This window comes from Neovison vison, chromosome 7, assembly GCF_020171115.1.
Source record: "Neovison vison isolate M4711 chromosome 7, ASM_NN_V1, whole genome shotgun sequence".
Classification (NCBI taxonomy): Eukaryota; Metazoa; Chordata; class Mammalia; order Carnivora; family Mustelidae; genus Neogale; species Neogale vison.
Window position 1 is genome coordinate 118731393 of NC_058097.1, and position 121896 is coordinate 118853288.

At 43.3% G+C, this 121896-nt stretch overlaps 2 protein-coding genes and 1 pseudogene across 4 annotated transcripts; 2 read left to right on the forward strand and 1 right to left on the reverse strand.

Moving 5' to 3' along the window:
- Nucleotides 1-63693: 63693 nt before the first annotated feature.
- TMEM45B (transmembrane protein 45B) lies at nucleotides 63694-76758 on the forward strand. Its single transcript, XM_044258202.1, has 6 exons — nucleotides 63694-63735; nucleotides 70967-71162; nucleotides 73326-73532; nucleotides 74413-74597; nucleotides 75089-75234; nucleotides 76287-76758. The coding sequence occupies exons 2-6, from the start codon at nucleotides 70982-70984 to the stop codon at nucleotides 76393-76395; spliced, it is 828 nt and encodes a 275-aa protein (XP_044114137.1). The 5' UTR covers nucleotides 63694-63735; nucleotides 70967-70981; the 3' UTR covers nucleotides 76396-76758.
- LOC122914818 lies at nucleotides 65977-66069 on the forward strand (annotated as a pseudogene).
- Nucleotides 76759-79875: 3117 nt separating the features above from the next.
- On the reverse strand, nucleotides 79876-121093 carry NFRKB (nuclear factor related to kappaB binding protein). 3 transcript variants are annotated; one of them, XM_044258200.1, is made up of 27 exons: nucleotides 121013-121093; nucleotides 119869-119952; nucleotides 117756-117911; nucleotides 116014-116215; nucleotides 106190-106317; nucleotides 105481-105655; nucleotides 104793-104930; nucleotides 103888-103961; nucleotides 102813-102897; nucleotides 102253-102433; nucleotides 101891-101999; nucleotides 101550-101676; nucleotides 101242-101307; nucleotides 97494-97573; nucleotides 97339-97385; nucleotides 93574-93631; nucleotides 92971-93145; nucleotides 91563-91669; nucleotides 91030-91153; nucleotides 90343-90422; nucleotides 89988-90208; nucleotides 89595-89865; nucleotides 88793-89005; nucleotides 85486-86253; nucleotides 81996-82102; nucleotides 81074-81209; nucleotides 79876-80960 (listed from the first exon to the last, which is right to left on the reverse strand). In XM_044258200.1, exons 3-27 carry the CDS (start codon nucleotides 117888-117890, stop codon nucleotides 80835-80837), a joined length of 3933 nt encoding a protein of 1310 aa, XP_044114135.1. In that variant the 5' UTR covers nucleotides 117891-117911; nucleotides 119869-119952; nucleotides 121013-121093; the 3' UTR covers nucleotides 79876-80834. The 3 variants fall into 3 exon arrangements, with proteins under 3 accessions (XP_044114135.1, XP_044114136.1, XP_044114134.1); XM_044258201.1 differs by having other exon boundaries at nucleotides 93574-93634; nucleotides 104793-104894; nucleotides 121013-121092; XM_044258199.1 differs by having other exon boundaries at nucleotides 93574-93634; nucleotides 121013-121092.
- Nucleotides 121094-121896: the final 803 nt, after the last annotated feature.

A 121896-nucleotide genomic window follows, 5' to 3' on the forward strand; every position in this document is an offset into this window, starting at 1 on the left:
AGAGGCTGGGAAAGGGGAAGGAAGTAATAATGGCGGATGCTTCCTGATTACCAGTTAGGTGCCAGCCAGTACTGCTGTAGGCATTTCACATCTGTCGATCTGCTTAATTTTCTCAACCACCTTTTGAAGTGAACCCCACATTATAGAAGAGACAATTTAGTTGCAGGGAAGTTAAGTGAATTGCCCAAGGTCACACAGCTACTAAGAAGCAGGATCTATGCTTGCCCCACAGAAGGACGGCTATCCCCTATGGACCTGGGAGAGGCAGATGAGGTCAAAGAAATGGAGGAAGTGTATGTTTTCCAGAAAAAGGCAACTAGAGCACAGAGTCTTTACCCCAGCTCAATCTGCAATGACTGGCAGCAGAAAAGGCAACAAGCTTTTTTCCAGTGTCTCAGCTCTGGTTTCAGTTCTTGACAAGTCAACCTTTCCCTCTGCTATACCAACTACAGCCCCCTTAACCTCTAGCCCCCCACCCAGAGATCCTTGACGCCCCTGCATGGATTGGGGGAGGTGGGGAGGGAAGGCTTTGTCAACAGAGCGTAGCTCCAGTCTCAGCTAGAGCCTTGGAGTCTCCTGCCGGGTGCACCCCCACCTGCGTGCACCAAACCAAAACTGGGTAGAGAGCTCTCTCTACCCTAGAAAGGCACCCCTAAAGTTAGAACAATCCCTCACCCCACCTTCTGCCCCTTGCCAAAGACTTTGTTTTTCAAACCTTCTAATGCTAAAAAGATTAACCTGACACCCCTGAGCCCCGCCCCTAAAGCCCAATCCCAGTTGGTCACGCCCCAAACCACCAGAGACACTTCCAACCCCAACCCAAACCAGGACCCTTGACCACCTCTACTTGGGAGGAACAATCTTGCCTCAGGCAGCCTGAGAAGCTGCTTCCCATGAGTTGGGGGAAAAATCGCTCCTTCGAAGATAGCAACCATTTAAGAGCCTTCATATATGAAGTAAAAGTGAACTTCTTGCTCTGGTAACTATTTTAAAATGTAAACATATCTTCATGGATTCATAGAGCAACAATGAATGAAGAGTCAGATCAGTTGTCCAAGGCATAGAACGTCAGGGTGGTTGAAAGAGGCACTGGCTCAGTTTGATTTTTATGGAAATTTCTATCTTTTCTTTTAAAGATTTTATTTATTTATTTGACAGAGAAAGAGCACAAGTAGGCAGAAAGAGCAGCAGACAGAGAGGAGGAAGCAGGCTCCCCTCTGAGCAGAGAACCCAATGCGGGGCTCAATCCCAGGACCCTGAGATCATGGCCCAAGCTGAAGGCAGAGGCTTAACTCACTGAGCCACCCAGGTGCTCCTGGAAATTTCTATCTTATGTAAATCCTTTGTAAAGTGGAATGTACTTCTTTTCCTTCATTCATTCACTCTGGTACTGAATGACTCTCACGTGCTGGGCTCTTCCTCGGGTTGCATGCTGGAGATGTGGAGGTAAATGTGACCTCTAGGAGGAGAGCCTAGAAGACACAGGGAGATAATGTGCAAACAAAGTTTTGGTTTCTGAGAATGGACAACTGTAAAGGGAGTCAGTGGTGAGGGAATCATTAGATCCAGCAAGGGGCTCAGGAAAGGCATTCTGGAACCGCAAGGGCTTTCGGAAATTCTGAAAAGAAGGTAGGTGTTCACATCAAGCATAGGTTCAGGGCACTGTGAATGGCACTGCAAGGGCGAAAATGGACAAAATACTGTGAAAATTAATACTGGAGGGTGGACAGGATTGAAAGATTTATTCCATTAATTCAGTTCCTAGAAGCACTTCCTTCTGAAGCAGCCAAGAACTTGATCCAAAGTCCTTGCTTTGGTCCAAATGGTCTGGAATTCTTCAAGGAAAGAAATAAGCCTTCCACCCTCACAAAGGAAATACCCGGCCCTGGTGGAACCCAGGCCCTCAGAAGACGGGCCCGGGGGTGAAGGTCCACGGGACCACAAAGCCAGGCACCCGGGCCCTCCGCGAGGAAGCACAGAGCACACTCCTGCAGGGCTGGCGCTTCACACACCTGACTTCGCCTCAAGTTCAAGGATACTCCTTCATCTTTTCTGCCCACAGTGCTTAGCCTAGTACTTTTTATGCCAGAAATATTAACTGGCCAAATTATGGTGATCTTTTTCATGTGATTGCTTTTGGGTAGTAGGATGGGTGGTCTCTGAATTCGTTCTCTAAGGTTGAACAAAGTTACTGAACTGAGGGTAAAGATGTATAATGATCCCCACTATTCCTTGCGTGTCAGCTAACTGCCAGGCCCTGTACTAATGGCCTTTTTTATAGGTATAGATGATACAGATCTATCTCATTTAATACAGCAAACTTACAGGTAGAATTGCTGTCCATATTCCACAAAGGAGAAAACTAACCACAGTCTGTACTCAAACTACACTTAAGTGGCTGGTCAGGGACTCAAGGTCAGGTCTTTCTGCTCTGTTACCAACATCCTGGCCTTGCACAGGGCATCGAAGACCGCAGTTAAAGGTCTAAGAAGTGAGTTAAGGTATGATTTTCTCCGGTTCCTCTCCACCCAAAACTTCATCCACTTCTTCTTTGACACTCAGATTGTCTCAATCCCTTCCAGATTCACATCCTTTCATTTTCAACATTCGGTCTTCCCTCTTCCCTCCTGCCCCTGCCTCAGGGAGAGGAACTTTTGGAAGCGGAAAACCCATGCAGGGAAATAAAAGAGATTTGGACTCCATGAAATCTCTGACCTCACAGCTAGAATCACTTAAAGGGGTAAGGTGCTGGTAAGCCTTCAGCCACTTGTTCTCTGCCCAGGGCCATTTGGAGAGGATGGTTCCAGAAGGGATAACCTTGGCTTGTAGCATTCACCTCCAATGGAGGTCACCCAGCCTCCTGCCTCCCGGTCCTGCCTCTCTGATGAGCGCCCCAGGGTGCTAACTTGACAAGAACGGGGATAAGGAGGTGTGTTCCTTTCACCCTTGAAAAGAAAGATTTGCCAAAGAAATTCATACTTGTGCTAAGGATAGCATATGCCTAGGATCCAGTTTTGTGCCTCAATGACAGGCTCCCGCTGATAGATGCCAGGATGAAGCTGGGACACCTCTGTTGCTCATTCCGTAGGGCTTGTACAGAATACATTTTCATGCCTCCACTTTTTCAAACCCTATTGTCCTCTCACCCTTCGAATAATAAGAAGCTCAGAAGCCAGGAGAGAATACTGTTGTGAAACAGTCTTGGACCTGGGCTGTGTGGGACCGGAGATATATCTTGGAAAGTAAGAGCAAAAGAGAGGAGATGGATTTTTGCCTCGTGGCTGCTGTGGGGGAGCTCTGCACAGTCCTGTACTTTTCAGGAGAGTTGAACATGAACGTGTCTCTGGATTAAAGTTGGTCCAGAAGACTATTAACATAATTGCTCCGGCTGTATGGACACGCTGAGAATATGCTGAGATTGATTTGGTGGTTCTGGTTTCTGCTCTAGGGAGCAAGAGAGTCAGAGGGCGCGCCCTCAGCAGTAGTACGTCCCCGGGAGCGGGACAGCACCCCCTAGTGGCCGGTGGCGTGCGGAGGTCATTGCAATTGCGTGGAAACAGCGCCACCTACTGAACATGGGGATTTGTCAACTCCAACTTTTCTGGAGGTTACGTTTTCATTTGCTTATTTAAATTAGGCAGTGTTGGGCTTATTGAAAGTGTACTGGTGACACGGAAAAGGAAAGTGAAAATACAAGATGGTTTGCTTACTGGAACAACGGGAATCAGAGAAAAATAGGCAGTCATTATTTCAATAGTAAGTGCTGTCTATGAATACTGAGTTGTGAACATAGGGCACGCAGCAAGCATCGTGCAGTGAAAAAAGCATGGATTTTGGAATCAGACAACGGGATCAAATTCCCATTAGCTTTGTGAACTTGGGAAAGTTACTTAACATCTCGGAGCTCTAGTTTTCCGCATCTTGAAAGACCGGGGTCCTTGCCGTGTGTTACAGAAAAAGTTAAATGAAATAATGTATCAGAGTTAAAAATGAAATGTGTATCAAGTAAATCAGGTACTATGTATAAAAAATAGGCTTCAAAACCATAACATAAAATATCTAACATAGACATTTTTCCCCAGTGTAAGAATTGTGAAATATTCCTGAAATGGATGCATCAAAAAGAGAAGAGAGAATATTTGTATTTTTTTAAGTAGTCTAAATTTTCTTTTCCCTAGAGTGGTTAATTCTGATACTTCTCCAAAAAATAACCCATTTCTGGTCACAGGGCCTAGAAACAGAGTTCAACCAAACTGAGATTCCACTCACATTTATTGACAATGTCTGCCACGTGCTAGACATTTTCAGAGATGCTTATGAGCAATAAAATATGAAGCTCCGAGATCATCCCTTCTCTCCACCAGAAAAATCTTGGTCAAGAATAGAAAAACCTCCTACTTTCAAGACTCCTCAGAAAAATCCAATACTGGCAACAACCCAAATGTCCACTAAGAAGACAGATTGTAGTCTCTCCATACAATGTAATACCACCGGGCAAGAGAAAGGACAAACAACCAGACAAACACAACAATCTGGGTACATCTCAAATCTCAGGGGGAAAAAAGCTCAGATAGCCCCCCCCCCAAAAAATATACACACACACACATATACATTTGCTATATTTTGATGAAGTTCCAGAATACAAAAATCTAATCTGTGCTGGTAGAAATCAGAACCGTAGTTTGCACTGGATGGGGATGGGGATGGACAACCAGGGGGCACTAGGGAACTTCTGGGTGATGGAAATGTTTTAAGTCTTAATTTCAGTGATGGTCACACAGGTGGGTACAGGCAGTGCCATGCTGGAACCCACTGGAAACATTGAGAACACTGATTGCCACATTTTCAGGAAGTTTGCAGCCAGTTGATATCCGTAGCTTGGAATTCACTATGGTTAAAGTATTCATTCCACAGAAATTCAAATACTACAAAGCAGGGGCTTTTTATTCCACCAGAGAACCAGTTCTTAAACATTTACAAACATACCACTGTGCCTTCATACCTTTGTCAAAACTCATCATGACTAATATCTCTGTGTTTTCAAGCAATCGATCATGGAACACTACATCAAAAACCGATGAGGACTATATGGTGACTAACATAACATAATAAAAAAATAAAGTTGAAAGAAAATAATACCTATGTATTGCACCATACCTCAGTAAATGAGAGGGAAATCTCCACTATCAAAGTGTGAAAAGGAACACAGCTGTGAGCCTCTGTTGGGCACTCAGTTGAGAGGGGAAGATTGTCAGCAGCTTCCTGGGGTTGACAAGGAGAATGTAAGGAGCATTTTTGTCAGTCATAATGGATCCAAAGCAATAATCCAAATCAAAATACACAGACCTCGTATACAAAGCCAAATTTTTACAGTAGAAACACAGATAATAGACCTTTGGCCTCACCTTAGTGAGGAGGAACTGGAGCCCTACATCAGAATGCGCTGTCCATCTTCCACAATTTTATTAACTTTATTTTTTAAATCATAAAAGAGATTTTCTTGTGTACAGTTCCATAATTTTAACACATGTAAAGAGCCCTGTAATCATCAGGATACGAAGTAGTGCCATCACCCCACAAAATTCGCTCACACCCTGCCTTTAGAATCACAGCCCTCCCCCCCCCACAGACTTCGAACTCCTGGAAACCATTTGTCTATTCTCCATCACTATCTGTCTTTTCAAAAACTGCATGTAGGTGGCATTTGAATGAGCAATACAAGATGTATTCTGTTGGAATGACATCTTCCACTCAGCATACTTTGGAGTGTCATTGATTGTCGCACATATAAATAGTTGATTCCTTTTTATTCTTGAGTAGTAGTGCATTATGTAGATGTACCACAATTGATTATCCATTCACCCACTGATGGACACTGGCATGTTTCCAGCCTGGGACAATTATGACTAGAACACTGGTAAACATTCATATACAGCTTTTTATGTGAATGTAACTTTTACTATCGCTAGGGAGTTGATCAATGTACATTGATTTTATAAGAAACTGCCGAAGTATTTTCCAGAATGGCTGTACCATTTTTCATTCCTCTCTCCCCTGCCGCCCCAGAAATGTATGAAAGTGAAGTTGCCCTTGATATTACTAGTGATTTTTATTTTAACTAGTCTAGGCGTGTAGTGCTAGCTTATGGCTTCATGGTACCTTAATAGTACCTTTGTGGTTTTATTTCACAATTCCCTAATACGTAATGATGTTAACTTAATTGTGTGTGCTTATCTATATTCTTATGCTCTGCACAGGAGTCCTATGACAGACGTGTGATTTGCAAATATTTTCTCCTGGACTGTATCTAGTATTTTCATTCTCTTAACAGCATCTTTCACAAAGGTTTTTAGTTCTGATGAAGAACAATATATCAACTTTTTTTGTTATAAGCCATGCTTCCGTATCCTGTCTAAGGACTGTTTCCCAGCCTCAGGTCACAGGGGTTTTCTCCTGTTTTTTTCTGAAAGCTTTAGTTTTCCATGTTACATTTAGATCTGTTATCTACATTGATCTCATTTTTGCCTTTGTAAATGCCGTGAGGTCAGAGTTCTTTTCTATGTTTGGTGTTTGTTTGTTTGCTTATGGAGGTCCAGTTATTCTAATATCATTCATTGAAAAGATGATCCATTCTGTCCCAAACTGTTTTTGTACCTTTGTCAAAAATCAGTTGGCCATGTTTGCGTGGATCTATTTCTGGACTCGTCTGTTCTACCAATCAGTGTGTATCCGTCTGCAATTCCACACTGTCTTGATGATGGTAGCGTCATGGCGTTTCTTAAAATTGCATAACTTTGATTCCTGCAACAGTGTTCTTATTTTTCAAAACTGTCTAAGCTATTCTAATCCTTTGTCTTTCTTTATAAATTTTAAAACCTATACCAACAAAATGTCGTGGTGAGATTCTGACTGGACTTGTGTTCAATCTATAGGCCAATTTCGGCAGATTTTACTTTTTCATGACATCTTCCCATTCATGAATATAGTGCGTCTCTTTATTTACTTAGGTCTTTGAGTTCTTTCACCAACATCGCAGTGAGATTTTTATCTACGTATTTCATTTTTGTGGAGCTGTTTAAGTGATACAGTTTTTTAATTTTGCTTTCCAATCATTATTTCTGGTTGTGATCATCCATTTTCTGTCCAGCTGGCTAGGCCATCCATGGTAGCCAGTACTGGGTAAGCACACCAGTCTCTTGATGTCCCGGTGAGGTAGTTTCCAGATATGATTAACATTTAAATCCCTAGAGCTTGAATAAAACAGATCATCTTTCAGAGTGGGAGTGGGCTTCATCCAGTTAGAGAAAAGATTAAGATCCCCCAAGGAAAAAGGAATTCTGCCTCCAGAAAGTCTTTTGCCAAGTCTTTCCTGGGTCACCAGCCTGCTGACCTGTCTGTAGACTCAAACTCACCAGCCCCCACAGTTGTGCGAGCCAACGCCTTAAAATAAATCTTTTTCTAGCTCTTTCTCATATATATGAGAAAGATATGTGTGTGTGTGTGTGTGTGTGTGCGCGTGCGCGCGCATAGGGAGACTAGAGAAAGAAATACACACACACACACACTCCATATATTTTTTCTTTTCACACATCCTATTGGTTGTGTTTCTCTGGAATACCCTAATACACTGGTATACAGAAATATAATTCATTTTTTATATATTGACTTTATATCTTAGAATCTTGTTAAATTCACTTACCAGTTCTAGGAAGATTTTTACAGACTCCTTGAGATTTCCTACATACAGAATCGTGTCAACTATAAATAGAGACCCCTTTATCTGGGCTGGGATGGAGAGCCCAGGGTAAGAGGGCAGCATCTCCTTCAGATTTTCTTATTAGGTGAGATATTTTATGAGAGCAGTGAATGTCTCTGGCCCTTTTGAAAGCATGAAAATTCTGAGAGAAAGGAACCGAGAACAAGGGTTTTCTCGATTGTGAGGTGGTAAGAAGAGGTGACTCAAACACCAGGGTAGGGAGAAGGGGCCCAGACAGGGGGGCAGGAGACAAGCGGAACAAAACCCAAAGATAAACCCAGTGAGACCAGGCCTTTAGAGGAAGCAGGAATCTGAGCTTAAACGGAGGCTGAGTCCATCACAGGGGTCCGTGTAAGTCTGGTGCATCTCTGGGAGTGCCCAGTCTTTTAAGGGGGTGGAGGGTGGAGCTGCTAAGAGGTTTTCGGGGCTACAGCTCATTATGGGAAAAGCAGAAATGGTCACTGCAAACTAACCCGGAACAGAGCCCAGGATAGAGCATTCTGAGCCCAGCAGGAGATATTTCATTGAAAGTCTCCAGAATTCTGAGACATAAGCATCCCTTCTTGGGAGCCCGTCTATTAAACTGAAAGTCCAGGTTGAGAGAGGCTCCCCACAGAGCCGCGTAACACATTGGCCGCTGGGCCCAGCAGAACTGTGCTGGGACAAGTCCGCAAAACTCATGCTCAGTGTGCAGAGACGCACCCAGACCCGGAGGAGTAGCTGCTGTGCAGGGGCAGCTGATTTGTACGTGAGTTCATGAAATGCTCCTGTAGGACCTCTTAAGTCTGGTCACCATATCCAACTAGGAATCTGAACCCAGTTTCAAGGTTGGCGGGGGGGTGGGGTGCTGGAATTGCCGTACCACCAAGCAATTCTTAGACACCAGGTGGGTGTCTTACAATTCAACTCAATTCTGATGCTCTCTACACCAAGATAGTGTGTACACAGAAATAGTGTCTACACAGAAATAGCGTCTACACAGAAATAGCGTCTACTCAGAGATAGCATCCGATCCCACAGGTTAAGGGTTCAGTCCTGCCAGGCCATCCCCAACACACTCCCCTTTCAGATGCCAATCATAAACCCAGCTAGTCACATGTGGCTTCTGAACAACCAAACCGTCCATAAATCAGAGATGCCCACAACCCTCACCGTGGATTCAATTAATTGGCTAGAGCAGCTCAAAGAACTCAGGGGAACATTTTAGTTACTAGACGACCAGTTTATTATAAAAGGATATAAGTCAGAAGAGCCCGATGGATGGGAAGCAAAGGCCAGGTATGCGGGAAGGCGCTCAGAGCTTCCAGGCCCTCTCCAGCATTTCCCCATGTTCACCAACCCAGAGGCTGCCTGAACTTCATCTGTTTGGGGTTTTATAGAGGCTTCAATACACAGGCTTGATTGATTAAATCACTGGTCATTGGTGACTGTACCCAATCTCCAGCCCCTCCCCCCTGGGTGGGGGCACTGAAAGTTCCAGCCCTCTGGTCACCTGGCTGATCCCCCTAGCGACCACCCCTCATTCTTAGGCCATTTAGGGGCTTTCCAAAAGTCATCCCATTAACATACCTAAATATACCTGTATTTCTCTTGACACAGGACAGCCCAAGAGTTCCAGGAGTCCTGGGCCAGAAACAGGGACAAAGGCCAAATATGTGTTTCTTATTATGAATCACTATATCCCAGGACACCAGACACTTGGTGTAGACTTTGAAGGGTCTGGAGATCCTGTGAGATCATGGGGGTGCGGGGACCAGTGAAACTGGAGTTTTTAACCCATGATATGCTGTTTCTACAGGCTGTGAGGTCAAGAGAAATTTTTAACTAGGGGGATTGCATTTTTGTCCCTCGAGAACCCTCCCGATTCCTCCATCACAACACCTTGGAGACCTGATCTTGCCATTTCCACAGAACCGGAAGCTGTGACAGTGACCACCGACGAAGCTGCTGACGATGGCAGGATGTCATCCAGTTCCGCCTGAGGCTGCCCGTTAATCATCACACCCCCTCGCTCCTGCTTACTTTTCTATCATCCCATGGAAAGTCCCTCACAGCTGTCCCCAAGTTCTCCCAGGCTATAGAAAGCTCTCCCTCAACAGTCTGTCAAAACACCATTCGTGCCCCTCAACACGGTCGTCACTGCCCTGCGCCTTCCTCTGCAGACCATTCTTCTCTTCCTCTCTCTAGCTCCACCTCCAGTAACCTTCCCCAGCTTCCCTCAAATCCACTCCTCCCCATCCTTTCTCCGCCTCCTTCCCCAGTCCCCCACACCAAGACTGAACACTTGTCAGAGAGCGTGTTACCTCTGGGCCCCTCGGAACCTCCCGCAGCCCAATCCCCGAGATTCCGGGGCTTCCTCTCCACCCCCCAGCTCCCTGACATCCCTGGGCCTCCCGACAGCTGGGCCCTTCCTGGATGCCCTCACACCACCAAGCTAAGCCAAGGTTCCAAAATAGCCTCCCGAACAATGATGACAACTGCACGGTTATTTTGGAAGGTCTGTACGGCCGAGACCCAGAACAATGCCAGAAGACAATGGCACAGTGACCACCGGGAGGGAAGCATGGCCAGCTGTTTGTGTCGACAAATTCTCACGCCTGGACTTCTGCATTTTACAAAAGGATGACCAGAGCATGGAGGAGCACGTCGGATGAATCTGAAACCAGGTTCCTACAGCTCGCATCCCTGAATACACAAGGACTGTGTTTAAAAAAAAAAAAAAAATTCAATGGGGTAAATTTGAAGATTTAATTGGCTTTATTAAATGATTTATAAGTGGGCAGCATCCCATCTAGCAGGTAGAGGGGAGTTCCACTGATGGAGACAAAAGAAAGGTTTTTAAGGGTAAAGACAGGGTATTTAAAAAAGAAGAAGAAGAAGAAGAAGAAGAAAAAGAAGAAAGGAATTTATTAGCAAGTAATGCATTGTTTAGGCAAGGCTGTGCTCCTAGGGGAGAGGAAGGGGTCTCTCAGTAATTTTCCTAGTATTGGCCAGGATTTTTCGTGTTGACTGATTAAAGGTTGCATTCCTACTGCACTTAGGTTAGGCATTAAGTCTTTGTTTGCTGCCTGGGCGTAAGTGACACCATTTGGGGCCTGTGGTTTTCTTTTCAACAACTGTGAAGACATTTCTTTAAAATTGGCTTTATTGTTTTCACAAGATGACCAGAATCTGGGCCTGGATTCTTATATATTAAGGTCTATGCTAAGCACTGGCTCTCTTTAAAAAGTGATTTCAGGGGTGCCTGGGCGGCTCAGTCAGTTAAGTGTCTGCCTTCAACTCAGGTCATGATCCCAGGGTCCTGGGATGGAGCCCCACATTGGGTTTCTTGCTCAGCAGGGAGCCTGCTTCTTCCTCTGCCTACAGCTCCCTCTGCTTGTTCTCATTCTCCTTCTCTGTCAAATAAGTAAATAAAATCTTTTTTTAAGTTTTTTTAAATAAAATAAATAAAAAATAAAGTGCAATTTCAAACTAGCCCTGAATGGATTCTAATTATGTATGACCGTATATTACTTTATTTTTTGTGTTAAATGAAAATTCAACTGAGTAATTTAAAAACCCAACCGACTTTTTTGAATGGTTCATGAATCAGGTGGCATCCCATCGAGCAAATAGAAAGGAGCCCCATTAAGCTGCAGTAAAGGAAAGGTTTAAATGTAGAGAGGGAGCTAGGGGAAAAGATATTAATAGCAAAGAACCCATTGTTTTAGGCAAAGTCACTCTCCTAAGGGGAATGGAAAGGGTTTATCAGTAAATTCCCTAGTGCTGGCCAGGAAATCCAAGTTGACTGGTCAAAGGCTACACGGGGAGAGGAGCTGAATCTGTACTTAGGTTAGGTTAAGTATTGTGTTTTGGTTTGCTGACGTGGGACCCTTAACATTGAGCGACTCCATATGGGGCCTGTGGTTTTCTTTTTAACATCTGCAAATTTTATAAAACATACATATAGAAATATACATAAGTCATTAAACACAGCTTGATAAACATTCACCAAGCAGACCTACCTGGGAAACCAGCACTCAGATCAAAACACAGAATATTATAAAACCCCAGAAGCCCCCCAGCCCCACTTCCTGACGCTATTCCATGCCCCCCAAACCCAAGACAACCAGTGTTTTAACTTCTAACATTACAGATTAACTTTCCTGGTTTTGTTTTTTTTTTTTTAATCTAGTAAAATCATACAGTATGCACACTTTAGTGTCTGGCTTTTTTCACTCTGTGTAATTTTGTGAGATTCATTCTTCTTGTGTGTGTTTGTAGTTAATTCATTCTCATTGTTGTACAGTATATCAGGGAGTAACTACACCACAGTCTATGTTCATCCATTCCACTGTGGGCATTTGGGCACTTTCCAGTTTGGAGACATTAGGAATGGAGGTGTTGTGAACATTCTAGAACATGTCCTTTGGTAAACATTGCATGCAGCTCTGTTGGGTATATATTTTGGAATGGGGTTACAGTTCTGGGAAATATATTTCAAAGAAAGAGAAGCAAGCTCAAGTTTGATACAGACTTGATTGAATTCCACGAGTGTAGCACACCCAACGTGGCCATGGGCAGTGAATGGAGCGTGTTTCCGAAACAACTATCGTACTTTGACACATGTACAGATCTCAAGGAGATTGTTCAGAAAAGCACCAGACTTCTTTAAAATCATGGGAAAGACAAATTTTTAAAAAATTAAAATAAAATAAAATGATGGGAAAGAGCCGTAGGAAATGATTACAGAATCACTCAGATAAATAAGGCTAATGGGTGGGGCCAATAACTATCTTCAGAGAATGTAAGATTATATAGTTATTCTTCATTCTTATATGTGGAAATTTCTGCTGTGAATCACTGGGAAAGAAGACAAGCAGGAGATGGGAAGGGGACCATATGCGCTTGGAGGTCCTAAAAAATCTTCCCTGGGAGTTATTTATAATCCTGCATGGGGATAAGGAGGCAGATCTTCTTCCTTAAGGAAATAAGATTCCATGTCACCATTCTCTGTCCTTGGTCCTCATACTACATGGGAGTAAAATAATTTCATTAATGCTATCAGATTCGCTCATCCATATATACAAAATATTTATGAATAACCCTGTCATTTCTGCTCTTTGAAGATAAGGGACAGAATTAGTCTTCCCATTTCAAAAATAGAAAAAATAGTACCAAGGGAGTCTGCATTTTCCAACTTCAGTTTTAGTCAATGATTTTGGAAGTTCTGTCCTAGCAACTGAAGTGACCCAGCCAGAGAACCCAAGGGAGCCCGATTCATCGTCTCACGCTGAGGAGGCAGAGTGGCTGTGCCTCGAGCGCCATCTTGTGTTCACCGTGTGACAGCGACACGTTCTACACATTGTGGCAAGCGTTAGTCAGTCATTCAATGTTGGGCACTATGCCTCCCTCACTCCATTAAGTCCAGGCCATTCAGAGATGGTAAGACAGTTTTAGAGTTCAAGTTTTTTTTAATTGCCATATGGATTGGGGCAGCTTACTTTAACCTCACTGCGCCTCAGTTTCCTAAACCTGAAAATGGAGATAAAAGTAAGAAACTCAGGTTCTCAGAGGAGGATGAGAGGGAAGAAGCACAAGGCACATCAGGTGTTCGTCCACTTGGCAATCGTTCCACATGTGGTAACCACAAAGCAGGCTCCCCTGAAGAGCTGACATTCTCAGGGGGAAAGCGGGCACGTAAGTGGGACACAGAAAATACACGATGAGTAATGAAAAAGAAATACAAAATGTTTATGAATATTCAATCCGCATAGACAAGCATCAAAACTAATATTACTGTCATGGGTGACCTTCAGGCATTATGCATTAAGACTTCATTGATCTCAGTCAAAATATGAGTACGTGCTGGGGCACTTGGCTGACTTAGTCCAGAGAAGTATGTGACTCTTGATCTTGGGGTCATGAGTTCGAGCCCCATGTTGGGGTAGAGATTACTTAAATAAATAAACTTTAAAAAGAATAAGTACATCCTAAAACAACAATAGGGGACTTCGTGTGTGTCCACAGACTTTGAGGCAGAGGTAAGTTGCCTAACATCATTTTGTTTCAAACTCTATTTCTCAAGCCTTTGTTGTTAGATATTCACATATTAATATATCATATCTATGTATTAACATTTCAGAAATTTATTTCATCTACACCAAATATTCTCTAAGTTCATTAACCTTAGAGAGTTAAAAGCAGAGACTATGGTTGACAAGAATAATGGCATTTTTTAAAAATTTCTTTTCAGGGGCGCCTGGGTGGCTCAGTGGGTTAAGCCGCTGCCTTCGGCTCAGGTCATGATCTCAGGGTCCTGGGATCGAGTCCCGCATCGGGCTCTCTGCTCAGCAGGGAGCCTGCTTCCCTCTATCTCTCTCTCTGCCTGCCTCTCTGCCTACTTGTGATCTCTGTCTGTCAAATAAATAAATAAAATCTTTAAAAAAAAAAATTTCTTTTCAGTGTTACAGTATTCATTGTTTTTGCACCACATCCAGTGCTCCATGCAATCCGTGCCCTCTCGAATACCCACCACCTGGTTCCCCGAACCTCCCACTCCCCGCCCCTTCAAAACCCTCAGATTGTTTTTCAGAGTCCATAGTCTCTCATGGTTCACCTCCCCTTCCAATTTCCCTCAACTCCCTTCTCCTCTCTAACACCCCTTGTCCTCCATGCTATTTGTTATGCTCCACAAATAAGCGAAACCATATGATAATTGGCTCTCTCTGCTTGACTTATTTCACTCAGCATAATCTCTTCCAGTCCCATCCATGTTGCTACAAAAGTTGGGTATTCGTCCTTTCTGATGGAGTCATAATACTCCATAGTGTATATGGACCACATCTTCCTTATCCATTCATCCGTTGAAGGGCATCTTGGTTCTTTCCACAGTTTGGCGACCATGGCCAGAATGGCATTTGAATAACAGCGGCGGGGGCACCTGGGTGGCTCAGTGGGTTAAAGCCTCTGCCTTCGGCTCAGGTCCTGATCCTGGGGTCCTGGGATCTAGCCCCGCATGGGCTCTCTGCTCAGCAGGGAGCCTGCTTCCCTTCCTCTCTCTGCCTGCCTCTCTGCCTACCTGTGATCTCTGTCAAATAAATAAATAAAATCTTAAAAAAAAAAATAATGAATAACAGCAGCGCCTCTGTCTGGAACTAGCAAAGACAGCAGGATACAGTTTCCTTTCAGCCTTGGTACTTGTTATCAGAGTTCCTGGGTGTTTTGAGCAAGGTCCCTCTAGCCTCCAGACACTACCAACCATCTTCTTTGCATCAGCTCCCTTCCACTGGTCAGTTGGTTTTTTTCTCTCTTTGCTAGAGCTGCTTTCCTCTCTCTCTCCTATGACTCGCTTTACTGATACTAAAACCTCTCCCCTCACTCACCCTCGAGCCCTACAGAGTCCTGAAGCTGGGCCCACATACTCCCACTGGAACCCTTCTAGTCACCGTTACTCCCTCTGGCCTGAATGCATCCCCTCAGCTAGTCCCTAACACGGGCGTGGGTGCGTCAGGCCAGAGCGGGGACTGGAGGCTGCTGCTCCAGAAGAGGAGGCCCCACTTTCCCTTCTTTCCCTGCGGCATCCCCAGGAGGCAGCCTCATGCCAGCTTCTCCAGCCCGGCTGGTAGCCACCCAGACCCTAAGCCTTTCACTCTCTTTCAGATACAGCACCGAACAAATATAATGTGCAGTGTTTTGCCTCTCATTGAAAATTGCCAGGCTTGAAAACACACACACACACACACACACACACACAAAACTACCATCCATAATGAAGAAAAAAAGCAAACACGAAGCCAAATCCAGAAACAGCACAGGTTATACAATTAGTGGACAAGAACATTGAAACAGGTTGTGTGTAAGCATTTCCTGTAGATTCAAGAAGTTAGAGGAGAGATTGAACATGTTGGCAGAGATGTGGAAGAAACAAAAAGACCCAAATTGAACTTCTGATAATAAAACTACAATTCTTTTTAAGAAATTTTTGTTTAATTTCAAGAGGCAGGGGTGGGGCAGTGGGAGAGGGAAAGAGAGAGAATCTTAAGCAGGTTCCACACCCCAGGCGGAGCTGAATGTGGGGCTCGATCTCATGACCCTGAGATCATGACATGTGCCAAAATCAAGAGTCGGACCTTTGACCAACTGAGACACCCAGGCACCCTCAGCTTTCTTTTAAACTACAATTCAGAGATGAAAACACACTGCATTGGATTGACAGAAGATTATACAATGAAAAAGAAAAGGCTAGTGAACTTGGTGACAGAGCAATGTAAACCATCCACAAGGAAACACAGAGGGGAAAAAAACTGAAAAGAGCATCAGGGCGCTGGGTGACAACTTCAAGCCTAAGGTATGAAAAGAAGAGACCTTAAGAAATCTTCCAAATGTAACAAGGAGTCCCCTAAAATGCCAGAGAGCCCATCAGAATTTTTAAATAGTTTAAATGGAGTAAAAAATTTATTTTCCGTAGGCTGACATGCTGTCATCCTAGGACTTTCAATCACACTGCTCATTTATCAGTGTTTTTCTAGTAATATAAAAATGATACATGACCAAGAATGGTTCATTTCAGTAATATGAGAGCTGTTCAACAGTGGGACTCCTGGCAACATAAGCTATCATATTTGTATGCTAAAGAAGAAAACCTACGTGATTTAATAAATAATTGCAAAGAAAGTTGTTTCCTCATATTTATTTTTTTAAGGTTTATTTATTTATCTGAGAGAGGGAGCACATGTGCGTATGGCAGGGGGAGGAGCAGAGAGAGAATCTCAAGCAGATTCTGCACTGAGCTGGCAGCCCTCGGCAGGGCTCGAATCACAACCCTGAGATCACAACCCGAGCCGAAACCAAGAGTTGGAGGCTTCGGTGACTGAGCCACCCAGGTGCCCGTGTTTCTTAATACTTTCTTAATACTTAATAGTAGCTCTAATAAAAACACTAACTAAAATAGGAATAGAAAGAAACTTCTTAAATATGATGAAACTATTTAGCAAAAACCAACATTCAACTTCAGCTTTCAATCACAATGGAGTAAGAGACCAGATTCACGCTCCCTCCTTAAACAACCAAATGCGGGACCAAATATGTGAAACAAAAGTTTTTGGATGTTGTACTTCAGCCAGCGCAGGTCAGTGACCCCGGAGAGAAGGAAAACAAGCAAAGTGATCCCGAAAAGTGTCCCAGCTCACCACCGGAGAGTCTCCAGACTGGACACAGAAAGTGGAAACCAAAACAGAGCCCAGCATTCTCACTGGGTGAAGGAGAAAGTTTCAGAGCTGGAGGAGGGCAAGGCGAGGAAAATGCGTTAGCGAAGCATCAGCGAGGGAACTGGGCAGAGAGAAAGCTCTGGAGATCCGCAGGGGCGTCCGTAGAGTCTTTGACTGAGCACTACAGGGTCCTGCGTGTGGAAGGAAACCTCCAAGGCTGCAGAAGGAACACCAAAGAGGAAGAGGTAGACCAAGCTGGGGAGCTCTCACAGGGCCAGAAATAGTGCTCTTCCGCTAGCCAGGGTGGGAAGACTGCCTGTCACCTGAACCCTCTGACACAGGGCTCAGAAGCATAGTGCCTCCGTTGGGCCAGATGGGCCCTTGATGAAAAGTTGGGTTACACCTGTCCTATCAGAGCCTAAAAGCAAACCTAAAAAAAAAACACAATCCTTTCCAAATAATGTACTGCATTCTAAACCAAGCCCATAAAAGTCTAAAGGAACTTAAAAAAAAAAAAAAAAAACAGCACCTGATAACAGACAACACACAATGTCTGGAGTCCAATCAAACATTACCAGGTATGCAAATAAGCAGGAACTATGACCTATATCCAGGGCGGGGCTAAGGGGGGCAAGGGTAGAGGGCGGGCTGGAGGGAAAATCTATCCATTGATCCACAAAAAAAATCAATTCGAATGAATACAAAGAACTGTGTTTTAACCAAGATTGCACATTCTGTCCTCATCAAAGCTTTTAGCAGCAGATGCTGCCTCAAGGTTACAGAATTGGCAGATTTCCTCTCCCTGATTTTTGATGCTAATAAACCAAAAAGTTGTTAAAAGGGAAGAACAACCAAAGGCCAACTGAGAGATTGCTCCTGGAGAATTCTCTAAGCTTCACGGTTTCAAATCCTGCTTCGCTCTCGACTCCTTTCCATTCTTCCTGTGTTGCGTGTGTGTTCCTTCCTTCTCTTGGTAAGTATATTCCTGTTTTTATTTTTAACAAAAAATATTTCAAAAACAAAAACTTAAATATGTATATAGACACACCCCAACTTACGCCTGGCCACTATTATATTTTTTTTTAAGATTTTATTTATTTATTTGACAGAGAAAGATCACAAGTAGGCAGAGAGAGAGAGAGGAGGAAGCAGGCTCCCCGCTGAGCAGAGAGCCCGATGCGGGGCTCAATCCCAGGATCCTGAGATCATGACCTGAGCCGAAGGCAGCGGCTTAACCCACTGAGCCACCCAGGCGTCCCATGTTTGGCCACTATTAAATGGATGCTTCGATTTTGTCCTTTTTGCTTTAGATCTCTCAAATAACAGAAAACACTTACAGTATACTGCTGTGTGCCAAGCCCAGTCAGAGCCGTGCACATATGTACATACTCTCAAGTGAAATACTTATGTTGGTAATCAGATCAGCCCTGTGTGGCAGATACTATCATCATTCCTATTTTGCAGTTGAAGAAATTGAGTTCTGAAGACTGCAGTAAATCACATAGTTGATAACTGGCAGATTTGGGTTTGGGCTCAGATCATCTATAATCAGAGCCCATGATTCTGATCATAAACTCTACTGCCTTTAACTAATACAGAGGCTATAGAATAGATTATCTATTTTTTTAAAAAAATAAACTATAGATAAACTATAGATAAAACCAATACAGATCGCTCCCCTTCTTTTTCTCCCTATATCCCGCCAAATAACCAACCACTCAGCTGAAGATGTTCTCGTACATGATTTCCCCCTCACCTGTTCAGACCTTTGGATCTCAGATGAGGATGATTGAATGAATCCCACTCTCCAGTTTTCGCCTTCATTGTTAACTATGATTTTCATAGTAGCATTATGCATAATATTCAAATGAGTTTTTTATGTGTCTTCTAAGTTCCATATTGGGATGCCTGGGTAGTTCAGTCTTTAAGCCTCTGTCTTCAGCTCCGGTCTTAATTCCAGAGTCCTGGGATCAAACCCTGCATCGGGCTCCCAGTTGTGCAGGAAGCCTGTTTCTCCCTCTCCCACTCCCCCAGCTTGTTTCCCTCTCTCACTGTGACTCTCTGTCAAATAAATAAACAAAATCTTTAAAAGAAAAAATTAATAAATTCTGTATTTAATGAAATAATGTGTATGTATCTTCTAAATTCCATATTTCATCCATGTTGGTAGTGATGGTAATGGTGTTTGTGTGTGTGCACGCATGCTTTAAATTTATATAAAGGGCATTTTACTGTATAGACCTTGTATTATTTCTTACTATTTTTACTCAGCAATGTTTTTACAACATACCCTTGTTGTTACATACATTTCGTTGTTGCTTCTAATGCACACAGCATTCCCTAATATGTATCAATTGCACTGTCTAATTGTCTCCAACTACAATGACCATTTATATACATGCCTTGCTGTGAGTCTGCATGTGAATTTCTCTGCGACATATGAATGCTTAATTTGACCCAATACTACAACTACTCTCCAAAGAAAACTGTACCAATGTCACCACTTCCCCCAGCAATGCGGGAGGGTTCTTATTTTTCCCACACTCTTACATTTTTTTAGCATTATGGTGATTTCTAATTTTTGCAAATCTTATGTTCAGTCTTTTAATACAGGGTACATTTTTCTAACTGCAAATGAACTAGAGTACCTCATTACTACTTTTCATTTGGGTTTCTCTGTTTGTAAATTTGGTTTATACCATTTGTCCATTTTTCTGTTGAGTTTCTCATTGTTGATTCACAAGAGTTGTTTGTATATTCTAGTTAATAGTTAGAGAATAATAGTCTCTTGTCAATTTTAGATATGGCAAATATATTCTCCCAGATCCTTCATTTAATACAAATCTGTAATTTTGATGCAATGAAATCCATTAAATTTTTTTGCTTCCTGCTTTGTGCTTTGTGGTCTTAAGTTGCCATAAAGATATTTTTATATAAGCTTTTTTAGGAATGTGCCTTTAGATCTTTGATACATCTGAAGTTCACCTCTATAAATAGGGAAAGATAAGGAAGAGATGCAGTTTTAGTTTTCTATTCATGGGCCAATTTTTCAAGAACATCTACTAAGCATTGATTTGTGGCACCAATGTTTGTCATGTATCAAGTTTATATAAACAGGTGGGTCTATCTCTGAGCTCTCTGTTTTGTTCCATTAGGCTATTTGTTAATTCTCTTTAAATTGTCTTCATCTAAAATGAATTAAGCATAAATGTAAGAATTCCTTTCTGGACTTTCAGTTCTGTTCCCTTGATCTATACACCTATACTCACACCAGTTCCACACTGTCTTAACTAGCATATTAAAATTTAAATTCAGAAAGTGTAGTCTGGGTGGTTCTGTGGGTTGAGTGTCTGCCTTAGGTTCAGGTCATGATCCTAGGGTCTGGCAGTTGATTCCTGCATCAGGCTCCCTGCTCAACTGGGAGTCTGCTTCTCTCTCTTCTGCCCTGTTTGTGTGCTCTCTCTCTCTCTCTCTCTCTTTCTCAAGTAAATAAATAAAGTCTTTTTTAAAAATTTTCAAAACATAGGGGTGCCTTGATGTCTCAGTCGTTAAGTGTCTGCCTTTGGCTCAGGTCATGATCCCAGATTCCTGGGATCCGGCCCCGCATCAGGCTCCCTGCTCCAAGGGAAGTCTATTCCCCCTCCTGCTCTTCCTACTTGTGTTCCCTCTCTCGCTGTGTCTCTCTCTGTCAAATAATTAATTAAAGTCTTAAAAAAATAAAAAAAAATTAAAAAGTGTTAAGTTCTCCAACTTAATTCATATGTAACAGGGCTAGCCCTCAGCTTTTTAGAACATTTTATTATGCAATTTGTTAACACACACAGAAGTAGAAGGAATAGTGTAATGAACTTTTATTACCTATTGTCCAGCTTCAACAATCTTGCTTCATCTGCACGTCTCCACCCCGTACCTGTGGTGGGTTATGATTTTTAATACCTTTACTGAGATATAACTAACCCAAAAATCCACCAATTGTAATGCACAATTCAATGATTTTGAGTAAATTTAAGAAGATGTGCAAACATCACCACAGCTCAGTTGGAGAAAACTTCCATTGTCCCAGAATATTCCATCTTCCCCAACTGCCATCAGTCCCTACCCCTGCTCCTGCTCCAGCCCCAGGTGTCATGGCCTGTGTGCGACAAATAACCAGGAAACGTGAGGGTAAGAGGATGGTGAAAAGAAATTAAAAGACAAAGAGATGGGGGCAGGAGGAGCACTGAGGATGATGTCCAACAGCACCGATTTTATTCCACATCTTCAAGCATTTATAAGGCAGACCACAATAGAAGGAGTAATACATCAGTACCTAGTCAGATGACCACAAGTTTCTGTAACAAGTTTACATTAACTACAAGCAAACCTCGTGATGCCAGGTAGTCTCTGCTAATGCCATTAGCAAGACAATCAAACAGGGAGCGCGTTATGGGAGGTACAGGAACAACAAGGACCAATTAAGAATTCATGACCCTCTGAGGGGTTTGAAGTGGCGGGGGTGGAGGGGTGGGGTACCAGGTGGTGGGTATTATAGAGGGCACAGCTTGCATGGAGCACTGGGTGTGGTGAAAAAATAATGAATACTGTTTTTCTGAAAATAAATAAATTGGAAAAAAAAAAAAAAAAAAAGAATTCATGACCCTGACCACATTATTCCCTTCTATAGGGAGAGTGTGTGGGAAGTCACATAGGCGAGCGCACGACACAAAGCACAGACCTTTTCTCAGTGTTACTCAACTTTCCTGTCCTTGACTCCTTATCAAGGTGTCCGGACTTGAAAGGAGACAGACACAAGTCAGGGCCTGGTTTAATCCACGACTCCAACCATGCCGTAGCCGGCAACACCCAGGCAGCCAAACATTCACCTGCTTTCAATCTCTATACATTTGTCTTCTCCGAACATTTCTTATAAATGGAATCATATAGTATGTGGTCTTTTCTAACTAGCTTCTTTCGCCCACCGTAGTTTTTACAGCCATACATGTTGAAGCTTATATTATTGAAGCTTATTTTGGTAGGTCATTACTTTCCACTCTTGAGTAGGATTCCATTTTATAGATGTAACACGTTATCATTCACCAGTGGACTGACCTTTGAATTGTTTCCAATTTTGAATACTACGTATAATGCTACTATGAAAATTTGCATGTAAGCCTTTGTGCTGATACATGTTTTCATTTTGGGGGGTATACAGCCAAGAGTTAAAATTTCTGGGTCAGATGATAAATTTGTTTAACATTTAAGAAACTGCCAGATTGTAATCCAGAGTGGCTGTTCTGCTTGATGTTGCTATAAGAAATATACGAAGGTTCGTTTATCCATATCCTCCCCAATTTTTACTATTTTCTGTATTTTATTTTTATTTCCACAATTACTCCTGATTAATATCCACTTGGGTTTTGGGGGGGGGGTTCCTTTATTTTTTAATCTGACTTAGTGTGTGGATTGGTATCTCATTATGGTTTAATTTGCATTTTCTTAGTTCTAATTTTGCTAACCATCCTTTTATAGGCTTTTGTTTATTTTTTAAAGATTGATTTATTTATTTGAGAGAGAGAGAGAGAGAAAGCACACGAGCAGGGGGAGGGGCACAAGGAGAGAGAGAGAGAATCTCAAGCAGGCTCCCCGCTGAGCATGGAGGCCAACACAGGTCTCCATCCCAGGGCCCTGGGATCATGATCTGAGCTGAAACTGAGAGTTGGACGCCCAACCAACTGAGTCACACAGGCACCCCTGTTTGGGTGGGCTTTTAAATATTCATATACCTTTGTTGGTGAAACGTCTTTTTAATCATTTTGCCAGTTTTTTTATTGAGCTCCCTTATTATTAAATTGTAAGTCTTCTTAGTACGTTCCAGACAAAAGTCCTTTATCAGATACATAACTGGAAGTAGTTTCTCCCAGTCTGTGGCTTATCTTCATTTTCTCACTGGTGTCTTTTGAGTTTTTCAAATTTTCTCTCTTAATCATGCTGTTGGTATGGATATCTTGGGTCCTCCTTGGTCCATCCTGTGCAGACATGTAGAAACTTATCCAGACCTATAACTGTCTCATATCCCAGATCTTCCTGTTACCTTTTTGGCCAGCTCCCCAGGTCACTGTTAATGCCATCCAGGACTACAACCATTGGTTTAACCTCTCTGTTTGCTCCTGAGATCCTATTCCTTCCAGTCCTGCTAGGAGTATGTTTTTATTTTTTTATTATTATTATTTATTTATTATTATTATTTTTTTTTCAAACAAGTGAGCCCCCTCTGATGGTGAAGCCGTGGATGTTCACAGTTTGAACACCTTGGTAGAATATCCCACAAACTGAGGTGGAAGGTGGAAGAAATGGGAGCAGCCTCGGGTAAGAGAACCACAGAACCTACTGTTCGTTGTTTTGTTTGTTTGTTTGTTTGTTTAACATTTTATTTATTTATTTGAGAGAGAGAGAGAGAGAAAGAATGAGAATGAGCATTGGGAAGAGGCAGAGGGAGAGGACCAAGCAGACGAAACCCCCCTCCCCGGCACCGAGTAGGTTGCCCAACACAGGGCTCCATCCCAGGACTTTGAGATCATGACCTGAGCTGAAGTCAGGTACTTAAACTGACTGAGCCATGCAGGTGCCCCAGAACCTACTGTTTCAATTCATTTGAATTTCATTTCATTAATAACTACTTCTAAATTAGTCAGATGCCTTTGGTCAATCTCAGAGCCCTGGAATGTTTTTTTGACAATTTAGTCCAGTTTGGTAATTAATTGTGGAGGAGAGAATTTACTGGGGAGTTCCTTCTTGGCACTGATCAATACTGCTTTGGGGATGGAATAATGCAGGCAAAATGACACTTCTCTTTTTTCTTTTTTCCTTTTTTAATATTTTATTTATTTATTTATTTATTTGACAGAGAGATGAAACACAATGAGAGAGGAAACACAATAAGAGAGGAAACAAACACAAGCAGAAGGAGTGGGAAAGGGAGAAGCAGGCTTCCTGCCAAACAGGGAGCCTGATGTGGGGTTTGATCCCAGGACCCTGGGATCATGACCTGAGCTGATGCTTAATGGCTTAATGGCTGAGCCACCCAAGGCACCCCAAAAATGACACTTTTCTTCTAAGACTGGGAACAAGACAAGAGTGCCTCTCTCACTACTCCTATTCAATGCAATACTAGAAGTCATAGCCACAGCAATCAGACAAGTAAAAGTCATAAAAGATATCAAAATCAGAAAAGAAGAAGTAAAATTTTCTTTGTAGATAATACAGTCTTGTGGAAAATCCTAAAGACTCCACCAAGAGACTTAAAACAGGGCGTCTGGGTGGTTCAGTCAGTTAAGCATCTGCCTTCAGCTCAAGTCATGATCCAAGGCTTCTGGGTTGGAGCCCCGCGTCAGGCGCCCTGCTCAGTGGGGAGTCTGCTTCTCCCTCTCTCCCTGCCCCTCCCTCCTGCTCCTTCCTGTTCTCTCTCTTGTTCTTGCTCTTGCTCTCGCTCTTCCTCAAATGAACAAGTAAAATCTTAAAAAAAAAAAGAAACTTAAAATTAATAAATTCATTTAAATTGCAGTATAGAAAATCAACATAGAGATAACAGTTGTGTTTCTTGCTATACAAAACAACAAAGTATCTGGGAAAAAAAAGTAGTCAAGAAAAGTGTCATTCAAAATAGCATCAAAAATGAAAATACTTAAGAGTAAATTTAACCAAAGTCCTGAAAGTTCTATAAAACTATAGGACTTTGATTAAAGAAACTTAAGACATAAATAAGTGAGAAAATATCTAATTTTCATGTATTAGAAGATTGAATATTGTTTAAATGTCCATACTATCCAAAGCCATCTGTAGATTCAATGCAGTCTCTATCTTTATCTATCTCTGTCCAATGGGTTTTTTCCCGTAGAAATAGAAAAACCAATTCTAAAATGTGTATGGAATCAAAAAAGACCATGAGTACTCAAAGCAATCTTGAGAAAGAAGAACAAAGTTGTATGCATCTCACTTTCTGATTTCAAACTATAGAGCAAAGCTATAGTAATCAAAATAGTAGGATCCTAGCATAAAAATAGACATAGACCAATGGAACAGAATCAAGAGCCCAGAAATAAAGCATTGCATTTATGGTCAACTAATATTTGATAACAGTGCCAAGAACACTTAATGAAGAAAGGACAGTGTTTCCAAGAAATGGTGTTGGGAAAACTGGACATTTGTGTGAAAAAGAATGAAATTGGACCCCTATCTTACACCACTCAAAAAAATTAACTCAAAATGGGAGAAGGAATTGAATAGATTTAAGCATAAGAAATGAAACCATAAAACTCCTAGAAGAAGGCATAGGGGGAAAGCCCCTTGACATTTGTCTTGACAATGGTTTTTTTGGATGTGACACCAAAAGTAGAAGCAACACAAGCAAAAATTAGTGAGTGGGACTATATCAAACTAAAAAGGTTCTGCACAAGGGCATCTGGGTGGCTCAGTCAATTAAGCATCTGCCTTTGGCTCAGGTCATTGTCCCAGCAACATGGGATTGAGCCCCACATCGGGCTCCCTATTCAGCAGGGAGTCTGCTTCTCCCTCTCCCTCTGCCCCTCTCCTTGCTCATCTCTCTCCCTCTCTTTCTCTCTCTTGAATAAATAAAATCTTTATAAATAAATAAATAGCCTCTGCACAACGAAAGAAACAATCAATAAAATGAAAACAAAACCTACAGAATCAGAAAATACTTGCAAATTATATATCTGATAAGGAATTAATATCCAAAATATTTAAGAAACTCATACAACTCAATAACAAAAACAAAAAACAAAACAACAATCTGATTTTAAAATAGGCAAAGGACTTGAACAGACTTTTTTTTTTTCCAAAGAAGACATACAAATGGCCAACAGGTACATGAGAAGATGCTCAGCATCACTCATCATCTGGGAAATGCAAATCAAAACCACAATGAGGTGTCAGCTCATACCTGTTGAAATGGCTAATATCAAAAAGACAACAGATAACAAATGTTGGTGAGGTTGTGGAAAGGAACCTTTGTGTGCTGTTGGTGGGAATGTACGTTGAATATATAGAATATAGTTACTACAGGAATAGGTATGGAAAAATTTTTTAAATAGAACTACCATATGATCCAGCAATCCCACTCCTGGGTGTATACCCCAATAAAATGAGATCACTATCTGATCAAGATATCTGCATCTCTGTGTTCATTGTAGCATTATTCACAACAGCCAAGACATGGGAAAAATCCATCAACATATGAATGGATAAAGAAAACATGAGATATATCAATCTGTCCATATCTATATCTATCTACATATGGAATTTTATTCAGCCATAAAGAGGAAGGAAATTCTGCTCTTTGCAACACAGATGAACTTTGAGGGCATAATGCTAACTGAAAAAAGTCAGACAAAGGAAGACAAATACCATATGATTTCACTTATATATGGAATCTAAATATCCAAAATCATAGAACTGGAGAGTAAATGGGTGGTTGCCTGGGGCTAGGGAGTGGGGGAAATGAGGAGATGTTGGTCCAAGGGTATAAGCCTTCAGTTACAAGTTGAATAAGTTCTGGAAATCTAATATCAGAAGGGTGGCTATAATAAATACACTGAATTGTATACTTGAATGTTGCTAAGCATAGATCTTAAATGATCCCACTTTAACAACAACTCCCCAAAAATGGTAATTATGTGAAGTGACAGATGTGTTAACTATGTTACTGTGATAAACATTTCCCAAAATATACATATATCAGGTTATCACAATGTAAATCTTAGACTGACGTGTCATATGGCAATCATAGCCCAATAAAGCTGAAAAAATTTGAGAATTTTTACATATTTTACTGGATATTTATTCCTCTTTTTAAGTGGCTATTTAACTCCTTTGTTTATATATTTCTTAAAGATTTTGTTTATTTATTTGACAGAGAGAGAGATCGCAAGCACGCAGAGAAGCAGGCAGAGAGAGAAAGAGGGAAGCAGGCTCCCTGCTGAGCAGAGACCCCCCCTCCCCTGCCCCCATGCGGGGCTCAAACCCAGGACCTTGAGATCATGACCTGAGCGGAAGGCAGAGGCTTAACCCACTAAGCCACACAGGTGCCTGCTCTATTTATTGAAAGACTATCCTTTCACCAGGGCACTCCAAACTTTGACATAATTCAAGTGACAGATTATGTGTGGGTCAGCTTCTGGACTCTGTTTTCTGTTCTTTTTGTTAATTGGTCTGTTCTTGTGCCAATTTCCATACTATCATGCTTACTGCAACTTTGTAGTAAGTCTTGATATCTGATAACATGAGTCTTTCGGCTTTGTTCTTCAGGTTTGTTAGCAGTTCTTACCGTTTTTGCATTTCTGTGTCTGTTTTAAAATCAGTTTATTGTTTTCCACACACACACATCTTGAGTGATTGAGATCACATTGACTCTATAGATCAATTTAGAGAAGATTAAATCATACTATTCCATTGTGTATATATACCACATCTTCTTGATACTATGCAGCCATCAAAAGAAACGAAATCTTGCCATTTGCGACAACATGGATGGAACTAGAGCGTATCATGCTTAGCGAAATAAGTCAAGCGGAGAAAGACAACTATCATATGATCTCCCTAATATGAGGGAGTGGTGATGCAACATGGGGGCTTAAGTGGGTAGGAGAAGAATCCATGAAACAAGATGGGATAGGGAGGGAGACAAACCATAAGTGACTCTTAATCTCACGAAACAAACTGTGGGTTGCTGGGGGGAGGGGGGTTGGGAGAAGGGGGGTAGGGTTATGGACATTGGGGAGGGTATGTGCTTTGGGGTAAATTGGAAGGGGAGATGAACCATGAGAGACTATGGACTCTGAAAAACAATCTGAGGGGTTTGAAGTGGTGGGGGGGTGGGAGGTTGGGGTACCAGGTGGTGGGTATTATAGAGGGCACAGCTTGCATGGAGCACTGGGTGTGGTGAAGAAATAATGAATACTGTTTTTCTGAAAATAAATAAATTGGAAAAAAAAAAAGATTAAATCATACTGAGTCTTTCAAAATGTGAACATGATACATCTCTCTTTTACACAGGTCTTTTTTCAACTCTCTCAGTGCTGTTTATAGGTTTCTGGGTAGAAGTCTGGACATATTGTGTTAGATTTATTTATTAATGATGATTACCTAAGTTAATTGTCTCGTTAGAAATTGCCAAATGGTGGGGCACCTGGGTGGCTCACTCAGTTGCCTCTGACTCTTGATTTCAGCTTTGGCCATGATCTCAGGGTCGTGAGATGGAGGGCCCTCCCCATTCCTCCCTGTGCTGGGCATGGAACCTCCTTAAGATTCTCTCTCTGCCCTTCCTTCCCTCCCATGCTTGTTCTCTCTCACTCTTTCTCAAAAAAAAAAAAAAATCCAGATGGTAATTTTCTAATTCTATCATTCATTCTGTACTTCCTAGATAGAATTTTTCTACAAATACTCTCCTGCATTCTCTAAAACTATCTAATTTCTCTGCTTTACAGTTCATATAAGGAAGGAAGGATAGGGGCTCCTGGGTGGCACAGTTGGTTGAGTGTCTGACTTTTGGTTTCGGCTCGGGCCTGATCTCGGGGTTGCGAGATCAAGTTCCACATTGGAAGCCCAGAACAGAGCCTGGTTGAGATTCTCTCTCTCTCCCTCTCCCTCTGCCCCTCCTGCTTATGCTCTCATTCTCTCTCTAAAATAATTAAATAAGATTTTTTTTAATTTTAATTTTTATTTTTTATAAACATATATTTTTATCCCCTGGGGTACAGGTATGTGAATCGCCAGGTTTACACACTTCACAGCAAGTTTTTTTTTTTTTTTTTAAAGACGGAGGTAGAGGAGGAAGAGGTGGAGGAGGAGGAGAAGAGAAAGAGGAATGAGGAGGAGGAGGGCAAGGGGAAGAAAAAGGAGGAGGAGGGGGGGGAGGAGAGGAGGAGGAGGAAACAGAGGAAGAAGAAAGGCAGAAGAAAGGCTTAATTCCTTCCCTTTAGTTACTAATGAGTTGGCACTCCAGCAACCCCCAAAACTCACTAGTTGTGCTCATTGGTAAAGGAAATCTCATATGCAGTCTTTCAATCCCCAGTCAGCACCCTAAGAATGGGCCTTGGGCCTGGAACACTTCCTTACCAAGAGACATGGAGCCTGTACACCCGTGCCAGGCTTACAGCCTTCTTCTGCTTAAACATGTGTGTTGATGACCTCAGACACACCCCTACCATTCATTATTTCAGGCAACATGGGGAGGTGTTGGGGGTCTTTCCACTCTGGACAAGAAGGGCACCTACAGACCTATTGCCCTGCACTGGCTGTCAGGAATGGAGGGGGACCTTGGTGGCCACGGGGTGGCCACACACACTATTGGAAATGGAAATGACCTTGTGCTGTTTCATTCTCTGTGAGAGTAAAGCTTTGTTCCATCCAGTGCTCTGCTGGCTTTGTTTTCCTTGGTGCCTCTGATACCAAGATGCAGTGAGCACAGTGTCTGGACTTCTACTCCAGGTGGCTGGCATTGTGATAAGCTTTGCTATCCTCTAGATAGTTGGAGTCCTCCCCTCACTGTGTTCTGCTTGACAGTCTGGCACAGTGAGCAGGGTCGCCCAACTGTGGCATGGTGGAAACACAAGGGCTTGTCATCTGCATTGTCCCGGGGTGGTGCCAGCCCCTCAAGGATCATGGGCTGCTTCCCTCTGCCTTATGGGCATAAATGGGATGTAGATAAACTCCCTGTCAATAGGACTGAGCTGCTGCAATGGATGAGGGCAGAGATACAAGAGGTGGGTCCTAAGAACACCTATACCCTGGCTCTTGGCCACCCTCGCATTGCCACACCACCAGCCAACTCCCATGGTATCCCAAAGGTCTGTCGGGGGAGTTCATTGAGACGACATGACTGCCGGTTAACTTGCAAGCTGGACTCAGGCAACGGAGGCTCTTCATCCCCTCCCTGTCCTTAGAACGGCATTCTGCTCAGCTTTCCAGCTCCCAGAAGCTGCCCCAAGGATATAGCCTTGGATATAGTGGATATAGCCAAAGATAGAGTGATGTAGTATTGAGACCATCTGGATAGTAAATACGACTAAACCCAGGTAAGGTGTCTACACAAACTTAAGATTCAGTAGGTAGGTATAGAGCTCTATTCATCTCGTAGGTGCCCAAGACAAACCTCATAATTAAGTACCCTTGCTTGTTAAACCTGCCATCTACCAATCTGGAATGGCCTGCCTCTTCAGTCTCTTCCTGCCCTCTGGGTATGGTAACCAGTTTCAGATTTTTTCTGGGAGGCGCCCAAGGTTGTGAACCAAAAGGGTCACTGGTGATGTCCAAGGGAAGTAAGGGAGCCCTGTGGGGGTAGTTCCACCTAGTCCCCCTCATTTTGGGGCCTCACATAAGACCTGTTTTCACTCAATGCCAAACTACTGATGGCATCGTTAAAAACCAAACTGTTGAAATAAGATCCTTATCTGAAAATAAAATACAAAAACTGGAAGACAGATACAGACAGAGGCCAGGGTAATATCTTGCAGCATGGCTGGTGTTTCCATTTGATAAAGAGAGACCACAGACACAAATGTCTCAGTCTGGGGGCCACAGTTAAGGATGGGGCCGAGGTCAGTGGCCCTGTACCTCTGTCAGGATAAAAAGGGAAAAGAGAGAAATGGAGACTTTTATGGGGCTCTTGGATACTGGTGCCATAAGGACCTGAAAATTAATTACTTTGGGACATTTGGGGGTAAATGAGGTACCCATGGCAGACAGCTCAATATGCTAACTTGGGGTGGGACTTGACCTTCAACTAACCCAGGTCACCACAGGTGTTTTGGCCATCCATCACATCAATGATATCTTAGCTGGAAAGTCCACCAAAAAACAGGAGGAGGTGACACTTTGGTTAGTCATTGGTACAATGACTAGTGGCAGCTGGGCTATAAACCCAAGGGAAGTATAGGACCCAACACAGCAGGTGCATTTCCTAGGGGTCACTTGGGCACAAAGCCAAAGAAGTATCCTTGAGAGAGTAAAGGGATTGTTGGCTCTGGTGGCATCCACTACTAAAAAGGAGGTCCAACATCTCATAGACCTTTTTGGGTCCTGAAGACAGCGTGTAGCCCACTTGGATGTTCTTTTGTTCCCCCTAGTTAAGGTGACCCACGAGGCTATCAGTTTTGAATCATGCCCTTTGTTGCAGCAGGTCTAGAAAGCTAATCAACTATCTGTGGCCCAGCCACTGCATTTGGGACCTTCAGAGCCTAGACACCACAGGTGTCCACAGCCTCCCTACATGCTCATTACGGTACGTTGCAACAAAAAACTGCCACTAGGGGGTGCTGGCCTCATGGATTCTGGACCTTAAGTTGCCTAAGGCAGCCACTAGATACACTCCTGTTGAAGACCAACTCCTCGCTTGTTTTCCAGCCCTGGTAGGGACTAAACACCTCAGAGCCAGAGCACCACCTGTGACTCTGTGACCTGAACTGCCCATTCTTGCTTGGGTGCTTGCAGACTCCACCAATAAAATTGGACAAGCTCAATAGAGCTCAATTATTAAGTAGGAATGATATATCCAAGGTGAGGCCTAGCCACGGCCCCAAGGGACCAATAGCCTCCATGAACAAGCCAGTTCACCAGGAAGGGTTGAGCAACCCAGAGGGAACTCTTTGCTTTACCTCCATGGCTACTCAGCGCCCGAGATCCAAAGGTATGCCTGCTGACAATGTGGCATGGTTCACTGACGGCTCTGCAAACTAAAGACCGACAAAGTCATCACAGCTGTGGCCACCATTTAGCCATAGTGGTCATCTTTTGGCTGGGACTGGATATGGACATTCTTCTTAGTGGGCTGAACTCCAGTGGTGGTTGTGGTGATGGTTGTGTGGGCCACCATACAATGTAACCAACCCTTGTTACAATTTCACCAACTTGTGGGTCATTGCCAATGGCCTAGCCACCTGGTCAGGAGAATGGCAACTGAATGATTGGACTGTTAAGGGATTCCCTGTGTGGGGACAAGAACTACATCGGCAGCTTGCTGCCTGGAAAAATATATAGTAATGCTCATGGCAAAGGACTTTTTTAAATGGAGCATGAATGAACTCTCATACTAGTGAAGCTGTGCCCAAGGAGTAACAATAGTAGCTCAATGGATACATCAATGAACTGGACATGGAAGCCCACTTGAGGTGCAGCAAAATGTAAAGGCCCAAGTAGTGATGCTGGAAGATGGCAAGACTAAGGACAAAGTACAATCTTGGGATTCTTGCCAATGGACATACCATCCAACCAAAAGGGAGGTTCGAAGTGTTATTGGATCTGCCACCCACATATTTTGAGCCTTTCCCCCCAGGCTCAAACAGTCCAAGCGTGGCCTATTGCTCCTTTGATGGGGGTCCCAAGCCATCAGTGGTTCTGGTCAGAGGCTGACGCCCTCAGTGCAGGTTCAGATCCATAGGGTACCGAGCACCCCATCCATGAAGCTTTCTTGGAACATAGACACCAAGCGGGAGGCAGAATTTAAATACCATCAATGGTAGAGGACCGTCATCCATCAGGCAACTTTACTTTGCCACCTAACCTTCAGTTAAACTAGCCATGAGCTTCATACAATTGGTCTAGAGACTCTTCTAATGAGTGCTCCCTGACCAGAGAGACATGTGCTCCTCTGAGTTAGATGTTCTCTGAGGAGTGCACTGGCTTATGAAATGCTTGTCACCCTCAGCGGGGGATTTCTCTTTGGAATTTCAGGGTTCTTGGGTGTTGCTACAAAATAATACTCTAAATTGGAAGGGTCCCACAATTGGGCCACACTGCAGGGTTTCCAGAGACACTACTAGAAAAACAACTGGACAACTGGTTCCATTCTGCTGACTCTGTCCTCATACCTGGCAAAGGCTCACATGCCCTGGAAAAAAAAATGGTATGTCATTAACTATGACAGAGATAGTTAACACTGCTCCCCACGCTATTCTCCGCGAACTCACTAGACGTGGAGGTGATGGAACAGGGCAGTATCCGTGCTGTTGCCAATGCCTCTTGCTGTGTAAAATATCAATAATTCAGAGAATGTAGAAACCAAACTAGAAAATCCAGGCTCCGATAGAATGGTTATCAGCTCGCATATCCCTGTAGACCTTGATGTGTTTAGCTGAAATAACAGGAGCACTTGGGGTTCCTGTTTGAGGACCATCCTCCAGGAAGGCCTGGCCATCCTCTTGGGTTTGGTCCTCCTAATAACCCTAGTAAAGTGCTGTCTCAAAATGACAGAGAGGCAACAAACCGCATCCATCTAGTAGGTGGTTTAGTAGCCCTATAAGACCAGATTTCACCTCCCACTTCAAGGTGGGCAAAGGTCCTGCTGGATTTGATGTGTTTCATCTGCTGTTTCAGTGGATGGGTGAGGATCGGTGGGAGGCTCAGAAAGTCAGTCTCATGCAGTCCTTCAACACTCAAGGCCCCATAAGGATGGGTCCTAGGTCTGGAACACTTCCTCACTACGAGACAGAAAGCCTACACAACTGTGCTGGGCTTCCAGCCTTGTGTAGGAACACCTGTCCCTGTTTCAGACTCAGTGTATGCTCCTTTGTTCTGCTTAAGACTGCATCAGTGCCCCTCAGGCATACCCCAGCATTCAGTTTCTCACACTCTATGGTAAAGGAGCTGGGGTCCTTCTGCTCTAGCGTGAGGGGGTGCATGCAGACCAGTTGCCCTGCATTGGCTGCCAGGGCTAGAGGGGCATACTCTTCGAACTGTTTCTTCTCCGTGTGAGTAAAGCATTGCTCTGTCCAGTGCTTTACAATGTGTGTTTCCCTTGCTGACTCTGAAACCAAGAGGCAGTGGGCAGAATGTATGGATTGCTATTCCGGGTAATTGACACTGTGATGAGCTTTGCTATCGTCTGTGCAGTAAGGGTCCTCTCCTGGGACTGGAAAACAGTGCGGTGTTCTACCCAACATTTTTTTAAAAAAGATTTTATCTATTTATTTATTTGTTAGAGTGAGAGAGAGAGAGAGCACAGGCAGGCAGAGTGGCAGGCAGAGGCAGAGGGAGAAGCAGGCTCCGGTGGAGCAAGGAGCCCGATGCTGGACTCAATTCCAGGACACTGGGATCATGACCTGAGCTGAAGGCAGCCACCTAACCGACTGAGCCACCCAGGCATCCCTACTACCCAACATTTTTATTTATCTTTCTCTTTTGAATATCACTATGTTTTTATAAATGGTTGGTAATCTATTGGATTTTCAATTTGTCCCATCTTTAGAGTGTCCCTTCAAGCTAGCTTCCTTGTCCTTTTGACAAAGCTCCTGTTCTTACCTAGTTTTCCCCAAGTCAGAGCCTGAGAAAAAAGTTTTTATGCAAGTAGTATATTCGGGCAGGTGATTCCAGAGAGCAGGAAGTGTCGCAGAGAAGGGAGTGTCGCAGGAAGGAGGGACAGTTGGCCACTGGGAATTTTTTGACTGACACTTCTTGAGGAATTTTTAAAAATATATATCAGAATTATCTACCCAGATCCCCTGGGTGACTCAGTCGGTTAAGCATCTGCCTTTGGCTGAGGTCATGATCCTGGAGTCCTGGGATCAAGCCCCACGTCGGGTTCCCCATCTCCCTCTCCCCTTATGTGCTGTCTCTCTCAAATAACTAAATAAAATCTTAAAAAAAAAAAAAAACCACAACTATCCACCCATGGGACAAAAAGGGAAAGCATTTGTTGCTTAGATACTATTCCCCAATGATGGAGAATGGCTTAATGGCATTTATTCTTCCCAAATTCCCACTTGCACATTCATGACCACTGAGTGGAGTCATGCCAATGTTCTACATCCTGCAAGCCTCAAAAAAGCCCCAAGGCAGGAAGCAAGAGACCGTTGCACAACCAGGAGGGACGCGCTCTGTGACCGTACCTACACGAAGCCTGTCAAAGCTCAGCTGAACTGCTCCCCACACCCACAACTAAATTGAGAAGAGTGACTAAGATCATTCTGAAGGGTTGCACAAGAGACATCTAGTGCTATCCATTTTGAGGCACTCATCCTTCTCTTCAGTCCAATCCATCAAGGGGTTCCTTTCATGCCCTGGCTATCGCCGTTTCTGCAAAAGGATGAGTGGAGCAAACACCAGTCCCCACAGCTCCGCTGCTTCTGAGGCTGTGCCTGGGGTGGTCATCACATATGACCCAGTCTAATTCACCCCCACCAGCCCTTTAGCTTGGGGCACACTTCTGAAAAAGTTCTGTCTCCGGTCCAGTGCTGTTATTCTCATGAGTTAATCAAGGTAGCTTTTCACACTTTCCTTTTTACTCATACATGTAACACACACACCCTGCACTTGTGTGTGTGTATGTAGTATAACCTCATGATTGTGAATGAAACAACACACAAAAAGAGAAGAAAAGATAAACTGGATCTAACAGACATATACAGAATGCTTCACCCAACAAGGACAGAATAATATGTCAGGCCACAAATCAACTCTAAATAGATTTTAAAAGACAGATATCATACAAAGTATCTTCTCTGAACACAAGAGGAGGCAGTTAGAAATCAATAACAGAAAGAAAACGAGAAAATTCACAAATTTGTGGGAAGTTATACAACACACCCTTAAATTCTCAATGAGTCGAAGAAGAAATCATGAGGGAAACTAGGAAATACTTAGTGATGAATGAGAATGAAAACAACACACTAAAACTTAATGGGATGCAACAAAAAGATACTAAGAGGGAAATTTATAGCTAGGAATGCTTGCATTAAAATCAAGATCTCAAATTAACAATCTAGCTTAACCACTCAAGGAACTAGAAAGAAAAGAAAAGAAGCCCAGTGGTAGCAGGAGGAAGGACATAATAAAAATTATGTCCAAGAGATAAGTAAAAAAGAGACCAGGAAATCAATGAGACTGAAAGTTAGTTTTTCAAAAAGATCAACAAAACTGACAAACCTTTAGCTAGCCTGACTGAGAGAAAAAGAGAAGCCTCAAAGTACTAAAATCTGAAATGAAAGTGCAGACAAATTACTACCTATTCTATAGAAATAAAAAGGAATATGAGAGAACAATTGTACTATGAATGACCGTAGGCCAACAATCAGTAACCTAGATGAAATGGACAAATTCCGGGGCACCTGAGTGGCTCAGTGGGTTAAGCCGCTGCCTTCGGCTCAGGTCATGGTCTCGGGGTCCTGGGATAGAGTCCCGCATCGGGCTCTCTGCTCAGCAGGGGGCCTGCTTCCCTTCCTCTCTCTCTGCCTGCCTTTCTGCCTACTTGTGATCTCTCTCTGTCAAATAAATAAATAAAATCTTTTAAAAAAAAAAAAAAGAAATGGACAAATTCCTAGAAGCACACAATCTACCAAGATTGAATCATGGACAAATAGAAAACCTGAACAGACTCCTTTCTCTCTCTCTCTCTCTTTGTTTTTTTTTAAGGGGGAAAGGGGCAGGAGGAGAAAGAGAATCTTAAGCAGGCTTCACACACAATGCGGAGCCTGACTTGGGCTCAGTCTCACAATCCTGAGATCATGACCTGAAACAAAATCAAGAGTCAGAGGTTTATCAAAAGAAATGAAATCTTGCCATTTACGATCACGTGGATGGAACTAGAGTGTATTATGCTTAACAAAATAAGTCAATCAGAGAAAGACAATTATCATATGATCTCCCTGATATGAGGACGTCGACAGGCAACGTGGGGGGCTTGAGGGTTAGGAAAAGAAAAATAAGTGAAACAAGATGGGATCGGGAGGGAGACAAACCATAAGAGACTCTTAATCTCACAAAACAAACTGAGGGTTATGGGGGTGGGGGTAGGGAGAGGGTGGTGGGGTTATGGACATTGGGGAAGGTTTGTGCTATGGTGAGTGCTGTGAAGTGTGTAAACCTGGCGATTCACAAAACTGTACCCCTGGGGGTAATAATACATTATATGTTAACAAAAAATAAAAAATTAGTAAAAAAAAATTTTTTTTAATTTTCTTAAAAAAGAGTCAGAGGCTTAACAGACTGAGCCACCCAAACACCCCAGACCCCTAACTCTTAAAAACATTGACTCAGTACTCAAAATCCTCCTGATAAAGAAAAGTCTTGGACCTAATGTCTTCACAGATTAATTCTACCAAACATTTAAGGAAGAACTAACACCAATCTTTCTCAAACTCTTCCAAAAAATTGAAGCAGAAGAAACATGTTCTAACTCATTTTTATGAGGTCTGCCTTTTCCTGATATCAAAACCAAATAAAAACACTGCAATTAAAGAAAATTATAGACCAATATCACTATGAACATTGATGCAGAAATCCTTAATGAAATACAAACAAATGGAATTCAACAACATCTCACAAGGACTATATAACATAACCAAATGAAACTTATTCATGAAATGCAAGGATAGTTCAACATATGAAAATCAACTGAGGGGCACCTGGGTGGCTCAGTCATTAAATGTCTGCCTTTGGCTCAGGTCATGATCCCAGGGACCTGGAATCGAGCCCCACATTGGGCTCTCTGCTTGGTGGGAAGCCTGCTTCTCCCTCTCGCACTGCCCCTGCTGGTGCTCCCTCTCTCGCTGTCTCTCTATATATATCAAATAAATAAATAAAATCTTAAAAAAGAAGAAAATCAATCAATGTAATATACCACATTAACAGATCAATCAATGTAATATACCACATTAACTTCTCCCTTAGAAGGGGAGAAAACCTGATATGATCGTCTCAATAAACAGAAAAAGCATTTAAGAAAATTCAATACCCCTTCAAAAAAAAACACTCAATAAACTTGAGATAGAAAGAGACCACCTCAACATAATAAAAGTCATATATGAAAAATCCACAGTTAACAGGGTATTCGGTGGTGAGAAACTGAAAGCTTTTCCTCTAAGATTAAAACAAGAAAATTATGTTCACTTTTTCCATTCATATTCATTTATTTTCATTCTTATTCATTCATTTCATCCATTCTAGCCAGATCAATCAGGCAAGAAAAGTTAGGAAGGAAGAAATAAAATTATTTCTATTCAAAAATAATATGATTTTTTATTTAGAAAACCCTGTTACACACACGTGCTTGCACACACATAAACTGTTAGAAGTAATAAAGTAATTCAGCAAAGTGGAAGAATACAAAATCAACACTCAAAAATCAGTTGTGTTTCTATACACCAACAACAAAAATCTGAAAAAGAAATTAAGAAAGCAATTCTATTTCCAAAACACCAAAGAGAATTAAATATTGGGGTACTGGGGGGGCTCAGTCAGTTAAACATTTTACTCTTGGTTTTAGCTCAGGTTATGATCTCAGGGCTGTGGAATCAAGACTACATCAGGCTCTGCACACAGCGGAGAATCTGCTTGGGAGTCTCTCCCTCCCTCTCCTTTTGCCCCTCCCCTCTCTCTCTGTCTCAAATAAATAAATTTTTTTAGAAAGAATAAAATACTTAGGAATTACCTTAACCAAGAAGGTGACAGTCTTGTACACTAGAAACTACAAAATATTGTTGAAAGGAATTAAAGAAAACATAAAGAAATGGAAAGACGTCTTGTGTCCACAGATTGGAAGACAATTTTAATGCTACCCAAAGCAATCTACAGAGTCAGTACAATCCCTATCAAAATCCGAAAGATTTTTTTTTCAGGAATAGAAAAATCCATCCAAAAATTCATATGAAATTCAAGGATTCCCAAATAACCAAAACAATCTTGAAAAAGATGAACAAATTTGGAAGACTCATACTTCCTGACCTAAAATTCACTGCAAAGCCACAATAATCAAAACAGTGTAGTTCTGGCATAAAGTCAAGCATATAGATCAAGGTAATAAAATAGAGATCCCAAAAATAAACTCTTGCATATAAAATCAAGTTTTGTTTTTTTTTTTTTGCAAGCATGCCAAGATGATTTAGTGGGGAAAGCATAATCTTTTCAAAAAAGTGTGCTAGGAAAACTAGATATCCACAGATAAAAGAATGAAGTTATATCCTTACTTAACACCATTTACAAAAATTAAGTCAAAATGGATTAAAGATTTAAAGATTAAGAGCTAAAACTATGCAACTCTTAGAAGAGAAGGGGGAAAAGGGGGAAATCTTCACGACATTGAACTTGGCAGTGATTTCTTGGATATGATATCCAAGAAATACCCAAGAAATATCCAAGAGCTTATATCCAAGAGCACAGGCAACAAAAGCAAAAATAGAAAACTGGATTTTATCAAAATTAAAACTTGTTGCATCAATAGACACTAACAGAGTAAAAATCAACCCATAGATTGGGAGAAAATATTTGCAAATCACATATCTAATAAAAAGATTAATACCAAATATGTAGAGAATTCCTAGAAGTGAATGACAGCAGAATATCCAATTCAAAAAAAAATGAGCAACAGACATTACTCTAAAGAAGATATGTACAAATGGCCAATAAGCACAAGAAAAGATGTTCACCAGCATTAATAATTAGGGAAATGCAAATCAAAAATACTCACTTGGATTTGTACTCATTAAGATGGCTATTTTTTTTAAAAGATTTTATTTATTTATTTGTCAGAGCGAGTACAGGCGGACAGAGTGGCAGGCAGAGGCAGACGGAGAAGCAGGCTCCCGCTGAGCAAGGAGCGCAATGTGGGACGCGATCCCAGGACGCTGGAATCATGACCTGAGCCGAAGGCAGCGGCTCAACCAACTGAGCCACCCAGGCGTCCCAGGATGGCTTTTTTTTTTTTTTTAAGATTTTATTTATTTATTTGACAGAGAGAGAGAGAGAGAGAGAGAGATCACAAGTAGGCAGAGCAGCAGGCAGAAAGAGAGGGAGAAGCAGGCTCCCTGCTGAGCAGAGAGCCAAACATAGGGCTCGATCCCAGGACCCTGAGAACATGACCTGAGCTGAAGACAGAGGCTTAACACACTGAGCCACCCAGGCGCCCCTAGGATGGCTATTATCAACAAACAGAACACAAATGTTAGCAAGTATGTGTAGAAATTAGAGCCCTGTGTACTACTGGTGGGAATGTAAAATGGTGCAGCTGCTCCAGAAAACAGTAAGGCAGTTCCTCAAAAAAACAGAATTACCATTTGATGCAACACTGCTTTTGGTTATATACACCAAAGAATTGAAAGCAGGAACCCAAAGAGTTATTTGTATACCAAAGTTTGTAACAGCATGGTTCACATAGCCAAAGGTTGAAACAATCAAAAGGTCCATGGATGGATGAGTGGATAAACAAAATGTAGCATATTATATGTAGTGTGTGTCATATATATTTCTGCCTTAAAAGGAAAGAAATTGATACATGCTACAACATGGGTGAAGCTTGAAGACATTATGCTAATTGAAATAAGCTGGATACAAAAGGACAGATATTGTATGATTCCACTTTTATGAGATACCTCGAGTAGTCAAATTTATAGACAGAATCTAGGAAAGTGGTTATCAGGGTCTGGGGGACAGAGGAATGTGTCATTACTGCCTGATGGGTATAGAGTTTCAGTATAGGATGATGAAAAAGCTCTGGAAATAGATGGTGGTAATGATGGTACATTAATGTGAACGTAATTGATACCACTGTTGTGTATAATTTAAAATTGTTAAAATGGTAATTTTATGTTTTCTATATTTTCACATACACACACACACACATCCCATACCACTCTGCAAACTCTGTAAGTTTAACAATATACCATGACTATTTTCCTGGTCCCTATATACAAATCAAATTCAGCCTTTTTAATAACTGCACACTATATCATAAAAGGACATGCTATGCCGGATTTAACCACTCCCACACTACACACATTTGCTATATAAATAATGCTGTGGTCCAAATCTTTAAGGTTCATATGATGAATCAGTTCCATACAATAGAGCCTTCAAACTGCAATTACTGGGTAAAGTAAATAGTATATTTAGGTCGTTCTTTAATCTACCCTCAAGTTTTGTTTATTCATGGTTTAAAGCAAGGAGGAAAGATGCTCTGCATTAGTTAGGTTATGGATTTGGCTGCATACGACAAAAACCTCCAACTGCTGGGACTTATACCAGATATAATTTTATGTCTCTTTCACATAACCACCTCGAGATGGGCATTCCAGGACTGGTATGGAACCCAGCCTTCTTTCATCCCCTTACTCCACCAGTCATTTTCCAAGATGGCTCACTACCACCTCCACATTCTGGTCAGCAGGACAGCACAGGGGAGAGGATGGGCACATCCCCTTCTTTTCTAGACTCCACCCAGCATTTGCCTGTACCACACTTCCGGCTCTTACCTATTGTCCTGAACTTAGTCATATAACCCATCCTAGCTAAAAGGGAGGCTGGAAAAAATGGTACTCATTCCAGGTGTCCATGTGCCCTATTCCTATCATGATGGCCCAGGGGAGATCAGATAATGGTCAAGTCTGTGATAAGAGCCTCCAAAAGAACAGCCCATTATGTCCCCAGTATTGATAAAGCAAACAATTTCCCATTGAATTTAATTCAAAAGCCATCCTTGTGTTTATCAAGCTCCACATACACTTGGATCTGTTTCTAGACACTAATCTGTTTCATTGTTTTATTAAATGGTTTTATCATAATTGGTAGCTGTTCTTGTATTAATTTATGGCTATTGATATATTAATTACTTATTTTTTGTTAACTGATTGAAGCTACTTGATTTGTGTTGTTTGTACAGATCAAGTTAAGGACAGTCAAACTTAATTTGCAAAAACTAGTTTGTCCTGGCACTTCGATATTATAATTTGAGGCAGGTATAATTTTCTTAGTTCCAATTTTTCAATGTTAAGAAGCATCTCTACCCAGCAATAACTACAACTGAAAGGTCACACATCTGTTTCATCCCCATAGCCTTAGAGGAAAACATCACTGAAGAGAAAGCCTGACCATTGCAGGGATCTTCTAGCGACAGAGTTTCCCAGGGTAACAGACATCCAGGACTCCACGTTCTCACCCATTTCAAAAACAATGGATGTGAGCAAGTGCCAAGATGAGGTCTGGTCGCTAGCTAAATTCCCAAGTTGATGGGAAATAAAAGAAGAGCTCTCCCAGCTCCTGGGGCTGGCACACAATCCATCTGAATTGCGTGGCTCAATTAGCCTTTTAACTGATAGCAGCGCCTCTCTGCCATTATCTTCCATCAGGCCTCATTCACTCTGTCTCACAGAGGAAAGATTTGCTCAGGTTGAGCCTTATTCTCAGAAGCGCCTTCATTTGACTTTATAGAAAAAAAAGTCAAAAGAGGTTGTAGTTGGGATCTCGTCCCCTGCCGCCCTGCTCCTGTATATCCTTCGCCTTTCTTTAAAACCTACGTAGACCATCTTGTCCATGAAGGCTTTCTTGGTTTCTAGCACTGACAACAACGGAACAAGCTGGAAGGCATCTTAGAGATCTAGAAGCGAGGTTCTCAACCCTGACTTCCTGAGGTCACCTAGGTAACTTTTATAACAGGTCCTTCTGCCCTCACTCCTTCCCAGATTCGGATCCGTAGGTCTGACGTGGAGCCTTAGCTCTTGCTAAGGGGGAAGTTTTTAACTTCCGCGGGGTGTTACGAGTAAGAGTAGGAAACTACGAGGCCAACCCCTTACAGATGAGGGCACTGAGCACGCACGGATACTACAAAGAAAGTCGCGCATTTCTTCGTCGGAAGGGAGCCGGTTCCAGCAGGGTCTTTCCTTCGCAGCTCTTTCTCCAGTGCCTGGAACTATGCGGATCTAACATGCGGCAGATCTGCGTGTGACCCTAAGCTAAAACCAGAAAATCGGACTCTGGTCCAGGATATGACTCCACAGCATTCCTTTGCTGCAGGGAGATCCGTGACTAGGTCGCCGGTGTGTTCACCGCGACTGCCCGCTCGGTAAACAGCCTTCTTGCGACAGCCTCTGCTCCCGAAGCCTCGCCGCCTCCCAGGCTCTGCAAGCGCTTTGCATCATAGGAGGTCACGGTGGCTCGCCATCCGCCTCGGGTGCCCAGGCATCGGCTGCCGTCCGAGCACACCCCAGGGCGTGTCTTGGGGCCGGAGAGCACCTCGGCGGGAGTGTCAGGGGCGTGGAGGGAAGTGCGGGCATTGGGACGGGAGGCCCCGCACGCCCGCGAGGGCGGGGAGAGCCGGGCAGGGGTGGGGAGCGCCGGCTGGCGGCGCTGCCTGGGCCGGGCCGGGCGCTCGCACCTGCCGGGCGGCTGCGGCAGTCGGCGCTCGACGCGGGCGGCGGAAGGCTCCGGGGCGCTCGGCGCAGGTGAGCCGCCGCTGCGGGCTGGGGGCGAGGACGGCCAGCGGGCCGGGCCAGGGGACGCGGCCTCCGGCGGGGCGGATGCGGCGGAAGGGTGGGGGGCATGCCGCGCGCAGGAGAGTCGGAGGGGCCGGCCGGCCCGGGGCTGGGGCAGCTGATCCGGGAGGCCCCTGAGCGCGCACCGCTGTCGGGTCGCCGGCAGCCGCGGCCGGTCAGGCAGACCGTGCGGCTGGGCCCGAGGAGCTTCGAAGTGCGAAGCCCCCGCCGTCCATTCCGCCCCGCGGGTCCCAGGATCCGAGGACACCCCGCCCGCATGGCTCCTCTCGGGCCGGAGACCGGCCGGTCCCACGTCGCCGCGGGCACTCAGCGCCCTACCGTCGGCCTCGTGAGCGCCTGCCCACAAATAGGACGAGCCGGAGCCTCTCCCCGAGCCAGGAAGCCCGGGATTCAGTAACAACAGGCGACCGGCCGACAGAGCTCCCCGAGTCGTGACTTAGCTTCCACTGCGGCCTCCGTGGGTAGGGGCCGAGGGGCGGTGAGCAGGGCTCGGGGAGGTTTACACTGGACCCAAACATCGTTTCAGGCGACCCGTCTGGGTCCAGAGTCTAACCTCTGCAGATACATTCCAGCCCCAGATGTAGGAAGGATTTGCGCTTCAGAAAGGGAAACCGGTCGCTTCATGAAAGAGATCTTTGAAAAAATTTTAGACAGCCACCTCTAATGCGAAGTGACCATTGATTCCACGTGCCCTTCGGCCATTTCCCTTCACAGCTGCCATGTTCCTCCGCATTCCTGACGGTTTGCCCCCCCGGCCCCGCCCACCTCTCCAACAGTGGTTGCTGGGATCATAAAGTGGCGTAAGAATCTTATCTGGGTCTTTACATTCACTTTAATAGGTAGTACGACTTATTGTTCTAAGAAACATGTACTACTTAACCTGTTCGGTACAGTCTGGAGTTTGTCGGTGTCAAACCTTGTGGAGGAGAGTCATAACATCCCGGAAGACGCGGGCCGGCGTCACTTCCGGCGGCGCCCTTCTTGGCTGAGGGTTCTTCCGCTTCGTGAGGCTGTGCTTGCCCTCTGCTCCTGGAGTTTCTGGAGCAGACGTGGAATTGATATGAAGGCCTTATTGAATATGGTGTCTTGATTCTCTCAAGGGAGAATGCCTAATGTAAGCAGAAGGGAAGCGTTACTTCTAGTTGGGCATTATTAGTTCTGGTGTGAGAACAGCCACGCATTCAGTTTCCTTTGAAAGGACTTTGGTTTCCTGTCACTTCTTCCATGGGAGGTAGCGACAGTACCACTCCTTACCTCAGGCTGCGGGTTTTTCCTTGTATTCTGTGGATTCCTCCCTCACCCTTCTGGTGGACAATGGTTATGACGACCCAGGTGAACTATCAAAGCTGGAGTTTGACACCAGTGATTCTATTTGGGGTGTGCTCCAGTATGTCCTTGGTTGTGTCTCTAGCCTCATCTTAGCAAATGGCACTGTGAGATAGGGAGAGAAAAGGAGTAAAAAGAACGACAGACATCTGCTAACTCGAAAGGTAACATCAGCTGCCATGCTTAATCGGTCAAAGTACAGATATTACTTACGTTGATTGTAATCAAAGGATTATCTCTTTTCCTCAAACGCGTTTGCCTGTTGGAAATGGATAAGGGCAGTTTTACCATATGTGGAACCGCCCCCATAGCCAAAGTTCTGTTATTGCAAAACTTTTTATAATTGCACTAAGAGAGTGGAAGTCACCACTGTGTCATCAACTAATGGATGTATACCAGACAGATTTCACATCTGTATTTTATTTCTAGAGACAGGTTGCAAGACCAAAACTAGATCATGCACAGTACTACACAATATCCAGTAGGAACAATTAGAGGAACCAGTAAGTTTTGTAATCCCCACACTTCCTTTGAACTCAGCCTTCCTTTTAACTGGTCTTGTCCCCCAAACCTTTGCTGGGGGCTAGAGGTGATTTGAATTTTAGATCTTTGTCTCTGTCTTATCTTTTCTCTGTGTCACAGGCTGCACTCCTGAAGGGACAGAGAAACTCAAAACATGTATCCCCCTTATGTGAGGAAGAATTTAAACTGAAAATACCAAAGCATACTCATTTATTCCCTTGCAGATTTAGATGTAATGAGCCGTTATTGATATCTTGCTGGTATCACATCGTAAGGGGGCTTTACATTGTACAAGGTGATTTCCATAAGCAGCAGTGTGAGGAAAGAGTAATTGCTTAGTTCATAAATGGGGAAGGTGAATCTTATAATACTGAGTATCTGGCCTGGGGTTATCTAGCTGGTAAGTGGCAGGGCCAGGACTCAAACCAGAACTTCTTCCATAATACCTCAGTACCCTACATGGTGTCTTTTTATTTGTTCATTTAATTTGAGGATGGGGAGTTCTTTGTGATAGTTTCTTCTGACTTTTTTATTGAATATAGTCTCTGACTTGAACTCTTAGAATCTAAATTCAGAAACATTCTTGTTTGGCAGATTTCATGCGAACCTTTGTTCAGTGTAACTGCAAAAATATTTTAGAGCTGAGCATAGCCTGAAATATTACCAAGCCCAATCTTTCAGTTTTTTCAAAGATCAAGGGGAGATACAGGGAAAACTAAGCAAGTACCCAAACCTACTTTGTTAGAAGTTAGGCCTCCTGGCATTCAGACTCTTTCCAGCATGTGGTCTCTTGAGGATTTCCTAGATATGTATATAAATCAAGTTGTTCAGTTTGATGTACTCTGTTGCTTTGGTGTCTGGGATAGCAAACCATAGCCTCCCTGAATCCTGGACTCAAATATCTGTAGATTCTTTAGCTCTAACTGGATTCCACATTCCATGAAGGAAAGAGCCTAATTGATTTGGTGCATTGTGTTATTCTAAGCCAAGGAGGCACTCAACAAAATGTGTTCAATACCCATCAAATAAACTTTTGAACAAGTATGAGATGTCATTAGGACTTTATTCAGCTACAAGTAACAGAAAATCCCACCAGAGTAGCATAAGTGAGGAGTTTGTTTTTCTCAGATAGCTAGATGTCTAGAGGTGAGAAGCTCAGGACTGGGCCAGTATCCTCTGTCTTCCTGTACCACCATCCTTAGTATATGGCTTTCCTACTCACTGAAAGACAGGCACCTCTTCTTTTCAGAGAGGGCTTACCAGAAGAAAGGGCACAATGAAGGACAGAAGGTGTGTGCCAGCTGAACCTGTGTTTTTATAATAATAGATCATTCTTGAAAGCTCTACCCAATAGACTTCTTCTACCTCATTCATATAAGAACTAAGTCACAAAGCCACTCCTTACTGTAAGGGAGCCTGAGCAAATCTAGTGGTTTAGCTAACCATGTTGCCAATACAACAAAGTAGGGATTCTTTCAAGGAAGAAGAGGAGAATAAATATTGGGTAAACAACTAGCAGTACCTACCATAGTATGTTTTATGAGTCATTGACTCTTTGTTTCTACATGGATTATTCTTGTTTTATTTTTCTTTTTGTTGTTCTTTGGTTTACTAAAAAAGCAATAGATAATGCAGTGGTTGTAGAGAACTTTTTAAAATTATGGCTTCTGAGGTCCAGCCCAAGAAATGCTGATTATTTAGGCCTGGGATGAGTCTGTAAATCTGAATTATATAAACTGGCACTCCAGATAATTTGAATGCAGGTGGTCACAGGAGCACAACTTGAAAAACATGGAATTGGGGAGTGGTTTAGAAGAGGCACCTTCAGTTTATTTCCAAAGTCTTTCCTGGCTCATTTATTCCTCTTGAAGCTATTACTTTCTTTTTTAATTTTCTATTTGGTCAATATAAATAAATATGTAGCTTTTTTTTTAATAAATATGTAGTCTTAAAAGTCACAAGTTCTTACTAAGTCTACACTGAGCTATCTCCCTCGAGGCAACTATTTTCAGTGCTCTCAGCTGTTTCTATCATATTTACCTTCATACTGCCAAATAACGTGCTAATACTGGCTATTTCTCTTTCTTTTCCCAGTTCTGGATAGTATCTACTGACATCCTGCCTGGAAGGATTAGGATCTCTCCCTTATGCCCTCATTTTTCTTTATCACATTTGCTTCCCTTTCTTATAAGGTCCCAATATAGTTATAGCCTAACTTTTTTGATATAGCAATGTCTAGTGTTTACATTATTATGACTCTGTAAATGTTATTCACAACCCAGCTGTGTGATAAACCATGATTTCTACACTTCCTTTCTCATACAAGCTTTTTCTATCCCCTGGACTTAGTCATTGCTACCTCTTCTTCAGTTACTTAGTGTTTTTTGAACACTCACTACAATTCTGACTCAAACTTTGACAGGAGGGTAAAGTTCCTCCCAATAAAGCATCAAGAAAGTAGTCAGTTTGATTTGCTTTTCTTGGAAGCATCCTGGCTCAGCGCTCCCCATCCCATTCTCTGGGACTGGTTATTCTGAGTCCCTTGTTACCCTGGGAGCTCCCCTGGCTGCCATCTTGTTGATGGTACTGGATTCTGATTCTTGGAATACATGCCTTCTCACTCAGTTTGGTTTTGCTGGAGCATAACTTCCTGAGAAAGGGCATGTGGAGGATGAGGTGGATTTGTCCTGAAGTTGCTGAAGCTCACGTGGCCTCTGTGAGGGCTGCAACCTGTTGCAAGTTGACCCACGGGGAGGAAAAGCCAGGTAGCCATCATGAAGCATTTGTGTCACATTCTTTAAAGAGATCTTAGAAGCAAGAGCTGTGAGCCTCCAAGGCTCCCATTTGTTGTGATTTCTTTTCTCAATCTAAATAAATATTCACATCCACACCCAATTTTGTGTTTGTAACTTGACAACTTTTCCTTAAAAGTGGGCTTCCCAAATTATGCAAGATGCAGGCCCCACAAGACCTTGCCACTTTTTCAGACTTTGTACATTCAAGATATCATTTTTCTTCTTTCACATTTGATTGATGGTTTGGCTGAATATAGGATATTAACTGGAATTAACTTCCCCTCAAATATTGAAAGTATTTCTCCATTTTCTTCTGTCTTTAAATAGCTTTGTTGAGAAGTTGATACCATTCTGATTTCTGATCCCTTGTATTTAGTTTTTATCTCTGAAAGGTTGTAGAGTTTTCTTTTGTTCATTCCTCCTCTTCTGATATGTCATGATGTTGTTAGTTGATTTTGGCTTTAGCTACCCCCCACCCCCCAGTCATTGTTCTAGGTACTTTAAAGTCCTTTTCAATCTAAAAATCATTTTCTCGCTGCCTTCGGCTCGGGTCATGATCTCGGGGTCCTGGGATCGAGTCCCGCATCGGGCTCTCTGCTCAGCGGGGAGCCTGCTTCCTCCTCTCTCTCTCTGCCTGCCTCTCTGCCTACTTGTGATCTCTCTCTGTCAAATAAATAAATAAATAATGTTTTTAAAAAATTTTTAAAAATTTAAAAAAGAATTAAAAAAAATAAAAATCATTTTCTTCAGTTCTCAGGTTTCTTCTTTGCATAATTTCCTCTGTTCTGTCTTTCTGCAACTTGTACTTTCTGCAACTTAAATTACTTAGATGCTGGATCTCTTGCATCTGTCCTCTTATTTTATCTTTTCTATTTCTATTTTTTTAAGGATTTTATTTATTTATTTGACAGACAGAGATCACAAGTAGGCAGAGAGGCAGGCGGAGAGAGAGAGGAGGAAGCAGGCTCCCCGCTGAGCAGAGAGCCAGATGCGGCCTGGCTCCATCCCCTGGGATCACGACCTGAGCCCAAGGCAGAGGCTTTAACCCACTGAGCCACCCAGGCGCCCCAATTTTTCATTTCTATTTTTTAAAAAATCTCTCATCTTTTAGTTCTAATAAGTCTTCCTATCCTCGTATTAAACTTTTACATTTCTGTTATGATATATATGATATAAACATATATATTTTTTCTTTTTTAGAGAGAGAGCATGAGCATGAGCATGGAAGAAGGAGAGGGAGAAGCATGGGGTGGGGGTGGTATTTGATCCCAGGACCCTGGGACTATGATCTGAGCTAAGGGTTGATGCTTAAGAGCTGGGCGGCAGATTGAGCCACCAGGTACCTCTTTTTTTTTTTTTTTTTTTTTTTTTTTTAAGATTTTATTTATTTGACAGACGGAGATCACAAGTAGGCAGAGAAGCAGGCAGAGAGTGAGGAGGAAGCAGGCTCCCTGCTGAGCAGAGAGCCCAATGCGGGGCTCGATCCCAGGACCCTGGGATCATGACCTGAGCCGAAGGCAGAGGCTTTAACCCACTGAGCCACCCAGGTGCCCCCACCAGATACCTCTTAACAGGTCATTTACAAGAAGGTTTTAAATAAGATGGAAAATGATAATTAGCTTAGTATTTTTCTTTAAGAGGTTATATTGAGAAAATATTTTTCTAATATCTCTAGAGAATGTCTTAGTTACAGAATTTGGGAGAAATTTTCTGCCCTTGAAAGTCACTCTCCAAATCCATACTATTTTCCTTCTTTGCTCAGCCTGACATGTGATAATTCAAACCTGGGGCAGATTCGGTACTCCTCTTTGCTAGGAAAGTTTTAGATCACGTAAAGTCACCAGATAATATGGTTCACTGATTTAGCTTTCAGTGATGTCTTCACAGGAAAGCCTAGGCATGAGATACCAGATTTTCTACTGTTGGATCTTCCTTCTCAGGCATATTTAAAGACAACTAACTGCAAAGCCCTTTCAGGTTGGGGCCCAACCTTGGTATCTCTGTTTCTCCAGCACCTAGAACCATGTTGATACACAAGAGGCCCTGGGTAAATGTTGCTTGAATCAAATCAACCCCACTACCCGTTTTATTTTTTTTTTCAAGATTTTATTTACTTAGAGAGAGAGAGAGCGAGCATGAGAGGGGAAGGTAAGAGAGAGAAGCAGACTCCCTGCTGAACAGGGAGCCTGATGTAGGACTTGATCCCAGGATCCTGGGATCATGACCTGAGCCAAAGGCAGTTGCTTAACCAACTATACCACCCAGGCACCCCAATTACCCGTTTTAAATTAACCCTTCCTAATGGTCCCCTTGCTGTTTCCTCTGTTTCTTTTGCATTTTTTTTTTTTAGATTTTATTTATTTATTTGACAGAGAGAGAGATCACAAGTAGGCAGAGAGGCAGGCAGAAAGAGAGAGAGAGGAGGAAGCAGGCTCCCTGCTGAGCAGAGAGCCCGATGTGGGACTCGATCCCAGGATCCTGAGATCATGACCTGAGCCGAAGGCAGCGGCTTAACCCACTGAGCCACCCAGGCGCCCTCTTTTGCATCTTTTTATGTCACTTTTCCTGGAAGGTGATAACTCGTTCTCAAATTTGATGTGTAGATGTGTTGAAAAACAGACTAGGAAGATTTTCTACCAGGACTCCAGGTATAATTTCCAGGGTTAAAACTCCCTATATCATCTTACTGAAGATGTAATAATTTCTTAGGTCATCACCAAACACCCTACGTCTGGTGCCATCTTGAACCACAGTTCTATTTGAATGCTTTTTTCCCCTCATGTTCAATGCCTCACTTATACTGTCCTTTGCTTCCTCCCACTCCTTGATCTGACCCCCGCTTTGACCCAGACCTTCTCTTTGTTCTGTTCTAATGTTGTTTTTCTGCCTCCTCTCCCCTACCTTCATCTGCCCTCTGGTATATTTTGCAGAAAGCACAGTGACATACTAATTTCAAAAGACCTACCCTGACTACCAAGCAGACATCTTTTTAAACTAACCCAGGTTGCGGAATGAAGAATCTCTCTCTTCTGGCTGTTGTTGGAATTGTTTCTATGCTTTGTTCCCACTGGGATTGTTTGTTTTTATATAGAAGGCTCTAGAACAAGAGCTAAACTACAAGATCATTGTAAAACAGTGATCGGTAGATTAGTGTCTCTCAAACACTATTACTCACCACAGAACTTGTACTCTCATGGCATGGAGTCTTGGATGAAATTAGGACGGCTTAAGCTACAGTCTCTCTTAATGCTAAAAAAGTATATGCTACCCCAAAATACATCTCTATTTGTTTAACTTGAAAATCATTTTTTCTGAAATCTTGAAGTAAAATTGGTACTCCAGGATCATAACCATGTGAGTCATATGATTCCAGATATATTTTGGCTTAACCATACATGGGTCTAAGAGGCATAGTACAAGATGATCTCTGAAGGACTCATTTAGCTCTAAAAATCATATGCAAAAGTAATGTTAGCCACAGCCTTACTAATTACTGGATTTAGGAGCTAGTTTCCTCATGATTCAGGATTACAGCTAAGGTGAATCAGTTCAGTTCAGATCAAGAACTATTATTATATAGCAGGTTTTGTGCTAAGCCATGGGAAGTTTAAGGTGAAGCTGATAAGATCTCTGCTCTTGAGGTACGTATGGTCTTGTGAGTAAGGCATGTAAATGTGTAATTTTCATATGACAAGCTAAGTGATAAAATCAAGATAAGTGTAAGATACTATGGTAAAACTGAAAAAGGTGGTGGGAATAACATGAACAAAATGTATACTATAAGGTTTGTGGTGGGAAGAAATGGGAAATGAGGCTCAAGGGACAGGCTAAGAGTCAGATTCTGGGTATATGCCATGGAAAGGGGCGGATTACATCGGTGTGGTGGTTAGTCAATGAAATATTTTAAATTTTATAGTAGTGTAGTCAGATTGTAAGATCTGTAAGCAGATGACTCTGGTAGCAGAGTGGAAGGAGGATTTATGGAAGGCATGATTACAAGCATTACAGTAGTCAAAGCAAAAGACAATAAAAGCCTAAATGAGATAACTATTGTAGGAACAGAAAGGAAACAGAACACCAGAAAATTTGGAGAAACAAAATAAGCAGAGTATTTTAGTCTCTTGTGAAATTGAAATACTGCGGGACAGAGTGGAGGATGAGGGGGTGTCTAAGATGAGTCTTAGGAATATGACTTTAGGAATGACTGAATGTTAAGCTGTTACCTGAGTTTGAGATACAGAACAGAAGCCAAATTGATGGGGAAGGAAGATGATGAATTCAGGTTGGGATATGTTGACTTTGAGATGTCTAAGAAGAATCTGTATGTTTATGTGTATGTGTGTTGGTTCAGCAGGTAGTTAGATATATGAGTCTGAAACTCAGGGAAGAGGTCAAGGCTAGAGATAACTGTCATCAGTGCGCAGCTGGTTATTGAACTATGGGTGTGTGTGTGTTCTTGCAAGAAGAAGATATATAGAAGAACAGTGGACCAAAGTCTGCTAGGATTTAAGAGACAGGACAGGAGTCAAAGGAGAGGAAGTCAAAGTAGAGGAAGAAGATTACAGAAGATGAAGAGAGCCAGGACAGAAGAGTATCATGAAAGCCAAAAACAGAAGGTTAATTCCGAAATTAAGTGACTAAGTGACATCTTCAACTGGAGCAACACAAGAACAGAAGAGAGATCTATTCACATAGATCTTTAATATATTAAAGACTTCATTGAAACAGTATGAGGAACATAAAGATTTCATTGAAACAGTATGAGGAACATTTGGTGACGTCTATGAATCATTTCATTGTCATGGTGGTGAAGGAGGAGCAATAAATGGAGAAAGCAGTTGTATTTCCAAGTTTTTCCAAGAAATTTAAATGATTTTGACAATGTTTGATAGCATTACACAAAACCATCAAAATTCCTTTCTATCCAAAGAAAATTTCATGTAAGTGGTAATTTATTTCAGTAATTTACTGACTTGTCAAGGAATTTCAATATTAGAAATTGTTTTTAATTATCTAAAAGTAGACCTATTATCAAAGGTATTTTGTCTCTGGACTAGGGGAGATGGTGAGAAAAAGATCCACATATTTTGAGAAAAAAATATATATATAAAGTTAAAAACTTTGTAAAACTGTATTTTGTTTGGAGATAATATATGTAGTAAGTATGTAGTATATAGTAAAACAAAAGTGAGTGAATGCTGAACACACATTTCAAAATGATGCTTATTTCTCAAGAGGGAGGAAGGGGAGAAGCCATCAAGAGGTGTCAACAGGAAGCTCCAAGGATGTTAGTAGTGTTCTTTTTCTTAAGCTGGGTCATCAGACACAGTTGTTAAGTTACTCTTTATAACTCTATATACATTAGCTATGTTATTTTTATGTTTGAAATAGTAAATAGGAAGAGGTACACAGTGGTTCTTCAGAGAGCCAGGGTCAAAGCAGATGTTTTTTTGTTTCTTTTTCCTGTTTTCTTTTGTTATTTTGTGTGGGAAACGCCTTGTGCCTGGTCATAGTTGGAAGGAAGAAAGCAACAACAAGTGAGAGAAGTTCCTGAGTAATAGAAGTAGACCCAGAGGACACAGATGGAAGACTGGCCTATCAGAGGGGTAAATTTGAGAAGAATAGGTGTGGATAGATATGAATTCATAGGCGAGGAAAAGGAAATTGAGATGATTGGTGCCTTGTAGTCTCGATTGTGTTCCTGGAATGAGAGGAAAGGTTTACTCAGGGTTGAGTGAACTCAGCTCTGAGGGAAGGGACGAGTTTTCAAACACCAGTCTATGGGACATGGGAGTAAGACCTTACATGTGTCCAGAAGCGCTGCTGAGTGCAGTAGAAGGCCCAGCATCCATCTTGTTCACTGATTTAAATGCCAGACACGCTCACTGATAGTACAGAAGGAAGGAAAAATACATGAGAAATGGTTCCTTGGTGCTTAAAAAATAAGCTAGCCTTTCAAGTCTCGGGATGCCCCTCCTGCTCTAATGTACACGGAAGTGACTGCTTGTCCTCTTTGGTCATATCCACAACTTTAGTTCCATTTTCCCCCCATGTTCATGTCTGAACTTGCTCTGTCCTTTCATGTTTCACTTCATTTTTTGTATTGTGTTAGGAGCGAACATGGAAAGTGATTTTAGAACTAGGAGAAGCCATGGAGAGGACCTCTTCCAAACTACCATTTAACAAAGAAGTTATGATCCTGAGAGGTTATATATCTTGCTCAAGGTCACAAAGTAAGTTCATAACAAAACATGGACTAGAATCCAGGTCAGCTGACTCAGAGGCCAGTGTTCTTTATTAGTTCTTGAGAAATCATGGAACTTAGCCCAGATATGTTCTTCAATTTTTAATTGAAGATTCCAGTAAGACTAATTTTCATGACAGTTTGAAAGAGGCAATCAAGAAAGGCCCAACTGTAATGCCAGCCCCCTCTGTGACTAGAGAATTACAATCCATATATTTCCTGACATTCAAACTTTCACAAATATATAGCTCCATACTAGATTATAAACTCCTTAAGGAGAGGGGTCATTTCTTTTCTTTTCTTTTCGTTTCTTTTTTTAAGTTTTTATTTTAATCCTCTGGCGCTTATCATGACACGTGCACTCCTTAATCCCCATCACCTATTCCACCCATCCCCCACCCACCTCTTCTCTGGTAACCATATTTGTTCTCTATAGTTAAGAATCTATAGTTTTGAGCGCCTGGCTGGCTCTGTGGGTTAAGCCTCTGCCTTCATCTCAGGTCATGATCTCAGGTTCCTGGGACCAAGGCCCGCATCAGGCTCTCTGCTCAGTGGGGAGTCTGCTTCCCCCTCTCTTTCTCTGCCTGTCTCTCTGCCTACTCGTGATCTCTCTCTGTCTAGTAAATAAATAAATAAATAAATAAATAAATCTTTAAAAAAAAAAAAAAGACTCCATAATTCCTTCTTTCCTTCCTTCCTTCCTTCCTTCCTCCTTCCCTCCCTTTCTTCCTTCCTTCCTTTCCTTTCCCTTCTTTTCCTTTCCTTTTTTATTTATTTGTTAGAGAGACAGAGAAAGAGAGAGCACAAGCAGGGGGAGCAGCAGTCAGAGAGAGAAGCAGGCTGGCTCCCTACTGAACAAGGAGCCTGATGCGGGGCTTGATCCCAGGAACTTGAGATCATGACTTGAGCCAAAGACACTTAACTGACTAAGCCAGCCAGGCATCCCAAGAGTCTATAGTTTCTGGATTTGCCTTTCTTTTTCTTTTTTTTTGCTTTGTTTCTTAAATTCCACATATGAGTGAAATACAATATTTGTCTTTCTGTTACTTATTTCGCTTAGCATAATACTCTCTAGTCCCACCCATGTCATTGAAATGGCAAGATCTCATTCCTTTTTATGGCTGAGTAATATTCCATTGTTTGTATACATATATGTATATATAAATATATATTTCATGTATATATATAAGATATATATATATTATTAAATAAGTACAATAGCCAAAATATATATAAGATATATATATATATATACCAATCTTCTTTATCCATTCATCACTTGGATGGATGAAGTGGACACTTGGGCTGTTACCATATTTTGGCTATTGTACTTATTTAATCCTGCTATAAACATGAGGGTGCATGTATCCCTTTGAATAGTATTTTTGTATTAGTATTTTTGTATTCTTTGGGTAAACACCCAGTAGTGTGATTGCTGGGTCATAGGGAAGCTCTGTTTTTAATTTTTTGTGGAACCTCCATACTGTTCTCCAGAGTGGCTGCACCAGTTTGTATTCCCATCAACAGTGCATAATTGTTCCTTTTTTTCCACATCTGTTGTTTCTTGTGTTGTTGATTTTAGCCATTCTGACAGATGTATAGTGATATCTCATTATAGTTTTGATTTGCACTTCTCCAATAATGCGTGATGATAAGCACCTTTTCATGTGTCTGTCGGTCATCTGTATGTCTTCTTTGGAGAAATGTCTGCTCATGTCTTCTGCCCACTTTAAATTGGATTATTTGGTTTTTGAATGTTGAGTTTTATAAGTTCTTATATATTTTGGATATATTGGATATGTCATTTTCAAATACCATCTCCCATTCCATAGGTCACGGTTTAGTTTTTCTGATTGTTTCCTTCACTGTGCAGAAGTTTTTATTTTGATGTACTCCCAGTAGTTTATTTTTGCTTTCATTTCCCTTGCCTCAAGGAACCTATCTAGAAAAAAGTTGTTATAGCCAGTGTCAGAGAAATTACTGCCTGTGCTGTCTTCAGGATTTTTATGGCTACAGGTCTCACATTTAGGTCTTTAATCCATTTTGAATTTATTTTTGTGTATGGTATAAGAAAGTGATCCAGGGGCACCTGGGTGTCTCAGTGGGTTAAGCCTCTACCTTCAGCTCGAGTCATGATCTCAGGGTCCTGGGATCAAGTCCCACATTAGGCTCTCTGCTCTGTGCCTGCCCACCCCACCCCCCGCCTCTCTGCCTACTTGTGATTTCTGTCTGTCAAATAAATAAATAAAATCTTTTTTTTTTTTAAAGAAAGAAAGAAAGTGGTCTGGTTTCATCCTTTTGCATGTTGCCATCCAGTTTTCCCAATGGCATTTGCTGAAGAGACTATATTTCTCCCAGTAGATACTCTTTTCTGCTTCATCAAAGATTAATTGATGATATAATTGTGGGTTTCTGGATTTTCTATTTTGTTCCATTCATCTCTGTGTCTATCTTTATGACTATACTATACTGTATTGACTACTACAGCTTTGTACTATAACTTGAAGTTCAGAATTGTGATGCTGTGCTCGCTTCCACAGCACATATACTAAAATCAGAATTGTGATGCTTCCAGCTTTGCTTTTCTTTTTGAAGATTGCTTTGGTTATTCAGGATCTTTTGTGGGTCCATACAAATTTTAGGAGGGGTCATTTCTTATTCACTTTATTATTTCCTCATCACCCAGCACAGAGTCTTCTAGTTAATAGGATCACATGAAGGGGAAAAAAAAGAAAGAAAGAAAGCAGGACTAAGACCATCTTTCGCTTAGAAATCAAACTCAGCTGCAAAGTAACTGAGCTCTGATAGGAATGAAGCATTGATACATGCTATAAGATTGGATGAACCTTGAAACCATGTTAAGTTCATGGAATGTTGTTCCATAGCTCATGAACTCATGCCAGACAAGTTTCAGATTCTTATTCTGGTCTTATGCCTTCTGACCAGTTGTTCAAGGACCCACCTACCCACCTACAGAGAAAATAACAGTGACAGTAGTAGTTATGAAATTTTAAAAAGAGTGATAGCTTCCAGAGTGACATAAGGGCTCTCGGGCTACTGTAAATCAGGGGTACACTCTGCCTGAAGTTCAGTGAAATTCACTGTCACATCAGCTGTGGGCAACAGAGAACTTTCACCTCTGTACTTCTGCTTTCTCTGCATTTTACTACCAAGCAGCTCATAGAAGAAGGAGGGGTATTAAGCTTGTTATTTGCAGAGTAACAGAAAGCTGAGTCAGGTAGGGTTGGTTATATTCCAAAGTAAACTCAGACCAGAAGCCATCTGAGTGTTTCTGTTGGCAAGAATAGATTCAGAAAGTATAAAAACCATGTCGTGGAGTAAAGTAATATTCTATATCCTCCCCATAACCTACTTGCCTACTGACCAAACACACATCCCATTCCTATTAAAAAGATATTCAACCGGGGGTGCCTGGGTAGCTCAGTCGTTAAGCATCTGCCTTCAGCTTGGGTTGTGGTCCCGGAGTCCTGGGATCCAGCCCCGCATCTGGCTCCCTGCTCAGTGGGAAGCCTGCTTCTCCCTCTCCTGCTCCCCCTGCTTGTGTTCCCTCTCTCACTGTCAAATAAATAAATAAAACCTTTAAAAAAAAAAAAGATACTCAACGGCTACCTTCTCCAGGGTCAGTAAATGTGCCATATGATTCCTCCCTCCCCACTTGGAAATAAGTACCAAAGGCAAAGGACAACAGCCTTAGTTCAATAATTATACTTCTCCTAAGAGAGAAGCCCAAGTTTCTCCCCCCATTAGTTGTGGGAATAAGTATAAGAATACAGAGAAGAGGGCGCCTGGGTGGCTCAGTGGGTTAAGCCGCTGCCTTCGGCTCAGGTCATGGTCTCAGGATCCTGGGATCGAGTCCCACATCGGGCTCTCTGCTCAGCAGGGAGCCTGCTTCCTCCTCTCTCTCTCTCTGCCTGCCTCTCTGCCTACTTGTGATCTCTCTCTGTCAAAATAAATAAAATCTTTAAAAAAAAATACAGAGAAGAGAGGAAACTAACATTTGTTAAACACTCACTCTAGTTAGCTGCTAGAAACTCTCAGTTAATCTTCACAAGATGCTTTTTTTGAGATCCTTGTTTTGGAAAAAGGGGTACTGAAATCCAGAGAAGTTAGGGAACTTACGCAAGCTCTTACCAGCAGGAGTAGCAAAAGAAGGATCTATACTCCATAGTTCATGTTCTTTCTATTATGTGACTATATTTCCTCTTAAAGGGACAGGTAAGAACCCAGTTTCCTTTAGGGAAATCTGGGAAATTGAATGCACCCGAACTAACATAAAACTTGACTTGCATCTTTTCTAACTTAACCTTCCTCAGGCCCATTTGTGAGTTGGTTCATATCCTTTCCAGAGACCCTTGGGCACACAGGACCCCAAGGTTTGGCTTATTTGACTTGAAGTAAACTGCTTTGTTCATTCCCAATCTGAGATAATTTCAAGGGTTAATGGATTCGACCCATGGAAGAGAGTGACATTTGGTCTTTGTTGGTAAAGAAGGTAGGAATAGCAGGGTGAAGAGAGTAAGCAACATTACCTGTCTCAACTCTGACTATATGGATGATTAGCTGCACCTGCTTCTTCGCCTTTGCATGTACTATTTGCTCTGCCTGGCACTGTATCCACCCTACGTATGCTTACCTGTTTTTCAAGGAAGTTTTAGGGACACTTCCCTCTATAATCTTTCTCCTATTTCTTGCGGGGTGAGTCAGAGTCCTCCTTGCATTGTCATAACTCTGCACACTCTATTAAAATATTTAATATATGTGTCATAAGAGTTGAAGTACTCTTTCTTCACCAGAGTTTCACCTTATTGTCAAGGTCCTTCTCTGAAGATTGACAAAATCCATTTTCAAGAGTAGAAACGTAAATGGACAGGCACCAAGACAATTCAAAGGGGAAAAGAATCTCTTCACCAGATGGCTGGGACAGTTGGATATGCAAAAATGAAGTTGGATCATGACCTCACACCATATACAAAAGTTAATTAAAATGGATCATAGACATAAATGTAAGAAATAAAACTGTAAAAATCTTAGAAGAAAACACAGGAGTGAATCTTCATGTTTTTGAGTTAAGCAGTGGTTTCTTAGGACACCAAAAGCACAAACAACAAAAGAAAAAAAATAGGTAAACTGGACTTCATTAAAATCAAAAGCTTCTGGGATGCATGGGTGGCTCCGTCTGTTAAGCATCTGCCCTCAGCTCAGGTCATGATCCCAGGGTCCTGAGATCCAGCTCTGCATCAGGCTCCCTGCTCAGTAGAGAGCCTGCTTCTCCCTCTCCCTCTACTGCTTCTCCTGCCTGTGTGCTCATTCTCTCGCTCTCTCAAATAAATATATTTTTAAAATTTCATTTATTTATTTTGACAGAGAATGATCACAGCAGGCAGAGAGGCAGGCAGAGAGAAAAGGGGAAGCAGGCTCCCCACTGAGCAGAGAGCCCCATGTGGGGCTCAATCCCAGGACCCTGAGACCATGACCCAAGCTAAAGGCAGAGGCTTTAACCCACTGAGCCACCCAGGTGCCCCTCAAATAAATATTTTTAAAGATTTTTGAAAGATTAAAATTTAAAAACCAGATGCATGGCTAAACAAAATATGCCAGATCTGTACAATGGAGTATTATTCAACAATAAAAATGAATGGAGGTGCCTGGGTGGCTCAGTTGGTAAGCATCCAACTCTTGGTTTCCAAAGGCTCAGGTCATGATCTTAGGGTCATAAGATAGAGTCCCCCAAGTTGGGCTCCCCGCTCAGCAGGGAGTCTGCTTGGGGATTACTCTCCCTCTCTCTCCCTCCTCCTGCTTGCACTCTCTCTCCCTCTGAAACAACAACAGCAATAAAAAAGAGTGAAGCACTGATACATGCTACAAGATTGGATGAACCTTGAAACCATGCTAAGTGAAAGAGGCAGAGATATAGGATTACACTTATAGGAAATATCTAGAATAGGCAAACCCATGGAGACATAAAGGAGGCTAGTGGTTGCCAGGTTCAGAGGGATTGGGAGGAAATGGGGAATAATGGCTTTAGGTTGATGAAAATGTTCTAAAATCAGATGGTGGTAATGGTTGCACAACTATGAAGATACCAGCAATCACTGAACTATATGCTTTAAAGTACTGAATTTTATGGAATATGAATTATATGTCAACAAAGCTATTATTTGAAAAAAGAAAAAGAGAAATAGCAAGAAAGCACTAAGACTTCTAGAACCATATGAGGGTGACTTTCAGATTCATTAGGAAAAACTGTCCCAGGAATACAAAGCAGCAACACTTAGCAAAGTTGTTGAAACCTTCAGAGTGTCTTCTTAGATACATCTGAGTTGTCTTTTGTAGTGGTTTAGTAATTAAATCTATAAAAGTATATGGAACTGTGAATTAAGTGATGAACAGATAAATAAAATGGGGTATTATGGGCTGAATTATGCTCCCCACCCCCCACCAATTCATATGTTGTTGAAGTCCTAACCTCCAGTACTTCAGAAGGAGACTATATTTGAAGACATGGTCTTTAAAGAGATAATTAGTTCAAATGACATCATCAGGGAGGGCTCTAATCTAATCTAGCTGTTGCCTTATAAGAAGAGGACACAGGTGCATACCAAGGGAAGATAAATGTGAAGGTGTGCCATCTTCAAACCCAGGACAAAGGCCTCAGAAAAAACCAACCCTGCCAACACCTCCATTTCAGACTTCTAACCTCCAGAACTGTGAGAAAATAAATTTTTTTTTTTTAAACCATCCAGTGTGGTTTGTTACAGCAGCCCCAGCAAACCAATAAATGTGTTATATGCATACAATGAAATATTCAGCCATAGAAAGGGATAAGTAGCGATGCATGCCACAAGGTGGATGAACCTTGAAAACATGATGCAAAAAGAAAGAAACCAGTCTAGGGGCGCCTGGCTGGCTCAGTTGGGAGAGCATGTGACCCTTGATCTTGGGGTTATGAGTTCGAGCCCCATCCTGGGTGTAGCAATTAAACAAACAATTTTAAAAAAAAGAAAAGTCAGTCTCAAGTAACTATATGTTGTTTGACTCAATTTATGTAAAATGTCCAGAATAGGTAAATTAGTAGAGATAAAAAGTACATTAGTGGTTCCCTAGGGCTTTTAGGAAAGAGGACTTGGGAAAATGGAGTCACTAATGGGTTAGGGGAATTTTTTTGTGGGTATGAAAATGTTCTAAAATTGACTGTGGTGTACAACTCCATAGATATATGCAATACCACTGAATTTTATACTGTAGGTAAAAATGGTATGTGAATTATATCTCCATAAAGCTGTTACTTAAAAACAAACAAACAAAAAAGAGCATCATGGCAAGCAAGGGAGATAATTTCTAGGAAAGTGAGTTTATGCCCCATAAACAGTTTTGAAGGTAGAACACTCTAATAAGTGGTGACATACACAACAAATAAAGGCAGCCAGATCTCTGCTTCCTTCAGAAAATAAACATGATAGGGAGCTAACCTAGAATAGATCAGGGTCTCAGGGTCTCACAGCCTCAGCATTACTGAGAGTTGAGCTGCAGAACTGCTTTGTCGTGGGGGGTGTCCTGCATACTGCAAAACGCTTAGCAGGACTTCCAGGCTCTACCCACTGGATGCGAACAACACCGCCATCACCCCCAGTTGTGACAACGACCAGAAGTATCCACAGACACATCGCCACTGTTGAGAATGCAGCGGGGGGCTGGAGAAATGGCCCTAGAGGTTAACCTTACAATGTAACAAACAGACCCCCACTTGCTCGAATTTTAATTTTGCTGCCTTTTAAGGCAGGGCAGTAGGGTGGAGGTAGAAGAACTCAGGCACCATTTCGAAAGAGAAAATGTGTCTATCAGATATCAGAAAGACAAGGCGGGGAGTCAGGACAGTTGCAGATACAATTTGCCAAAATTGTCTTTTGCAACTTTTTGGTACAAATTCTGCCATTCTTCATCACATCATAACTTCTTCCCTTGAAATAGTAAAGCTTTCCAATATCTTTTTAAAGAAACCGCAAAAGCCTGAGTGTCCTACCTATAACATGTTGATCCTGTACATCCCTCATAACAATTTAGGTAATGCTGGATAAAAACAATCCACAAAGCTTAATGGCTCATTACACATGTTTATTTTTCTCATGCCATGTGTTCATCGTGACTTGTTTGGGGCTCTGCTCCATGTCTCCTCACTCTGGAATCTGGGCTCTTAGAAGAGCTACTGTCATGAATTTTGATAGTAACGTGGTAAAGGGAAATGTGTTCTGGGGTGGGGGGAGTCCTTGAACTGGCAATCACATGTTTCTGCGCAGAACTAACACTTCTGCCCACAATTCCCAAGACCCCACCCAACCACAGGGGGCCAGAAAATGCAATCATACCATGTGCCCAGAAGACAGAGAGCCAGACATACTTAATATATAGTATTACATACCCTCAAAGTACCCTTCCATATTGCTTTCCCTGTTCATATAATCAGATACCTGTACATGTATATAATATACATATGCAGGACAGTACCACTGTTGCTCCAAATGGTTCATATTATTTGTTTTTGTTTGTTTTGTTTTGTTTTAAATGGGTCATATTATAAGTATTCTTTTCCATCATGCTTGTCTCAGCCAACTCTTTCATGGAAAACCTTCCAGTACAGCTGGTATAGCTCTAATTCATTCTTTTTAATGATTACATAATTTCCCATCGTGAAGATAAACCATAATTTACTAAGTCAAATGGATGGCTAGAACTAAGAAGAGGTCCAGGTTCTCTGATATTTGGTAATCTATACATTTGTATCCTGTCATCTCAAATTGGGAGAAATTGGCTTTAATTCCAAACCCCCTTCCATGAATGCCAAGTCCTTAGTTCTAATGTTAGAGATTGCTGGTTGCTAAGCCCAGGCACTCAAGGAAGAAAATAAAATTTGATTTCCTTATTTTTGATTCTCTCACTCATCTAAATACATCCTTTCCCTACTTTCTTCATCTAAAATACGGGAAAATATGGGCTTTATTAAGAAATGAAAGGCACCATATCAAGTTTTATTTTTAAATAAACAGGCAAACTGCATCAAGCATAATTTCTCCTTTGCTCTGCTCACTCCCTCTACTTCTCTGACTCTCCAGTCCTCGCCCTGTCTTCTCCTCGTCCTTACTCTTCCCTCTTTTTTCTCTTCTGGACATGTTCAACTTGTCTTCCATTTCACTTATCTCAAATTAAAATTAGAGAATGTAGAGGAGAGAAATGGTTAAAGAGAAGGAGGACAAGGAAAAGCATGTCAGACCTCTTATGCAAATGATGTTCCTGGTCCAGTGATCTCCTTAAGACAGGACACGAAAAGGTACCCAAACCACTAGTTTTCTCAGCTATCAGCTGTAACTTAAAGCTACTACCTCTCCAAACACTCAGCCCTCCCTTCACACTGTAGATAGTGCAATATCAAAAAAAGAGCAAATATATTAAAATAAGAAAGGAAGATTGTCTTTGCAGAAGCACTTTCTGACGTTTTCTCTGTGGGTTTTCCTTAGATTGATTTTTTTTTTTTTAAATCTCAGGTTTGTGAGTACAAGCCCTGTGGAGCCTACTTTTTGAAAAAGGGAAAAAAAGACCTGAGCTGAAATCAAGAGTTGGACACTTACCTGACTGAACCACCCAGGTACCTCTGAAGTATTTTAGAGTGTAATTTTAAAGGACTTATCCCTTAAACATGTGCTTTTTAATTTATTTTTAAATTATTATTTTTTAAAGCTAGACTCCTCAGGGACTTAGCCTCTTTGAATGGTGTTATCCAAATTATTAGAAGTCTAAATTTTTATTTTTTAATTTGAAGTTAGTTATTTCCTTTTTCCTCTTTATTGAAACTGACCTATCCTATATCTGTACTACATGTCCTATGAGGTAGCTAATCAATTAAAGTCATCTACTAATTGGTTACTGGAAGAAATCTACCTCCCTGCTCCTCTCCCTCATCAAATCAAGGTACTCAGCTTTCCAAGTAGCATAAGTAAGTTCAGATATAGTGTCTCTACAGACGTGCTGCAGGCCCTGCATTCACTGATATGAATCCGAAACCAGGTAAGAAGGGAGGGTGAAGCCTGACAAACTGGTGTGAACAGACAAGGACTCTGCCTTCATTCAGGGTATTGCTCCTCAAAAAATGGGGAAGGACAGGAAGGATTTGCAAAGCTGGTTTTTCTGCACTTCTGGCTAAGAAAACAAGGGAGTAGAACAGGCTTGATCATGAAGGGGACCTGTGTTGAACACTAAATGAAAATGGAAGCTTTTTTAAAATGTTGATCAATACAGGGTTTAAAAAGAATGAGAGGAGAGCCTTCTTGTAATGGAAGCATGAATAGACAGGCAATTTCTTTCTGCAAAAACCAAACGAAAAAATGTATAAAGTTAGAAAAAATGGTCAAAACTAGCCATTTCCAGGAACTGGAAATTGACCAAAGTCAGACCACAAATCAAGACACTGTTGTGACTTTGATAAATTGAGAGTCCTGGGGCATCTGATGGCAAGTCTCTGTTTACCAAAAGACGACTATTGAAACAGAGATTTGTATTTTTCAAAGGTCCTGGAGAAGGTGCAAGTCACACCTTGAGGGACCACATGGGGAGGTCAAGGCAGAGTACAGGTAGAGAGTGTGACAGGACCTGGCACACATATCCACAAGTGGAGCCTCTGGGATTCCCAGGCTAGGCCTGGACTGGTCAGTTCCAATCAGAAAGAATAGGATTTGGTAAGCTTCACAGGGGTCTTATTTAACTAGCGGGGAAGGCCCTGGGGGAGGGGGTGGAGGGGTGGAGGGGGAGAGGGGGTTGGGGGGTGGGGACACACCCCTGGGGTAGTGGTACCAGGAACTTCCGTGTACTCATGACTCTGCCGTTGATCTCTGGGGTTTGCTCGCAGGACAGCCTTGTGCCAGTTCAAGGCCTCTCCTGGCCACCTGCCCACACAAAATGGTGGAGAGGACAGCGGTATTATGGGGTAATTCAGCTAAACTCCCAACAGCAGCTTTTGTTTTTGAAAAGCTACAATATCTTCAGGGAAAACAGTTGGAGGCCATGGGCTTTTTGCCTGAGGCTGCCGCCATTAACATCTCCACTCAGTCAATGACTTATTTTTCCTTTTTTTTTTTATTGACATATAATGTACTATTTGCCCCAGGGGTACAGGTCTGTGAAGTAATGTGGAGCTAGCTATGTAAACAAGTAGTTTTGCTGCCAGAAGAAACAGATGTAGTTTAGGGAGGCAACCGGGGTTGAAAATCCTTGGCTCTGTGAGTTAAACAAGGGAATGAGCAGGGAAGGGGAGGCCGAGAGAAGGGGGAGTCAGAAAAGATAACTGAGGAATTAGTGGCTGAAAACTTCTCAAGTTTGATGAAAAATATTAAACTACAGACCCAAGCCACTCAGCCAAGATCAAAGAATAAAACAAAACAAAACACAGAAGAACCTCAAAAAGATATATTAGAGTCAGAATGCTGAAAGCCAAAGATAAGAGGAAAAACTTGAATGCAGGAAGAAAAGTAACTCCCTGGGGGATAACAATATAATTAATAGCTGATTTCTCATCAGCCAGAAGCCAATGGAATTACATAATCAAAGTGTTGAAAGGAAAAACTGCCAACTAAGACTTCTGTATCCAGCCTATTTTTCAAAAATGAAAATGAAATAAAGATATTTCCGGATAAACAAAACAGAAAGAATTCATTGGTAACAGAACTGATCTATAAGAAATATTAAAGGATCTCCTTCCTGTTGGCTATAAATGAGATTAAAGTGTTATTCAAATGCACAGGAAGGAATGAAGAGCACTCGCAATGGTAAATACGTAATTAAACATAAAGGCTATATATCCGTCTCTATTTCCTGAAAAATGTAAGACTATTTAGTGCTCAGTTCAACAGCATAGATACTAAAATTGGAATGATACAGAGAAGATTAACATGACCTCTGCACAAGCAGGATATGCAAACATATTTTTGTATTGAATCACTATCACCTAAAACTAATATAACACATATGTTAACTATACTGGAATTAAAATTAAAAACTTACTAAGAAGTTTTTTGAAATGACTATTTAAAGCAATAATTGTAATGCTGTTGGTTTATAATATAGATGTTATATACATAAATTTATATTTCTTCATCGTTAATACATATCTCAACAATGGCATGATGAAGGGCGTAGGATATGGAGCTATAAATTAGCAAAATGGCTATATTTTACCAGAATTAAGTTAATATTAACCTAACGTAGACAGTGATGCATACCGTAATTTCTAGCGCCAGCACTAGAAAAGAATATTTTCAAAACTATAGCTTAAAAAAATGAAAAGAGGAATTAGAATAGTACATCCAAATTATGTTATACACAAAAGACAGCAGTAAATAAGGAAAAGAGGAACAAAAAAGGTATGAGAGAACAAGAGGAATTTGAAATTAAAAACACATTACATTAGCAACCCCCCGAAAAGAAATACTTAGGTGTAAAACTAACACAATAAGTACAAGATCTGGGTTACAAAATGAAACTTGGATGAATGAAACGAAAGAATTAAATAAATGGAGAAAGATTCCATGTGCATGGATAGGAAAACAAGGTCTTGATATGGCCAAGATATCAGTTCTTCCTGACTCAACTAATAATTAAATGTAATCTCAATCAAGAGCCCAGCAAGTTGGGGCGCCTGGGTGGCTCAGTGGGTTGAGCCTCTGCCTTCAGCTCGGTCATGATCTTAGGGTGCTGGGATGGAGTCCCACATAGGGCTATCTGCTCAGCAGGGAGCCTGTTTCCACCCCACCCCTGCCTGCCTCTCTGCCTACTTGTGCTCTCTCTGTTAAATAAATAAATAAAATCTTCAAAAAAGAAAGAAAGAAGAAAAGAGCCCAGCAAGTTATTTCATAGATACAGACAAATTGATCCTAAAGTTTATATGGAGAGGCCAGAATAGCCAACACAGTACTGAAGAAGAACAAAGAACAAGGGACTCATGTGACCCAACTTCAAGACTTACTATAAATCTACAGTTATCAAGAGACTGTGGTATTGGCAAGGAAATAGGCAAATAGATCAATGAAACAGAAATATAGAGCCCAGAAATAGACCCTGATCAATTAATTGATCTTTGACAAAAGAGCCAAGGTAACTAACACAATGAAGCAATATGGCCTCTTCAACAATTAGCTCTGAACAACTGGATATCCACTTGCAAAAAAATTAATCTAGACACAGACCTTACCCATCACAAAAGACTCAAAATGAACCATAGATCTAAATGTAAAATGTAAAGCTATAAAATTCCTAGAAGACATATAAGAGAAAACCTAGATGACCCTGGGTATGGTGATGCTTTTTTAGATACAACACCAAAGACATAATCCATGAAAGAAATAACTGGTAAGTTGGACTTCATTAAAATTAATAATTTTTTTAAAAGATTTTATTTATTTGACAGAGAGAGAGACACAGTAAGAGAGAGAGAGCACAAGCAGAGGGAGTGGGAGAGGGAGAAGCAGACTCTCCACCAGGCAGGGAGCCCAACGCAGGGCTCGATCCCAGGACCCTGGGATCATGACCCGAGCTGAAGGCAGACACGCAACGACTTAGCCACCCAGGCACCCCTAAAATTAATGTTTATAAAAATGTTTATAAAAACATTTTGTAAAATGCTTTTTAAAGTACTTTATAATACATTGTCTCATTTGATTCCTATAATAATGATAACCCTGGCAACTGTGTTTCCTATATATAATTATATAATGTTAAAATTAAAAAAACTTCTGCTCTGCAAAAGACAAAATCAGGAAAATGAGAAGACAAGCCACAGACTGGAAGACAATATTTGCAAAAGACATCTGATAAAGGACTGCTATCCAAAATAAACAACTCTTAAAACTGAAGAAAAAAGAAATTAAAAATGAGTCAAACACCTTGACAGACACTTCAGCAAAGATATACAAATAAGCATCTGAAAAGATGCTCCCCATCATAGTATGTCATCAGATAACTGCAAATTCAAATGATGACATACTACTACCTAACTCTTAGAATGGCCAAATTCAGTGTCCGCAACACTGACAACACCAAACGCTGGTGAGCTGCATATGTTGCTAGTGAGAATACAAAGTGGCACAGCCACTCTGGAAGACAGTCTGGCAGTTCCTACAAAACACACCATACGATCCGGCAGTCTCACTCCTTGGTGTTTACCCAAAGGAGATAAAAACTTATGTTCACACAAACACCTGCACACAGATGTAACAACTTTATTCATGATTCCCAAATCTTTTTTTTTTTTAAAGATTTTATTTACTTATTTGAGAGAGAAAGAGAGAATGAGAGAGAGAGAGAGCATGAGAGGAAAGAGGTCAGCAGAAGCAGACTCCCCGCTGAGCAGGAAGCCCGATGTAGACCTCGACCCCGGGACTCCAGAATCATGACCCGAGCTGAAGGCAGTTGCCCAACCAACTGAGCCACCCAGGCGCCCCATGATTCCCAAATCTTAAAAGCAATCAAGATGTCCTACAGTAGGTGAATGGATAAACTGTGGTACATCCAGACATGAAAAGACACAAAAGAAAAGTGCATATTACTAAATGAGAGAAGCCAATCTGAAGAGGCTACATATTTTACGATTCCAACCTTCGACATTCTAGATAAAGCAAAACTGTGGAGACATTAAAAAGGGGTGGTGTGGGGGGTGGGGGAGGGAAAGAGATGAACAGGCAGAGCACAGAGAATTTTTAGGGCAGTGAAAATACTGTGTGATATTTATAATGATGGATACATGTCATTATACTTTTGTCCAAACCCACAGAATGCACAACATTGAGTGAACCCTAGGGGCACCTGGCTGGTTCAGTCAGTTAAGCGTCTGTCTTCAGCTCAGGTCATGATCCTGGGGTCCTGGGATGGAGCCCCAAATTAGGCCCCCTGCTCAGTGGGGAACCTGCTTCTCCCTCTCCCTGTGCCCTTCCACCCCCCCACACACCCAATACCTGCACTCTCTCTCTCAAACAAAATCTTAAAAAAAAAAAAAAAGGTGAACCCTAAGGTGAACTGTGGACTTGGGGTGATGATGATGTGTCAGTGTGGATTCATCCTTGGTTTAAAAAAAAAAATCACCGAATATTACTCAGGCATCAGAAAGGATGAATACCCACCATTTGCATCGACATGGGTGGAACCGGAGGGGATTATGAGTGAAATAAGTCAAGCAGAGAAAGTCAGTATCATATGGTTTCCCTTATATGTGGAACACAAGGGATAGCATGGAGGATATTAGGAGAAGAAAGGGGAAAATGAAGGGGTTGGAAATCAGAGGGGGAGATGAATCATAAGAGACTGTGGACTCCAGAAAACAAACTGAGGGTTTTAAAGGGAAGGGGAGATGGGTTGGCAGGGTGGTGGGTATTAGGGAGGGCACAGATTGCACGGAGCACTGGGTGTTATATGCAAACGATGAATCATGGAGCACTACATCAAAAACTGATGATGTACTGTATGGTGACTAACATAGTAATTTTACAAAGTGCCATTCAGGTGAGTGATATCCATAATGGGGGAGACTATGCATGTGTGCAGGCAAAAGCTGTGTGAAAAATCTACCTTATTCTCAATTTTGTTGTAAACCTACAACAGCTCTTTAAAAAAAAAAAATGCTGAAAACATACCCTGTAATATACTACTTGGATGAGCATGTATTTGTTCCACAAATGCTTGAGTGCTTACTCAGGCTCCCCTGTAGGCATTGGGCTAACTGCAGTAACAAAACAGAGTAAATCCCTACTTTCAGGGACTTTACATTCCAGTGGATAGAGCTGGATGCTTTAAAAAAAAATCAATATGTAATATCAGCTAGTGATTCATGCCTTCTAAAGAAAATTTAGACGTATAGCTGGATAGCATTTGGTAGGTAGTTATTAGCTGTAAATAATAAACATACAATGAATAAATTTTTTAAAAAAGCATACCCGGATTGAAAAATGGGATGTGCCTGCTACTTTACACAAAGTAGTCTGGGAATAGAGTAACATTTGAATGGAGACTTGAGAAACATGAAGGGAGACCTGTTGGCTTTTTGTGGAAAGCCCGCTGGCAATAACAGACGGCTCAAGCCCTGAAGCAGGAGCTGTTTATGCTTGGGAATGGAGGCCTGGGAAGGGACCCCGTGGCTCGGGGCTGGAAGGGTATGTCGGAGAGGTCAAAGGAATAGCAGGGATCACGTAGGGCTTATCATCCGTGGTAAGGACTTTGGATCGACAGAGCCATAATAATGAAACCGATGATTGAAGCAAATGAACATCATGTGACTGCGGTGCCTGTGAGGGTTGAGGAGGGAGAGCTCCAGGAAGCTGGCAGACAAGGCCCCACGGAGACGAACGAGCAAATGGGAGCCTGCACAAATGCACGAGAATCCTACAGGCAAATACCAGGAGAGATAGTGGAAAGGGTTTAGAGTGATTTCACTAGTGGGTGGGGAGGGAAGGATCACAGGGCTGCTGCTTTCCATTAGAAGCCTTTTGAATATGGTTTGACTTGTTTTTAATGATAAGGGTTTTTTAAAACTTGGGAAAGTTCTTAAGCAAGGCTGAGATGCTCAATTGTAAGGGCATCAGATGTGAAACAGACCACGTAGCCAGTGCTCAGGGTGGAAGTCCTGACGGCCAGGGTTGGAATAGTCATTCTCATAAAATAAGCCTTCATGTTATGCCCTTGAAGTCTTATCTGCTGAGCGCCTGCCCATGAGAATGAGGGGGGCCTTCTTCCCTGGGCTTATGATTTGGAATTCTCAGTCACATATTGTGTTTCCTGCCAAAATATCCTTTTCTGTTTTCTTCGTTCAGCCACATGACAGCTGTCCCCTATTTTCTTAGGTGCCGGAGAACACAATGGCGAACTTTAAGGGCCACGCTCTCCCAGGGAGTTTCTTCTTGATAGTTGGGCTGTGGTGGTCAGTCAAGTACCCGCTGATATACTTTCACCAGAAGGGGAAAAGCAGCCGACTGACTCGTTACCAACAGCGTCTCGAGATCATTGAAGCCACAATCAGAACCTTGTTTTCAGTCATTGGTAAGAAGGGAGTCATCTGGTCCGGGGCTCTCCCCACCACACCCAGCCACTTTAACCCATTTTCTGGACTCTGTGAAATGGAATGTTTCCACTGACAGTTAACAAAACAAGGATTTTCAGTGCACCACTATATATTTTATAGGATCTATTGTGATCCAAGCTTCGTCAGTGTTAATAGTTAATAGCACTTTACACCATAGTACGTGTGAGAAACTACCAAATAAACATTCTTTGCCCTAGAAGGACATAGGTGTAAGTTGTAGGAATAGAAGACCTACTTGATGAAAGAGATAAAACATAAATAATAGAAAAAATAATAGAGTAAGCTCATGTACATGAATTAGGGAAGTACTAAATGGAGTTTAGAAAAATCATCTTTCACTGGTTAATGATAACAATGCATCGTAAAACCTTCAGAAGGAAAGGAGAATGTTTTGTGGACCATTTGTTTTTTTGTGTGTGTGTGGCAGTTTTAAGTTATTAGTTTTTAAAATCAGTACTTTTTAATGGAAACAACTTGACCAAAAATCTGTCACAGAATTTTGAGACCCATTAAAACAAAAGTTTAATGAGAAAAAAAAAAGAAAAATCATCTTTCCTTCCAGTTGTCTCTCCACTAGAATCTCAAGAGTAGTTACCACCTAATTCCTTGACATACCCTCCATCCCCATATCTCAAGCAATCACAAAGACAGAGACTTTATGCTAGAGGACTAGTAAGAGAGGCAGGGGAAGAGACTGAAGGAAGCCAGCAGAGGGCTGTTGGAAAGGGATTTTCCTTTACTGTGCCTGTTCCAGCAAAACCCAGGCACTTCCACGGTGACTCATCATCCCTTCCACTCTACTCGTGGCCGCATGAGAAGGGGCCCGCAGTGCCAACAGTAGAAAAGTGTTCTTCCTCAGGATCCGCCCATCATAGGGGTAACAGGGGACTTCATTCTGCAGTTGCATTTTGCTGCTTCTCATCTTAGGCCCACAGCGCAACACCAGCAGCCCCTCCTGGAGCGAGCGGAGGCACCTAGCTTGCTTTGCTCAGCCCTGCTGGGTTTTCCCATCCCCCAAGCAGACATTCGGGTATCTCATCTTTCTGGAGTCAAGAAGTAACGGGAACTACACAGCTTAAATGCTAAAGACAGCAACAGTGTTGCCTAGAAAAAGAGGTAGAAAAGTCTTTGGCCTCTTTGCTGGGTAAAACCACTGCTCATCTAACGAGATCTCCTGAGCTCCTACCCAGCAGGAACTCACTATTCCAGGTCTCAGGGATACAGCTGGGAACCAAGCAGAGTCCCTGCCTTCACAGAGCTCCCATTCCAGTGTCAGGGGGACTTTTTCCCCCGGTCCTTGCCACCAGTTCCTTGACCCTTCACATATAAATTTGGGAAGGGGCTGGGTTTAAGGGAAAAACGTTTGGGGAACAGGGTCCAGAATGTTGTCATGAAGCATTATTCTAGGCCCCAAGAACATTCTGGACACTGGGCATAAAGGCCAATCTTTTGCCTTCCAGAAGAGATGATGAAGTAGGAGGACTAAGAACTACGAGCCACTGTCTCAAAGGGTTGCCTCTTTTAAGACACAGAAACCCCAGTGACGTGCCTCCGCCTGCTTCTCCCAGTGTTTAGGTTACGGAGACCAAAAGCTATGCGAAGGGCTCACAGCTCACAGAGCTCACTCTGTGCTCAGGAAAACCACTCACTCGAAGGCTGTCCTGATGACCATGCACCGGGAGCTGCTCCTCCCCCCTCAGACGAACTCCACTGTCTCCACCACCACCAGTGTGTCTTTGCTCGGGTCGGTTTCGTTCCAGGATTTCCTTCACTGATCACTTAGCCCAAAGATTAATGCATCAGCGACATTCTCACCAAAGTAATTGTGCCTTGCTTTCAGCTCAGTCACCAAACAAATATCCTGGGGACCTGTGTGGCTGTTTTTACTGCTGCTTCTCTCCGCATCCCATCCCCAAAGAAACAAAGGCAAGATGTCCACATAGATTCCCTGGCAAAAGCCTTATTTTGCACTGAAATAGCGGCATCTGAGGGAGCAAAGTAGGCCCAGTGAAGTGTGGGCCACTTTCACTCCCGTGTCTCAACTTCACTTATGACCTGAGGGTGTTTTTGTCTGTGCTGAGCTGCTCCTCCCTCTCATGCTCTGCTCTCATCCCCCACAGGGATCCTGGCAGAGCAGTTTGTTCCCGACGGGCCCCACCTCCACCTGTACCACGAAAGCGGGTGGGTGAAGTTAATGAACTGGCAGCACAGCACCATGTACTTATTCTTCGCGGTCTCGGGGATCGTGGATCTGCTCACCTGCCTCGTCAGCCATGTTCCCCTGGGGCTGGACAGACTGGTTATGGCCGTGGCGACATTCACCGAAGGTAACTTAGTGGTATGGATGGGAAAAAACAAAGCAAGAGACTGACAAATTGTGTTTATGACGGATCAGGATAAAAAGACCAGAAATACTGCAAATACAGTAACTTTCCCCCAGAAAGCCCCAAACTCTGAATTTCAGAAACCTGAACAGGACTTGGTCCTGTGCTTTGGATGATACAGGGGACGTAGTCCGTAAAACAGCACATGAAAACATAAGGCTTTTAGCCCAAGTCTCTGGATCTCTCTGTGCACAAACTCCCTAGCCCCTCCCCCATCATGTTTGCACGTGTGCACATCCACACTCACACACACAGTAGCTCTCCCAAACCTGGCCGGATGCCACCCCGCATCAGAATTCCCTCTGCTCGGAGAAGAGAAACTGCACTCCACCTCCCACCCTGGAGTGTGTTCCTGTCTGGACTCCCTCACAATCCTCAGGAGACCCACCCAGCAGCTAGGCCCCATCTCCCCCACAGAACTCACACTAACTGGGATAAGGAAAAAGCATTTTGTAATCCAACAACCTCCCCTACTTCCGTACCTCAGGAAGAGCTGGGGGGGTAGAAAGGTTGAATGAGGGCAAAACTGAACTTCTAATACACATGCACAGTCTTGTCACAAATCAGCAACCTGTTTCACCTACGCATCTGCATGAAGGCATTTACTTAAAGGATCCATCCTTTGCAGCACAGATCCACTTCGTACGTAACATGCAATCAATCTGCTGTAGCCCTGTAATGTTGTATCAGCTGACTTCCCAACTGCTGAAAGATGGAGCTTTGAGACAGGTGTAGGAGGGCATTCTAGGAACGGGAACAGTGCAGATGAAGCCTTTGGAGCAGAAAGCAGTGAATCCGTGGTGGCTGAAATCGCTTTGTGCAGGTTTCCTCTTCTACTATCACGTCCATAACCGCCCACCCCTGGACCAGCACATCCACTCACTCCTGCTGTGCGCCGTGTTCGGAGGGGCCTTCAGCATCTTCGTAGAGGTGATCCTTCGGGACAATATCGTGCTGCAGCTCTTCCGAACCAGTCTCGTTATTCTTCAGGGCACCTGGTTCTGGCAGGTAATCATCCAAAACGGTGCTCTTCACACGCATGGATTCCAGGAGCCACGCTGAGCTCGTGTAAGGCAGGTCCCGCCAGGCCAGCACAGGAAGAGCTCCGAAGGGCAACTTTTCTTCCCATGCCTACCCTCCCCTTAAGTCATTTCATCCGGTAGCATTTTACTGATGGATCAACGGGCGGAACCACGCAGCACAGAGCGAGCATATTAAAGAACACCCCATCTGCCCTGTGGTGTAGACACTGTTACAGGCTCCACTTGCCTGAAATGGATGTCCTGAAATGTTGTCTTTAATAAGCTCATGCTACACCCAGGAGAGTAATCCTCCTGCGCAAAAAGGCCTTTCTCTGCCTCCAGTATAGGTATGAGGAAGACGAGCCAGTGGGGGAGATCCGAGTGGGAGAGATCCGGACAATGCGGGGGGAGTGTAGGGAGGCAGTGGGCTCGCTTCTCAGGAGCAACTAAGGCCAGCTTCTCTGTATAACCCACCAGATCGGGTTTGTGCTGTTCCCACCTTTTGGAGGACCTGAATGGGACCAGAAAGATCACGCAAACCTCATGTTCGTCACCATGTGCTTCTGCTGGCACTACTTGGCTGCCCTCTGCATTGTGGCCATCGGCTACTCACTCGTTTTCTGGTAAGTCCAAGGGAAGACAACTTCTGTCTAGTTTTTTTCCTCCTAACAACCTCTTGTCCCCAAAATCTATTACACTACATCATTTTTATTTCCAGTGACCGAGCTTCCATAACTAAGCAGTGCTAACTTGTACCACTTCTTGAGAGCCAACTATCTGCCCAGTGCTGCGGATAAGGGTGGTGAGATTCTGAGAAGTTAAAGGACTGTCTGTCATAGTAACCCAACAGACCCAGGTTTTAAAGGCAGTTCTGATGGACTTGAAGGCTGTGATGTGAAAGGAAAACTCTGAATTAGGCATCAGTACCGGACTGCAGACGCCACTCTGCCATTGTTTTGAACCCATCACCTTATTCCTGGATTTGCCCCACCTCCTTCCCAGAGGTGTGGCAATCAGACAGTGCCGTAACAGCAGGCACACTTTCAAGTGCTCATCAGAGGTTACTAGAATAGCTGACCATTCCCAGGCACTCACTGTCCCAGGCCCTGCGGTAAGAACCGCACATCTATTATCCCACTGAATCCTCATTATTTTATGAAGTATGTGCTGTAAGGTTTTACAGATGGGGAAACCAAGGCTTCAAAGACTTAGTAACTTGATCGAAGTCACCCACTGAGTCAGCAGCAGACAGGGCCTTGAACTGTAGAGCGAGTGATTTTTGGGATATGCTAGTAATTAGTTCTGTTGTAGCTGCCCCTCATTTTTTCTAGTTTCCAATCTCCCTCCCCAAAGCAGATAGACTTCACACACACACACACCAAACAGAAGGGAGCTTAAGGTCACACTTTCCCTTTAGTTCTACTGCCTGGCCAGTGAAACAATAAAGTGGGAGATAGGAGACCTATGTTTAGTCTGTTATGACATTAACCATTAAATATTATTAATCATCTACCAATGAATAGTGTCCAAGAAGTGAGATATACAGAAAGCCACAGTATTTTACAGACATGTAAAGAAAATGCTTTAAGAACCAATGGATGCCTTAATGTCCTTGGTTGAGAGAACAGGAACTTCAGAGCTCATGTCATGTGCTTTTACTGTTGCTCTGTTACAGCCATTTGACCCGGTTAAAGAGGCCCGGAGGAGAAATCATTGGCATCCAGAAGCTGAAGTCAGATCACACTTACCAGACAGCCCTCTTGAGTGGCTCGGATGAGGAATGAGAGGAGGCCACCTGCCACCAGTGCGGGGTGGATGTGCCCCTCTGAGTACAACATGCCAGAGTGTGCAAAGAGGTAGCTCATCTCCCTTTCAGTGCCTGCTGTGGTCTGCTCTTAAGGGTTTATACATTCGTACCTTCTCATTAAACTAAGGTCTCTGTTGCTATGGTATCCTTCATAGAGAAAAATGAAGCAACAAGCCCTTATTTATGTTCCCATATGAAGGGAAATCAAAGACTCTGAAAGTTTCAGAATAGGATGTGGCCTCATGGATGAATCCAGGATATGAATCTAGCAGAAAATACTGCTTTTGATAAATTATTCCTTTTTCTCTCAAGAAAACAGGTACTTTCTTAGCAGAAATTAAGTAAACAAGACTGCCTTTATTTTAAAGATGCAATTCTAGCACATATTTTTTTTTTAAAGTAAAAATTCACAAGCTTTGGTACTTTAAATATTACTTGTTAGACATTTCCTAATTAACCATTAATATTCCACAATACTGCAATACTACTGATAAGTGATGACGCTGGTCCAAAGGTGACTTTTTTTTCTTTTTTTTGAATCAGGAAGCTAGTTAGTGGCCCAGCTAAGAGCTGGAACACAGATGTTCTGGGTCCTCAAAAGTACTCTAATAAGAAGATGCTAACAGGAAGTCTGTATAATGAGGTAGAGAGAAAAAGGCAGGTTACTAAAGACCTTGAATTTAAATATAGCTGAAAGCAAAGTGTAAGAATCCTGCAGAGGATGTGGATCTTGAACTAGTAATGTAAAGTCTCAATACTGTAATGTTGGTTCTGGATGTTTCTTGTTTTTTAACTTCCTTCAACAAATATTTATTAAACATCTGCTTTGCACCAGCATGGAAATGGCTGGAAGGATCACTGAGAAACCTGTCCAACCAGGAATTCATTCTAATGGGAGAGATATGCAACCAGTTGCCTACAGGGTGACTGGTGCCACGAGGGTAAGTGCAACTACCGAGAAACATAAGGGAGGGAGCAGATGCGGAGTCTGCCCTGTAGAAAAAGCACATTCCAGGCATAGAGAACAGGAAGCACAAAGGTCACGAACTCACGAAGGAACACAGAGAGTTAAGTTCCACAAACTGACAGAAGTGGCTAGGACAAGCTGGAAAGGTCTTCCAGACCAACAGTACCATTTGTGTGTACAGCACCCCCTCATTCTGAAAGGCACGGTCTCCCGTGTGACTTGCACAACCACGTGTAATGGAAGCACACTTGGTTCTGCAGAGAAGCTGATGAGCGGAAGGTCACAGAGCTACAAAGTTGCAAAGCCAGCCTTTAGGACTACAAAGCCAGCTTACTTCTCGACAGAGGATCCCCTCCCCACGACAAATACAGCAGAGATCTACATGAAGCACTGTGCGCTCTTTGGCAGAAATGCACTTACGTGAGAGCTGACCTCCCACGGTTAGCCAGCACTTCAGTACTGAGTTCACAACTAAGGGGTTAAAAATTAGCTACCTGAAACTGGGATTTAATTATGAGAAGAGAACCTGTGGGTTGCCTTTCAGGATCCACTTCCATTTGCCTGCTAAGTAGGAACCCAAACATCCATTCAGTAAGTACTGGAGGACCCATTATGGGCAATTAACATAAAACACATTCTTTTCTTAGGGACTGGCGTGGGGTAAGAACCTACTTACAGTGTTAGTTGCATGTAAAGATCTCCACTGCGGATGGAAGGGGCGAAGACAGTGTAGCACACTGTAAGGAAATGTATTTTCTCCAGAGTGAGGGGCTGAGGTGTGAAGATCAGAGAGAAAACACTGATTACTGTGATGCCCCTTTCACAGCACCTTCATGGAACTCATCTACCTTGGAGAAAACTCTTAGAAGTGGTATCAAAATACAAACCCATCACAGTGCTAGTCACCAAAGTCAGTCTTAGGCACACAGTCTGAATAACTGTACCAACCTCTGAATCTTAGGTACACAGGCTCAATTGTTCCCATAAGTTCTTCTGGACGTGTTCCCCCAAAGTATCCACCATAGCTCCCACATCTCTACAAGACCCTTGAGGTCTGTATCCAAGGAACCATGTTTGATGCAAATGCTGCTCACATCCCTTGAACAACTACAGCAGGGGCTGCCATTCCTCAGCACTCCACCAACTGGCCAGGCCATACCGAAACAGACTCACCAGGGACCCAGGCCTACCCTAGCATCCTGAAACGTCCCTGTTCTCTGAGCACGCAGGTGGAGGTCTCCAGGCACTAAGGAGACAGACACGGCCAGGTGACTTTAGTAAACAAAAGAGGGAGGCAGGGCTGGGGCTGAATGTCCAAACTACTTTCCTACAATCACTTGAAAAGTAACTTCAGGAAGGGTGTGTTTAACCAGCAATAAAGACCTGAGACAGGGTCCCTCAGATGTCTACCATTTTCTACTTAGAAACTGTCAGGTGGACTCTTCTAGGAATGACATACAAATATCAAAGGACTGGAAACAATAGATGCCTTCTCCTCCACTCAGCTAAAAGGCCATTTTTCTTCTTCGTGGCGTCCCTACCTTTCCCCCTTCCTAGTCTGACTTTTGTGCCAGCCCCCGATCACCAGCAAAAGCTCAGTCACCCTTCGGCCAATTCACATCCGCACTCTGTAACTGGGGCTTACCACCCTTACTTGTTACTTGAACAAGTTACTTGAACTTCTCAGCAGGACACATCACAGCCACCCTCCCCCGGGAAGGCAGCAAAAAGGATACTTGACTTAGAATCAGAAGAACTGGATTTACATCTTGCTTCTCTTTAACCTCAACTCAGACTTGCCATTTGTCACAGGGATGAGAAGTCAGAAGAGGGATAAGAATGTCTATTTTATAGAACTGCTTTAAGAATCAAATCTGAGGTCTAGAAAGCCACCAGCCGTTCTGACCTTTGCAGCCTATCTCATCACTAGGCACCACCAAGCAACCCCCTCTAAACTAGGCCGTTGAGATTTTCTGCGCCTTAACTCCACTTCCTCACCAGACCACATAAAAGATCATCACTGAATTTCCACAGATTAAAGACACGTTTTTAATAATCTGGACACTCTCAAGAGAGACAAGGAAGCTCTGACCCTGCAGGAAAGCTCCACCATCCAACCCCTGTTCCCACACAAAAGAGGCCTATGCTGTTAACAACCAGGTTAACTGTTAAACCAGTAAACAACTGTTTAATTACTTCTGACAGTTTCCAGTATTGTTCGCAACTCTGCCTAGAGCTTGGTGACACAGCCCGGATGAGAAGCCTGGTAAATCCCAGCTGACCTCTCTAAGACCGAGCTGCAGGGTGTGCACACCACTCTCTTCTTGCTGTCTCTACTCTGGAGCAGAAGTCAGCAAAGTTTTACCGAAAGGGCCTACAGGTATAAGTATTTTAGGCCTAAGGGCCACATAGACTCTATGGCAATGATTCAGGTCTGCCTCTCACTGAAAGCAGCCATGGGTAATAGTACAGAGACAAATGGCCACAGACTGTGTTCCAATAAGACTTTATTTACAAAAACAGGTAGCCAGCCCCGAGGCTGTGGTTTGCAGACTCTTGCTCTGGAGCAAAGCAAACCTATCATCTCTGAACCGTCATAACGTCGGAGCTGCGACAGCAGCGTTTCTGCTGGCACCTGCCTACTCTGTCCACTGACTCTGGACTTTGGTTTGAACAGGCTTGACAAGGAGGACAAAGTCAGCAGGTGAAGGTAAGGACCACAATCAAGATCCTGATGCCTCATCTCTATGAGGTGGTGCCAAATTCATACCATTTCAGGGAACCCGCACTCTCTCACTCCCTAGGGTTCCTGACCACCTTGGAGCCTCCCCACTACTAGGCAGTGATCATGTCAGCCACCAAGTTACTAAGAATCCTGCTATTCTCTCATTATGGTCAAGAGTAAGTCCTCAGTTTGAGGGGCGGGGGGGAGAGGGCTAAAGCCCAAGTTTCTATTGGATAAACATGTACAACAGGTTCTTTAAAAAAATAAGTTACATAAAAATTTCTGGACACAAAACTCCTATCTAGACCACTAGTCACAGAGAAGAGCAGAAGCTAGAAAATCCAATCCCCACAGAGAACATGGCTTCCTGCCGGTCTGCACACTCTGTGGCGATGAACCTGCCCCTGGTGTCTGGCTCTTAGGAAGAGAACTGGGGCTCGTGTGGCACAACAATGACCTCGCGCCACCCTGACAGAGGAGCTTCTCCCGATCGCAACCGCACAGCGCCGGGGAAGTCTGGCGGGGACTTTTCTCGGTGTGCTCCACCGTGGAGTATGGCGGCAGATTCCAGGCCACGGATGCCGTCACACCACTGCCGGCCTTCCCCAACCAGACAAGCTGAGAAGAACGCCGCCGCCTCCCTGCTCCCCTCGTCTCGGCCAGGAGGGCAGACCGGGCGGGCGTGCGTGAGTGCGTGCACGGACGCCATCGCTCTCTCCCTGAATCACTGCTGTTCAGGTGCCTGTTTAGGAGATGGAGCTGTGGTCACGACGACAGTGGAGACTGCTTTGGAGGAACCAGAAGCTGTTCCCTGTTGAAGATGGGATGCGGGGACAGTCTGGATGCGCACCTGTGTACAAAGACAGAAGGTCCGGTTAGGTCACAGATGAGCCCCTCAGCTGCAAAAAAAACAGTGACAGGGAGAGAAGCCTGGTATGGCGGACAGCTCGCCTTGACCCTTACCTGTGTGGCCTGACCTTGTTGCTGAAGCTGCTGCAACTGCTGTGCAGTGAGGAAACTCACAGGCTTATTGCCAGCAATGAGCTTAGTACCCGCCGGCATGGTGGTGAGGATGATATTGCGGCCCAGCCCACTGAGGCTGTGGAGGGAAAGCAGCAGAGGTGAGGCGTCATGATAGGCAAGGAGTCACCTCTGGCCCAGAAGCAGGCTGCATGCTTAAGGATAACAGGGAGATCTGCAGTCCTGCGAGAATTCTGCATTCTGGACTGAAATGGAAACCAGCTGGTGAGACCACCTTTCTCCTAGCTTCTAGGCTTCCCATAAAGCTCCAAGGCCCTCAGTGCTCTGAATACAACAGCTCTGACACTGTATCCAGATCAGCAGAAATAATGGACAGGACTCCAGGGAAATGTGCATTCCAGAAAACAAACTTCTCCACCACAGCTGTCTTGAGACTATCTGATTTCATCATGCCCCTTATCCCTGTTTAGGTCAGGACCACACAAAGCCCCCAAGTAAGTCCTCCTCCTCTGAACTACCGTAACACAGAGCTCAGTGTCAAAATGATGCCTTCCCTAACACCCACACTGCGAACTGCCATCTGAGCCACAGCACCAGCACAACCTATCCCAGCACTTCCCATCCCCCTCCTTTTTTCTCCATAGTACGTCTCACCATGCTACATGGTATTTTACTCCATTATTTCACTCCTCCCCCTATGATGTAAGCTTGAAAACAGCATGGTCTTTTGTATGTTTTAATCACGGCTCTGTTTCCCCAGTCCCTAAAAACAATACTAGGTACTCAATAAATGTTAATGAGCACAACAAAGGAGAAATATCCAAAAGCCCCAGAAACACTAGCTGCCCTTCCCCTGTGTGGCAGGGAGCAATGTGGAAGCCCTGCCCTTCACGCCGGCACTTACTTGGCTCCAAGGTTGCCTTTGATGATGGGGGCCGTGACCACACTTTTGCCCTTCATAGGCTGGCTAATAACAGACAGTGGAACCGTGATCCTCGTGGGCAGCTTCCCCTAAAGAAAAAAAGAAATCAGGCTCACGGCAAATGTCACCTACTGGGCCACCAGCTAGGAGCAAGCGCCCCGATGCTCTCATTTCCTATACTCTGCAGGGGCCCAGTATTTCTGAGGGGTGGGCCCAAGCTGCCTAAAACTGCCGACAGGCTGTAGTAAGTGTTCATATATTCTGTTTAGGTCTCATCTGACATTAACCATCCTCCTTCACCCTAAAGCAGCAACAAATACAGATAACCACTGCCATCAGCATAAACATGTGTACTAAACTGCAAAGGGAAGCATCATGTTCACTTAAGCATAGTAGGAGTCTGAGCTCCGTAGAGGGTAGGCTCTCAATCATCCGTGTACCTCCCGATACTTGGCACACAACTACTATCTGCAGGAAGTGTGATGAAGGAGAGTGGCATGCGGTAGTTACTAAAGTGCACAGTCCTGCTTCCCTGGAACGCAGGCTCACTGGCGCGGTGCACACAGCTCGGCATGCTAGATTGGGAACAGGTCACATTTTCCAGGTGCTTTCCCTCTCTCCCAGAGATAAGAGAGGTTAGTTAAGGGACATTAATAATAAACTCAATCAAGTGAAAAGTCCAACCCCAAAGCCAATAAAGGCTGAAAAGGAACAAAGCAGAAGGTGAACAGGCCTAGAGTCTTTGCATTTCAGGATGGCGAAGATTAGCTCACATAATCACCAATGTTCAGGGGTGCCTCTTAACCCTTGGCTGGTAATAAAACTTAAACATAGTAAAATCTTGTGTAAATCTGGTTTTTAAAAATAATTCAGAGGGCACCTGGGTGGCTCAGTGGGTTAGAGCCTCTGCCTTTGGCTCAGGTCATGATCCCAGAGTCCTGGGATCGAGCCCGCATCAGGCTCTCTGCTCAGTGGGGAACCTGCTTCCCTCTGCGTACTTGTGAACTCTGTCTGTCAAATAAATAAAATCCTAAAAAAAAAAAAAAAAGATTCAAGGGACGCCTTGGCTCAGTCACGCTCGGGTCATAATCCCAGGGTGCTGGGATTGAGTCCTGCATCAGGCTCCCTGCTTGGTAGGGAGCCTGCTTCTCCCTCTGCCTCCTCTGCCTGCTGCTCCCCATGCTTCTGCTGACTGATAAATAAATAAATAAAATCTTTTAAAAAAAGATTCAAGAGGGGTGGTCATTAGGATACTCAGAAAAGGCATCAACACTTCCCAAGGGCAAGCTATTTCTCAAGAAGCCAGGCACTCAGGTACAAAACTGTGTGTCACAGGTCCCCATACCAATCTCCAGCTGATTCACAAGTTGTAGCCTATCAGAAAGCTCAACGATGTCAACAGACAAGAGAATAACTTGAGATGGTACCTCCAGGTGGATTTACTTATGGTTTTTATTTTCTAAAGAATGCCTTAGCCGGGGCGCCTGGGTGGCTCAGTGGGTTAAAGCCTCTGCCTTCAGCTCAGGTCATGATCCCAGGGTCAGGAGATTGAGCCCTGCATCGGGCTCTCTGCGCAGTTGAGAGCTGCTTGCCCCCCCCACCGCCTCTCTGCCTGCCTCTCTGCCTACTTGTGATTTCTGTCAAATAAATAAATAAATAAAAATCTTAAAAGAAAAAAAAAAAAGCCTCAGCTGCTTTCAACCTTCAGACCACCATAACACCAGCTGGAATCGTCCCTCTGTGACCAGCCTAACTCGCTGACTAGACCGGGAAAAAAAAAAATCACTGCTTTATGCTTCGTGCCCCTCACAGGCTCTTGGGCTGTGACGGAGTAGATGCCACGGGCTTACTACGTTTCTGTGTTAGGAGAAAGATTCAAAGAAACAAAAGTGGATCAAGTACACACTGTCTTCTTTTTTCCTTAATTTAACTTTTGTGATATGAGAACCTAAATAAATATTTTCTTTTAAGCCACACTATATTTCAGGGTTTTTTGGCTGGTTGGTTTTACTAATGTCCTCCTTCCTCTACCACTCTGGCTTTTATCCAGATTCCTATATTTACTATATATGTTGCTTAGAAAAGTAAAACTGTGTTTAATACTGTGCATATGCACCCCACTCTACCGAAGAATGCTCCTTATCCACAGGCTAAAGAATAAAAACATGCACCCAGAAACATACCTATGTTGATATGGGAATTTGCTTTATGATAAGTGTAGTATTTCAAGTTAGTGAGTAAGGAATAAACTGGTCAGTGATGTTAGAATAAAGTAAGAACTATAAAATGACATCTCTATGACATGCCATTCACAGAACATATTTCAAATGCATTATCAACTATACTTTTTCTAAAACCCTGAAAATATTTTATTAAAATGAAAGCTAATATCTTTACTCCCTGGAGTAAGAAAAGCACAAGATGCAAAACCCAGGAACCATAAAAGAAAATGTTGATAGATCTAAACCGATAAAATACCTGTAGAGCAAAGGCTCCAAGGTTAAAAAATGACAGGCTGGAACGAAGTATTTTCTACACATATCAAGAATAACATCCAGAAGAAATAAAGAGCCATCTCAAACAACAGGAAAAAGCCAAATATCCCAGAAGAAAACTGGCCAAGATTTATTTACCCCTGGACAGCACATGGCAAAATGGATGCCCAACTCCTCTAAAGATCGAAGAAATGAAACAGAAGAACTCTCTTCACCAGTAAGATAAAGTTAAAACAACAAATCCCAGGATGCCCAGCATCGGTTAGGAGAGCTGCCAAGGAAAGTGTAAGGTGGTGTGAGCTTTTTGGTTGCATGACTGGTGTTAACAAAGCTTTCCGTGTGTATCCCTGCCCCCTTCTAACATCCTCCACTCCACAGATGCTTTTCTGCATTCACCGCAGCACTGGTCTTCAACGGAACAGAGGTTCAAGCACACCGCTTCTTAGAAAAGTAAAATATGAATATGCACTGATACAGGATTCCATGTATCAGTAAAAAGAATGCTATCAATATCCACAGGGGATCTAGAATAATCCCCAAGATATATTTTTAAATAAGTAAGGCAAAGCACAGAACAGTACACAGATTTAAGGTCTCTCACAGGGATTTCTTTTCAAACTAGGTGTACATACTGCATGAAAACGCTCAGGAAAAGGACTCGAAGGATAAATGCCAAAATACCAGTAGTAATGAGCACTCATGAAGAGTGAAGTAGAGGGTGATTGAAAAAATTTTACCTTTTACTCTAAGTACTTTTGTACGGTTTTAATCCTTTATAAGAGCGAACACATACACTACTTCATAAATTTGTTTTGAAAAAAGCTAGTAGGCTAGTAGGCTAGCTAGTAGGCTTAAGTAAGCCTACTAGGAAGTAAGCCTGTTTGGGTCAAACGAAGCAATAGAGAGCGGGTGTACTTTCCGTTCCTAAAAAGAGAAGCTCCCTAAGCAGAAGGGCTATTCTTCCCCGTGTTACTCACAGCCTGGGACGTGGAAACCACCGTGGTGCTGACAGGGACCTGCCGCACTGCAGAGGCTCCCGTCCCGATGCTGATGGGCGTGCTGGCAGCCCCAGAAGCCACGGCCACAGTCTTGGACACAGCAGCATTCATACTGGGCAAGGACACCGCTGAAGTATGGACAGTTCCAGACCCACTGGCCACTGAGGACCCTTGCTTGGCATGGGTCGCAACTGTGATGGTCTGGCCTGCTTTGGGGGGCATCACTCCCAGGCCCTGCACGATGCGGATCGTGGCAGCCGGTTTTGCTTCTGAAGAAGCCACCGTGTTTTTCGCCTTCTGGTCTGCCACACTCACACCAAGTGCTGGCATCAAGCGGAAAGCTGAACTTGAGGCTTCTGTTGGCTTGAGGTCAGGAGTCACTTTAACCACGGTGGTACCTGTTGGAGTGGACGAAGGGGCACTAGCTGAACTGGCCTTGGCAGGGCTCTCCGTGGCATGGACCGGATTGGAAGTGACGTGTAAGGTAGCAGAAATGCCTTTGCCCGCAGTGCCGCTTCCTGTCCCAAAGAGGTCCTGGGTCAATTTGACTGTCGTGACCTGGGACTTGGCCAATGTGGCCATCATGTCCGGAGTGATTCGCAGAACCGTCTGGCCTTTGGCATCTGTGGTGATGGAAGAGGGCGGCAGACGCAAGACATCCTTACCCTGGATACGGAAGTTAGTGGCTGTGAGTGGAATGCTGTTGCCCGTCTGGGGCTTCACACCGAGCTGCCCAGTGATGGCCACCTGGATAGGAAAGAAAGAGCCTTGACAAGGGGATCCGCGGTGCTAAGCTGCTTGTGCAGAGTAATGAGTCAAACCTCCATTTCCTGCGGATGTGTGCTTCAGATATTTTTCTAACTTTTTGTTTTGAAAACTGGTGAATGTTTACAAAAGTGGAGAATGGTGTGTAACAAATCCATGTACCCAGCTTCAAAGTGATCACTTTGCCAATCTTGTTTTATCTGCCCCACTTTTCCTTTTTTGGGGGGGGGGTGGACAGAGGAGCTGGAATATTTTAAAGTAAACCACTATATCATTTTACCGATCAATACTTCTGTACACACTTCTAACCTAGAAAAGGACTTTTTTTAAAAAGTAAAAAAAATCACCTACACATTAGACCAGATGGCTTTAACAAACATATATGGAACATTCCATCCCCAAAGAGCAGAATACACATTCTTAAGTGCACACAGAACGTTTTCCAAGACAGATCACATATTAGGCCACAGCCCCCAGCCCAACACACCCAACTACTAAAACCTAATAATCATCTATAAATAGTATCTAATAATATATATTTGCATTTCCCCAACTGTTTCAAAATGTCTTTTATTTACAGTTATGATGACCTTTAATATCAAGAGCAGACAATGGCACCAGTGGTCCACAGCATGGGCTTTGGATCCAGACTTCCTGGATTCCTACACCAACTCCTATCTAAGGTCAACGTCCCATGTGTAACACATGAACTCTTCTAGCCTCAAGGACCTTCTTTGCATTTCATCAGTATGCAAAGACGCTCTAATATTTCTCAACCTACAAAGCAACAGACCTTCATTTACTCCACATGCCGTCCCCACTCCCAGCCCCACTTCTCTGCTCTCTTCAGAAACAGAATTGCTGAAAAACTGCCAATATTCCTTGTCTCTACTTCCTCACCTTACATTCTCTCTTGAACCCATTCCCAAACAGCCACCAATCCACTGGTGGCCAGCCAAGCAAGCAGAGCGTGATCCGCCTGCAGCCTCACGTCCCTCACACTTTCACAGCCGACACAGGTGCTGACTTCATAAACACACTGTTCTCCAGGTCTGAATTCCAGTATCTGCACCTCAGTGTTCGCAAGCTCGGGAGATGGTATCACAATCTACCTCATCACTCAAGCCCGAAGCTGTGGGACACACTCAAATCCCTTCTTTCAACAGACCCCCCCTAATCTGCCCACCGGAGAATCACACAAGCTCAACCGCCAACCGTATATCCAGAATCCCAGCACCTCTCCGACCTCCAAAGATGATGCACACAAGCCAGCACCATCTTCCTGGACTGCCTCGACTACCTCCCAGTCTCCCTGCTTCCATGTCCCCTGAAGCCCATCCTACGCAGCAGCCAGAGAGCTTTTTAAACATAAACCAATCAACTTATTCTGGCCCACGATCTTTCAGTGGCTCCCCACGTTAAAATTAAAATCAAAGTGTGATGTGATTTAACCACAGCCAACTTCTCAAGCAACCCCCTTCGAACTCTTTCACACCTGTCTTTCCCGTTGCTCCTCAAGCGTATGACGTGAAAACAATGAATTCCCTGCACTTTCATTTACTTCATCTGATGCCTAGAATGCTGCTGCCAGATAATCCAAATATGGCACACTCTCTAACCTCATTTCGTCCCTCTTCCAAATGCCATCCCCTCAGGCCTGCAGATGGCCTTAGCTAAAATGGCACACTGTCACTCTCTACCCCTCCCCGTATACTGCTCTCCTTAGCTATTACACCTGTCCCGGAAGCAGCTCTGTCCCCTAGCTCCAAAAAGGCAGGCATTTGGTCTCTGGAATACACCACTACATCCCCAATAGTCTGGACTGTGCCTGGCACAAAAAAAGCACTCAATAAATATTTGGTCAATGAAAACAATGACATTATTTTACCATTAGAGGACTCCATTTCTTCATGTATAAAAGAAGGATAATAAAAGCATCTATCCCATGGCATTATGAGGATTAAATTACACAGTACCTATAAAAGCACAGTGTAGGCACCTGAAAAGCACATCACTGCTACTGTGCCTAATAATTCTTTGGGGTTTTTTGTGATTTTTTAAAAAAATATTTTATTTTTAAATAATCTGCACCCAGCACGGGACTCAAACTCATAACCCTGAGATCAAGAGTCACATGCTCCACTGACTGAGTCAGCCAATTGCCCTACTATTACCAATTCTTCAAAAATTCAATGATCATCCTTGCATATTCACAAGCAGGAAAGTACAAATGTATCCTACTGTTATCAGAGATAAGCAAAAACACCAACAAAGTATATGTTATACCACAAGATTGTCATTAAATAAATTCATGAAACATCTACTCTGAATCCAGAAACTACTAACTGCTAAATTATACGGAAAAGAAATAGAAGAAATCTTTGGCATCTAAAAGACTGCACCAGGGAACTTACCCTTGAAATACCCGTGAGCTAAAGATCAAAGACTACAAATCATTAAGATCTCCAATGGTCCTGCTTTAGGACAAAGGCGTCGAATCCACCCAGAGATTTCCACCAACCTGCTTGATGATGTTCTGTCCTGTGACATTCTGAATGACAGCAGCCGTGGAAGCACTTGGAGCAGAGCTGCCGGGAGAACTCGTGGCTGGCTTGCTCACGGGGTTGGCTGTGGCAGGGAGACTGGTCATCGTGAGCCCCGTCTGCCCGGGGCCAGGACGCTGCACAGTGGCTGCTGCAGTCTGGGCTTTGACTGGAACAGTAGCCATAACTGTCTGGTTCAAGTGTGAGACCAAGAGCTAGATAAGACACCGAAATGCAGCCCAGCCCACCAAGCTGCCCCCAGCATGCCCCCAGCCAGAAGTGTCCCTCTAAGAGCACATGTACTCTACCACTGCTTAAGGCTTGCTACACTCATAAGCGGACACTGTAAAGTTCTTGTATCTGTGTGGAGCATCTTAATTTTCAGAAAGCTTTCACGCTGAACCTCCCATTTTATTCCTACACAATGAGAACAAATATTATACCACTTTTAGGGTAAAGGAAACTGAGGCAGGAGGTAAGACTCTTCTCTAAAATTACCCGACTAGTTAGTGGCATGACCAGATGAAAGGCACAACGAAAGGAGCCTGAGATTTAGAAACACATCCCACCTCCACGAATGTCCTGACATTACAATCCTGGGTAAATCACTCAACTGCTCGGAAGTTCTGATTCCCACCATGTAAAACACAACTTATTAGTCATGCTTACTCGGCTGTGAACATTAAATGAGCTGCTGCGTGAGGCTCCTTGGTCCCTCCCCAGCCTGCCCACTGGACTCATGAGACCATGGCGGGGTCCAGGCTTGCTGTCCCTGTTTACCTGGGGCACGACTTTGGTCTGTGGAGCGCTGGCTGGAGCGCGAATCTGTGGTCCCGCCGGCATCTGGGGCAGCGTCTGTGTCTGCCCCGTGGACTGCTGAGGCACAGTGGGAAGGCCCGGCTGGGCCACCACCCGTACCTGGGGCAGTCCAGCCGGGCCAGAGTGGCTCACGACACGGGCGGGGGCCTGAGAACTTGGTGGAGTCTGGCTGGCAGCCGGGGAAAGCATTGTTCCTAGCTGTGGCATTGTCGGTGAAGACACCAGAAGAACACTGCAAGGAGATGGGGAAATGAGGGGGGTGGAAGGGAACATGACAAAAACCAAACAATTGAAGCCACACATCCGAAAGGCCTTTAGAAGGAGAAAGCTGGAGGAAAAAATGGAGGACCTTACCCTGAGCTAGATTTAGCTGGTTCTGAGACAGTAGTAGGGCCACTTTTGTTCACTGATGACACAGGTGGAGGGGAGATCGGAGTGGCAGGCAGAGCTGGAGTGGTGGGGGTCACAGGTGTGACCGGGGTGGGTGGCATGCTGGAGTCACTGAGGCTCATCTGGCTCTGCTCGGAGGGACCACTGCTGAGGACCTTCAGTGAACTCTCCTTGCTACCAGATTTCTACAGGCAGAGGAGAAATGTGGGTGCAGTTTAACCAAAGTCACCAAAGGATGGCACGGCACTGCGGTTCAAGGCAGGCCTCACTGCCACCCACCATGACACCCCTAAGGCAGCTGCCCTCAGAGGTCACTTACCACCTTGGACGGGGGCTTGGGTTTTTGCTGAAGGGCTTTCCGCGCTTTAGCTGCAGCAGCTTGTGCTTGGTGAATCCGCTCTGTAAACAAGAGTGGTAAGCCTCAGCACAGTAAGCAGGGCGCCTTCATTAAGAGCCAAGCCCTGGGGCGCCTGGGTGGCTCAGTGGGTTAAGCCGCTGCCTTCGGCTCAGGTCATGATCTCAGGGTCCTGGGATCGAGCCCCGCATCGGGCTCTCTGCTCGGTGGGGAGCCTGCTTCCTCCTCTCTCTGCCTGCCTCTCTGCCTACATGTAATCTGTCTGTCAAATAAATAAACAAAATCTTAAAAAAAAAAAAAAGAGCCAAGCCCTGGGGAGCCTGGGTGGCTCAGTGGGTTAAGCCGCTGCCTTCGGCTCAGGTCATGATCTCAGGGTCCTGGGATCGAGTCCCGCATTGGGCTCTCTGCTTGGCAGGGAGCCTGCTTCCCTCTCTCTCTCTGCCTGCCTCTCCATCTACTTGTGATTTCTCTCTGTCAAATAAATAAATAAAATCTAAAAAAAAAAAAAAAAAAAAAAAAAAAAAAAAAGGGCCAAGCCCTGGCTGGTGGCCTCCCCAGCGGGCTAGGTCCTGCCTGAATGTCACTGGGAAGTGTCATGGCCCTGGGGCAGGAAGCCAAAAGCACCCTAGTCGGCTCAGGGCCTCAACGCACCGAACTCCTCCTCACTCCGGTCTCGATGCAGGTAGATCCACAGCTTTCGCCCGATGTCATATTTCACACACGGGTCTTTCTCATAATGCAGCCGATCCAGCGCTCCACTCACCACTGTGTTCACCTGAGAACCAGAGCAAAGGGGAAAGGGACCCGTCAGACTCAGACACCAGAGGCAAATCGCCAGGTGTTAAGCTGCACGTGACAAACAGACCCCCTCCGGCCTGCTGGCCATACTGCTGATGGCTCACTGCAGCACCTAGCAACACTCCAAGATTCCTGAGAGACTGAGCTGCTCCCCGAAGGAGCGGGGAACCAAGAAGCCATAGAAGCTGAAGGAAAGTGCGAGTGAAATCTGTGCTCCACAGGGTCTTAGGTCATCACTGTTCCCCTTTCTCAGGACCTCTTCCTTTCCTTTTCTTCATTCAATTAAAAAAAAAAAAAAAAAAAAAACTATGACATTTTATGTTTCCTTGTAAGTTTTCTTAAATCCGTTCTGAAACAAAACAAACACCATCTCTTTTCCATCCTACCTGGGTGCTGGTGACATCTGGGGCGAGAAACTGGGAGTCCTTGAGCAGCTCACAGATCTCTGCCCGGGTACCTTCCCCATTAGGCAGCCGGGCCGCAGCATCTCGAACTGATGGCATCAGAAAATGGAAAGTCCAAGAGTCAAGCATGGCTGTCACTGAAGAGCACTGTTCTCTAACCTGCTCTCATGGGGAGCAGCTCACTGAGGAGTGCCTCAGCCTTAGTCAGACTCGACATTATCACCTATTATGACAGTAATAAGGGGGCAGTCTCCTACACCCTTCATATGTTCAGCCAAGACTAAAGTCCGTAAATTCAGGTGGGAAAAAATTTTCCACATCTGACTGAAATATAGCATTTCCTTCAATTATGAGCAAAGGTAACAAATCTTATGTTGGCAGTGATAGGATCAGAAATCAAGTGTTTTCATTATCACATCACAGCATCATTTCCACCCAACACTATTTAGAAATTATAGGAGATAAAAGACCTGCTGCTGAGGGCTGTCATTTAATATCGTAATAAAAACATACATATTTCTGCATCATAAATTTAACATTTTGATAAATATTTTGATAGGACCATTTTCTTTAGTAACTCTATGCATTTCATTTTATGCATTTAAAAACCAAATCCTGGGGCACCTGAGCGGCTCAGTGGGTTAAGCCTCTGCCTTCGGCTCAGGTCATGGTCTCAGGGTCCTGGGATCGAGTCCCGCATCGGGCTCTCTGCTCGGCGGGGAGCCTGCTTCCCTTCCTCTCTCTCTCTGCCTACTTGTGATCTCTGTCTGTCAAATAAATAAATAAAATCTTTAAAAAAAAATAAATAAAGACCAAATCCTGAGGTGACGTCTGTAGGATTTACCAGACCACCAAAAAGCTTCACGGCATAAAAAAAATTAAAAACCTCATCTTTAAAACTGTCTAGAGAAAGCAAATTCCCAAAGTTAACTATTTAGCTGGCCTGTGGAAAATTTCTACATGGAAAATAAATGTGAGCCTAGACTTCAGGGGAGAATCATGGATTCTCACATCGATCTCTGGGGACAGAATTCCCTCTTTGTGTCCCAAACTCCAAGGCCTCCTAAAACTGATCTGACCCTCAAAGCCCTTCTTGGAGTTGGCAGCGGAGACAGCTGATTACAGAAAGAAGGGATCCCTGACGAGAGACAAGTGGCACAGGGGCGCTGGGGTGGCTCAGAGGTTTAAAGCCTCTGCTTTCGGCTCAGGTCATGATCCCAGAGTCCTGGGATCGAGCCCCGCATCGGGCTCTCTGCTCAGCAGGGGGCCTGCTTCCTCCTCTCTCTCTGCCTGCCTCTCTGCCTACTTGTGATCTCTGTCTGACAAATAAATAAAAAAATCTTAAAACAAAAACAAAAACAAACAAAAAAAAGAGACAAATGGCACATACCAAGAGACAGGATGGTGACATAGGCAGGCCGGTCAGAGCGTAGCAGGGAGTGCTCCCGAGCCTTGTTGAGTGAGGTCTCCTTGTCAAAAACACCCTTCACAGGCCCCACTACAGACTCGAAGCCATGCATGCGAAAGGTGAATGCCTTATGAGGTTGGCTGTATCTGTAGCGCTCCTACCAAGAGAAAAGAGACAGGGCTGCTAAGTCACAATTAGTGGGGTTCTAACACTTTCACACAATAAGGGGTTGACCTGGAGAGACTAAAACAAGGAAACAGGTTATTGCACTAGGAATACTGAGCCAAACGTAGTGGGAAAAGGATGATTTCCAAAGAGCTCACTAGCAAAGGGACAGAGAGAGAAATATAGAGGTATTCTGCTGTCTGGAACAAAAGCCCATCAAAACATTTGTTTTGAAAACAAAATCATTTGTTTTCTTCACACCAATTCCACCCCAGCAAACAATCTCAACCAGGAGAAGATCTAAGGTTAAGGGTGTGAGTTTTCTCTAAGAATATGGACTCAAGGAGAGCCAGGCTCAGAGATTTCTCTGCATGGTCCCACAGATGAAACGATTTTCAGTGGGTACTAGCAATCCCTTACCTGCTCCTGAAAAACTCGTTTCTCTTCCCCCGTGCTGGGCCGCACCACATAGTCAGTTCTTCTGGAACATAAAGAATTCTGTATCCATCACCCCTTCTCCAGTACCCAGAACCAGTCCTTTGTACCATGAAAAAAATTTCCCTTCATTAGTATTCTGTTCCTGCAAAGGCCAAAAAGTCCACTTTCCAGACCCTACCAAGTAACTCCTATATTTCCAAAAATTACCTGAGTCTTAGAAATTCAGAAAGTTATTAGGTAGGTGAGATAGAGGCTGATATTTTTACCTGTTTTCAGTACTATTGCTAAGTAAACCCCATCTAATAGCAACAAAAAAATTCAGCCTTAGAGAAACAAAGGACTTCAAATTTGTATCAGGACAAGAACAGTTTTTCTGCTCCCAAGAGAAACTGAGTTCTACACCACTGTTATGTAAGACAACGGTTCTGCCATATTCAGGCTGGCCCTCTGCTGGTGCTCAGGGACCTAAAGAACCACACCACAGCATCAAAGCAATAAAATACTTAGAAATAAATTTTTTTTAAAGATTTTATTTATTTATTTGACAGAGAGAGATCACAAGCAGGCAAAGAGGCAGGCAGAGAGAGAGAAGGAAGCAGGATCCCTGCTGAGCAGAGAGCCTGACGCGGGGCTCGACCCCAGGACCCTGAGATCATGACCTGAGCCGAAGGCAGCAGCTCAACCCACTGAGCCACCCAGGCGCCCCCTTAGAAATAAATTTAACCGAAGAGGAGAAAGATCTGTACACCGAAAACTACAAGAATCTGATTAAAGAAACTGAAAAACACACACACACACACACACAAATAAACAAAAAGATTGCCTATGTTCATGGACCGGAAAAATATTGTTAAAACGTCTATACTGGGGCACCTGGGTGGCTCAGTGGGTTAAGCCTCTGCCTTCAGCTCAGGTCATGATCTCAGGGCCCTGGGATCAGGCCCCGCATCGGGCTCTCTGCTCAGCAGGGAGCCTACTTCCCCCTTTCTCTCTGCCTGCCTCTCTGCCTACTTGTGATCTCTGTCAAGTAAATAAATAAAATCTTTAAAAAAAAAAAAAAAAAGAAAGAAAGAAAAAAAGTCTGGGGCGCCTGGGTGGCTCAGTGGGTTAAGCCGCTGCCTTCGGCTCAGGTCATGATCTCAGGGTCCTGGGATCGAGTCCCGCATCGGGCTCTCTGCTTGGCAGGGAGCCTGCTTCCTCCTCTCTCTCTCTGCCTGCCTCTCTGCCTACTTGTAATCTTTCTCTGTCAAATAAATAAATAAAATCTTTTAAAAAAAAAAAAAAAAAGAAAAAATGTCTGTATTACGGGGGCACCCGGGTGGCACAGTCGGTTGAGAATCTGACTCGGTTTTGACTCATATCATGATCTCAGGATCATGGTAAGAGCTCTGATCTGGACTCTGCACTCAGCAGGGAATCTGCTTGGGAGTTTCTCTCCCTTTCCCCCTCCCCAATGCTCTTCTCTAAATCAATCTTTAAATAAAAAAAATAAATAGGGGCGCCTGGGTGGCTCAGTGGTTAAAGCCTCTGCCTTCGGCTCGAGTCATGATCCCAGGATCCTGGGATCGAGCCCCTCATCGGGCTCTCTGCTCAGCGGAGAGTCTGCTCCCTCCTCTCTCTCTGCCTGCCTCTCTGCCTACTTGTGATCTCTGTCTGTCAAATAAATAAAATCTTTAAAAAATAAATAAATAAATAAATAAATAAAAAGTCCAATTACCTCAAATCACCTATAGATTCAATGTAATCTCTATTAAAAGCCCAATACCATATTTCACAGAAATAGAAAAAAAAAATCCTAAAATTTATATGGAACCACAAACAACCCCAAATAGCCACCGCAATCCTGGGAAGCATCACATTTGCAGACTTCAAACTTTATTACAAAGTTATAATAGTCAAAATAGTACAGTACAGCACTAGCATAAAAGAAGACACATAAGCCGATGGAACAGAATCAAAAGACCAGAAACAAACCATTGTGTATATAGTCAAACCACTGGCTCCATTTCTGACAATGGAGCCAAGAATACTCAGTAAGGAAAGGACAGTCTCTTCAGTAAATGGTGTTGGGAAAACTGGAGAGCAACATGGGAAAGACTGAATTTGGAACCCTACCCTATACCACTCACAAAAATTAACTCAAAATGGATTAAAGACTTAAACATAACACCTAACACTGTAAAACTCCTAGAAGAAAATATATGAAAGAGGCTTCCCAGACACTGGTCTAAGCAACAATTTTTTAGACATGATACAAAAACACAAGCAATAAAAGTAAAAATATACAAGTAAGACTATTTCAGTCAAAATCTTGTGCACTGCAAAGGAAAAAACAAAATGAAAAAGCAACCTACCAAATGGGAGGAAATATTTGCAAATCATAACCACAATGAGATACCACCTCACACGTGTTAGAACAGCTATTACCAAAAAGATAAGAAATAAGCATTAGGAAGGATGCAGGGAACAGAGAACCATTGTGCACTGCTGGCAGGAATGTAAATTGCTTTAGCCACTACACAGAAAGCATATGGACATTCCTCAAAAAGTTAGGTTAAAAAAAAAAAAACTAGAACTATCACATGGTTCAGCAATCCTACTTCCAGGTGTACTTCTGAAGGAAATGAAATCACAACCTTGAAAAGGTATGTGCACCTTTATGTTCATCACAGCATTATTTACAATAGCTATACACAGAAACAACCCAACTGTCTATCAGTGGATCAATAGGCACAGAAAATGTGGTATATAATACTCCATAAGACAGAATATCATGCAGCCATAAAAAAGAAGGGACTCCTGCTATTTGCAACAATATGGATGGCCCTTCGAGGCATTATGCTAAGTGAAATAAGTCAGAGACGACAAATACTGTTATGATCTCACATATGTGGAATCTAAAAAAAGCCGAACTCACAGAAACAGGAGAATGGCCGTTATCAAGGAATGGTGGATGGGTGAAATGGGGAATGGGGAGAGGTTGATCAAAGGGCATAAACTTCCAGTTAGAACACAAGTCCATTCTGGGGATCTGACCTACAGCAAAACGACTACAGTTATCAATACTGTTTCATACACTTGAAAGTTGCTAATAGAGATCTTAAATGTTCTCACCACTAAAATGAACTGATGATTATGTGACATAATGAATATAACTAATATTATGGTAATCGATACATAATAGACAAATGTATCAATCCAACATGTTTTATACTTCAAACTTACACAATACTGTATGTCAACTGTATCTCTACAAGGCTTGGTGGGGTGTGTGTGGGGGGAACATCAGACTGGAAACAATCACATGACAACGATGTGATATAAAGAGCTCATGATTAGAGGCCAAGAGGCCTAAATTCTAGATGAGGTCCTGTCACTAACCTTCAGCAGGTCATTTAACCTCATGCCTCAATTTCTTCATAGGTAGAATAAGAAAGATCATCTCTCTCTCAAATGGGAACTGAAGGAGAATTCAGGGAAAGGACTACGCCCTCCGACAAGGTGGATCACAAGCTCTTCAGAGCGTCTACTATGCAATCCTCTCCCCAGTTCAGAATCCTTTGCTCGGAAAGCCATTCTTACTGATGGGAGCATGTTACCCTTCTCAGGTATGTTAAGGCAGGTCAGAATCAGGGGACACCTAGTTCACTACAATGCTAACATACTAAGAAATACCACCAAAACCATGGCAGGACCTTAAACTATAATTTCATGGACTACCACCCCCCATTAAAGTATTATACTCACACCCGAGGAACAGGTGTTGTGGCATCTGAGCTGTCTTCATTCTCTTGCTGGAAAAAGAAGAAACATTAACAGGTAAACACATTAAAGAATGTTGGCTAATTTAAGGGCTCTAGAAATCCAATAGGAAAAGTCTGGTTATTTCTTAAAAACCATACCTTACAGAAAGCCTGGTCTTTGGTTTCCAGCCATAGCTGGAAGAGTGCAGCTAATTCCTTTTCATTATCTTGGGCCTGGCCTATCAAAAAATTAAACAGGCAAATAACAACAACAATAACAACAACAACAACAACAATAATAGAACAATCTAAGGTATTACACAGAATCCCACTTTCTTTGTACTTGCTGTATCTATGCCAGAGAAAGAACCCATCAGAACCTATGGTGTAATGGTCCTTTGCACTTACTATCCCCTCAGCCTGTATTGCCTTCCATTCTCTGTCTGCCTGGACCAACACTTCTGATGCTTCCTGAGTGAATTGCTCATTCCCCAGGGATTTGCTGAGCAGCCACCACGTGCCACGCACTGCATGCGAGGCGGGGTTACTCAGTGAACTCAGTCTCTGTTCTCACAGAGTTTATAGTCAAGTGAGAAAAGAATACATGTTAATAAAATCTCAAAGTGAAAGGTATCACAAAAAATATCATGAGAGCTTACCCTAGGGCAGTTTTCCTATCTTTGTGGGGTCAGAAAAGGCTTCTTCTCATAGTGGGGCAACAGAAGCATTCTACCAACTCGTACAGCAATGAGCAGGCCCTCAGGCAGGAGGAAAGCTTGACCCCCTTGACCCACCTAGAGAAATAAGCACGTCCCTCTGTGCCCTCCTCCCCTACTACTTTGTTCGGTCTCCTACGGAAGCACCCATCACAGGACAGTCCCTATGTCTCCTGCCCAGGCTAGAAGCCAAAGAGACCACCAGCACCTGGGTCTGCTTGTGGGAAGAATGCAGCCCCTCAGGGCCTACCCTTCTCAAAGCAGCTGAGATGACACTTCTGAGGACTCAAACATGCCCTCCTTTGTCAGGCACAGTCCCACTGTCCCCGGAAAGTACTGCACTTTCTCATCCTGGAAAGACTCCCCTACTTCTCTGCCTTCTAGAATTGCTCCTTCATAGTCCATTTCCCCACAGCCTAATCCCCTTCTCAATCACTCCCTCCACATCCTTATTGGATGTGAAGTCTGCTTCTCCAGTCTACCTTGGGGAGTACTGGCTGCCTGTCCTCTCACAGCCACGCCCTTCTGTGCATCCCATCACTGCTTCCGGACTATCTTTCCCCAGCTCTTCTGGAAAATCAAAATAAATCAAAGGCCTGGTCCCCAAGACTCTTACCATCACCCACCCACCTGTTCCACCCTGCCCCCTGCTTCTTGCAGCTACTGACCTAGTCATTTCTCACAGAGCACTGGCTCACCTGGCCCCTTACCATAACACTTCCTGCCAGCACACTGGGCAACTAGCACATCCAGATGGGCAGTACGGCCAATATGCAAACCTTGTGGTTCTTTCTGTCCACACGACCTCCCTCCACTGCACTCCAGCCACTCACTCCCACAGTCACAAATGGACTCTGTCATTACCTGAAACTCCTCTATCCTCCACATGCCTAATGCAGTGTTCCTCAACCCCAGCCCTATCCACAGAATCATCACCTGGGAACTTTTAAAAACACAGCCCGCCAGCCGACTGCTGGGTGTCCACCACCTGCCCCCACAGTAAGAACTGCACTCCCTCCTGTCGACCAAGGCCAATCCCTTTCCCTCTTTCTCAGGCGTTTTCATGGTGAATTCTCCCTTCTCTTCTGCATTTTCAGTCTCCCTCTCTCCACTGTACTCTTCATATCAACACTTAGACTCAGAGTTTCTCTCATTGAAAAAAATGCCTTTCTTGGCCACAAGTCCCTCTTACTATCATCCCCTTCCCTGTTAAGCCTCTAAGAAAGTGTTTAGATTCATCGTCTCTTTAACCAGAGGTATGATGGTCAATATTTAACTGACTATAGACAAGGGGGCCCTGACTGGTAGTACCCGCAGATTTCCAAGGGGTACATTACATACGGGTCAGCAAACTGGCCACCTGTCTTATCAGGTCCACAAGCTTAAAATCCTTATTAGCTGGTCCTATAAGGTTTGCCACCCCGGGCACAGGTCCTCTTCCAAGCTGACTTCCAGCCACCAGTAGGCTGACAGAGTCAGAAAGAGCAACACAGTCAGCAATCACGGGTTGCCTTCAGCTCCCCACTGTCCTTGATGCCCGTCATACTGATAAGGAATCACTCTTACAAGAAATTCACCAGCTCTTCCATGTCCTCAAATCCATGGGCTTTATTTCACTGAACCTTTTAGGATGATCAAGGCTAATGACTACTCCCCACTTCCTGACTGGGTCCTTCCCTGGCTTCCAAGATCCAACTATTTCATGGTTTCCCCCCAAGTCTCCTTGCGGGGAATGCTCTCCTGCTCAGCCTACCCTGTCTTGGAGCTTCTCAAGGCCTTGTCAAAGGTTCTCATTTCTCCTCACTTCACACTACCTCCCTATGCCTCTGGGTTTGACTACTGTAGATATGCCAACAACTCCCTGCTTTGACTCTCCCATCTGGATTCTAAACCCACACTCTCTACTCCCTCTCACCCACACTGCCTACTTAACATCGACACTTAAATACCTCGAAGGCAGCTCACACTCAGCACGTCCAACTAAACTCAGGATCTCCACCCTCACCCTCCACAGCTGCCTACCACAATGAATGGCAGCTTCACCACAAGACACAAATCTGGAAGTGATGCTTGACAGCACGCTCCCTTTACTCCCCACAGCCAGTCATAACCAAGTCGTATGGCTTTAACCACCTACAACTTCTCAATTTGTCCATTCTCTCTCCCCCCAGATTCTCATCATCTCTACGTAGGCCTGTGTGATTTTCTCACATCCAATCTTCCCTGGCTGACCCATACTGTTTCCCCCACATGGAGAGCTCTTCTCCTCAGTCTGCCTCCCTCCCTCCCAGGCATCATTAACATCTCTGATGAAATGTTCCTTCCTCAGGAAGGTCCTCCCAACTCTGCAGAATACACCAACACCTTGTCATAAACTTCCATCTTTCTGGTACTTTCCCCTCACAAAATGTATATGTTTGTTTTTTCATGTGAATGAAATGTATATGTTTGTTCATTATATACTCTGGCACCTAACACAATCCCTGACATCTAAAAGCCAAATAAACATTTTAAGGAATAAATTAATCTACTGCACTTAAAATCTTCTCTCCTTCTCTCCCTTCACGGATCACTCTAGGGGGTAAAGAGAAAGGTTAGTGAGTTTCAGTAGGAATCAACATGGAATTTTCCTCTGATCACCATCATTGGTAAAAGTCATCAAAGTGCTTCAGATACAGGATACTAAAACTTAGTAAGTGGGACTTTATAAATTTAAAAAAGAAAAAAACAATCCTGCCACTTGGAAATAGTGTATTCAGGGCTGTCTGACATCCTGTTGCACGTTATCCTCAATAGCAAAGCCCATTGTTAGGAAAGAAAAAGTTAACACTATTGCAGGTTAATCTACAAGAACAGGTGCAATTAATATGACTATGGGTCCTACTGTAAAATAGCCCCACAGATATAAACCCAGCCAACACCAGAGTGCATTGTCCTAGAAAGGCCATCCATCCATCCCAACTTGGGGGAGCCAAAATCCAGAGGAGGGGTGAAACTTAGACCCTGAGATACCAAAAGAGTCACGAAGGATTTTTTTTTACAGATATTTTGCTTCTTTTACTGAGCAAAGTAAGGCTTAATACTGCTGTTCTCAACATCCTATTGGGCTGTATGGATTGGAAGGCAAAAGCAGCTGAGCAGGGATGGGAAAGGATGAAAACCCACTGCTATGAGCAGAATGAATTACTCACCAAGCAATTTCCACTGCTGCGTTTTCTCTTTGAATTCAACAAACGGAGAGAAACTGGAAGGTACAGCTGCCAAGAAATGGATCACATGAACAAGCGGCACAGGTCAGAAAGAGCGCAAAACTCCGAATAACTGCGATCCCCGAGCCCCGAGAGAACTTCTGAATGTTTCATAGTGGATCAGGACAGTGGAGACCCCCACGGCACAGCAGTAGGTGAAACCACAGGGCTTTAACCAGGAATGTTGCGGTTTACAGGAAAATGAATTAAATGGGGGAGGATACTTGACCCTAAGGAAAAAAGTATCTTACCCCGACTTTCCCCAGCAAGATACTGCAGAGCTGGTAACACCAACTCTGCCCAGTTGGGGGCCGCAGAGAACCAGCTATTGAGGGAGCTGGCTGGAGAGGACTGCCAATCCAAAACCCGTTCCTCCAGCTAAGGGAACACAAAGGCAGAAGCCAGTCAGAGGTCTGTTCCACATCAGCAACCCTGCAGACGCGCCCGAGCAAGCTAGAATCTATCTACCAGTCGCAGAGCAAGTGAGCTGCAGAACTCTGAGAGGAACCTGGAATTCCTCTCCAGCTGAACACTGCCAGTCTTCTACAATTTGAAAACTCTAATGTACATCTGACCTTTCCAAAACTCTTACCATGGGAAGGCTAGCTTGCCCCTCTAGCAGCAAGATCTCTAATAGAAGAGAGAAGAAACTGGAAGATATTTCATTGATTCCAAGGCAAGGTTTGAGATCTTCAAGAGGCCTAAGGAAGGAAAAAATATGTAAGAACAACTGAAGAGACCAAGAACACATTCCCAGATGGTTTAGGTCCCCCAAACCCTCTAAGAGTCATACAAAAGTTCAATAAAGGACCACACCAAACACGTTCCCTAGCAGGTCCCCTGGGACTCTGGTCTTGCAGATTCAACATGCACAGGCTTCTTCCACGCATGAGTGCTGGGTAAACCGCGGGTTCATCTTTCACCCTTGAGCAGGAATCTCTGTTGCTCACTTACTCCTCCTTGATGGCAGGTATAGCCAGTGGAGAAGGGGCCTGGGAGAGAGGTGGGATCCCGTCAGCACTGCTTAAGGGTTCAGCCAAATCCTCTGCCTCTGATTTGATCAGTTTTATTTTCTTCTTCTTCTTCTCCTCTTTTTCCTTAACCTTTTTTTTAAGGACAGCCAAGTCATATAGGGCTAGGAGGAAAAGGCAACACAAATCACAGAACTGCATTTTCTACATCAGGAAGTGAGGGTCCCATCTAAATGCTATTTTCCGAACACCCACCAGTAGATGGGGAAAAAAAAAGTAATAAGACACTGAGTTCTTTTTTCTTTTTTTAACCAAACCCACTGAAAGATTTCACAAGTTAATTTTAACACCTATTAAACAGCCAAAGATGTAGTGTATTGATCTTATACTCATTTTTCACCTGTAAGTCCATAACAAGCAATAACTAAACAAAAGCTATCAACAAGAAGAAAGCTGTGGTCTGATTTATTTTTGCCACACAGACAGGCTCATGTAACATAACACAACAGTCCGATGATATATACCTAAAAAGGACATCTTTACCTGCTAGAGAGCCCTTTCTGCCAGCATTTACTCGAGTCATGATGTCATTAAGTGTGAGGTCCCCTGTCAAAAGGTCCGGATGATCCTGGATGTGATATTCAAAGATTTGTTATACAGGCCCCCAAAAGAAGCTGAAACTGCTGATTATTTTCCCAATTTACCTAGATACAATCAGATATTAGGCACACTTGAGGAAATCATGTTCAATTAAAAATATATGGAGGGGCACCTGGGTGGCTCAGTGTATTAAAGCCTTTGCCTTCAGCTCAGGTCATGATCTCAGGGTCCTGGGATCAAGCCCCGCATCAGGCTCTCTGCTCAGCAAGGAGCCTGCCTCCCCCTCTCTCTTTGCCTGCCTCTCTGCCTACTTGTGATTTCTGTCTATCAAATAAATAAAGTCTTTTATATATATATATATGTATATGGAGACAAAAACTACTCCCCTTCATAACGGGACACAGAACTCACTTCCAACCTTTCTATTGCATGACATTTAGTTTATAAAGCTCTTCTGCATTCCTTATCTTACTGCTCTTCAAACAAGCTTATTAAATATCATTATATTTTATAGTCTGAAAATGCGGTTCATAAAAGGTAAGGAATTTGCTGATTTCCAATGTGGGATGCTTCCCACCTCCCTGGCTTTTCTTGGACGGGAGCTCTGCTCTCTGACTTGGCTGCACTGGCATCACCTTGACTCTGCAGAGTAACAGAGAGTAAAAAGTGGCAAGAACACAGGATCTGACTCCTGACTTCCTAGCAGTAGGGCCAAGGACAAGCTCCTCAACCTCTCTGAACACAGGTAAAATGTATATAGTGATTCATAGAACATACAAATCAGACACTAGGTCAAGCATCTGTCTTCCTCTCATATTGCTGGTGTTAACTAGCCACTACAGTGGCTCCTGTTTCCCAACAATGAAAGAAAAGGAAGCATAAACAATAATATGGTGACTACCTTATCTCCTAAAAGCCTATCCAAAGATATTTGATATGGTGACTACCTTTATCTCCCAAACGCCAATCCAAAGATGTTAGACCAAAAACCACTAGTGACCACCCCACCCAATCTTACGGGTTGATGTTTCCGCTTCTCATGGTGCTTCTTTAACATTATCTTCAGGTCACTGTCCCCCAGTTCTATTTTATCTGAGAGAAAATGAACCAAACCATATGGACTAGGTCATTCACTAGCATGATGCTCAAATTCAAGTCTTTCTGGTCACTTGTGATACTCAAAGTAATCTGTTTCCGAGTGTCCCTTCTGACTCCCATGTACTATAAGCACACACAATCTTGAAATAGTCACAGGATCAACTCTTCAGCTTTTCTCTATGTTTTTCTCTATCATAAGAATGATCTCAGCTGCTCCTAAAACACCTCAAAAATTCTTAACCATCTTCTTTGATTGCTATCCCAGTTAAAAGTTCTTCTCTAATTTCACATTCTAAGAAACTGCTCTGATTACCTCTCTTGTTCTATTATTGAACTGCCCCTAAACATTGCTATTTTAAGAATCTTGCTTTCTGGGCACCTGGGTGGCTCAGTGTAAGCCGCTGCCTTCGGCTCAGGTCATGATCTCAGGGTCCTGGGATCGAGTCCCGCATCGGGCTCTCTGCTCGGCAGGGAGCCTGCTTCCCTCTCTCTCTCTCTCTGCCTGCCTCTCCATCTACTTGTGATTTCTCTCTGTCAAATAAATAAATAAAATCTTTAATAAAAAAAAAAGAATCTTGCTTTCTTTAGTCCAAAATACCATCTGATCAGCAACTAAGGAAAAGCTTCAAAACAAAGGAAGGAAGAAAGGCAGGCCTACCTACTTGGGAGACAAGTGGAATCCTACAGGAACTTCTAATCTCCCACTTCTAAGGAATGCTTCGATTCCCTGGTAGGTAAGAATCCAGCACCCCCCGTCCCAGTAAGGGAGTTCTCAGATCTAGGTCCTGCTCTCCCGAAGTGTCCACAGCATCACTCAGCTCTCACCTGCAGTTCTCATATCCGTGGTTGAAAGCGTGGGCACCACCCTCAGGGGCACCGCAGGGCTAGGAGAACGCGCTGGAGAGCTCGGAAGCCATGAGCTGAGATCTTCAAAAGAAAATTTTTCTTGTAAATCCAACGTGGCTGTGGACTCCAATAGGGGAGATTGGGTAAGTGGCCATTTGGGTTCAACAAGGCTAAGCCAACAACATGGAGGCCAGGGTTCCACCATTCCTTTCTGACCCTTCTCCAGACGAACTGGAGCACACTTAGGTCATTTAAACGGCTCTTCCAGGAAGAGAGACTTCAACAGAGTGATGGGGTCGCATTGCAGCAGGCCAACAGTCACTACTACTCTCCTGTAAGGGGAAAAGCAGTTCTCTCAAGTGGCACAATAGGACCAGAAGGCCTACTGTGGAGAGCCCTGCCATGCAGGGATTCATCTCATCTAAACTCAAATGCCACTTAAGCATCAAAGGTAAAAAATGTATGCAGTCACACCCCACCTAACAGGAATGTCTCAGAGCCCAAAGACTAAGGAGTTCTGAGTCCCATCATCCACCTCCCCCCAAGAGAGACAATTGGGATAGCTTCCTTCCCGGGAGATAAATGGCTACCACTGGCTCCAACTGAACAACAAGCTGCTGGTGTAAATGCAACATCCCAGCTACTCCAAGTGCCCGCAGACACTCACCCTCTTCATCAGATGACAGGTCTGTGTCACCACACTCCTCCTTCACTTCCCTCAAGACCTTCAAGTAACGCTGCTGGGTCCGCCACTCCCGCTCCTCAGGGGTCCGGGACGGTGAAGGGCGCTTCTGGCGGAAGGGAAGGGCTGGGCCACTCCGTCGGGCCATCTCCAGTAGGTCCTAGGAAGAGAGCAGATGGGCATACACGTCATCACCCAAGGTTTGTTCTGGTGCATTCCTCAAGTCTACAACACGTGCCTCTAAGATTACCACACAGGTCCAACTCCCAGGCCATGAAGCCTGGTGCCCTATTCATCCGTCAGGGTATCTGGAGGCCTGTGTGCTCTCGCACGCCAGCTGTGCAGCAACCTGCTTCTCCTAAACAACCCACGATGGATCTCAAAGCCATCTGCTGACCTTGCTAAAGACTGAAGCTATGATATTTCATCAGTTTTAGTATATGTGCTGCCGAAGCGAGCACTATTTCATCAGTTTTAAGAGATACCATTTTTCCATGTTTTCACATCTCTGAAACCAGGCTACATCTTAAAATGAGTAAGAAAGGACAATACAGCCTAACTGTGTGGTGACCTTACTGGTCCCGTTTTCTTCTTACTGCTATCGCCGACCTGCAGTACCCGATCCACTTCTTGAAGCGATGAGATGTGTGCGTTCAGCGTCCCCGTGCCACACGCAGGGGCCGGCACTACTTACGCTCCGGGAGGCCAGGATCTGCTTGAGCAGCCTGTGGAAGTACTGCTGCTGACATGTCAGGTAGCGCTTGTACTGGGACTTGAAGCACAGCTGCCGGTACTTGACCACCTCCGGGTTGAAGTGTCCATCTGAGAAGAACAGAGGCACAACTGTGTGTGAATACGGGTCAACAAATACCTAACACATGCTTAAAAGGTGCTAGATACCAGAAGACAGGACAGGAGGGGAAAAGATGACTGTTGCATATGTGGAGCCTACTGTCCATGGGAGGCAGAAAATAAGCAGTTCAACAGATAGATACTCTTTTTAAGTACTCTGGGGAATTAACTTGAAGCAACTACCAAGAGTGAGGAGGGGTATATTCGGGAAAGAGATCTCTAAGGAACAAAACATAAAATGAAGCCTAATAAAAGCAACTACGGTAAAATGTTAACAACTCATAAATATTAGTAAGTTACACAGACGTTTGTTATACTATTTGCCAACTTTTCCATTTGTTTAAAAATTTTCAAAACAGGGCGCCTGTGTGGCTCAGTGGGTTAAAACCTCTGCCTTCAGCTCAGGTCATGATCTCAGCGTCCTGGGATTGAGCCCCGCATTGGGCTCTCTGCTCAGTGGGGAGTCTGCTTCCTCCCCTCTCTCTCTGCCTCCCTCTCTGCCTACTTGTGATCTCTGTCTGTCAAATAAATAAATAAAAATCTTTAAAATAAAAATAAAAATTTTTCAAAACAAAAAATTGGGAGGAAAATCAATGGGAATTTAAAAGAAGTAAAAATGGGGGGAAGGCAGAAGGAACAGTCCATGCTAAGGAAGATCTGATGCAAGCAAGGACTCTGCACAACCCAAAGCTGGAGGAAATGTATGACTAACGCAGAGTGGTCTGCAGCTGAGGTAGCGGGCGACGCCCTGGGAAGGCAGGCAGAGATCCAACCACAAAGAAACCCATAGGGCACGGGTGGAGCTGTATTTTATCCTAAGTGCAACGGGAATAATTTGAAGGGTTTAAAGCAGGACATGGTGGAGAGCAAGAGAGAAGAAAGAAAACTCCTGCAGGAGGTCTAGGTGAGAGAGGACGGCAGCTTCCCTCCACACTCAGAATAAAAGCCCAGGTCTGAAAGATAGCCTGGAAGGCCCTTCATGTGTCCTGGGCTCCCTCTGGCCTCATCTTCCACCAGTCTTCTCTTTGCTCCCTCTATCTCAGCCCCACTGGCCTCGAAGCTGTTTCCTGAATAGGCTATATACCCTATTTTCTCAAGGCCTTTGTACTTCAAGTTCCCTCTACATGCAAGGCTTCCTACTAACACCCGGTGTTTTCAGAGCTTGGTCATCCTACCCTCATTAAGTCCCTGTCTTGATACCATCTCATCAGAGAAATCTTCGCCAACTACCATGTCTAAAAGAGCTCCTTCCCATCATTCTAGTCCCACTACCCTCTTCATTCTTAAAAGTACTTAATGCCCGTAAGTATTTTCTTGTTTATTATCATGTTCTTTCCTATGAGAATGTAAGATCATTACCATATTTCCAGAACCTCAAAGACTGTCTGGCACCTATTAGCTGACTAGTAAGTAAAATAGTGGTTACATGAACAAAGTAGAGGCTTGAGATACATTCCTGAGGGAGAAGGATTAAACCAGCTGATAGTTCAGATCCTGGAAAAGGATGGGGGCCACAAAGAGGTCAACTAAGCATGGTACCCTGATTAGTGGACATGACAAACTGATATCATCATCTGAGATAAAAAGGTCGAGGAGAGGTCTACTTTGGACATATGGATATGAGCTGATAGACCATGATGAAAACTGAGAGGGAAAGACTGAAAAGCTAATCTCAGAAGGCTAAAATGAGAAGTTAAAGTACATAGTGTTTCTCTTTTTTGCCCCAACCACCCTAATACCATCCAATATAACTAATAATAGCAAATGTTTACTTAGAACAGCCCCTGACTGGGGAGCCTGAGTGGCTCAGTGGGTTAAAGCCTCTGCCTTCGGCTCAGGTCATGATCCCAGGTTCCTGGAATTGAGCCCCAAATCGGGCTCTCTGCTCAGCAGGGAGCCTGCTTCCCTTCCTCTCTGCCTGCCTCTCCGCCTACTTGTGATCCCTGTCAAATAAATAATAAATAAAATCTTAAAAAAAAAAAAAAAAAGACCAGCCCTTGACAACTGCCACTATATAAAGACCCTGCGTCTATTAATTCATTTAATCTTCATAACCACCCCATAAAAGGCACTACTAAATCCTCATTTTGCAGATGAAGAAACTGAAGGATAGGAAATTTAAATAACTTGTCCAAGGTCACACACCTAATAAAAGGGGAAAGCAGGTGTGAACCCAGGTAATCCAGCTCCACAGTCCAAGGTCTTACCCACCATGCTATGCTGCCTGCTTCCGCGAAACAGGATGTGACCTTCAAGAAACGAGCCAAGAGTTGAATGCTACTGATGCTGTTTGATATATAAAAACTGAGTATCTTTTTTGCCTCTGTACTTCTTTGAAGTTATGTTCCTTCAGCATTTAGTTTCCCCCACTTTTTGAAAGCCATTAAATGTCATACCTCTGTGAAAAAAATATTTTGTATGTATTAAGGAAAATATTGGGGGACCTGGGTGGCTCAGTGGTTGGGCATCTGCCTTTGGCGCAGGTCATGATCCCAGGTCCTGGGATCGAGCCCCATATCTGTCTTCCTACCCAGCCGGAGGCCTGCTTCTCTCTCTTCCACTCCCCCTGCTTATGTTCCCTCTCTCGCTGTCTCTCTTCCTGTCATATAAATAAATAAAATCTTTTAAAAAAAAGGAAAGAAATTAATAATAATTATAATAGATCAAAATGTCTCATTAAAATTAACTGCCTTTATGATTCTTAATGCAGCTACTGGAAAATTTTAACTTGAACACACATATTTCATCTTTTTTTTTTTTTTTTTTAAGATTTATTTATTTGAGAGAAGGAGAGCAAGGCGGGGGTAAGAGCAGAGGGAAAGGGAGTGACGCAGCCTTCCCACTGAGCGGAGGGTCAATGCTAGACTTGATCTCACAACCCTGAGCTGAAATCAAGAGTCACTTAACCAGCTGAGCCACCAGGTGCCCCGGTTCATGTAACATTTCTATTGGCTGGCGGTGGGCTAGTTAACAGTGAGGAAAGGAGAGCGCAGTACCAGATGAAGTTGGGATAAGTGGGCAGGGGCCAGGTCACATAGAGCCCTGCAGACACTGAATTTTATTTTAAGTGAAGGCAACTGCTAACTATTCTGAGAAGGAAGGTTTTAAGGAGCTCGCTGTAGCAGCTGTGTGGAGGTGGCTGCTAAAGCAGACCGGCAGTCAGCAGTGAAGAGACAGTGAATGAAAGCAGGCAAGTACAGAGGTAAGAACGGTGCCTCAACAGCAGTAACACAGACGGGACCAGTGAATGGGGTTAGCAGAGAAACTGCGGTGCATGAGGTAGGGTATCAGAAACCAGGAGAAGATCCAGGCCAAGGAAGAGTCACTGATGCAAAAGGGAGGAAAGCCTCAAGATGAAGAAAGTGCCCATGACAGCAGACGCTGGACTCCACAGGGGCACCCGACTGACTCAGCTGGTAGAGCATGAGACTCTTCATCTTGGGGTCATGAGTTCAAGCCCCATGTTGGGTGTAGAGCTTGCTAAAATAGTAATAAAAAAAAAAAAAAAAAAGACTGTGATGCTGTGCACAGAGCAAGTAGAGAACTAAAAAGCATCTGCTGGGAGTGTCTGGGTGGCTCAGTCAGTTAAGTGTCTACCTCTGGACTTCAGCTCTAATCATGATCTCAAGGTCATGGGAGTGAGCCCTGGAACAAGCTCCACACTCAGCAGGAAATCTGCTTGAGATTCTCCCTCTCCTTCTTTCCCTCCCCATACGTGTGCTCTTACACTCCCAATCTCTCAAATAAATACATCTTTTTAAAAAAATAAAAAATAAGGGACGCCTGGGTGGCTCAGTTGGTTGGACGACTGCCTTCTGCTCAGGGCGTGATCCTGGAGTCCCGGGATCGAGTCCCACATCAGGCTCCCAGCTCCATGGGGAGTTTGCTTCGCTCTCTGACCTTCTCCTCGCTCATGCTCTCTCTCACTGTCTCTCTCTCAAATAAATAAATAATAAATTAAAAAAAATAAAAAATAAAATAAAATGCATCTGCTGGTTTGGAAATTACTTGCTCACTAAAGAGACATGGAGCAGGGAAAATGCTCACTGGTGAGATGTGATATAACTAGGTAATGGCTCATCTATGTTATATTTTACATGTACATACAGAATTTAAACACAGAAAAATTCTGTACTTGTAGTATCTCCGAATCTGATCATTTGTGGTTACGTAAGAAAATGTTCTTATTCTTCAGACATTAATGCTGAAAAATGTAGGGTTGCAATGTCTGCAATACTCTCAAATGGTTCAGCAAAAAAACGACAGTAATAATCTACAGTAACGATGAGAGCCAATGTGGCAAGGTGTTAATGTTAATAATTGGTGGATCTGGTGAAGAGTAGAGCTGACCCTTGAACATCATGAGTTTGAAAGCATGTGGGTCAAGTTCTATGTGGATTTTTTTATGGTACTTACTGTAAATATATTTTCCTTATGATTTTCTTATTAGCATTTTCTTTTCTCTAGCTTAAAAAAATAAAATAGTTGTAAATAAAATAAATAAAAATAAAAAAGTAATAAAATAAAATAAAAATAAAAAATAAAAAAGTTGTAAATAAAAGTTGTAAAATACAGTATGTATCACATATAAATACAATATGTAAATAACATGTTAATCGACTGTTGTAAGACTTCCAGTCAATACCAGGCTATGAGGTAAGCTTTGGGGGAGTCAAAAGTTACACATGGACCTGTGAGTGGGAAGCAGGCGCCCTTCAGCCCCACAGTGTTCACAGGTCAACTGTATATGGGTGTCCGTTATAAAGTCTTGTGACCTTTCTGTAGCTTTGAAATCTAAAAGTAAAAAAGTTGAAGAAAAAAAAAGGTCACTGGTGACATTAGTGAGAGCACTATCTGTGAGATAAAAACGGAAGAGTCACGAGGGAACAGGGGCAGAATGACTGAAAGGAATAGCTATGGATGTCTTTCAACCAGCTTGGAGATAAAAAGGCAAATGATAGAGGACAACTGAGGGAACAGATGGTGAAGGACTTTTTTTTAGCGTGAGACTCCTGAACACATCTGTAGGCTGAAGAAGAGCCACTGGAACGAACAGCGAAATAGAGTGAATACACAGTACAGAAGGGATGGTTAACAGAAGGAAAAGAGGTCCCAGAGGAGGTAAAAGATGAAAGGATCAAGAGCAGAGGTTAATCTCAAACAGAAGACAAAACTCCTTTCTCCTCAGAGACAAGTAAAGAATGTCAGAAACTGTGTGTGCGAGAGCACATAGGCCTCCAGATACCCTGACGGATGAATAGGGCACCAAGCTTCATGGCCCCGGGGTCTGGACCTGTGTGGTAATCTTTGAGGCACGTGGTTGTGGCTCCGAGTGGAACTTGGGCTCGGATGTGGAAATGGTTGGGTGCCCATGTAATACGTAGTATGAGGGAGCAGTTTGCCAGTCAGATTTAAGATGTTTTGCCATGTGGGAATCAGCAGAGGCTCTTTTTATTTGAACGTGTTCTCCTATGTGCATCTCTGATCTGAAGGGGGCAATTCAGCTTGTTAAACAATGGAGAGAAGAAAATGTAGGTCCCAGAGGAGGTAAAAGATGAAAGGATCAAGAGCAGAGGTTAATCGCAAACAGAAGAACAAAACTCCTTCCTCCTCAAAGACAAGAATGTCAGAATGGAAACGAAAACGGGGAGCAGGGGTACAGGTTGGAAGTAGGAAGTGGGGAGTTTATGACAGAAGATCCTTTATGAAGCAGGAAGCAAGAGTCTGCTAAGCATGTGGAACTTAAGGAAAAGGTGAACACTTAAAACAGAATCAGGAAAGCTAAGCAAGGTGAAAAAATACAAGCAAGCACAGTCATGCAGCTGTCGGCAGCAACACTAGAACAAAATATGACTGCGCTCAGAGTGAAACGCACAGGATTTCCTGTCTTGACATTCCTTGTTTGCGTCCTCACCACACCAGCACACTGCTGTGGGGAGAAACATGCCAGCACAGCAGCCCAGGCATACGTTTCACAAGGTCCCTGTCACAACCCCACCAAAAGCAGGCAGGCTCTATCAGAAGAGATGGTTTACTCCTACCTGAGGCCCCTGCTGCAGAGAAGTACACCTTTGCCAGCTACACAGCTGGTAAACCAGTAGCTCACTAAAGAAAGGAAAGCTAGTTTAAAACAGCAGAGATAATAAAAGTTCAGCAATGATAAGCCTGCCCTGTCCAGGCTTTTATAGTGATTGTGCCCAATTTTCCAAAACTCAGGGAGATGCACTGTACTTTTAGGGCCTCCTGCCAAAGTAAAGTCACCCCAGAAAGGGGAGAAGAGGCCTCTTCTGCTGCTCTCCCTGGGTGAGAGAGGAAACCGTGGCTTAATAGTGGCCCCAAACCATTTTGCAATCCCCAATGTAATAACTGACTCAGGGCAAGGATCATTAATGGGCGTTAAACCACTGAGTAAAACAAAGGCTTTTGGGAAAAAAGTACCATTTTACATTTTCCCTCTGAATTATGAAGGAAAAAAGGTACTGTTACAATGAGTATGTCTGGCAGACACCACTTAACCAAGTAATCAAATGCATCATTACCAACACTGGAAAAACTGACCTCATATGCCTCCTGAGATGATGGTGGGAAAGAAGTAACACTTCCCACCTAGTATTCTTGGTAAAATGTTTAAGCCAAATCCAGTGATGAGGAAACAAGACAATTCCCCAGAAAGCAGGACATTTTAGAATTCAAGTGTCCTGGACTCTTCAAAAATATCAGTGTGTTTTGTATGGAACCACAAAAGGCCCCAAATAGCCAAGGCAATCTTGAGAAAGAAAGACAAAGCTGGAGAGATCATGCTCCTTTATTTCAAACTACACTATAAAGCTACGGTAATCAGAACATGATGGTACTGGCACAAAGAGACACACAGATCAAGGGAACAGAATAGAGTCCAGAAATAAACCTACGGTTATATAATCAATTAATTTACAGCAAAGGAGACAAAATATACAAAAGAGGAAAGAGTTTCTTCTTTGAAGAAGAAGAAATGGTGCTGGCAAAGCTGGACAGCTACATGCAAAAGAATAAAACTAGACTGCTTTCTTATACCACACACAAAAATAAATTCAAAATGGATTAAAAACTTAAATGAAAGGGGGGCCTGGGAAGCTCAGTCGGTTAAGCATCTGCCTCTGGCTCAGATCATGATCTTGGAGTCCTAAGCTAGAGCCCAGCCTTTGGCTCCCCACTCAGCAGGGAGTCTGTCTTTCCAGCTCCCTCTGCCTCTCCCCACTGCTTGTGCTCTCTCAAATAAGTAAAATCCTAAAAAACAAAACAAAAAAAAAAAAAACACACAAAAAAAAAACCCTTAAATGTAAGGCTGAAAATCCCAAGCTTCTAGAAAAAAAAAACAGGCAGTAAACTCTTGGGAACCAGCCTTAGAGAATTTTTTTGGATCTCTCTCTTCAAGCAAGGGCAACAAAAGCAAAAAACAAAAACAAAATAAAAACCAACAAACAAAACCAAATGGATCTACATCAAATTAGAAAACAAAGGAAAGCAAAGAAAACCATCAACAAAACAAAAAGGCAACCTACTGAATGGGAGAACATATCTGCAAATGACATATCCAGTAAGGAATTAATATTTAAATTATATAAAGAATTCCAATTCAACATCAAAAAAACAATCCAATTAAAAATGCGCAGAGGATGTGAACAAACGTTTCTCCAAAGAAGACATACAGTTGGACAACAGGCACATGAAAAGATGCTCAACATCACTCATCACCAGGGAACTGCAAATCAAAACCGCAAGATATCACCTTTTACCTGTGAGAATGGTTATTATCAAAAAGACAAGAAATGACAAGTGACAAGGATGTGGGGAAAATGGAACCCTCGTGCACTATTGGTGGAAATGAGCAGCCACTATGGAAAACGGTATAAAGTTCCTTAAAAAATTAAAAACAGAACTACCATTCAGCAATTCCACTTCTGGGTATTTATCTGAAGAAACTGAAAACACTAATTCAAAAAGTGTACGCGCATCCCTATGTTCACCGAGGTATTATTTACATGAGTCAAACCATGGAAGCAATGTAACACATTCATCCATAGATGAATGGATGAAGAGGACTATATGGATAAAGAGTTTATAGATAGATATAATAGACTACTATTCAGCCTAAAAAAAGAATGAAATCTTGTCACTTGAGACAACATGGATGAACCCAGAGGGTACTGTGCTTACTGAACGAAGTCAGAGAAAAACAAGTATCAGAGTATTATTTGTATATAAAATCTGAAAAACAAATGAACAACCAAAAGAACAGACTCAGCAGATACAGAGAACAATGTGATGACTGCCTTGTGTTTGGGGGGTGGGGGGTTGGTATAAGCAAAATAGGAAAAAGGGATTAAGCTACAAACATCCAGTTATAAATAAGACAAAAGGATACAATGTACAGCATACAGAAAATAGTTAATAATATGTAACAATTTGTATGAGGACAGGTGGCAGCTAGATGTATCATGGGGATCACTTCAAAATATACAGAGAACTGGGGCACCTGGGTGGCTCAGTGGGTTAAGCCTCTGCCTTTGGCTCAGGTCATGGTCCCCGGGTCCTGGGATCAAGCCCCACATCAGGCTCTCCACTCAGTGGGGAGCCTGCTTCCCTTCCTCTCTCTCTGACTGCCTCTCTGCCTACTTGTGATCTGTCAAATAAATAAATAAAATCTTAAAAAATATATATATATACAGAGAATCAAGAGGTACACCTGAAAAAAATATATTGCATGTCAGTCACACTTAAAAAAAAGAAATCATTGTTTTTTGAAAGACAAAAAAAGCCAGAGGGCCTTAGGTTCAGGAAGCCAAGAGACATGAAATCCAAACACAATGCATAAACTTGAATAGATATGAACTTAAAAGGAAAAAAATTAAAAAGGCCACCATAAAGGAGATTTAGGAAACCACTGATAACTTCTGAATAGGAGATATTCTATGGTATTTGTGCAGTATAAATTTTCTTGGGTGTGAGAACAGGACTGTGATTACATGGCAGCACATCCTTGTTAAGAGATACATGCATGCTCAAGTGCCTGACAGTAAAGTATCACATTTTCTGCAGAAAAGTGTATGTATGTGAGACACACAAATACACATACACACATCTGTATGCAGGAAAAAGCAAATGATACACTGTTTAGAAATTTTTTTAAAGACTACTCAAAAAATGTGCTATAAGACACCAGTAATGTTTTATTTCTTGATCCAGGTGGTGGTTACACAGTTAAGTTCATTTTACAATAAATCATTTATGATTGATATATTTCCTGTGTAAATTAAAAATTTTATTAAAAAAAGAATTGCCTATGCAAAGTGTTGCACACAATTGGGCTCTGAGTCAGTATCAGTACATGAAAATAAATACAATAAATGAAGAAAGTAGTACTCACATAAGTGAACGTGTTCCTTCTCTTTCACTCCTCTCAAAAAAAAGAATGCCGGGGCACCTGTGTGGCTCAGTGGGTTAAAGCCTCTGCCTTTGGCTCAGGTCATGATCCCAGGGTCCTGGGATCGAGCCCCGCATCTAGCGCTCTGCTCAACAAGGAGCCTGCCTCACCCTCTCTCTCTCTGCCTGCCTCTCTGCCTACTTGTAATCTCTGTCAAATAAATAAATAAAATCTTAAAAAAAAAAGAATGCCAACCTACATACCTCGGAAAAGCTTCTGGGCAATGTGCAGAGGGTTCCCAAAGCGGAAGTTCTCCCCACTGAATAGGGCTAGGATGAGCTGATTTTGCTGCTCAAAACTGTCTTCAGGAAAGCGAGGCAGAAACTGCTGGAGGTGTTCACGTTGAGAGTCACTCAATACTTCTTGCCATGTTGAGAGGCTGACTACATCAAAGAATATTTCAGGCTAGGACAATGAGGAAAAGCAGACAAGTAAACAAGAGAGAAACAAAAACTTTTAAGTTTTTCCATAAGCAGTAAAATATACATAAAAGGAAAAAAAGTGCTGAAGGAGGAGAGTTAAAAATCCAACAGAGCAGGGGCACCCAGCTGGCTCAGTCGGTAGAGCATGTGGATCACGAGTTCAAGCTTCACACTGGGCATAGAGATCAAAGATAAATAAACAAAAATTTTAAAATCCAGAGCAAAACCATAAAAACAGAATAATAATTAATATAAAAGAAAGGACCCCAATTACCTGTGGGGGCCTGAATGGTATTGGCAACGTTCTACTTCTTGTAGCTACATGATTGTTTTATCTGTGTTTTATTTATATGGATTTTATATACTCTTCTTCTATATGATACAGTCCACTTTTTTAAATAATGAAAAGAGTTGAGGCAATGCATAGCTAGCGCAAGGACTTAGAAGGAGGGAACAGCAGACAGAAGAGGAGCAAGGGACCTAAAAACATGTTAAGTACTTGTGACTTTATCCTAAGGACAATGGAGAGCCACCAAAGGGCTGAAGCAGGAGACAAGCCAGAATTCGAACCACCTACCAGGCATCTCTTGCATGCATGTACCAAGAGCACCTCAGTGTCCAAACTGTCCCCCTGCAAGTCTACTTTTGCACATCACTTTATTCCTGTGTCTCAGTTCTGCCCAAGTAGGTATGTAATAAAGTAAGCGTTTGCTAACTAAATGAGTAACAGAAAGAGATTTATCTGAAAGAGTGTGCAAAGAAAACATGGATGGGAAGGATATATATGTCACTTCAGTAGTTGTTACTTCAGGTGGCAGAGAGAATAAATGGTGGCATTATTTTATCTATAATGTTTGACATAGTAGGAAAGAAAAAATCTGAACCGTAGAGAACTAAATGCAATTATCTTCTAAAACTGAATGATGTACAAATGAATGCTTGATATGACACCCTACACCTGTCTGTATATGTGATAATGGCAAAAGAAAGGAGATAAATAAATACACTTTTTGGCATACACAATGCCTTACACATAAGCACTTAATAAGTGGGAGCCGCCTTAATGATGATGACGATTACATAGCCTGCCTGTGAAAGGGGCCAAAAGCACATGGATATCCCATCCAGGACATGTACTACTAACTCTACTAACTGACTAGAGGTTACTTGCTTGATGGACAGATACAGGATGCCTGGATTTTGTTTCACAATCTGCAATGTGGGTTAAAAATTCAACGTAAACACATCCATAATTCTGTCCTCAAAATATCTAATTTCTTGTTAACTGCTCAGAATTATCTGGTTAAAAATAGGGCTTTGGTATACAGCTTATACTTTCTTCTCTGAACACATTATTAAAGACTTTACATTAAAAAGGTGAGAGATATCACTCTGGCTGCATTGTAGAAAATGAAACCAAAGGGTACACAAAAGACTGAAAATCTTCAGTGTGAGGAAAAGGTTTAGAATAGTGGTTATGGGCAAAGTGACAGAAAGACGACGGTGGTGTTGCTACTACTTACATCCTCCAGAAGGTCCTCGGGCAGACTAACCCTGGTGCCCCCCAGGAGGCAGTCTTCCATAATACGAGTGCCATGGCCATCTCCACATGGACCCAGTTCCAAGGGATCCGTCAGCATATGGTCCAAGGAGTCCATTGTTTATGTTCCAAAGAAAATCTAGACAAATATATGCAGTCATACCTCCAGATAGAAAGGTAGGAATACCAGGGGTCTGGCTGATACTAACACTCCTTCAAAAAATATTCTGGCCCAGAAAATAGTCAAACTCAAGTCCCGTTTTAATATTTTATCCTCTTACCTTAACTACAGCTACACACCTCTTCTCTCTTCTACCACTGCATTCTCATCTCAATCTTCAAACCTTTTCTAGCAGGTCTCCTGCTGCTCAGAATGCTTCTAAAGTAACTCCCAAATCTGCAGAATTTCTTATACCTTCATTTTACACTTGAGCAAAGTGAGACTTAGAGATTAAACAGATAACTGATAAACAGATCAGAGTTCGTAACTTAAAACTTCTCAGGCCAATAATCTCTCTACCAAAAGATAATTTCTTGGGGTGCCTGGGTGGCTCGGTCGGTTATGCATCTTCCTTCGGCTCAGGGCATGATCCCCAGGTCCTGAGATCTAGCCCTGCATCAGGCTCTCTGCTCACTTCTCCCTCTCCCTCTGTCCCTCCCCCGCTCATGCTCCCTCTCTCTCTCCCTCTCTCAAATAAATAGATAAAATCTTTAAAAGATAATAATTTAAAAATATTAAAAAATAATTTCTTTAACAATTATTGCTTTGTTTTTTTAGTAACTCTTTGTTACGCCTTCATGAAGAAAAAAAATCAACCATATAGACTAGTAAAGCTCAGACACTGACAATAAATTATTTAATGAGGGCCTATTAAGTGCTGGCCTTTCGTGAATCTCATTTTTTTTTCTTTTTTTTTCCAATTTATTTATTTTCAGAAAAACAGTATTCATTATTTTTTCACCACACCCAGTGCTCCATGCAAGCCGTGTCGTGAATCTCATTTAATTCCTACAACTGTGCAACACAGGGTCATCAGATCTATTCTACAGATACTAAAACTGAGGATCAAAGTAGATAAATAACTTGCCCAATCTCAGCAGTAATGAATGAATGAAACTCAGGTCTGCCTGACTACAAACACACATTCTTAACACTACACCTCCTACATAAACTGTCAACTGCAATTTTGAAAGGGAAGCATGTTAATAGGACTTTAGTCCACATAAGCTCTGGGGTCTCGGGGTCTTAGACGCTCTGGCTGTCTAAGTGTCTGCCTTTAGCTCAGGTCATGATCCCAGGCTCCGGGGATGAGTCCCACAGCAGGCTCCTTGCTCAGAAGGGAGCCTGCTTCTCCCTCTGCCTGCCCTCACTGCTTGTGCTCTCCCTCACTCGCTCTCTGTCTCAGAGACAAATAAATAAAATCTTTAAAACAAAAACAAAAACAAAAACAAAAACAAAACAACTTGGAGTCTCCAAGCATTTGACCACACCAGTAAACTTAGTAGCTAATCTGCCAACTAAGGGTCCATTTGGTATTTGTAAACAGGAAATATAATGCTATTTTTTTCCTTCTTGTAATAAATGAACACTGCTGGTCTTCTTTATAAATGTATAAATCAACACATCTTCAGAGGGGTGTCTGGGGGGCACAGTCAGTTAAGGGTCCAACTCCTCTTGGTTTTGCTCAGGCTGTAATCTCAGGGTCGTGAGATCGAGCTCTGTATCAGGCTCCATGCTCAGCGGGGAATCCACTTGAGATTCTCCCTCTCCCACTGCTCCTCCCACTTACGCTCTGTCTCTCAAAAAATAAGTCCTTAAAAAAGAAAAAATATCTTCAGAAAGCATCTCATTAGGCTAATGGCCTGAATCAGCTGTAAAGCTGAGGCCATAGGACTGAACTAAACTAACAGGACCACAAGGAGTATGAACTCAACCACTCCACAAACATTTTGCTAAATCAATTCTATCTCCTATTCCTACCAAATGGACTAAGAAGCACAATAAAATGGAAAGAAAATCACAAAACAAAACAGACTTAACAGTCAAAATGCCAAACTTCTAGCCTAATCTCAGTGACTTTAGGCAAAATTCTTACCTTGCCAGGTGTCAATTTCCTTATCTGTAAGACAAAGGGGAGTAGTACCAGGTCCTCTGTACAGTTATTTCCAATCTTGGAATCCTACAATAAATAATCTCCAGATGGATGACAGTTTATATGACTTAATGCAGTCACAGAAACAGTAATGTAACGACTTCTGATCCCAAAACTCTTAAATGATAAAAAGCAGAGCTGTAATACCACTACTAAAATAAGCATCTTCCCACAAATTATCTCAAGTTATCTTTTAGAGATTTCAGATGTATGTACAGATACTGCAGGAAGATTAGTGTTGGACAAACCAGACGGTCTCCAAACAATTGTGCTCCATCACCTTTCAGTACATGGGGAATGTCAACATCCTGAACGTTGCTGGTGCCTAAGTAACTGAAGCAGGTGAGAAAGCACATGGCGCATGAGTTTAACAAAACTTTAAAATAGAAAAATTGGCAGAAGCAACCTGATGCTTAGAGCAAGACACTCTGCACAGAATTGACATAGAACAGGACAGTAACTGCAAAGCCAGTGTTCTGACTCTTAGGAGAATCACCCCTGTTTCACAACTTGTTCACAAGTTTCTTCAACTATGATGGATGTGTAGCTAAATTTAATCTATTCGAGTGGCAACCTTTGCCCTGCTACTATTCTGAATAGGATCTCAAAACACAAAAAGCAGGGAGCTGCCAGAGGACTGAAACCCCGGAAGCCAAGGATTTCTGAGTCTTGCGGCGTCCTGAACCTCTGTACCGGACCGGGAGGGTGTCTCCCGATGGCCCTTCCTCTGCACCTGGGCTAGCCTTGCCTCTTGGACCCTCCCCAACGCAAAAGCTAAACCCTGGGCTGCTTCCGGAGCAAACGCCGGCTCCAAATCCGCCGCCCCTGCAACTAAACCCCTCCCCAGCCAACCCCGCCCTGCCCAAGGCCCGGGTACCGCCCCTCTAAACTGCACCTCTGCGCCCACGGCCCCTCCCCCACACCCTGCCTAACCCTAACCCCCACCCACCCGGCAGCCCAGCTCCCAACCCGCCCACTCCCCTGCCCCAGGCCCACAGGAGCAGCGACCCTTGGAGACCCAGCCGCTCCCTCCCTCCGCTACCCGGCTACGCTTTTAACCCTTTCGCCGTCCTGGGCCCGCCCTCACCTGAGTCGCAGGCGCGGGTCTCCCAACCCGCAGCGCTTCTCGGCCCGCGGGCTCCAGGACGCGCTCGCTCCCGCAAGGCGTCTCGGTGCGTGCACGCTCCGGGCTCGGCGGCGGAAGGGGCGGGGTTGCGCGGGGCGGGACCAGGAGGGTGCCGGGGGCGGGGCCTTGCAGGGCGGGGCCTGGGGCTGTGCGAAACCGCGCTGCTGGGTTTGGGTTGCAGTTTTCTCGAGGCCCATGGTCTCACCAGCTTTTTCAGAAAGAACAGTGTCGGTAGTCTTTACCTGGCCGCGAACTGAGGCCCATGAATGGTGAATGCAATTTTATTCGCCAGCGTTTGCGGAGAGTATACTCTGTACCAGGCACTATGCTAAGCACTTTCTAGCCCCTATCTTTGTACTACAGCTGTCTGCTCTTATGCACTATTCCCATTTTACAGCTAAGGAAACTGCAGTTTCTTGAGTTTCAGGGAGGAAGGAAAACACAGGAGCCTGTGCCCTTGCATATCCCCGTATCTTCCTTCTGTCCCTGGGCCCCTGACCTTCAGAAAAAAAGTATAAACACGTAGAAGAAATACATTTAAAATTAAACTCGATAACATTCCTCTGTTAAGAATCTAGGCCCCAGGCACCCTGGGTGTCTCAGTCGGTTAAACATCTGTCTTCCGCTCAGGGATTGTCCTTGAGTCCTGGGATTAAATCCTGCATGGGGCTCCCTGCTCCTCTCATTGTCTGACGCTCCCTCTGACCCTACTTCCTCTCGTTGCTCTCTCTCAATCTCTCTCTTAAATAAATAAAATCTCTAAGAAGAAAAAAAAAAAAAAAGAATCTAGGTCCCTTTCTTACTCACTGGGTCTTATTTAGAAGAGCTTCAGACTACTTAATCCA

Excerpts from the sequence above, each read along its gene's own strand:
- TMEM45B (XM_044258202.1), top strand. The coding sequence starts at position 70,982 with ATGGCGAACTTTAAGGGCCACGCTCTCCCAGGGAGTTTCTTCTTGATA. Across the intron at positions 71,163-73,325 it reads AACCTTGTTTTCAGTCATTG|GGATCCTGGCAGAGCAGTTT; the intron begins GTAAGAAGGGAG and ends CATCCCCCACAG. Across the intron at positions 74,598-75,088 it reads AGGGCACCTGGTTCTGGCAG|ATCGGGTTTGTGCTGTTCCC; the intron begins GTAATCATCCAA and ends ATAACCCACCAG.
- NFRKB (XM_044258199.1), bottom strand. The coding sequence starts at position 117,890 with ATGGACTCCTTGGACCATATGCTGACGGATCCCTTGGAACTGGGTCCA. Across the intron at positions 93,146-93,573 it reads AACGAGTTTTTCAGGAGCAG|GAGCGCTACAGATACAGCCA; the intron begins GTAAGGGATTGC and ends TTCTCTTGGTAG. Across the intron at positions 90,423-91,029 it reads CCGGAGTGAGGAGGAGTTCG|AGCGGATTCACCAAGCACAA; the intron begins GTGCGTTGAGGC and ends TCTTGTTTACAG.